The sequence below is a fragment of the Macaca mulatta genome, chromosome 5 (genome assembly GCF_049350105.2).
Source record: "Macaca mulatta isolate MMU2019108-1 chromosome 5, T2T-MMU8v2.0, whole genome shotgun sequence".
Classification (NCBI taxonomy): domain Eukaryota; kingdom Metazoa; phylum Chordata; class Mammalia; order Primates; family Cercopithecidae; genus Macaca; species Macaca mulatta.
In genome coordinates this window covers 132,974,808-133,118,986 of record NC_133410.1, presented here as the reverse complement: position 1 = coordinate 133,118,986, position 144,179 = coordinate 132,974,808, and the positions used below count along the sequence as shown (strand labels likewise).

General features: G+C 35.3%; 1 long non-coding RNA gene across 2 annotated transcripts; it reads right to left on the bottom strand.

The window, feature by feature from the left end:
• Positions 1-31,116: 31,116 nt before the first annotated feature.
• Positions 31,117-128,361, bottom strand: LOC144340999 (uncharacterized). Of its 2 annotated transcripts, none has more exons than XR_013417559.1 (3): positions 127,618-128,361; positions 119,380-119,428; positions 31,117-35,273 (listed from the first exon to the last, which is right to left on the bottom strand). It is a non-coding gene; the product is annotated as an uncharacterized LOC144340999 (long non-coding RNA). The 2 variants fall into 2 exon arrangements; XR_013417560.1 differs by lacking the exon at positions 31,117-35,273 and adding an exon at positions 38,164-39,892.
• Between the last annotated feature and the right edge of the window lie 15,818 nt (positions 128,362-144,179).

Below are 144,179 nucleotides of genomic sequence, written 5' to 3'. Positions count from 1 at the left end.
TAATGTTAGAAGAATGATTAAGAATAGTTTTGTCTGGAAGCCATTTCACCTGAAAAAAATTATTCATGAGAGCAAAATCCACATGCCTGCATACTCTAAAGGCCCAGAGGAATAGCACCTAATATTGCCTCAGAGCATAGGGGAGGTTTTTTATAGGAGTCACTGCCTGAAATAAACCTTACAAGATCCTGGTAAGCAGCTCGTCATTGTGGTGTTTGGGTGACCATAGTTGGGATGTGAGGGAGAGTCAAGGGCCTTCCAGGTTGCAGAAAAGGCACATCCACGAGAAAAGCCAGAGTGTGGGTAACTTTCATTTCCTGTAGATGTAAGAGCAGCACATGTGAAGTTGGAAAAGGAGGCCGGATGCTACAGTAGATATGAAACTTTATCCTATAACGGCAATGCAGAGCCACTGTCAGGCTTTTGTTTTGGAGATCTCTTCCAGCAGCTGGAAGGCAGATGGCTGCAAGGTCAGGGCAGCTGGCAGAGAGCCCAGTGAGGTGGCTGGGAGCATTGGCTATCTAAGCAAAGACGAGGAAGTCTACAAGGATAGTGCTAATATTAAAAAGAGGGTTCAAAGAAGTAAAATGGGGTAATTGTATGCAGGGGAGGGGTGGTGAGGAAGAAGGAAGCTGTAAGGAAAACATCTGGATCTTCAGCATGAAGAACTAGGCGAATAACGATTCCACCTACAAAAGAATACAAGCAAAACAAGTTTTAGAAAGAACAAAGCCCACTTACAGACTCGGACTCTTAATTTCTCACAATTTGATAGAGCTAATGAATTCCACCCAGGAGAAATATGTTTTCCAAAGGAGTAACAGCTATGCATAAACTTTCTCACCTAACATTGAAAGATGATACTTTTGTTGAGACTTCAATTCAGGGTCATTACCACACCTAGGTATTCAAAAATAAGAATCAAAGTTTAGGGAGAAAAATAGAGGGAGGATATCTAAAATTAACTGTGTAATTAGCCAAATAGGCATTGCATGCCATGGTCAGTTTCTCAAAAGCTTAACCTGTAGAAGATGCTTCACATATAATGGGTGAGCACATTTTTTTGTTTGTTTGTTTGTTTCTTTTTGCTAATAATAACAAACCTTACATAGTATTTGCAATGGGTTGAGTTCAAAGTACTCACTCATTTTATCCTCACATAAACCTACATTGTAGACACTGTTGTAATTCATATTTTACAAAAGAGGAAACTGAGGGCAGAAGTCACACACAGAAGTGGGCAGTGCTAGAATTCAATCCTTGACAATTTGACTCTACAGTCTGTGTTATTCACTACACACGAGAATGCCTTTCTCACATTCATATGAAATAGTCTTCATTTGGATGTTCATCTTGTGCTCTGACATCATCTTAAAATGGAATTCCATTGCAGTGGCAAAATTGATGTGTTAGTATTAGGTTATTTTATATTTTAAAAATGGTAGGACTTGAAGTATTAATGGCCCACAGACTTCAGGTCTGGCTGAAGTCCAGCTCTGCCCCCAGACTAGGTGAGGTGGGAGCTCCACCCACAGCTCCTTGTTGAGTCAGCGGTATCAGACACATGCTTGCATTCAAAATTAGCTTTGGGTGACCATATGTATTGGGTCTCAGCTACGACCAGGGACTTTCCATTTGTTCCTGGGCCACAACTACTTTTTATTTGCTTTGAGCATTTTATTTATGTAAGTACAGCCTTATTAGTTAAGTAAATATTTTGTCTATTAATATAATAAGCTTGAAATTGAAAGGAATTATTATGCATGGTCTCACTGTCATTGAAAAAATTGTATCTAATGAAGTAAAACCTAATTGGTCATTTAAGTAAATCCTAAACTACATAGAGTTAAATATATTTCATTGAACATACATAGCGTTCATTTTTCAGGGGATTTGCAAAGCACAGTACTAAACAAATTCATTACAATAGGTCAGGAAACACATTTGGATTTCAGAAACTATCAAATAAATTGCAGAAGTTATTTGAGAATCTAAGAAACAGTTCTAGTCATTGGGAACCTAGGGATGTACAAAAGTTTTACTATTTTAAGGGGAGTAGAGAGATGGTCTTCACAGGAATCCACAGATACAAAAACAAGAAAGGTTTCTGAACAAATTTCCTCTACGTATTTTTGTTCTTCCTAACACAGACTTGTATACCACTATCTTCTATATTTGGAAGGCTTTAGAAATAGTAAAATAATAAAAGTTAATATTTATTGAGTACTTAAGTACTTTTCTAAGTACTTTATAAGTTTTAATTTTCTTATTCTCAAAAAAACGTATACAGAAGTGTTAGTCCTAATTTACAAATACAGAAATAGACAATTAGGGAGTTTATATGAAATCATACATCTGGTAAGGGAATATTTTCAAAACGTTTAACTGACACCTTTTTCCTGTGGTGTAATTTCATTAAATTAAAAAAATGAGCTATGTTTTCCAAAAAGATAATATACTACAACTTAAACTATGGCCAGCTTAATTTATTTGAATAAAGACCATGACATACTAAAAGTATAGCAAGCACTCTTATTACTGGAAAAGTAATATGCTTGAGAAGTTTTATGAGAAATTGTTCTGCTGGAAATAGTGACTGCATTTTTAAGGTAAAATAAGAACACATGGCCTGAATTTAGGGTAGAACACTGAAGCAGATACTATTCTAAATTTCGAGCTGTGTGTCTATCATAACCTAGAGCAACAAAATTATGAGGCTTACAATTCTAAGTTGTTTCATCATATTTGTATGTTGAGGAACTAAAGATCTTATTTGTTCCTTTTTCTCATCAACTTACCCTATGATGTTTTAAGTTATTTAATGTATGCAAGTAGTTTAAAGGTAGTGACGATGGTTTTATCTCTGTTCCTCGATAGCACATAGGAGACAAATTGGACACTGTGGTATAGGATATTGTATTCTTAAGCAGAAGAAAGTCAAAGTTTGTTTTGTTTTTTCCTAATTTAAGCAACTCAACGATATTCATTACTTTCATTAATATCCATAAAACAGAGATATGTACTTTATTACATACAAAGGAAGACGTGGTATAACCAGTTTTGAAGACAGCATGCCAGTTTCCTAAAAAGTTAAACAGATACTTCTCATATGACAATTCCCCTTTACCAGCCCTTACCCTCTTAGCTTATACTCAAGATAAAAGGAAATACACATCTCTACAGAGATTAGTACACAAATACTCATAGAGTCTTTATTTGTAATAATCCCAAGCTGGGAAAAAAAAAACCCATAAATCTCCATGAATAGAAAAATAGATAAACTATGGCATATCCAAACCTTGGAATATCACTCAGCAATCAAAAGGAATGAACTCATATGTAGAACAATGTAGATGAATCTCAAAATGATTATTGAGAGGGAGAAGCGCTAGACGCACCCTCACCAAAAACAGTGTTCATATTGTATGAATCCAGATAGAAAATATGAACTAACTTATAGTGACAGAAAACAGATTGGTGGTCAGTTCAGGGAGAGAGAAAGCAGAGAATAATGGGGAGGGGAGGTATGACAAAGGAGCACAAGAAAAGTTTTAAGGGAGCACAAATTTTGTTGCAGTTATGCTTATGTGTGTGAGACTTACCAAATTATACCACTTAAATAAGTAGTTTATTAATGTTAGTGATACCTAAAAGCTTTACATTAAAAAAAAACTAAATTTAATCAAGAAGAATGACTGTGAAATCAGTAATTTAATATTATTTTTAATAGGCTGAACTGTGTATCATCTGTAAGTGAAGCTATTTCTTTGCCCCCTTAGAAAGGCTACTAGAGTACAATTGTCCTATATTCACATATTTTTCCAGAACGTACTTAACAGATTGTAACTGCCCGATGAATGCAATCTAAATAATTTTGAAAATGGGTTTCTTTTATTTGCCACGTACTTGACTGACAAATATATCTTAAAATGTATTTCTGTTCTAATTTTCTTTTAAATGTCTCTTAAAGTGGATATTTAATACCCACTAATAAAAGAAAACTGCATTTCAACAGTTCTGCCAAAGTGCTAGTTTTCTTTGCCATAGTATTATTAAGTTATTGATTGTTCTTTTTCAGAAAGTCAGTTTAAATTACTGTTAGTTTCCAGAAACGGGCTGATTGCACTTGCATTCTTTTATAAACTTGCACAGAAGGAAAAATGATTACCCCATTCTTGAATTTCCCCATTTCCTAATCGTAACCAAAGGATCATCCTATATATCAAGCTAATGTCTCTCCCAAACAGTTAACAACACTGTGACTCAGTAGCTAAAAAATAGATATCCCAGGACTACTTGAGGAGACTATCAAAAATCTTAGAAACCATGGGCTCCACCTAGTGGCATTTTCCCAGTTGATATTATGATTTTAAATCTAGCATTTAGCTTTCTGCACAAACTATTGTTTTTATTTAAATTCCTTTAATAAAATTATAAAAATAACACTGTTCTACTTAAGTATTATTATTCAGTAGATTTGTGGTTTTAATCATTTTTCTTTTTATGCAACCTTACTACTGCAGTGCTTAGTATCATGCTTTTGATTTATTTGATTATTCTAAATGGAAATAAATGGGGATCATGTTTTAATAATAAGGAAGTAGAGAGATGTATTAATATATGATAGCATTCTCTAAAAAGGGAATCCATTAGCAAGTCTATATAATTTCTAGTATTATATCTGAAGTAACTTATAAAGGAAATGAATCTGATGATTGTATCATATAAATTATACAAAGCAGTGATCTCATGATCATACTTTTAAGTTCTCTGCAGCTTTTTATTTGGAGACTGTTGCTCTTTGAGACATTAAATTTCTTTACCAGAATATCATATTTTTACTTGAAAAGTTGTAATTGCACACGACTAACATTTAGGCTAAAAAGTCATTCGTTAAATGCCGATTAAGATTTCTGAAGTGGTCCTGCATTTTGCTTACCAGACAAATCAGAAGATACTTAGAGATTTAGATTGAGCAGCCTATCGAAAAAGCACATTCCATTTCCACTAGCTCAGACCATTAGGAAGATGTGGGTTACCTGACATGTCAGGAAGGGCTTTTAAATACTCTACAAAACTTCTGAAAAGCATATCTTGAGCCAGAAACTGTGCACTAATCCTCAGTTCCTTTCATCTGTACTTTAAATTGCTTTACTTCCCTCCCTGATATTCCCTCAGGTCATTTGCCAACCCACATACACGTACCTGTGAGTGTTCATGGACACACACACAGAGTTTTCCTAGTGCCTCTGATTATAGCTGAAATACATTCAGCCTTTTAACTCGTACTAAGCAGAGGGATTGATGGAAGAAAATTCCAGGGCAACCAAGGGTGGAGGCTAGGGATTGGTAAAGAAGACACTCTCGATCGATGCTTTTTTTTTTTTTTTTTTTTTTGAGATGGAATCTTGCTCTGTTGCCCAGGCTGGAGTGCAGTGGTGCGATCTTGGCTCACTGCAACCTCCGCCTCCCAGGTTCAAATGATTCTCCTGCCTCACCCTCCCAAGTAGCTGGGAATACAGGCATGCGCCACCACACCCAGCTGATATTTGTATTTTTAGTAGAGATGGGGTTTCACCATCTTGGCCAGGATGATCTCCAGCTCTTGACCTCATGATCCGCCCTCCTCGGCCTCCCAAAGTGCTGGGATTACAGGCATGAGCCACCACACCTGGCCCAATGGGTACATTCTTTACCGCTTTTCAAAACTGGGTTGAGTTCCACAGTCTGCTAAGGTTTCCTGGTGCTAGCACTCATCCAGCCCTTGCTGCATGGCTCTGGGTGAGTAGATGGTGCAGGTAAATCTACCCTCCCAGGGCCCTGGTGATTACTGCTGCTCTGAGTTATGTAACTCCTGCTCACTGGCCCAACCAAGCAGAATGATGATGCTACAATCATATCAGAGAAAGCCCAGAGAATGATGGGCTAATGATGGACAGGGGGTACATTTTTCTTGTCTGTGTGCCCTGTATAGTTGTAGTCACGGGCACGTCAGGTGATCACTAAAGACTGCAGTAGAAAAGGAAAAGAAAAGTAACAATTCTTGTCCCCTAGACCCTGCTCTACTACTGAGTTACTACATAACCTTGTGCCATTTGCAGTTTGAATTAAAACATAAAATTAATGTGTGTAAGTATTTTCCCCCAAAACTAGTCTGTGCATGTAAAAAACAATACACATAAATGCTAACCGTCAATAGCTTAGAAGGTGCTTTTCTGAGAGTTGATTCAGGAGCATGCTGACTGCCTTTATGGATTCGAGGACCTCCCCCACACTTTTTAGGAAGACCTCTAAGGTTTCACCCTGTGGCCAACCATGAAACTTTTGAATATATTTAAGACCTAGAAAGAGGAGGACAGTGCACACTTTCTTCCCTTCCTCCCTCATTTGTTCAGGCTGATAACTAGGAAATCAAATGTAAACAATTCATGTATGAATTAAAACCAGTGCTCACAATATTGAACATTTGTTTGATGAAGATGTTAAGAGTCATATGTAAAATCTAATCATATGCATATGTTTTGTGGGACACACAGGAGCCATGTGGTTCTTATGGTTAGTAGGGATTTCACATGAGAGTCTAGAAGCTAAAGCTTTGACTATGGTTGCCATAGAGACAAACAGGCCATTTATAGAATCCCAAACCAAGAGGATTAATTTTAATAACTTCCATCAAGAAGCAATATAGCTTTATAGTTGATAGCACAGGCTCTGGTGCCAGGCTGCCGTGGTCCAAATCCTTACTCTCTGACAGATTAGGTGTGTATACTCAGGGAAGTTAATTTTCCTTGACCTTAATGCTATTATCTATAAATCTACAAAATAAATATAGCGTTAGTCCAAACATGCATGGATTATTGTGTGACTTAAGTGAATTGAGATACTTTACATATAAACTGTATATGTATGTATACACATACAAACATATGTGCACATACATAAAAGAGCAACCTGAAGCCAGGGAGTTCATAATACATATTATTTATTATTAGTCTACATAGTTATTAAGATTTGTAATGTTTTGTCATTTGTCGTGCAGAAGACAAAATGAGTGCTTTTGTTCATCTCTGCCCTCTGGATACTGTGTCATTATTTTCTCAGTATACAGATGAACACTGCTTCTTTGCTCCTTCTCCATCTTCTTGGTTCAAACAATTACGAACACTTGTTTCTAAGATTCTAAATTGCAGAGAACAAAAGGCTTTAACTATGTTGGTGGTGAGATACCCCCATGAAATGGAAGCTTGACATAAGAATATGGAAGTAGTCATGTGGAAGAAACACAATCTCACTCCTTCATCAACAGGAATTTTAGGGGCCTGTTATTGGCATGACTCTATTATAAAGTACCTTTGTTTTCTACTTCAATCTAAATGTCTTTGTCTTTCGGCCAATGACTGGTTGATTTCTTCTAGTTTTCTCAACCCAAATTGGGAAGCTGAGAATAGCTGTGCTAAGTAATGGTGCATCTGCGGGACAAGTTGGGCAATATACCTTCCTATGGCCCATCCCCAGATTGGCTAAGCCTTGTCAAAGGCCAGCTGCCAGGGCAGGAGTTGTTAAAATTGATGGTGTATCAGAATCACCTGGAGGGGTTGTTAAACGACAGCTTGCTGGCCCCCACCCCCCACAGTTTTCAATTAGGAGGTCTATGAGTGGCGTTTGGGTATTTGCAGTTCTCAAAGGCCTCCAGCTGATGCTTATGTCTTTATTCCAGTGACTACACTTTAAACCACCAGTCCAAAAGCAGTGACCCACTCTTTCTTAAGAAATAATTTAGGCTGCTTCCCTCTGCACTGGAGGATGTAAAAGAAACACTGTCCTTGGAAGTGGAAGTCAGTATGACACAGTATCAAGTTAATTATACCTCAATAAAGCTGATTAAAAATTAAAAGCTCGGTAAAACAGGCATTCTCTTTCTACCCGTAATCCACTGATACTTGCCTTCAATCGGAATCATGATCTCCTTCATTGCATTCCCTTGTCTCTTAACCAAGGTTACTTAGCCTACATTTCTCTGATCTTTTTTAAGAAAATGACTCCATTCATCTACTCTCCTATTACACTTTATCTATTAGAACTCTCTCAAGCATATCTAGAAAGCACTTCAATATTGCAGAGTTCGGTATATTCACCTTAAAAACATAGATAGGAAAGTAACACTCTGTTAGTCATTTGTCAGTAGACACTAAAAAAAGATGCATAAGTTGAAACATAATTGTTGTTAAAGTTTTTAAGAGGCCATTGGTTTACAGTAGCCTCCTGCACTCAGCCCCAGCAGACTAGAATGGACAAGCCAGAATGGATTCACTTATGCTTAGTGTCACTTAATCAAACTGAACTTTGAAACAGGCCAGTTTTCCAAAAAACAGGAGATCCCAGTGCTACTACTCTTTACTTAGCAGTGTGACGCTTGGCAAATGTCTCTTCTGAGATTCGGTTTCCTTATCTAACAATGAGATTAGAAATGTCTTGCTCAATGTACTGTTGTAATAAACTCAAGTAAACAAACGTCCCTGGAATATAGTCAGTTTCATAGTATTAGTTCCCTTCTCTCTTTATTCCCTCTCTGAGTTTGAATTGGAAAGACTGTAACATGCAGAAGCATCAAAGTTCACACTTCATTTATCACAACTATACAAAGTCCAAGATAAAGCAATGTAAACATGATACCTACAACTAGATTTCTCAGATTTATGTGTTAGTTCAGTAGGCTTTTTTTTAACCTCTGATGTATTGAAATATGAAAACTCTTAAGATAATCTGAGCATATGTCTTCCAGGGCACTTGAATTACTAATTAATAAAAATGTTTAATATTTGTGGAGATCCATTATAGACTTAAAGCGATTTAAATGTTTAACATTTAAATTAAGAAATACAAAAGAAAAACTCAAAATTGAACAACCTTCCTAAATCATGTTGATAATGCACAGGTTTTTGGGAAATTCTCCTTTCTGAGCTACCCCTCACTCTTCCCCAAGCCAGTGTTTCCCTGAGCATGAATACACCTCCTCAACAAGATCGTAACACGGGCCGAAAATATAGGAAGACATCTGGAAATGGGCAAATGTTTCAATAAGTTCAAAAATGTATCAATTTTATATTGGCACCTCTGTGTGGTTATTTGCACAGTTAAATGGCTATATTAAAATACAGATAAGAGAGATGAACACCACCACTCTGTCAACATTGAGAGCGCACTTCCATGCTTGTAAAGAGCAAGGTCATTTATCATTCCTGTCAGTTCAAGAGGAACCCTCTTGGGTAAAACTTCTCTGCTCATGATGTCTGAAGTTTCTGAATTATGTTTTGAGGCACAGCCTGGGGCAAAGTGAATTCGTAAAGTAAGTGTCCTTTCTATTTGGTATGTATCAGCAACTACTGCATTTCTGTTCTTTTGCATTTGGAAGCCATTTTTAAACTGAGAAAGCATGTGTCCAGGTGCAGTGTTCTGCTCTCCAGATGCAAATTGGAGACAAACAGCACGCTTTTGCCCTTGAGGAAACAGACCAACATCCTAATGAATCCTCCAGTTACATAACTTCAACTTCCTACTGTCATCTCCCATTCAGAAGCCCCTCAGGCTCCTAATATTCACCCTGCACTCAATTTATCCTGTTCCCAGTGAGCCAACGCCTCTCCACCTTCAGCCTCACCTATATAATTGCTCTTCAGGAAATTGTGTTGGTGTGCTTTTAGCAGCTAAGCCTGGGAGCATCCCTGGGAACTCTCTCTTTTTCACTCTCTCATCAAACCTACTGCCACTTCCATCTCCTATATACCTCCTAAGAGTCTATTTTGCGTAGTCAGTGCCACCACCTTTGAACAGGTTCCTAACTGTTCCCCTGCATTCACTCTGCAACCAGAGAGATCATTTATAACACACATTGCTAACAGTTTCCAACGTCTTTCTATTGTCCTGAGGATAGTATAATTTCTTTTGACTTACAATAGTATGAACTATGCCTGTCTCTTGCCTTATGCTTTTTTACTCTTTTCCTATATTTCTTTCTCTCAATATGGAAATCTTCTGTTTATTTGAAAGCATGATTTTCCTTCTCTTCTCTGGGCTTTTGTACTGGCTGAAATGTTTAACTAGAGGAATCTATATCAATTCATCCAAGTAGTCCCAGAAAAGCTTCAATTTTCAGCAAGATATTATTTCCCTAGGGATACCTGACCCCTACTTCCTCCACTCAACCCCACTCGTATTCCAACCCCACTCCTATCCTTACCCACTCACGTCTCCCCCTATGGTGAGATAATTTGGTTTCATAGCCTCACACTTAGAAACAGATCATATTTGGGGGCATTCGTAATTTAAAGCACACTTCTGAAATAATATTGGCTCATTGTGAAATGTGTTCTGATCCTCTAGTCTCATCTCACATCCAGTCACTTTCCTGCACTCTCACCACTTCCCGTTTTTATATCATTTGCCCGCCTCTTTTTACTAGCATTTTAAATATTTCATTCCCTTTGCAACAGACATTGATGAAGGAGTGATGTTTGTAAAGTATTTCAAAACATCTTAAGATTAAACACAGCATACATAATATTATAACAGAGACTAAACGTACTGACCACAACCACTAGCACCTATAGGAAGGTTATAGCAGTAATGAGGCTTAGATTCCTTTCTATGTATTGAGGACCTTTCTATCTAAATACCTTCTGTATTAACATCTTTTGCATAACTCCACCCAACTACCAATAGTCTATAAATTATTTTCAAGGTTTATATTCACTGACTATGTTGACGAAATTCAAGGTTACCCACAGGGTGTGTGGGGCCCGAGATGAATATATGTGTGGTTTGTGTCTATATAAATAATTTATTAAGAACAAAATTCATGGACCCATGTGCAATTTAGTAATTTACTGATGAAGGTTAAGAATCATGGGTAGAGAGACAATGTATTTATATATTTGTTTGTTGTCCAATCACTGCTCTTGAAGATTCTTCATTGTGTCCATTTATTTCATTATCTCCTCCTCTTCCACCTTTCCCTTCTCCTTCTCCCTTCTTCTCTTTTAAACAATGCACCATTTCTGGCTAATTTCATATTGCCTACTGCAAGAAAAAGTATCATGCCATAATTCCAATCTCATGGCTCTTTGGAAGTTGTTTGCATTGGGAACAATATAGCTCCTCATGCCACTACAGTTCCCTAATTCCATTTGGTTACTATTGGTTACATCATTAATCATGACGATGCACCATCCATAGTGCTATCCATGGATACTGGCTCCCACTGACTAAAAGTTTGTTAGTCCACTTTATTGTTTGTGTCCTCAAATGTAAGTGAATATTAAATCATTTCTGGTCACATTAAATCTATTTTATAAAGTTTATACCATAAATTAGAATAATATAATTATATCCATATTTTCTCTTGAATATTTTTGGCTATGAGCACTACATTCTTTTTTTAAAACTTATTTATGTATTATGTATTTATTTTTCATTTTACTTTAAGTTTTGGGATACATGAGAGGAATGTGCAGGTTTGTTACATAGTCATATGTGTGCTGTGGTGGTTTGCTGCACCTATCAACCCGTGATCTAGGTGGGTTTTTTTGTTTTTTTGTTTGTTTATCTTATTTTTTGAAATAAGATAGGAGTTTCTCCTTGTTGCCCAGGCTGGAGTGCAGTGGTGCAATCTCTGCTCACTGCAACCTCCGCTTCCCAGGTTCAAGCAATTCTCATGCCTCAGCCTCCTGAGTAGCTGGGATTATAGGTATGAACTGCCATGCTCAGCTAATTTTTGTATTTTTAGTAGAGATGGGGTTTCACCATGTTGGTCAGTCTGGTCATAAACTCCTGACCTCAGGTGATCCACCTGCCTCAGTCTCTCGAAGTGCTGAGATTACAGGTGTGAGCCACCGCAGGCGGCCAGGTCATCTAGGTTTTAAGCCCTGCATGCATTAGTTATTTGTCCTGATGCTCTCCCTCCCCTTGCCCCCCATGCCCTGAGAGGCCCCAGTGTGTGTTGTTCCCCTCCCTGTGTCCATGTGTTCTCATTGTTCAACTCCCACTTAGGAGTGATCACTGTTCTTAGAATGCGTCTGGTTCAATGTTGATTGTATCTCTGCCTCCTGTATACCACCTTGTCTGTATTTGTGTTGCTATAGCAAAATACGTAAGACCGGGAAATTTATAAACAACATACATTTATTTTCTCACAGCTGTAGAGGCTGGGAAGTCCAAGGTCATGGTGCCAACAGACTTGGTGTCTGAGAGGGCTGCTCTCTGCTTCCAAGAGTGTGTCTTCTCACAGTGTCATGTCCTCCTGAGGGAAGGAATGCTGTGTCTCACATGGTGACAGGAATTGAAGGACAAAAATGGCTGAACCCTTTGTGAAACCTCGTTTATAAACATCTTAATCCCATTCATGAGGACTGTACCCTCAGGAAAACTTAACCACCTCCTACAGGTCTTGCCTCTTAATACTATCACATTATCAATTAAGTTTCAACACAGGACTTTTGAGGGACATTCAGACCATAGTACTTCCCTAGTTAGGAGACTAAACAAAGAGAGGAGCAAGAAGAGGAATCTCATTTGCAGAAGAAATGTCTGTTTCTCACTTGGCATTGCATAAGACTTATCTGAGAGTGCCCAGTATCACACACCTACGGTAAGAAGAGAAGATACTGATCAGAAGGGCCTGGAGGCTTTATGAAGCAACAGTCTGAAAAGTCCTTGAAGAAAATAGGCAAGGCTATCCAGGAAGGACTCCTAGATACGTGGCCTGGATGCAGCAAGAGGAGTGGGGTGAATGTCTTAGGTGCCTACAGCAGAGTGTAGGCCTGCTATCAACCCTACATCCTTGAATCCTACAGACCATTGACATGACAGCAGACAGATCATGAGCAGGCAAGATTTGATGGAAGAACCATGTGTCTACCTCAAACCCAAGACTCATCTGAGGAGCACTAGTAGTCCAGAACCCTGAACTCATCCTGTGCCTGATGTGAAAGTCACCCCAAATCAACATTTCTGTACCATTCTGGTGGCCCAATCTCATATAATCACTTGAAAGGAATAGCACACTGACTAATCAAAACCATCAGCTCATCAGCCACTGTTCCGGAATTGAGGTCCAGCCATGGACTTCCAGAAGACCCCCATAAGTATTAATACTGGAATTCCTCTATGCACTTGATCCACATAAAGCGTGTGTGTGTGGGCAGGGAGGGTTTGTAGAGGATCAGAATGTACCTTACAGGGGAGAAACAGAGACCACGACTGGGGAGCCCTTCCTGCTGGAGGGGCATCTAGACATGTGAAGAAGTATACGAAAGGGTAGAGCCCCTGAGGTCACATCCAGATTTCAGTTTCTTTTCTGGAGTCTAAGAGACTGTTGTGAGCCTAGATTTTCACATTTTCTTCCGCTGGCTGAAATGGTTGGATTTAGGCAGTGTGGAGGCAAACTTACTACATGGATTAATAACTTTTGTGCAAGTAACGGATATGTGTCTAGCCTTCCTTAAGTCAAATAAGAGTGTATCATAAGAGTGTAGAGATAGCTCATAAAATCCAAGGGCAGAAATATGGGTGGAGCACAGAAAGGACCTGGAACTAATGATTTAACACTGTTCAGATACTGCTTTCGGTATTCCTCATCTCTACTCCTCTTTTGCATTTGTTTTCCTTTGTCCCTCTGTAGACACTTTCTTTGCTCCTTTGTCCACATGGTAAAACATGGATGAAGCACAGTTTTCCAGTTCATACATTGGAGGTCCAGACTTTTGTAGCATTAGGTCCAAGTTGGAAGTGGTTCTAACTCTAGATTTCTGAAAAAGAGAGTCCGATTGGCTAAACATTGGTTAGTTGTCCACATCTGGTCCAGTCAGCTATTTCTAAGGGGAAGAGATGACATGGCAGATATATAACACCCAGGGCCACATTATTGTAAGACAATGGGAGGTTGACACAGAGGAGTTTCTGGAGTCCCTCTTCTCACAAACTTTAGGCTTGCTCTACAGGGCCACCTGCCTTACAGGTGACTGTAAGTCTCTAGCCATGCCCAATATATCTAGGTCACCACAGCTGTCTAAAGAACCCACTGTACTGTTGCAAGACCAAAATTCCTCCAGCTTGTCTGTTCCATGAAATATCATTTCTTTTCTTCCTTTCAAAAGGCTATAAATAGGAGAAAGTGGGGGGCTGTCTGTTAGCTCTCAAAAAGTATAATCTCCATTTTGTAAATCAATGTGAATAGTTTCACTTTTATTTTGTTTTTTATTCCTATTTATTATCATCCACCTCTTCTTCCTCTCTAAGACTCTAGCACTAATCACTAATGAGCTGCATCAGAATTCAATCTGCCCTCACCTCTGGCCAGCCCAAGAATATTGTTCCCAAACTAAGGGTCCTTAACTTTTTGATCTCCCTCTTGCTACAGGGGAGCTATTTTCCTATCTGATGTACTGCAAAGTGTCCTAAACATGCTGGGAATGATTAGCACAATGGACTTGGCTATCAAACATTTTAAAATATCAAACTGCTATTCCTCCTGCTAATCTCTTCATTCCTTCTGATAGGATAGCTCTAGCAGGCCCATCGAAAACTGCCCAAGAGACAGGCCAGTGACTGAATTGGCAGAGGTTACTGAGCTTGAACATTCACACAATAACTCTTTGTATGCTGTAATGAGGGGGGATTTGGCAGTCTTCTTTTCCATGCACTATTTTTTTCTTTTGTAATAGGATCTTTCTCTGCTTCTTTAAATTTGTATATCCACATATAGCACTTCAGTAGGTAGGCAAAGTAAAGTTACCTACTGTGGTCTCATGGTAACAATATTGTAAAACAATACAAGCAAGAAATGGATCTACTGTTTCTTTAGATGGAGGTCTGAAATCTGCAGTGCTTTATTCAAGAACCATAACTTGATAAAAGGCAGAGCTACTAGAGGAGCAGATCATCTTCCTAAAGTGCCTTGAAATTCAAGTCCTTTTTAATTGCTGAGAATTCATGTCACTTGTGTGACAAAGCTATAAACATACATAATCATAAAAACACACTTTGACATCCTGAATAAAATCAATGCCATATTATTGTTAATTTTTTAACAAACAGATGAATTTTGTTAATAATTTTAACAATTCAGGCTATGTCTTAATCAGTGTTTTCCTCCTAAAAAAATTATTTTGTAAAACACATTGGAACATTTTCAATGGGAACTAGTAGAAATATGCCTCCAATCATACTGAAACTCAAATCGTATTTGTAAATTTCTTTTGTTTTTCATCTACATCTTTTATACAATATTACACAAACATTTTAAGGTCAAGGCCTATGGCATGTACATCTCGTGCATATACTCAAGCAGAAACACGAGAGATATCTAGCTGGCCGGAGATTCACTTTGCTTGGTATTACGTTATTCTTTTGATAGTATTTCATTTTAACAATGTAATGCAAACTTTTTGCATCCAGGTTATTGAAAGTCTTTCTTTAAATATGCTTTCCTTCCCACCAAAACCCAATAGCTCTGAGGTGAAGCTGAGGAAAACTGCCACTGCCAGGCGCCGCTCTCAGCAGCTACAGAGCTGCCGACTTCTTCATAAATGCTGTGCTTTCTTTCATAAGATGTTCTTCATCTTCCCTTTTATTTCTCTTTCCAGACACTGAAATTTCTTCCGAAAGATATTTTCCCTCTTTACCAAGCTTTCCATATGTTAGAGAATAATTCCTTGAACCCTAGGGACTTCTGGTTTTAAGCTTTAAAAATTTGCTAGGCAGTTTCTTTTTTATTTTTTCCTTCTTTTAAACAACTCGATACAGACATCAATTTCTCCCCTTCCTCTCTCACTCTCGCTTTGTGATATTCCATGTGTGAAAACATTCATTAAGCACTGTAATTTTTTAGCTTCTGTCCGGCAAACCTTAAGTCCCACTTTTTCCAAGATTTCTGAAAATTATCTTATTTCATTCATGCATAAATCTTCACAGAATATGCTGAAAGCAATACAGAGAGCAGATGCTATTTGCTGAAGAAAAATGCAACATTTTGGTGAAATGTAATGCAACTTCCTTTGAAACCATAAAAACAAATAATTTTTTATTTCCCAATATATCCACTAGATGGCAGGATAGGTCTCCATTTTTGTTTCTACGAAAATGTGGTCTATGGCAAAGGATTACTTTTGTTTAGAGCATATTGTATTGCTCCGTTTGTTTTCATATTCTAGTCTTCTGATGCTCTCTAAAGTTGTTACAAACAAGGACAACAAATACGATCGCCTATTGAGTATATGCTGTAACCAGGCACCTTGCTAAGAATTGCCTTATGATTATAGGCATATATATTATTAAATAAATTATATTAGAATAAGTAATATATTTATTATATAAGAATTACCTTATGATTATAGGCACATATACATTATTAAATAAATTATATTATAATAATTAATATATTATTATATAAGAATGGTGATAAGGTCAAGGAGAAATAATATTTCACAAGATGTTTCCATTTTATAGAATTGACAAAGCAATTTTAACTTTGACAGAAGGTTCAGAAATGGCTACAAGCACTTTGATTGCTGTTTCTACTCAAAGGTAAAAGAATGTGCCAAACCAATATGTGGAGAGGGTAATGCTATTTCTGGGTCACATTAACATTCAGCAGAACTTTGTATTCTCTTCATATTCAAAAGGGTTACTTGGATTTTTAGAAATATAGCTTTTTAACAAGTTGGGTACTGCAAAATGTAATGCCTTGATTATATCCATAAGTGATGGGAAGATGAGCAATAGTTTGACTTTTCTGATAAATGGTACTTAAATATTTTTTGAAGTTTCCAAAGCTGAAAACACCTCACTATTTTTTTAAATAAAGTCCTGCCAGTGTTTCTTAGCATGTAACTCTAGACACCAAGCCATAGAAATACATGCCACTCTCCAATAGAGATTTTACTAATTTCATTTAAATCTTAGCTCTAGTAGATTTAAAAGTGTGCCCTACATAGTTCTGGGGATTCTACAGGTGGCCGTGTGGGGTCTCTGCATAGGCAGTGGGAAGAAGGTCCAGGCTAAGCACTCTCTTTTCTTTCAGCAAGAGCATGAAGATATTCATCTCTTTCTTATACTGCATAACCCCTGTCATTTAAATAGAGAGTGGTGCTGGAGAAAGCATTTCTGCTGTGATTACACACAGGTCAAATGTTATTCAGTAAAGATTGAGTAAAGATTACCCACTCTAGAGTAAGGATTCTATTTTTGCAAATGGGGGAAAAAAAGATTAATTTGGTAAAAATAAAATAAATTTTTTCTGCCAAAAAATTAAAACTCAATAGCAGTCATTGTATAAAAAAGTAAATCTTTAACTGGATTTGTTTTGTTAACCAGTTGTTTTGTTGTCAAAGCATGTGGCTGTCAAATAGCCTCATGACAAAGAAAACTAAGGAAAGCAAGAGACATAAGAAGCAGTCAAAAATATACATATATGCTTGATAATGGGCCTGGTTCTGTAATAGGAGATTCAGAAGATGACTAACTTATACATATACACCTGTTCATAGAGATGTATCGATATCTACCTATGCCATGTAATGAAAAAGACAATAGGTGAGTACTGGGGGCTACAGGACATTGTCTTCAAGTGGACAGCTCCTTAATCCACATCTTTTAGGTTTTAAGTGCTTCTACTGTGCTTCTCTTACATAATTAAACTTAAGGGATGAAACAAATAAAGTCACTGCCATTATATTAAACAGAATGAGGTGGCAAGAAATGTACAAACAACATGCAGTAGAGTATGAATTGGCATAATTTTTTCGAAAAGAAAGAGATAGTGAATACCTTAACTTTGTGCAACTGATCAACATTGCTGTAATCATATGAAAACAGCCACACATAATACGTAAACAAATGGGCTTGGCCATGTTCTCGTAAAACTTTATTAACAAAAATAGGCAGACACAGAGGTTGGTCCTCAGGCTACAGTTTGCTGACACAGCTCTGGAGAATCAATCAACAAAAATGTCAAGCCTGCTTGCCAGAACAATAATCAGAAAAAAGAAAGAAAACACATCCAAATTGGAAAAGAAGTAGAATCGTCTCAGCTGCAGATGACATTATGTTATATATAGAAAATCCTAAAATCCTAAATCATCCATCCAAAAATATTAGAACTCATAAACATTTCAGTAAAGTTGCAGAATATAAAATAAACTTAAAAACACTTACATTTCTGTATATTAACAATGACCTATGTGAAAAATAATTTAAGACTGTTTGGCAAAAATATAGTCTTTATATGTAAGATTAGGGTTGTATTTAAGAAAATAATCCATTTATAGCATCAAGAAAATTAACTACTTGGGAATAAACTTAATTGAGGAGGTAAAAGATCTATGCACTGAAAACAATGAAACATTGATGAAAGATTTGAAGACGATATAAATAAATGGAAAGATGTCCTATCTTTGTGGATTGGAAGAATTAATATTGTTAAAAAGCCCACAGTACCAAAAGCAATCCACAGATTTAATGTAATCCTTATCAAAATTTCAAAAATAATTTTTATAGTTATAGAAAAAACAATCCTAAAATTCTTATGGAGCCAAAAAATATCTAGAATAGTCAAAGCAAGTTTGAACAAGAAGAACAAGGGTAGAGGCATCACATTTCCTGATTTGAAAATGTATTAGGAAGCTACAATAATCAAAACTGTATAGTACTGGCATAAAAACTGACATAGAAGTGGATAGAACAGAATAGAAAGCCTACAAATGAATCTACACATTTACAGTCAACTGATCTTTGACAAAGTTGCCAAGAATCTAGCTAATTAAAATTGCCATTACTTCACAAAGTTATCTTTTGTGCATGTGGTGAGAATACTTAACCTTAGCAAATTTCAAACATACAATATGGTATTAACTATAATCACAATACTGCACATTAGATTTCAAGAATTTGTTAATCCTGCCTAACTGAAATTTTCTACCCTTTGATTAATTTGTCTCCATTTTCCCCAACCTCTAACCCTTGACAATTACTATTCTACTTTCTTCTTCTAAAAAATTTGACTATTTTAGATTACACAAATGAGATGAGGTAGTATTTATCTTTCTGTGTCTGACTTATTTCACTTAATGCCCTATAGTTTCATCCTTGTTGTCATGAAAGACAAGATCGCCTTCTTTTTATGGCTGAATAATACATCATGTGTATACCATATCTTCTTTATCTACTTATCTATTGAGGGACACAGGTTGTTTTCATATCCTGAGTAATGTAACTAATGTTGTAATGAACATAGAAGTATAAATATCTGTCTCATATACTAATTTCATTTCCTTTTTTATATACATGGAAGTTGCATTGCTGGATCATATGGTAGCTCTCTTTTTATTTTACGTCTTCAACTTTTTCAGGAAGCTTCATTCTGTTTTCCATAAAGGCTATAAAAATTTACATTTCTACCAACAGTGTCCAAGGATTCTCTTTTCACCACATCCTCACCAAGAGTTGTTATTTTTTTATCTTTCTGATATTAGCCATTCTAACAGCTGTGAGGTGCTATCTCATTGTGGTTTTGATTGTATTTTTCTGATAATTAATGAAGCTGAGCATCCTTTCATATACCCATTGGCTATTTGTATGTCTTTGGAGAAATGTCAATTCAGGTTCTTTACTCATTTCTTAATCAGGCTATTTTCTTGCTTTGGATTGCTTGAGTTTTTGTATATATGTTGGCTATTAATCACTTATCAGATGTATAGTCTGCAAATACTTCCTCTCATTTCGTAAGTTTTCTCTTCACTCTGTTGATGGTTTCCTTTGTTTTGCAGAGCATTAAAGTTTGATGTCATCTCACTTATCTATTTTTCCATTGCTTGACTATGCTTTTGGTGTCATATCCAAAAATCATTGCCAAGACCAATGTCAACAAACTGTCCCCCTGTTTTATTCCAATAGTTTTACATTTTCAGGTCTTACATTTAAGTCGTAAATTCATTTTGAGTTGTCTTCTGTATATTCAGTGAGAAAAGAGTCCAATTTCATTCTTCTGCGTGTGGATATTCATTATTTTCCACACCATTTATTGAAGAGATTATCTTTTACCCATTACACAATGAGTAAACACATTACACAATTACACCTTTGTCAAAGATCAGTTGACCATAAACATGTGGATTTATTTCTAGGCTTTCTTTTCCATTCCATCTGCCTGTATGTCTGTTTTTAATGCCAGAACCATATTGTTTTAATTACTGTAGGTTTGTAATACATTCTGAAGTTGGAAAGTGTGATGCTTCCAGTTTTGTTCTGCTTGCTCAACATTGCTTAGGCTATGCAAGGTCTTTGTGGTTCCATAAAAATTTTAAGATTTTTTTTTTTTTTTTTTTTTGCCTATAACTCTGAAAAATGTCACCGGATTTTGATAGGGATTATATTACATCTGTGGATCACTTTGGGTAGTATGGGCACTTTAACAATATTAATTATTCCAATCCATAAACTTGAGATATCTTCCCATTTATTTGTTTCTTCTTCAATTACTTTCATCAATGTTTCACAGTTTTCAGTGTACAAATCTTTTACTTCATTGGTTAAATGTATGCCTAAGTATTTTTTCATGCTATTGTAAGGGGAATCTTTTCCTTAATCATTGTTAGTATATAAAAAGGTGACTTTTTTTTTTTTTTTTTGAGACTGGGTCTCACTATGTGGCCCAGGCTGGTGTGGCACAATCATGGCTCATTGCAACCTCTACCTCCTGGGTTCAAGCAATTCTCTTGCCTCAACCAGCTAAGTACCTGTGATTACAGGTGTGTGCCACAACAGTCGGCTAATTTTTGTATTTTTAGTAGAGATAGAATTTAGACATATTGCCCAGGCTGGTCTCAAAATCCTAACCTCAATTGATACTCCCACCTTGGCCTCCCAAAGTGCTGGAATTACAGGCATAAGTCACCATGCTTGGTCTAAAAAGTTACTTTTTTAATGTTAATTTTGTATCCTGCAACTTTACTGAATTCATTTATTACCTCTAACATTCTTGGTGGATTATTTAAGATTTTCTTTATATAATGTCATGTCATCTGCAAACAGAGAACAATTTACTTCTTCTCTTCGAATTCGGAAGAGTTTTATGTCTTTTTCCTGACTATTTGCTCTGACTAGGACTTGCAATACTGTGTTGAAAAAAAGTGGTAAGAGTGGGCATTCTGGGGCTGGGCATTGTGATTCATACCTTTAATCCCAGCATTTAGGGAGACAGAGGCAGGAGGATAGCTTGAGTCCAAATACTTAAGATTAGTCTGGGCAACATAGTGAGAACCCATTCTCCACAAAAAGAAGATTAAAAAAAGAGTGGGCATCCCGGCGGTGTTCCTGATCTTAGAGGAAAGGTTTTTATCTTTTCACCATTGACTGACTGTAATGTTACCTATGGGCTTGTTACATATGGGATTTATTATGTTGAGGTACATACCTTCTATACCTAATTTGTTGGAAGTTTTTATCATGAAAGGGTGTTGAATTTTTTCAAATGTTTTTTCTATGTCTCCTGAAATGATTGAATAATTTTTTTGTTTGTTTTTTTGAGATGGAGTTTCACTCTGTCTCCCAGGCTGGACTGCAGTGGCACGATCTCAGCTTACTACAACCTCTGCTCCCGAGTTCAAGTGATTCTTGTGCCTCAGCCTCCCAAGTAGCTGGGATTACAAACCCGTACCACCTCACCCAGTTAATGTTGTATTTTTAGTAGAGATGGGGTTTGACCATGTTGGCCATGCTGGTCTCGAACTCCTGACTTCAAGTGATCAGCCTACCTCAGTCTCCCAAAGTGCTAGAATTACAAGTATGAGCCACCGCACCTGACCCTGATCAAATGATTTTTGTATTTCATTCTATTAATATGGTGTCGCGAATTTAGTGAGTTTTGTATGTTGAACCATTCATACATTCCAAGGATAAATCCCACTTGATCATGGTATATGATCCTTTTAACATGCTGTTTGATTCCATTTGCTAGTGTATTATTGAGGATTTTGCATCTATGAGATATTCATCAGAGATATTGGCTGTAATTTTCTTTTTTCATGGTGTCCTTGTCTGGCGTTGGGGTCAGGATAACATTGGCCTCATAAAATGAATTTGGAAATATTCCTTCCTCTACAATTTTTTAGAAGGATTTGAGAAGCATTGGCATTAATTCTTCTTTAATGTTTGGGAGGATTCAGTAATGATGCATCTGGTCCTGGGCTTTTATTTGCTGCGAGATTTTTGATTACTGATTCAAAGTCCATACTCTCTTAGTCTTTTCAAACTAGTACTTGCAAATTTTCTGTTTCTTCAGTCTTTTAGACTTTTCAGATTTTCTATTTCTCTATGATTTACCCTTGGCCTTTGTATGTTTCTAGGCATTTATTCATTTATTGTAGGTTATCCACTTTGTTGGCTTATAATTGTTCACAGTGGTCTTTTATGATCCTTTGTATTATGTGGTGTCCGTTGTAATATTTCCTCTTTCATTTATAATTTTATTTATTTGAGTCTTCTTTTTTGCTTGATTAGTCTAACTAAATGTTTGTAAATTTTATTTATCTTTTTAAAAAATGAACTTTTAGTTTTGTTGATCTTTTGTATTTTTTTCCATATCTATTTCATTTACTTTTCCTTTAATATTTATTATTTCTTTCTTTCTGCTCATTTTGGGGCTTCGTTTGTTCTTCTTTAGATTCTTAAGGTATAAGCTTAGGTTGTTTACTTGAAGCCTTTCTTTTTCCTAAAGTAGGCATTTATTGCTAGAAACTTTCTTTTTAAAACTTCTTTTGCTGCATCTCAATAATTTTGGTATGTTGTTTTCTAGTTTTCTTTGTCTCAATGTATGTTTAATTGTTCATTAGTGAGTTGTTTAATTTCCACATATGTGTAAATTTTCTGAATTTTCTCTTTTTGTTGATTCTTAGTTTTATACCATTGTGGCCAGAAAAGATAAATGATATGATTTCAATCTCCTTGTATACGTTAAGAATTGTTTTGTGATCCAACATATTATCTGTCCTGGAAAGTATACCAAGTCTGCTGTAGAAGAATGTCTATTATTCTACTGTTAAATAGAACTTTCTGTATATGTCTTCTGGGTCCATTAAGTGTATAGTGTTACTCAAATTTTCTGTTTTCATATTGATTTTCTGTCTGGGTTACCTATTCATTGTTGAAAGTGGAGTGTTGAAGTCCCCCGCTGTTATTGTACTTTTTTTCTCCCTTCAGTTCTGTTAATATTTTTTAAAAAAATTTAGGTGCTAAAATGTTGGGTGCATCTATATTTATAATTGTTGTATCCTTTGGTAATTTGATCCCATTATCTTTATATAATGACCTTCTTTGTCTTTTTTTACAGTTTTTTATTTAAAGTCTATTTTGTCTGATATTAGTATAGCCAATCCTGGTCTGTTTTGGCTATCATTTGCATAAAACGTGTTTTTGTATTCCTTTACTTTCAGCGTATGTGCATTCTTCAAGTTAAAGTGAGTTTTTTAATAAGCAACACACAGTTGAATTTTGCTCTTTTATCCATTCAGCCACTCTATATTTTTATTGGATAATCTAATCCATTTACATTTAAAGTAATTATTGATGAGTAATGATCTTCTATTGCCATTTTGTTAATTGTTTTCTGGGTCTCTTGTAGTCCCTTTGTTCTTTTCTTTCTGTCTTGCTATATTCCAGGCTCCTACAAAGGTATACTCATCATAAGTGATAAGACAGTGGTAAGAAAATAAGGAGAGTTTTAAGAGTTGTTTTTATTTTTTCTACTCAGCAACTATTAAGAAAGGTTTATAGAAGTATATATTGATCTCAGCTCTATGGCTTTTCCTCTTATTTACAAGGAGTTTTTATTAAAAAGTGAAGTTGGTGCTAAGATGACAGAATAATTGAATTACATATTTAGCAGATTAGTAGTTTTTGAGAGCCAAACAATCCCTGGGGAGTCTTTTTAAATTGATTTTAATGGCAGATTTAATGCAAGGTGGTTGCCTGAAGGAAGCAGCTGACTACAAAGCATGTAATTATAGATTTCCCATTTTACAGGTAACCTTAGAATCATACATAAACCTGTCAGAATTTCTTTAAGAAATGTAATGTGATGACAAGATTGATATTCTAGAGATAGAAAAAGGTATCTTTATAATAATTGTTGATCAAGTTTTTAAGGTAAGAATTCAGGATGCGGCTGACCTATGAGTTTGAGAATTACTTTCAATTGTCATTTGATCTGTACTGCTTTTGTAATACATCACTTACAAACTTTTGTAAGCTGTATTTACTCAAGCTACCACAATTTGGGGGTAAATTAGCTACTTGGAAACAGATAAAACAAATATAATTCTTCCATGACCATTTGATTTAGGTGTTAGATGATCCACACACTGTGTGTGTGTGTGTGTGTGTGTGTGTGTGTGTGTGTGTGTGTTTATCCTCTGCATATATGCATTAATGAGTTGGATAACATTTTACCTCACTTTAGATTACGTAGTTTAATGATTTCCCAACTGTGTTACTAGTGTAGATTCCAAGGAGAATCCTAAGGGCAATGATGCCTTGGAATCGGGTAACAGTGACTGTGTAGGCAGGGTTGCCCAATGTTTTCTCAATACTTATTGCATTTCTGAATCAGCCTTCACTTCTAAAGAGAAATCAGTTGCCAGATAAGTTTGAAATATCACAGCTTTAGTTAACCCGCATTTCAATCTACAGATGAGGACCTAGTATCAGTTTACTAGGGTATGGCTTGCCCAAGTGAAGAAAATTTTCCTTTGTCGGCATTCTCCAACTAGAAAGAATATTATTAACCATCTTTAAAGGAAAAAAAAAACACTTTAATAATAAGTGGTCTCAGAGATTCAACTTTAATTTCATGACAAAGTAATAGAATATATTAATCATAATGTCATTGGCTTCAATATGCAATTTCTAGATATTTATTTAACTTTTAGAATAGCTGTTCTTATATGAAAATTTTAAACATGCTTATCAAAGAAAGCTTTGAAACTTAGCAATTATTTTTTAAAAATTCAGTGACTACATGTACTGTGCACATTATTTCATACACAGAATGAATCACATTCCTATCTCTGGTCTGTTTCCAAATCCATCCATTACACCACTCCCAGAATAATACCTAAAGAAAAAGTCTGACAAAGTTTCTCTCTCCTAAAAATTATCCCATAGCTTTTGGTGGCCTATAGGAAGCAGACTAAACTCTTTAACACTGCCCTCAGTACCATCTTTAATGTGGCTGCTCCTACATAACTCTCCAACCTCGTCTCCTGCCACTCCCTTCATTATGTTTTCTACTTGGGCTACAAAGCACCATTTATAATTTATTGTACACACTTTGCTATAATGGTTAATTGCATAAATTCTGAATCTGGCATACTATGTTCAAATCCTTACACTGTGACATTTGGCAAGATATTTAACCACTCAGTTTGAAGAGTAAATATGTCAATATATAAAGAATGACGAATTTCCACTTCTAGCCATACAATTTTGAAATGAGTGTTAGTGAACTTGACATCCTTCTGAAACAACTAGAAAAGTGGGGGAAATAAATTTTGAATATTGAAAAAATGAGTTGCACAGAACTGTGATATCTTTAAGAAGAAAAACAAAAAGGGTGATCCCCACAATCACGTCAGCTTTGTGCCTGAAGACGCTAAATGGACCACAGCACAAAGAGATGAAACCTAAGTAGAGCAGTAAAACCTAAATCATCTTATTCTGTTGAGAAGACAAATAATGTTGTAGGAGAAGGAGAAAGTTATGAGAGAGAGTGCCAGGCAGGAGAGTGCCAGGCAGGAGGGTAGGAAACCTGAATAGGGGTCTTCTCGTGTCTGTTGCTGAACATACTAATGCAAATACATAGAATGTGATTCTACAATGCTGAACTGTGAAGGAGATGAACATAAATAATTCCTAGAACAAATGCATAGCTGGGAGATATTTGACTTCAGAGCAGACAGAGTGGAAAGATTCCAATACCTCAGATACTCCAGAAAATTCAAATCTTGGTAGTAGTGTCAAATTAGACCTACTTCAAAGATTAAGTTAGTTCTGCCCTTGGAAGGCCTAAAATTAAACTTTGATTAGATCAATAGTATCTGTAAGTTATTTAACTACCCAGGGAAACAGAATAAGGAAGAGAGTAAAATTCAATCAATATGGTAAAATATCAGCCATTCAATCAATAATTACTAGACTAAAGAAGAAACAGAAAAAAAGGTAGCCCATAATCAAGACAAAAATCAATTAACAGAAAGAGATCAAGAAATGACAGAAATGATAAAATTAGCAGAAAGGGAGTTTAAAACAACTATTATGAAAGAGCTTAAGAATTTAAACAAGAAAATTAGAAAAATAGAAAAGGAAGATAGGAGAATTTAAACAAGAAAATTAGAAAAATAGAAAAGGAAGATAGGGAAAAAAATCAATGGAACTTCCTAAACTGAAAAAATTACATTATCAAAATGAAAAACTAACTGGATGAAACTGACATCAAATTAAACAAGGCAAAATAAAAGAACAATGAACTTAAGTACATAGCAATATAAGCCAGAAGAAGACAAACATCAAATTGTAATCTCGGGTGGCAGAAATAGAAAAATGTCTTTCAAACAATATGAATCATACAGAGGATGTTTGTGACCAAAAAGTAATAAATTAAAAATAAATAACCCAAAAAATGAATAATTTCCAAGTTTTTAGAAGTACTTCCAAATAATCTAAATATTTCTAAATAATTCATGTTCAAAGGACATATCACAAGACACTTAAAATATCTGAACTGCCATCACTGACAGCACTCTTTCCATCTATTTCTACTAATAGTCTGTTTGAGGACATTTAAGTTTTCTCTATCATGTTCTTCAAAATTTATTTCAGACTGCATCCAGTGCCTGGTTCCAAAACAACTCCCCAAATTTTTCTGTGTTTGTTATAGCAGCATCAGACTTCCATGTACTAAAATTTGTATGAGTTATCTACTGCTGCATAACAATATTACCAAAAAATTAACAGCTTAAAACCGTGTACATTTATTATCTCACAGTTTCTATGTGTCAAGAGACTGGATACACCTTAGCTAGTTTTATGCTGCAATCCAAGTCATTGATTGCAATGCATTTATTGCAACCAACATGTCAGCTGGGTTGTGATCTTATCTGAGGGTCTACTGGGGAAGACTCTATTTCACAATTCATGCAAGTTGATGGCAGAATTCATTTCCTTTTGGTTGTTAAACTGAGGATTTTAATTTCTTGCTGACTATTGGAAATCACTCTTAGAGGCCACCCATAGTTCCTTGTTATGCAAAGTGTTTTTTACTCCAGCATGACAAGTGTTACACTTAAATGATTATATGACTTTTATAGCAGTCATATAATCATGTGCATGTAATTGCATACATCCCATAATCTTTACTGCATTTCGTGGGATAGAAGTCACAGGTCACACCAATACTCAAGGGGAAGGGCTTACATACAGAATGAATATATATTAATATAAATATCAATTATACACAAGGAGATGGATATATCATTTATTTATTTAGATTTATATACTATATTTAGACAAGTATATGTGTATGAAGATATGTATGTATTATTACTATTTATTTATTTACTTATTTTTTGAGATGGAGTTTTGCTCTTATTGCCCAGGTTTGAGTGCAATGGCGCAATGTCGGCTCACAGCAACCTCTGCTTCCCGGGTTCAAGTGATTCTCGTGCCTCAGCCTCCCAAGTAGGTGGGATTACAGGCATATGTTACCACACATGGCTAATTTTGTATTTTTAGTAGAGACAGGGTTTCTCCATGTTGGCCAGGCTGGTCTTGAACTCCTGACCTCAGGCAATCTACCCGCTTCAGTCCCCCAAAATGCTGGGATTACAGGTGTGAGCCACTGTGCCTGGCCTATTTGTATATTTAGTAATGAAAATAGCTTCATAGTTATGTCCTGACAAAATGCTTTATACTTGTAATTTTAATCTGCCAAATGAAAGATCTGGGATTTTAATTGATTGGTTGATTGGTTTCACTGGTAAATACAAATGGTTTAACATAATATATATATATATGTTATATATATATATAACTGCATATATAATATGTAATATGTATTTTATATATATAACTGCAAAGGAATGATAATGGACACAGGATATGACAGAATTCATTGTTAATTTATCATTTTGCCACTGGGAAATAATTGGAAGTAAGTGACTTCAATTTAGAAAAAAAAAACTTTATGTGTCTGTTAGATGATATTTAATATTCTAACTAGAGAGTTTAAAGTAAAGGAGAAGCACAAGTGAAGTACAATTAAAACCAGGAAAATCAATCTCTTCACTGTAAGAGTATGAGAAGAGGTTGAGTCAGGAACCTACAAAGAGTGTTTACTAGTTAGATAAGCAAATAATTGGCACATGTTTTTTCCTCTGAATTTGTCACTTCTCCATTGGTCAAAAGATTTCAAACATGGAATGTGTGACTGTTATGCTGCTAATAACTATTCTGGAAATACTGATCTCTCTGATGAACTGGAGACTCGTTGAGTATGATTTTGTATATCTACATATACTATATGTTTGAAGCACCCATTACCACTTAATCTATCAGTTCACTTTTGATATTGAATGGTGAATGAAAGTATGCAGGAAGACCTCATCCTATGGTCTACCATTTATGATTGGACCACAGGCAGAGTCTCACTCTGTTGGCCAGGCTGGAGTGCAGTGGCACAATCTTGGATCACTGAAGCTGCCACCCACCAGGTTCAAGCAATTCTGCTGTCTCAGCGTCCTGTGTAGGTGGGATTACAGGCACCAGCCACCATGCCCAGTTAATTTTTGTATTTTCAGTAGAGATGGGGTTTCACCATGTTGGCCAGGTTGGTCTCAAACACTTGACCTCAGGTGATCTGCCTGTCTTGGCCTCCCAAAGTGCTGGAATTACAGGCCTGATCCACCGTGTTCTGCTTGTACCAGAATATTTTAAGTTTAACTTTGTTAGATCATTGATATAGCCATATTTTCATTTTCAGTTCTCTCTCTTTCTATCCTCTCACACACACACGAACACAACCACCAACACACACAATTAGGAAGTGGCAAGATACACAAATTTGAGAAATATATTCATAAATATGATTTCTATAGTGCCTTGTATAGTGAGTAACAATAAATATTTGTTAAATTGATGAAGTTTTAAAATTTGGAAACAGTAATTTATTTTTATTATGACTAACATTAGTTGCAGCTATTACCAAGACTTCTCAAGAACATAGGAAATATTAAAAACAAATGAACAAACAATAAACTTAAAGTTATGGATCACATTGACTTGGTGATTTCAATGGTCAAATATACAAACATCATAATTAGACTCCTTTTTCCTCATTAATGAGGAAATATGTCAGCAATTAAACAATGTGATTATGCTGAATATTTTATAAAGTTTTCAGAGTTTTAAAACATTTTTAAAATATTTAAAATGTTTTTAAAATACTTAAAATAAGTTTTAAAATATTTTCAGTTTTGAGTATACAAAAGTTGTGATTAATCATACATTTTCTATTGACCTTGCAATATATTTTTAAAGCTTTATTAAAGTCTACTTTAGATACCATAAAGTTCATTCACTGTAAGTAAAAGTCAATACATTTTCAGTAAATTTTTAGAGTTGTGTGATCATTACCAAATTCCGTTAGAACTTTTCCATCACACTAAAAAATTTCCCTCAAACCTCTTTTCAGTTAATTTCAGCTTCTACTTCCAGCCCTAAGCAACCACTGATCTGCTTCTATCTCTATAAATCTACTTCTTCTGAATATTTTATATAAATAGAATCATATAATAGGTAATATTTTGCATCTGGCTTTTTTCACATGTCACAATGTTTTTGAAGTTTATTTATGTTAAAACAGTGCTTTATGTTGTATCTAAGAACTCTTTGCCTAACCCAAGGTCTTGACACTTTTCTTTAATGTTTTCATCCAGAACTGTTATAATTTTAGCTTTTACATTTAGGGCTCTATGATCCCTGTTGACTTAATCTTTCTGCATGATATAAAGAAAATTCTTAGACAAACATATCTATATTCAAAAAGATATAAATTTGTATTGACTTACCTTGAAATGTATTTTATTTTTTCATTTGTATATATTCAAGGCCAGCACACCAGAAATTCACTTAGACTAAGATAATTATAATTAAAAAAAAACAGTCTCGGGATGAACTGGGAAGTAGTTCTGTTGGCTTTGTACCACTCCTTATCTTTCTTATTACTTACTTTCTCCTCATTACCCTATAGAAGAAAAAGAGATCTTCTGGCAGCTTGCTGTTAGTCAGAACCAATACAGAATTTCCTTCCTCCACACTCTCTCAGTAAAACATAAAGGTATGTTCTATTTTGTTTCAGTGGAATTTCCTGCTAAAGACAAAATAAAATTTTTCGGAGTACTTAGGGATATTTAGAGTACTTGCTGTCAAAATAGCTATGGGAAGGAAAACAACAGTGAAAGGACGTAGAGTAATCAATATAATTGCTAATTAAAATATGTCAAAAATGTATCCAATACTAATAATCCAAGGACAGTGAGAAAATTGTCCTAGAAATTATGCGACGCTTATAAGATATATTTCTCCTTGCTGATAAGTGGAGGAATATTAGAAAATTTGAGGTTATTTTTCTTTCAACTAAAACCTGATTAGTGCTTCTTTACATAAGCATCTCTCCCTTCTTAGTTTATTTCTCTTTTTATACAGGAACCTATGTTGTTAGAATTAATCTGAAGAGTCAATAATCCCACCCACTATAGCAGGAAAGAATGATTAGTAGATGGATTAATAATGACTGTATTTACCTTTATGATATGAGAGCTAATCATTCTCATGCTGTTAGGAATAAAGTAATGCCAATGACAATTTAGACTTAAGTAGCCGTAATGTAGTAATAAAGAACAATCAACAATTTTATTGCTACCACTCATAAAATACATTACCTTTTATCCTAAGAAAGTTTCAAGTATGTAATTGTAATCATAATTTTAACTCATGAATTTATGCATTTTTATTCCTAGATATCAGCTGGAGTTATTTCATTTAATTGAAGAAGAACACTCAGCATTTTATTACCTCTTGAAAGTCTGAATAGTAAAGATATATTTTCTAAAGATGGTGAATTCTTATTCAGTAGAGTTTGTGGCTTACAAATGATCCATTCATACCATTCACAGCTATTAAAAAACAATATGTGCATTTGAGTTCTCTGCCACTAAATCTAGGAGGCATCAGGAAGAGCAAGGTTTTCAATGCAGCTGCACAGTCTTCTTTTAGAGTGATGGTTCTCAAAGTGTGGTACCTAGACAAGCAGTGTCAGCCCCATCACTGAAAGAGATCAGAAACAATGGGGGTAGATGCCCAGCAAGCTGTGTTTTAGCAAGTCCTCTGGGTGATTCTGATGCTTAATAAAGTCTTGATAACTATTAATTCTAAGTTAATAATCACTGATAAATTCTTAGTAGGCAGGCTCCTGTTCTATAATGTGTTCCATATTCTCTCAGTCCTAAATGAACCAGCTCAACTTCCCTTGGAAGTGATTGCATCTGAGTCTGCATCCTCCATGGAGATTGAGATGGAAAAGCTCAGAGTTAGGGAGTACCAAGATGCAGCTGAGGTAAAATGCTGTAATGCAGAAAGGATAACCAGGTTCTAAAATGATGGCCCCTGTGGAAATCTTTGTATTGAAACAGCCATGAATTTCACAACAGTGCATTTCAGAAACAGAGACCAGATGGGAAAGAAACAGGTGCTCGCAGATGATTATTAATTATTAATTAATTAGGTCAAGGTGTACTGTTCCCAAGACCCACTAGGATGCTTTCCAAACGGTGGTCTAGTTGTCAATCTCCATTATAATGTTACTCTGGCTCTCAGTTTAACCCATACTTACGAAGGGAACTGTGAAACTTTAACTTTCAGTCCCTGTCTTCTAGATTATTTACAAACTCTCCCTTCCCAATCTGCCAGGCATACTTTGCCTTTGTTTACTTTCTAAACACTTCTACTGAAGAGTTTGAGTTATGTAATTTCTCTGTCTGAAAGTTTGCAGTGCTCTCGTTTTCTTACCAGCTATTAATATGTACATTCTTGCTAACTTAACATCTGAGGCCTTTTAAAATGGATGTCAATTACCCTTCCAATCTAACCTATAACTGTTTCCCAACATGCATGCTGTATTCACTAAGTTGGACAGTTTACCCTTCCTTGAATACTCTCAATAACCTCTCCATTGTTATCCTGCCTGATTCTGTTCCCTCAAATTCTCTTCTAGATGCCTGACATATAATACTTTTTGTGGGATGTGGTCTCACTCTGTCGCTTGGACCTATCTAATTCTCTTTGTATTTACTCTACAACTCCTTGTTACAAATTCTACTTATTTGTTCATAATGTGGTAACTACAGTATGATAGGAATTACACATCCATTTATTCAACACATAAAAATTAGAATTACGATATCTACTTCAAACACCTTTTCAAATATGCTAATGAATGAATGCAATTTTACTGTTTATTAACTTTTAATAATATTATTCACAAAAATATAAGAACAATAATGTAGAAAGTATTCAAAACATAAATTCCAAAAGTAATTATTGACAACTAAGTCTCTGACAAGACATCTAAGATAGCTCTGTCATCACTGAATTTAGATTCTAGTTAGGAGAAATAGAGTAGATTTACAATGTTCCTAACACAAAGAAATGATAATGCTTGAGGTGTTGAACACCCCAGTTACCCTAATTTGATCGTTATGCATTGTGTGCTTGTTTAAAAATATCACATGTGCTTCATAAATATGCACGATGATTATGTATCCATAACTAAACGTTAAAAAATTAAAAAGAATAATTTTACAGAATGAAAATATAATTAAGAAAATAGAACAAAAGGATGGAATGCAGTGTGATTTTACAGGAGAGATACTTAAAGCTAGTTTTTCAAGCAAGGTCTGTCTTCAGTGATTTACTCATTCATTTGTTCGTTCATTTATTCAGTGATCTATTCATTCATTATGTTTATAGTAGTAAATATTATATAAAAATAAGTCATGGAAATGTATACAGAGTGACTGGTGAAGGTGGGCATTTTTATTTTAGATGAAGTAGTTGGGGACATCCTTCAGAGAGGCAATCATTGTAGCAGGCACCTGGATAACAAGCAGGAGTCAGCACAGATAATTTGGTAAAAGATGTTACAGTGAATGGACATCTAAAAATAAAGAAAATTCCCACAAAGTTCAGGAAGTCTTCTAAGGAAATCTGCTTAAGAAATGTTCCTACCCAGCTGGGCAGGCTTTTAGATATTTTGGCTCAGTATCCATGTCCAAAGTTGTGCAGGCTTAAGCAAACCAACCCTCTCAGACTCGGGGGATGTGCTTGCCACATGTTGACGGTCAGAGGATGTGAGCGTGGGAAAGTTTCCCAAGTAAGAACACTGTGTGGTAACTGATGAATTCCGCTTCTGATGTGAGTGGATGCTTCCTTGACTTTGTGAGCTTTAAACTGATGCCAAAATCATCAAACTGCATGTATTTCTTTCTATTTTCTCTCCATTTTCCTTGTCTGCCAATGTTGAGAACATTCACATACATCATTTAACTAGACAAACAGGCCCAACAGTAGCCTGTTCTCAGTTACTCCTGTGACCAGATAATTTTCTTATTTGAGTTTCCCAAGATATTCCCCCAGTAAAAAGACACTATGTACTCTAGGCGAGAAGTGTTGTCTCACGCCTGTAATCCCTGCACTTTGGAAGGCCAAGGCGGGCGGATCGCTTGAGGTCAGGAGATCGAGACCAGCCTGACCAACATGGTGAAACCCTGTCTCCACTAAAAATACAAAAGTTAGCTGGGCATCGTGGCGGGCACCTGTAATCACAGCTACTTTGGAGGTTGAGGCAGGGGAATCACTTGAACCCGGGAGGCAGAGGTTGCAGTGAGCCGAGATCACGCCACAGCACTCCAGTTTGGGTGACAGAGTGAGACTCCATCTCAAAAAAAAAAAAAAAAAAAAAAAAAAAAGACACTGTGTACTCTAGAAAATGATCCTTTACAAAGGAATTTTTGTTTTTAGCTCTAATAAATTTATTATACATTTAATTGAGATGAGAATCAATCCTTCAATGTGTTTTACACAGTCAGATCAAGAAATTGCCATTTTACAACAAAGTAAATGTCAGTCAGTTAAGATGCTATGGTATCAAATAAATCTTTTCCCATTTTCAAGTGAAAACATATAGGACAGATGTCCATTCTTGATGTTTTGAAAGAAAAAAAGCAGAAAAGAAAAATAAAAAAACAATTTTAATTCTACTTAACATGCATATATCGTGTAAGCAAATAGTATTTCAAAATAGCTATATATAAATGTACGTTTGTGCCCCCAAATGTTGATCCATCTCTCCTTAGCTCTTAATTTATTTGTAGAGAAATAAAATTGCTAAAAAGTTGCTGCTGCCAATACCAGTTCTCTGTTGGCAAATTTGATGTTATACTTTAAAAATAAGTGAAGAAGCAGCCAGTTGCACTGGCAATAAAGCACTCAAGCATTAACCACTGGACATTGGACCTTTTTCTGTCCCTCCAACGCTTTGACCACACACAAATCTCTGGATAAAACTCTTCTCTTGGCACAAATTTTTGGGTAAACTTCATCACATTAAAAGGCAGGAAAAGGGTTTTTTAGACCTACCTCTGCTACTGCAACTTGCACGATCTTAGATAAGCTCAACCATTTTTGAACTCTATTTTAATGGTTAACAAGATGGCTTGGTCTAAATGACATCCTGGTTCTCTGTGGTTTTACCATTCTGAGCTCGTTTTCCTGGCCTGTTTGCATGCAGCTCTCCCTCATTGTGGCTGATTTATGAGCCACATTTACCTTTTCTTCATTTCCCTTGATTTCCAGGGTATTTGTAAATCTAGAGGAATGAGCCGGAGGGAAGGAACTGGAGAGGAGAGGAGGGAGAAGAGATGCCGCTGAGAGTAAAGTTACACACCTTTCACCACAACACTTAGGAGAAAACAATTTCGTTAGTTTCCATTAAGTTTGAACTCTCAGGCAGGAAAGTATCTTCAGGTGAGAGTATTTAAAGAGCAACTGCGTGTTCCTCCTCCACTCTTAGAAGATTTCTTCAGGCTAACCATGCAGAGCTCAAAACGTGTTGAAAGCTGCAACCAACAAAGGTAAAGGCATTATTTTTTATTTATTTATTTATTTATTTTTGAGAGAGAGCAATATAAAATCTAGACAGGTTCAGTTCAGGCATCTATCCCAGAAAGTAATTGTCTTTTTTGGTGATACAGAAACAAATACAGCCCAGCGTTTTGAAGATTTTATGTTCATAGTTGGAATATTTAAGGTAAGCTTATAGGTCCATTATGTGTAAACATGAATCTTATTTATTTATTTGTTTAGAGACGGAATTTCGCTCTTGTTGCCCAGGCTGGGGTGCAATGGCGCGACCTCGGCTCACCGCAACCGCCGCCTCCTGGGTTCAAGCAATTCTCCTGCCTCAGCCTCCCAAGTAGTTGGGATTACAGGCATGCATCACCACACCCGGCTAATTTTGTATTTTTAGTAGAGATGGAGTTTCTCCGTGCTGGTCAGGCTGGTCTCAAACTCCCAACCTCAGGTGATCCGCCCGCCTTGGCCAGCCTTCCATAGAGCTGGGATTACAGGTGTGAGCCGCCACACATGCCATGATTATGAACCTTTTCTAGTAGGACTGATTAATGTGTAGTATCTTTTTCAATAAGTAAAACTAGATGCCCTCCTACCATCAGGAGTCTGGTAATAATTAACTCTAATTAAGACCAGAATGGATCATTTACAATTTTGGGTTATTTTTACTGCATTTAATAAAGTGAGTTATAATGAATTGAGACAGAGGGTTTAGGGATTCTTAAAAGTTTTGGCCTGTATTATTTGCACATATCAAATGTGTTCTCTGGGAAAAAAAAAAAAAAATGTTTGCACATGGGTTTTTTTTTTAAAGAACATTTCATACCTGTAACAAAATGAAAAGCTTATTGAGTATTTGATGAACTCCATAGCCTATGTAATTATTGGAACTCTACACAGATCCATTTTAATTTACACCTCAGAATAGTGAAGAATTGCTAAGAGAAGACATCCACAGCATTAGAACTAGTTTTTCTTAGAGATGAATGGGCATTGCTCTAGGGATAAGAGGGTATGCCGGGTTATAACATTTTGGGATAATGGAAGAAGATGTGGGGGACAGAGACATCCATTATTAGCTTATTGCTCCTAAATTCTTACTTAGCACAATGAGAATATACAGAGACTGCTTTGGAAAGGTAGCAGAGTATACCTCTGAAATCTGACTTGTGAATCCACACAGGAGCAATATGGGAAATCAGACATGGCATTATTTGTAACCCTGAATCACTTCTAATCATTATCAGTGAAGTGAAATGCCTACTTCCCCATTACATTTCACCACCTTAACGTTTTCCTGAGAATCCATGAGTCCTACAGTCTATATTCTTTGCTCTGACTCTACATGACAATAATTAACCCAGTCATAGTGGAGCATTCACTTTTTCCTCCCTGCCCAACAAGTGAAACAGAATATCAGTCGCAGAGTTATTAAATACAGCCCAAGGCAGGACTTTTTGGCTGGCAATGCCAGATACCAAACATCCACTTCATAATTTTACTAGTACTAATCGCCTGTAGGTATTGTTGAGGTAGCCATGGTGAAGTAACCATAGTAAAGCAACCGATACTCATTCATTTGTTAATTAAGATTAAAAGTGTAGCTCTTTATGCTTCATGAAAAGATGGTTTCACAACTCTGAGTTTATAAGAAATTCAATTCCTTTGGGGTAGAAATGTATTAGAACATAAGTCAATTTTTGTAGAAATCTTTTCAGGAGATCTAAATCTATTCTGAACCTCAATATGGTATCTTCTCATTAGCCATAGAATTTATAAAAATAAATTGAAGGCTTTGGCTTTAGCGATGGTTATATTTAATAACATCTTGTAACAATAGGCATCTTTTGCTTCCAGACAAAAACTTCAGTAACTTCTGAGCTTTTGCTTTTTCTATATCAGTTTTATAATAGAATTTGTATGTAAAACCATAAAACCTAACATAAATCAGGAAAAGGAAAACAATGAAATCCTCCCTTGACTTTATGTTTCATTAGAGGGAAAACTACATCACAGATATAGAGTCACACATACTAAAAAACGTTACTGAAAATACGTAATATTGACAACAAGATGCAGAAGGGCCTCAATATTTAAGGCATGACTATTTATTAAAGTCTCCTTTTATGAGTGTCTCCAGTGAGTATGAGGCCTGCAAGTGTAACACACATCCTGTTTTATTGTAATGTTTTTGTTATGTGAAGTTTCATGCTGACAACTTACTTGCAACCTTAAACTAAGAAACCCACACCAAAGCCCCAGCTCCCACAATGGAAATGTATTGGCAAAGGAGAATTTGAAATGCTATTGTCTGACCTCTTCATTTTACAGATATGGAGGTGAAATGAATTTCTTTCTGTCACTCAAGTAATTCACTGATTTAACAAATATTTTTTGAGTAAATTGTGTATGTAAGTCTTTGTGTCAGGAAGTTAAGTTAGAAAAATGAATAAGATAACATTTAAAGTAGAGACCCCTATACTAAACACTAAACTAATTGGGGTAAGAGTGAGGACAATAATAATTTCCAGGATAGAGGTAGGATACCTAGCCATCTTGAGATAGTCAAGAAAGGCTGAGCAATCTGAGATGGGACAGGGAGCATAAGCAGGGATTAGACCAGTGAATACAAGAGAAAAAGCATTCGGAGAGAGAGAACACTGTGAGCAATGGCATGGTGTTAGAAACAGCATGCTTTCATGATTTTGATGCTTTGACTCAGTGGGTTTGCTTTAAGAAGGAAAAATGGCCAATTTTATAAAAATTCTGCAAGTAGCTGCAAAAGAAGAGGCTGCTAAAAGAAGCATTATGTGATAATGAGAATTATTCTCAGCTATCATGAACAGAAGCTGTACAATTCTGATTTGGTAGATAATATTTTTCTTTCTTTTTTTTCTTTTTTCTTTTCTTTTTTTTTTTTTTTTTTTTTTGAGATAAAGTCTTGCTCTGTCACCCAGGCTGGAATGCTGCGGCACGATCTTGGTTCACTGTAACCTCCGCCTCCCAGGTTCAAGCAATTCTCCTGCCTCAGCCTCCCCAGCAGCTGGGACTGCAGATGCGCACCACCACACCCAGCTAATTTTTGTATTTTTAGTAGAGATGGGGTTTCAGCATATTGGCCAGGCTGGTCTCGAACTCCTGACCTCATGACCTACCCACCTTGGCCTCCCAAAGTGCTGGGGATTACAGGCATGAGCCACCACACCTGGCCTATATTTTTCTTTTTCAAATAACTTGTAAAATGTTCTCAGTGATCCATTTACCCTCACTATTTGCATTAGTCTTTCCACTCCCCATTCTTCTGGTGAAAGAAAGTCACTTCTAATCACTTTTTAACTTTTTCTCCTCTCCTCCACTTCCCCACTCCACAGAGACTTGAAGCAGCTTTTAAAGAAAACACTTCAAATCCATTATTTCTCCTTAAAAGTTTGGAACTAGTTTGGAAATTCTTGTATCAGCCCAAATGATCAAATCTGAACAGTGTCAGCACTCCAGAATTTGGAACATGTAAGAACAGAGCTTAGCATTACTTTGCCTCATTCCAGTCAGGCTAGAGTAGCTACTTACTTCCCTAAAGAGACTATTGTTGAGTGATGGGTACATATAAATGGGATCTGGACATAGGTATAAAGAACAGTTTTCATCATAAAGGATTCTGGCTTTTAATGCACCTGAGATAAGATTTTTGGAGCAAAGGCCCGTGGAAGTAATTTTCTTCCCATAACCCTCCCCTAGAGTTTAAGATTTCCCAGGTGTATGGCTATTATGACATGGATTTTAGTGTTGAAAGAAAGTACTTATGGCCTAGTTAGTAGGAAACATTGAAGCTGCCACTTAGAAGCAAACCCACTTAGTCATTCCTGCTTTTCGGTAGTGAATAATGAGGAATTAAGCACATGTAGTTTCTAGTATAAGGGCCTTTGCAGTAATTTTCATGATATTTTACAGCTCACTTTGAAGAACCATCACATTTAGTGCAGCTGGAGATCCACTGGCCTTCTATTATTTCACAAATAAGACAAAATTGGATTTTAAGTCACATTTAAAAGCAGAGCATCTATTTATTTATCCATAGATCACATTAAAGTCTACAAGAGACATTACAGCAAAGATGTTAATAATGTTGGAATCAGAAAAATTGGGGAAGGTTTTTCTCTTAGTCACTTACTAACTCTCTAACAATGTTTAAATTAATCAGACTATGTCAATTTGGTATGTAGGTTATACTAAATATACATAATTCTCTAGACAACTTTTCTCATTCTAGATATGTTATATTTGCTTTATATTTTGAAATCACATAATTAGGTGCAAACAAAATTAGAATAGTAGCCAGACCATGTGGCTCATACTTGTCATCTTAGTACTTTGCGGGGCCAAGGCTGGAGGATCACTGAAGGCCAGGAATTAAAGACCGACCTGGGCAACATACTGAAACCCTGTGTCTATGAAAAATAAAAAATATTAGCCAAATGCAATGGTGCTTACACGTAGTCCTAGCCATTCGGGAGGCTGAAGTGGGGGCGTCAGTTAGGTCCAGGAGTTTGGGGCGACAGTAAGCCATGGTCACGCAACTGCACTCCAGCCTGAGTGACAGAGACAGACCCTGTCTCAAAAGTAAAAACAAAAACAAAATTGGAATATTTATATCTACTTGATAAATTAATTAGCATAATACAGTGATATATTTTTCATGTGATAATGCCTTATGCCTTAAAGTATGTTTTCTCTGATACTAATATACTATTATTATTTTCTTTTTTAGTGTTTGCTTAATAATTGCTTTGATCTTTTTATTTTCAAGCTTTGTGTCCTTACTTTGGAACACTAACTCCAAACTTAAATGCTATTATGTATTTTAATTACACATGAAATATGTTTCTTCATCTTCTAAGATATTATTTTCATTGTTCTGTACGTCAAAAATGTATTTATATTTACCGACATATTTAACATTTTGTTTCACTTTTATCTTTCCTGCATCTTCATCTGTTTGTTTTGAATAATATTTCATTCATTTGAAGAATATCTGCTGCTTAAAACTTGTTCAATTTTGTTTAAAATGGGTTTCACTCTCATTCTAGATGGATATTTTTGTTGAGTATACATCCTACATTTTGTTCTATTTTTAAGATTTTTTTTTCTTTCATAGCTGCACTATGTGTGCCTGGGTGGATTAATTTTTTGAAAAGAAATTTTTTGCTTGGAATTATTAGGCTTATGAAATCTGTCACTTAATAAATATATTTCATAATTTCTCAAAATTGCTCATACATAATATCTTACAAGATTGCTTTTGTTCCATCTTTCCCTCTCCTCCTTTCAAAAAGATGGTATTTTAGGTTTTTCAATGTATTTATCTATTTTTCACCCTCTTTTTGGTCTTTTTCATCTTTTGTATTTCCATGCTTAATTGTATATATTTTCTTCTTCTTCATTTACTTTTCATATCATTAATTTTCTCTTCACCTGAAGAGAAGCATCTGACCTGTTATTAAACCTTCCTATTTTATTTTATAGTAAGAGTATTATAATTTTTAGTTTGAGAACATATATTTGGTTCAATTTCCAATCTGCTATATCACCTTTTATAATTTCCAGATATCTGCTGATAATTTCAAGCTTTGATTCTATTTCTTTGGGCACAGAAAGTGTAATTCTTATATAGTATGTATCTAATAATGCCATTATCTGTAGTCTCTGGAAGTTTTTATTGGAAAATATAATGCCTAACTGTCTTCCCAAATAGTGCCCTTACAAAATTCTCTAGTGCTGCTCATTCTTCTGGCTTTTGCTTCATTTGATTCCCGTCCCTTCATGTGCCTGGTTATCTTGGATTGTGTGCTGCATATTATGTTTAAATTTTATTTGTAGAATCTCTTTTCTAAAAACTATAAAAATTTGTGGGGAAAATAAAGAAGTCTAAATAAATGGATAGATATGCCATGTTTGTAGATTTGAACATGAAATAACGGTTACAAAGACAATTCTCTGAAAGTTAATCTATAGATTTAATGTAATCGCAATAAAAATCCTAGAAGTCTTTATATTTTGGTAAACATTGCTAGTAAATGGCAAAATTTACGGAGAAATGCAAAGAAACTGGAAAACAAAAGCAATATTTTCAAAGAACAAAGTTGAAGGAGTTTCTCTACCTTACTTCAAGACTTACTATAAAGCTATACTAATTTACTAATTAAGACCATTTAGGATTGTTGAAATTACAGACATATAGATTGATGGAATAAAATAGGAAGTCTATAAATAGACCTAAACTCTTACTTCATATCACATACCAAAATTAACTCAAAATGGATCACAGATCTAAATAGAACAACTGAAACTATAAAACTTTGAGAAGAAAATATGAGAGGAAATCTTTGAGACTTCGGTGTAAAGTCTCTTAGATAGAACTACAAAAAGCATACACCATCCAAAAATGAAAAGTTGGACTTCAAAATTCAAATAACAGAAACACAAACTTTTGCTCTTTCAAAGACACCATTAAGAAAATGAAAAGGCAAGCCATAAGTGGGATGATCATGTTCACAGCATGCATATCTGATAAAGAAATATGTAAAGAATTCTTGCCACACAATAGGAAGAATACAAACAAACCAATCTTAAAATGGGTAAAATTTCAAAACAGATTATAAGGAATGGGAGTGAAGACAAATTTAAAAACCACCCAAGTAGAATTATGTCTTAGTCAGTTTGGGGTGTTATAACAAAGTACCATAGACTGGTGGCTTATAAGCAAACAAACAAAAAACTTTTTTCTCACAATTCTGTAGGCTGGAAGTCCCACAACCAGGGTGCCAGCATTGTTGGGTTTCACTCCTCTTATGGTTTGCAGATTACTATCTTCTTTTGCAGATTACTATCTTCTTTTTGTGTCCTCTGATGGCACAAGAACAAGAGAGATCTCTAGAGCTCCTCTTATAAGGCACTAATCCCATTCACAAAGGCTCCACTCTCATGACCTAATTACCTTCCAAAGACCACCACCTCCTAATTCCATCCTATTGGGGGTTAGGATTTCAACACATAAATTTTGAGGGTACACAAACATTCAGTTTACTTCATTACTCCTCTTCCCCCCTCCACAAATCTGTGTATTTCTCACATGCAAAATGCATTCATTTCGTCCCAACAGCCCCAAAAGCCTTAACTCATTCCAGTATCAACCCCAAAAACTAAGGTCTAAAGTCTTACCTAAATATCATCTACATCAAATATGAGGGAGGCACAAGTTATGATTTATCATGAGGCAAATTTCTCTTTAACTATGAACCTGTGAAACCAAACAGTTATATGCTTCCAAACTGCAATGGTCAGACAAGCATAAGATAAACATTCCCACTCCAAATACAGAAATAGGAAAGAAGGAAGAGGTGAAGGGTATCAAGTAAGTTCAAAACCCATCAGGGCTCAATAATTAAACATTAAGGTTCAAAATAATCCTCTGGCTAACTTCTCTGTCGTCCAGACCCCCTATAGCAATGGCCCCATTTCCACAGCTCTGCTGGGCAAGACTCATGTGTGCATGGCTCATCTGGGCTAGAATCACATGCTGGTGACTCTCCTGGTCTGGGGTCATGTCCCCATGACTGTATTGGACAGAGTCCATGCAGCAGCTTTGGCATGGAAGCCCCTACCTAAGGCATTGAGTGTAGGCTTTCTGGCCCACCTGAATCAGAGAGGATGCCCAACCCTTTGAAATTGCTCTGTGCCTCTGGCCCTTGCACTCTGGGCCTGTGGTGAAGGAGGCAGTCCTGATTATCTCTGAATCACCTTGTGGGATAAGCGGTATCATCCTTCTTTATTTTCAAGAACAATGCTTGGCTCCTGTTGAGATGGCTATTGAGGTTTGTGGTTGAAATGGTGATTTGGCCATACTCTTAATCGTCTCTTCTCAGCACACTTTCTCAGTGTTTTCAATGTGGATAGGCTGAGTATTTTCCAAATCTTTACATTCTACTTCCTTCTCAACATTTCTGTCTTAAAAGCGTTTCTTTCTTCTCACACTTAACTATAATCAGGCAAGAGTAACCAAATTGCTCCTTCAATGCTTTGCTTAGACATTTCCTTGGTTAAATATCCAATTTGGTTGCAAGTTCTACCTTCCACAAAACAGTAGAACACAAAGACAAGTCAGTTATTTATTTATTTATTTATTTTGCCACTTATTAATGACAAGGATCTCCTTTTCTCTATTGTCCAATGTCATGCTTCTCATTTACATCTGAAGTTGCAGCAGAATGGCTTTACCATCCATATTTTAACCAACATTCTATTCATGTTACTAAGGTATACTCTAAAACGATGAGCTTTCTCTATAGTTCTACCCTTTTCTTTCTGAGCCCTGACAAGATTCACCTTTAAAATTTTGTTCATGGCTGTATAGGGTTTGTCTAGCATACACCTGAAAACATTTACACCCTCTACCCATTACCCATTACCAAAGCTGCTTCTGTATTTTTAGCAATTTATTATAGCAGGACCCCCACTTTTTGGTATCAATATCTGACAATTTTAATAGCTCAATAATAAGTAATATGTTTTTGAATTGGGCAGTTAAGAAATACTAGAAATAAAAAAGCATGTTGAAGTATTTGCTGTGGTAGAGAATCAGGTTTGGCTTTATTATGACTTTAAGATTGGACATAGAACCAATGAGTAGAAAAGTCATATGCTGGGATAGTGCAGAGGAAAGGAAAATGAGTTGAATTTTGAATATATAGGCTTTAGGTACCTAATGCAACATTTACTGGATCTTCCTAGGGAGACTAGTTGGTGATTACTAAAAGGGAGTTTTCAGAAAACTACAGAAAAACATGAATAGATGGTGTAAGGAAGTCAAGGAAGGAAGAAATGATCAGTAATGTAAAATGTGTTAAATACGGTGTTAATACTATTTCTACAATAATGAGTAAGTGTAGAAATGTATTAATACTTTTAAATATTTCAAATCTCATTGACATTTAGCTAGAAGGCATTTAGTTAGAAATGGAATGGTTCACGTTTTGAGTAGCAAGTTTCCATTTTTAGGTTATTTATAAGTGATATGAAAAGTAATCACTATATTTGACAGTCTATGGTTACTTGTATGGGATGAATTTCAATGGAGTCGAAGAGCCAGAAATAAAATTGTAGCAGGTTTTGTGAATAAGATATGAAGAGACAGAAACAAGAAATATACATATACACTATTCTTTCAGTGAGATTGATTGTGAGTTATAAAATGAATAAATTTGGTTTCTCTAGTAAGAGTTTATGAAGAAGATATCACAAGGAAGGACATCGGTATAAAACAGTGCTACAGAGATTGATAGGTTGCATAAAGAGAAGGGAGCTGATTATATTATGCTTGTGAATCTACATCTGAAGATCCTCTTAGTGAGAGTTGTCTCAGCAGCATACATTAACAATGAAAGTAGAAACAGAAGTTTAAAATCCACCAGAAATTCTCAGGCTGAGGCTTCAGACTCCCCTTTCTTTGATTTCCAGTGGACTTGAGACGAAAAGTAGAACAGAGCTAAGCAGCTTTAAAGTGATGACTGGGGATTTATTTTTAAAACAGTTGGGTATTAAATTTAAATAGCTCATTTAGGTGTTGATGCCTCCTGGAAATTTTCAAGATAACTATCCAACGTTGTAACTTAATTACATAAATAATGATAATAATTATTTGATTTCCTTCATTATATTCTTAATTGTAGAAATATTATTGACACTTCTATCTATTTCAAATACCTTTGACTTTTAGTTAGAATGCATTTAGTTAGAAATGGAATGGTCAATGTTTTGAGTAGCAAGTCTCCAGTTTTTAGGTTATTTATAGGTAATATGGAAAATTTTTAATCATACACTAAGCTTTAAATTTTGTTTAGATATTCTTTTTTTTTTTTTTTTTTTTGAGACAGAGTCTCGCTCAGTCAGGCTGGAGTGCAGTGGCGCTATCTCGGCTCACTGCAAGCTTCGCCTCCCGGGTTCACACCATTCTCCTGCCTCAGCCTCCCAAGTAGCTGGAACTACAGGCGCCCGCCACCACGCCCGGCTAATTTTTTGCATTTTTAGTAGAGACGGGGTTTCACCGTCTTAGCCAGGACGGTCTCGATCTCCTGACCTTGTGATCCGCCCACCTCGGCCTCCCAAAGTACTGGGATTACAGGCGTGAGCCACCGCGCCCGGCCTAGATATTCTTATCAACCGTGTAGAAGCAAATAATGACCTAGTCCATTTTATTTAAATACTATATTTCTTGTGATTTGATTAGTTTTAAAAGAAAAGAACACAATGAAAATTTTGCAAGATCGAGTAACAATTTCAGAGACTTGAAACAGACCTCCAATCTACTTCTTTATTTTGTATGTAATGAACCTAAGATCAAAAAATGTAAAATAAAGTATCAAAGTCTCCATAACCAATTATAGAAGGGAACGTCACATGAGAAATTCAAACACAGATCTTCAAAACCATGCTCTATATTTTTGTCAAGTGTTAGATACTACTGATAGTTTATTTTTATTTTTGAGATGGAGTCTCAATAGTTTTTTTTAATTACATGTATTACCAAGAACAGAATTATGACTTAGCCCCTATATTAGTCCATTTTGCATTGCTATAAAGGAATACCTGAGACTGAGTAATTGAAAAGAGATATAATTGGCTCCTGGTTCTGCAGGCTGTACAAGCAAGTACAGCCTCTTCTGGTGAGGCCTCTGGAGGCTTTTACTCATGGTGGAAGGCAAAGGGAGAGCAAGCGTGTCACATGGCAAGAGAGGGAACAGGGGAGACAGGAGGAGGTCTCAGGCTTTAAACAACCAGCTCTCTCATGAACAGACTGAGAACTCAATCATCACCAAGACGATGGCAGCAAGCCATTCATGAGAGATCTGCCCCATGACCCAAATGCCTTCCACTAGGCTCCACCTCCAACAGAGAGGATCACATTTCAATATGAGATCTGGAGGGTACAAATATCCAAACCACACCAGCCCCCATCCAGTAAATAATTTGAAACTCTCTAGACCTCACTCCATTTAGGCAGGAGGGCTATAAACAAATATATTGGAAGGATAAATTAATATAAAAGCATATTTCTCTATGAATCGCCTGAAGAGAAGAGAAATATATAAATTGCTTTGAGCTTATTCAGCTAGTTTCTCAACTTTATCATGAAGTACAAATATGCCATTAGCAACATCCTTAAGTGTTTGTCTGGAGCAAATCACAAATAGTTCCACTAAGGTGACCATCGGGATTAACTCCCCACATCCATCACACACTATCTGATTCTTCTGTTAGTCACAGTATTTTTTTTGTCTGTTTAACTTAAAATTAGCTCAACAATGAGAATGGACAGTCTAGACCAAAATGAATTAAAAAGAAAAAAGGAGAGACATGATTTCTTTTCCCTTAAGATTGAACCACAGGAGGAGACTTACAACCTCACATAGAATTGCTCTTTGACACAATCTTACAACTATGAGGTGGACCTATAAATGTCTGGATGGCAGAGAAGAGGAGCAGATAGAGCCTGGGTATTGGCTGACATTGTTGAGCATATAAATGAATCACCCAACCCTGAAACCTGCCCTGCCCTAGTTGTCAAGCTGGATGAGCTAATAGCTATCTTGCTACATAGGTTGGTTTGATACACATTTTTAATTATGAAAGCTAAAAATATCAAAGTAATCTGATTCCTTTTTTTTTCTTAACATCTTTATCTTACTGACTTGTAAATTCTAAAAAATATATCATGAGAATTTATAATGGAGAGTGGAAAATGAATGAATGCCACAGAACATCAGACAAAAGATGTAAGTATAAGGGATAGGATGAGCAATTGTAGAAGGAAAATGAAAAAAAGGGAAGAAGAATTGTGATCATACAACCGGCTCTAGTGTATCTGGTCTAATAGTAGGGAGATGATTAAATTGAGATGAACTTCCTGGATCATTTTTAGCACTGTAACAGCAATAATGTCTCTGGAAACAAGGAAGATTGGCATCAAATGCAAAATAGATTCCTGGACCAGGCAGGGTCCTGGCAGGAAAGAGATGGCATACTCTGAGGCTTTGGCAAAAATGATTTTATCAAGGGATGATTTACTGAAGTGTGGACAGCATTGATGGAACCTGCAAAGAATGGTGATGCACCTAGAGACAAGTAACAGAGAGAGAACCGTGTCTAGATCTGCCAGGCAAGGAAATGAAATGGTGAAACTGGGGTTTTATAGAAGCTGAGTTGTGGAAGAGGGCTTTCCAACAAGATCTGTAGCTATGCACAGTCACTGTCAGAATCATGGCAAGGGAGGGAAAGAATGAGCAAATAAATACAGTGAACTTCCCACCCCTCTGACATCGTGGCCTCTGTCAGTGGCACGCATAGACCAAAATCACTCAAAGCTCAAAGACTCCAGAGGGAGGTAGTGTTTAGGGATCAATCCGCCAGGACACAGAGCAGTGAACTGATCTGCTAATAGGGCAAACAGAGAATCTTCAAATATATGATTTAATATATGACAAAGCATGGCCACTTTAGGTTAAAAAAGGTTCTTTAGGGTCAAGTTGTGTTCAGCATTCTGAATAACTCAGACTTGACTTTAAAACAAATGGAGAAGATTTTGGGGGAAAAAATCACGAAGCTTTATCTAGTCCTCTGTGTTACACTGCACCCCTCTAGGGTGATTATGGAGCCATTCTGTGGAGTCATTTGATGCCCTATTCCTGTAATCCATCATTAAAATGTATGGGAATATGGTAGTAACTACAACTTCAGGGTGTTCTTCTTTCCTTTATCAGTAACCTTTCTAATCATTGAAGCAATAATCTAGTTTAATTATTTAGGGAGAGGTCCTTAAAAACAACCCCACAAACTCTCAAAAATCTCTTTAGAGGGCAAAAAATAAAAAATAAGGAAATAAATAAACCTCTGTCATGAATACATTTCAGTCTGCATATAAAGATGTGAAAATGTAGATTTCATTGTTTTTTCATTACTCAAGTAAATTTATTTAAGTCCACATTTAGTCTACTAACTGAAAAATTATACAATTTATAATTTTGGAAATGAGACCTTATTTCTTATAAAGGGTTACAGCCTACATGGTGGCCATTGTGACTGGCTGGGAAGTGCAGCCTCTGGTGGAAGCTCAGAAGCATTGACTTGGAGGGAGGGAGGGGTAAGACAGAAATTTAAACTGAGCAGGAGCAGGTTGGCTAAACATGTAGATATTCAGCTGGTTACAGGAGGAGTCATGAATATTTACAAAGGAGGTCCTGATGCATGCGTATTGTACAAACATGCATGTTACATATGACCCATGTTCACTTCAGGGTAGAGATTTAACATTTAAATGTCTTACAATTAGGCCTTATATGTCAAAGATCTTTTTAGGACATGAAGGCATTCAAGTGCACAGCCTCTGTAAACTGGGCAGAACCAGTCCACAGTTGGTGGTTTTTGAAATCAGGAGAAAGTTACTAAAATCAGTCTCTTGTCCAGTCAAAGCTGGAGTGATAGCTTGTGAAACAGGGACTCAGCCAGCATCTGGCAGTGAGCTACAATTGCTTTAATATTGCTTATCTTGAGGTCAGTGCTTGTTTAGCTGCTAGAGAAAAAGAAATACCTTGTGGAAGTTAGAACGTAGTTTATTCTTTAAGTGTAAGGTTATATAACATAATCATTGCCTGGCATAGCCTTAGGTCTTATTTATAAATTGGCACCTTACTGCCACAGTGTCTGTTCTGTCCATCCTATGATCTCTGTTTTAACATTAATGCTGGTCAGTTGTGTCTAAACTGAAAAAGGGAGGGAGTATAAGGAGGCATTTCTGACCTCCCATCCTGTCATGGCCAAGAATCCAGTGTTCAAGGTTTTTCAGGTCCCCTTGGCCAAGAGGGAGTTCAGTCAGTTGAGGGGCTTGGGATTTTATTTTTTGTTTATGAGCCTTATTGTACAAGTAAGTATCATCTAATCCTCTGAGATGTCAGAAAGGTAATTCCTTTCAATTTAGAGTCTTCTCCCAATCTCTGTAAATTCTGGAGCCATTTTGGAGAGACAAGCACCGGGCTCTGTATGGCAGGACCTGACCACACTATGTCAGCCTTAGCTAAGAGGCACACTTTTCGCCAGCCCTCAGCCCTTCTTGTACTCAGTCTGTTGCATTCTCTATACCGCGTCATATGGTGTCTCTTCAGGTCCTTGAGATCTCAATGTCATATTCATATTACTTTCAGACCTGTGGGGAAATATGTTCATACCATGCTGAAGAATAGGAACCCTCTCTGAGGTCCACCTACTTGACAAACCCCAAACTGTGACTACACTACATACTTATATCACAGAACAAGATTAGGTACAGGGGAACCCTAGGAGAATTGCAGTCTTCCAAATGACATGGACCACAATGGGTATCCCTCTTCCTGGGCACCTAAATCAGCGTGGAGAGTCTACCTTCTGTACTTCTGAGATTCATCCTTATTTACTATTGAAACTAGATCACTTCTGAGAGCGAAAAGCAGCACTCTTAATAATGTACCAGCACAGCAGTTAAAAGCCAAGTCACAAGGGACAAATGAGGACCTATAGTCGGTCATCTTATTACTCAGGGACACATTTGTATTTTCTTTTTTGGTTTCTTTTACAAGGAAAGAAGGAAAAACTAGCACGGGGTAATTGACTAAATGTGTAATTTACTAAATGTATTGTTTATCCTATGATTTCAGATATTAACAAATAAAAAAAATACTTTGCTGTTTGATTGTATCAGCCCTCCTCAGAGACATAAATCAGAATGCCCACCCAATGGGTTTTCTAGAATAAAGAAGATCCATTAATATAAGTGACCACAATAAAAGTGAAATGAGCTTATATGTAAAAATTTTACTACTGATTTCCCAAAATTGCCATTAACCATTTTTACCCTTTCAAAGGGTCTGAATCACCTTCTCCCATTTTCTCTGTATCCCAGATAATATTCATACATTAGATATTGGGATAACTGTGGATGAGAAAGGGAAGAGTAAATAGTAGAGAACCTTTTGTCACATTCGACTTTCTCTTCTATCTTAAAAAAAAAAAAAAAAAAGAAAGAAACTGCAGATATTCATTATGTGTCTCTTTCTTGATTTTTATTTTAAATTTATATTTAAAAATTCAGGATTGGAGGTTACTTCAATGTCCTTGTGTTTAGTAGTATTCATACTACTATTATACTAATATTGCCTTATCATGTATTTTCTACTTATTTCTTTTTAGTTCATTTTTAAGAAAGAAAATATGAAACATAGTTATATGTAATAGATATAACATGCTATTTATAATATAAAAAGTATAAATGTACTATGTAAAACATTAATATTAATATATTATATAAAATATCAATATACATTTATAAACATAAATAATCAATATACATTTATAGACATAAATATACATGTTCATATACATATGAAAATCATTCATATACATATGAAAATCATTTTTTATATTTTTAGACTAAAATGTACCAAATCTTTTGACTTAATTATATCAATAAGCAGGAGTCATTCTTCACTAAACACTAGCATCTAATTAGCATGAATTTTGAAAACCTTAACTTGTTTCGGCTCATATTCAAATCTAAGTTTCCTCTTTCTACTTTTTGACTCATTTCTGTGATACGAAATTTATGTTAAAATCGGTACGGCCGGTGCAGTGGCTCACGCCTGTAATCCCAGCACTTTGGGAGGCCGAGGCAGGCAGATCACGAGGTCAGGAGATCGAGATCATCCTGGCTAACAGGGTGAAACTCCGTCTCTACTAAAAACACAAAAAAATTAGCCGGGCGTGGTGGCGGGCGCCTCTAGTCCCAGATATTTGGGAGGCTGAAGCAGGAGAATCCCGTGAACCCGGGAGGCGGAGCTTGCAGTGAGCTGAGATCGCACCACTGCACTCCAAAATGAGCAACAGAGCGAGACTCCATTTCAAAAAAAAAAAAAAAAACAAATAAATAAATAAATAATCGGCACGTGGTTTTGATTGGATTTCCTCCATTATGGCAGTAAAGAATAATTTAAATTCCAATGGGAGAAGACATTGTACGTATAATCCAAGAACAAAATCTGCATTTCAGAAATCTGAATTAAGTTTACATTTCAATTACACGGAAGCAAGTATTTTTAGACTTTGGGCTGATGAATTAAATTTGCCCTCTTATTCCTTCAGTGGGGGACAAAATTGGATTTCAGTTATTTTGTAAAAGTGAAATAACATCTTAGAACAAATGAACAACAAACAAAACCCCGTCAAAGTCTGTGAAGCATAAACTCACATAAAAAAATTAGCCTCAGGTCGGAACCAAAGCATACCCACACCTTCCTTCACATTTGTGACCCAGAAACTCTACCCACAAACAGGAAAAACAACACGCAGCAACACAAGCTAGTGGCGCAGCCATTCTGCCTTTCTTTTAAAGTTTCTAACATACTTGGCACATGGTGCCATTACTAGTGCTACCGCAATATATAATTATCACAGACGGAACATTGTAAGATGAAATTCCCCTCTAATGAAGACTTATGTAAGTAGGGAAATAAATAAAGATGCTACAAGGTAAAATACCTTTGATTAGTTGGAGGTTACTGCTTTACGCCTATTCTGAAATATTTTTTTCTTTTTTTCTCTGTTTCACTCCCTCATTACTCGTGGTTTCTCCTTTTACCTATGTATAGATACTACATTTAAGATTTATATACATAAATAATCTGCCAGGCAGGAAAGAAAAGTATAAAGTTTGAAATTAATTGCTAACGACAAATCTATAGATTTCATTTAAACATCACTTTTCTATTTAATTTTACAATACATAAAAATTAAATATAAGGGAATTACCAAAATAAAATTACCATTGAGAACATTATAAGGTAAAAATATAAGTTATGTTAATGGTATTAAATAATCAATCCAAAATATATTTCTATCCTCGAGTATGTGCAAGGCACATTGCGTACATAATTTAGCCAATAAAACATACAAAATGCTTACAGTCTGAATTCATTTATCTTAAATATTAAATGACCATGAAACACTTGAGTATTTATATAATCTCTTTAGAGGGCAAAAAATAAGAAATAAGGAAATAAATAAACCTCTGTCATGAATACATTTTAGTCTGCATATAAAGATGTGAAAATGTAGATTTCATTGTTTTTGCCAAGGTTATAAGCTTAACAGAAAAGAAATATGTGCGCAAATATTTGTTTTACTACCAGAATACTGAAGGTCTTTGTGAATTTTTTTTAAGCTTTTTTAAAAAATTTAATGTTGGTAAGCAGGGAAAATGATAAAACAGGGCTTAACACTAGGTGAAATGTTAGCATCATAAGTGGAGAACTAAATGGCATATATAAATGGCATAAATAAAGTGTTTAAAGAAAGGTATATGTGAGGTGCATTTTCTCAAAATAGAATTATATTTTGTTTACGATTTTACTTACAAATTATTGTTCTGAGGCATTATCAAATTGTTTTAAACACTTAGTTCAGAATGTAACCTGACATGTTAAGCAAACAAAAAGCCAAAAAGCTATCATCTCTTACTTTATTAAAAAAAAAAAATTGTATAAAATTGTGTTTTAACTACTAGGAAGCCAAAATAAAAGTTAAGTTTTCTGAGATATGTAAGATGGATATTTTTTTCCTTAGACAACTCCTTTATATTTTATCCCAGAATGATGGTTAAAATACTGACTTTCTTTTTGTATTTTTTCTGCATGTCTTTGTAATATTTGGTACAGGGATTTATTAAGCAATAGGTATTTTTCAAACTGCGTATAACTTAGTAGACAAAATGCCTGGATTCTCTTATCTGAAGTCTCAGTAAATTAGATTGAATTTTCTGCTGATGATGTGGTAATATGAAATAGAGATGCTGCTTTTGAATCTAGGAACATTAAAGTAAAACTAGTTATTAGGTACATGACATTGTGGAGAAGCAGAAATAAATCAAGCTGCTTGTAACGCTCTTTATTCCAAGCATCGTGTAACAGAATGAAGGGGAGCAAATACAGCTTACTTGGCTCAACATGCCTGAACGGAGTGGAGCAACAGCACAATGTGGTTTTATTTATTTTCAAGGGAAGGTGGGGAGAAGCACACACAGTAAATGTTCTCATCCTTCATAGGTTCCCCAAGGGAAACAGAAGCTCCCTTCATCCCTAGCCCAAGTACAAAATCACCTTCATTCAGCCAAGTATAAAGTAAATTACAAGAGGTGCTTGCCTAGGCCAAGTTCAAATACCAGCATTTAAGAGAAGCTGCCTGCCAATCTGCCCACCCTTAACAAGTTTATTCAATGAAGATGTAAGTGTAGCTTCCTGAAGCCTCAGGGAAGAAATAGAAAAGGCATTTCTCAGCAAGTATGTAGATATTACTTTGATGATCACCACTTTAAGTGTGCATGCAACACACTTTTTCTATGGAGAAGATGCTTCTCCCAATTCCCCCAGGGTTAGGTGGTTGACAAGACCTTATGAGTTGAATAATGTTGATATTAAGACACAATATTGCCACTAATGTCATTGACTTACTCTGATATTTTGCGTGATCAGAAGTCCCTAATTTTAACAAAGCATGTAGTGAGCAATAGTACTTAATTCGTGATGCCCATTAGAAGCCTCTTCAAAATATCCATATTAGGATCCATCTTCAAAGTCTGAATTATTTGGTCTGAGATAGAATTCTGACATCATTATTTTTTAAAAGCTCCCATATGATGCTAATTCACGGCAAGGGTTGAGAGTTACTGAATTCAATAAACTTATACGGTTCCCTATACAGATTTTATGCAGGATTCCAGAAGTGAAAAGAAACAGAAAAAAGCAATATTATGAGAAGAGGAGATAAAGAGAAGTAGAAAAATTAAAAAAAAAAAATACTGAATATGTAGAATGTCCCCTGAAAAGACTTGTGAACAAGATTTAGTTACCTGTTGAATGGTTTAGCTCAGGTTTTAGACCAAGCGTTTTTGCTGGCAATTTTCTCTCGGTTGCCATACGCAGTTCAAGCAGAGAAAAAAAGCAAGACTGTGGAATAAGCAAGGATCAAATAATGTGCCAAGGTTATAGCTTAACAGAAAAGAAATATGTGCCCAAATATTTGTTTTTCTACCAGAATACTGAAGGTCTTTGTGAATTTTTTTAAGCTTTTTAAAATAAATTTAATGTTGGTAAGCAGGGAAAATGATAAACAGGGCTTAACACCAGGAGAAATGTTAGCATCATAAGTGGAGAACTAAATGGCATATATAAAACAAGAAGAAAAGGCAGGATGGCATCATATATTAGGAAAAAATATGAGAATATTTAAATGTAATAATTAATTTATTCACGATTTCTGAATAGGAAATTTTATTAAATAGCCATGGGTACAAGTCAGTAAGTTGGAAGATATGTGCTACCTATTAGAGTTCATGAAGTCAAGAAATATGAAAACAAATAGTGTATGCAAAATCCACAAGGATTTCTCAAGAATAAAAACAGAAAAATTAGTATTTTAGCCAGGGCACAAATTCTCAATTAACATGGCAAAGTGATCTGGAAGTCCGGAAACGTCCGTAATGGGAGGTGCTGAGGATAGAAAGGGTTGGTGAATGCCAAAGGATTTCTGATTGTAAACAATTCACATAGAAAATGTTTTTTAAGTTTCTATCACCTCCCTCCATCCCGAAGTTTACTCTTGAGAGCAAGGGAGACAACGAAATGAGAAGGATCTAGAGAAGCAAGTAAGGGACAGAACACAAATGGCAAAAAAATTTTGTCTTCTATCTTAGTGCAATGAGATGCCAATAAAAAACTTAGAATAAAAGAGAAAACTGATCCAAAAATGTCGTAAAGATACTCTGACAGCTGTGTATAAATCAGATTGAGAATGGCAAGAATGAAAGTGGAGAGGATTAGGAAGCTATTCCAGTAATTCTGTAAACAGGAAGGCTTAAAATAAAATGTTAGTGATGAACCTGGAGAAAAGTGGAGAGGTGTGAAATATGCTTTGTAGGTAGAATAGACAGACTTTGAGATGGAATGGATGTGGATAGGAGAGAGGTCAGTGTCCAGGATTATTTGCAGGCTTTGGCTTATGTACCTAGGTAAGCAGTGGGACCATTGACTGAGAAGATAAAACATTGGATTGGTTGTGGGAAGATCAGAAGTTCAATTTTGAAAAGGTTAAGTGAGAGAGACAAGTGGAGATGTCAAGTAGGCAATTGCATGTATCAGTGTGAAACTCAGAAGAAAGATCTTCCAGCATCTTTCCAGCTTAAGAAGGAATATCTTTTTGAAAGAAAACTTTGAAGTTGAAACATGTTTACATTTTCTTTAGTATTTTAGCAACAAACCTACCTATTTTTAGAGTAGTTATCAGAAACTGAAATTTAATTATCATGTTAATGTTCCAAATTGAACCTTTGAAGACAATCACAACTTCACCCAACACAACTGTAGTTAATACAGTGCATTAAGCAGCCATCATCTTCTGGCTAATCAGAAGCCAATAACCAGTTTGGCACCTCTTCCAAATCCCTCACTCTGCCAGACGGAAAGACACATACTTACTTTGTGTGCTTTCTTTTGAAAGCTATCCCAGGATCTGGCCACCTGGTCTGTCATGTTGGAAGCTAATTGGCTACAGCCTGCCAATTGATGAGATTTGTAGGTTTGAAGCAGAAGTCATTCTGACTTCTGAAATGAATCTTCTCCTTCCTAATTAGGGAAAACAAAACCACTCATGGTATAAAACAGATTTTTTTTTAACGTATGCATTATTTGCCACACAATTCTGCAAGTAGTAACATGGCCAGAACAACTAGAATGAACTCAAAGAGAGACTTCTTAGGGGAAAAAAGAAGAAAGATGCTTTTTTCTTTCTATGAAACTTAACATAAAACAAGGAGGATTAGGGACTGGTAGAATTTTCTACATGTCTTGTAGCCCTTCCTTTATCTTCACATTGGCATGGCATTGTATAGTAAAAAAGAGAGTTCTAATACTTCTAGTAACTAAACATCTTAAGACAGAAATCTGAAACTCATGCTATACCAAATTCTTCACTTTGAAAAGGACTTCTCAGTGTTTACTTAGATTTATGGACTAGATAAATCTCTGAACACATAGAATTATACACCCTTACCTGAAAAATTCTTCCCTACTCTGTGTTCCCCTGGCCTTTCCTATTCCAAGTGATAAAATCTTACTTTCAAGGCCAAATTTAAAAGTTACATTCACGCTGGAGCCTTCCCCGATCTTCTAAGATAAATTGTTTCCCTTTCCTTGATCTGGAGGCATTATGTTAAGTACCTAAACTACAGTATTTGTTTATTTCTCTGATTTAGACTGAGAGATCTCAAAGTTGCAGTGATACTTTTTTAATCAGAGAATAGTTACTGATAAGAAAAAAACAGAATTTTTCAGGGAAAAATCGTACGTTTATTAAATAATACAGAGGAATCTCATGGAAACATAGCTTAGGATATTCAATCAGGACTCATGAAAATTGGAGATTGTTCAACACTGTCTTTATCCTCTCTTCATGGTATACATGGTCTCTTGTCTTTGACTCTTTCGTCATTTAAATTCTTACAGTTCTATCAGCAGAAACGATTTTCCTGCATTTTCACACTCTTGCATATTCTCTATTTTTCATTAAGAGAAAAATAATTTGTTTGGTTCACCTTGTTTTAATTTTGCATTCCTGAAAAAGGTAATTTGGTTTCCCTATAGAAACTAAAAATAACATTTTCGTATATGTTCCTGAGTTCTTTTTCAGAAATCCAGACCCCCACCAGATGGCTCCTCTGGTATGTAGACCTCAGATAAGGAAAAACTCTGGACTGAATTCTGACAGTTGTTCTTTGTTCTAAAATTTTTTCTTAGGTGCCTGGAGGAAGTCACACCCATGGGCCAAGGCTTACATTCTTTTCTGCTGACCACAAAATTTTAGAAAAACCTTCACCTCTTTAACCAATTGCAAATCAGAATATCTTTTTTTGTTTGTTTGTTTGTTTTGAGATGGAGTCTCAGTCTGTTGCCCAGACTAGAGTGCAGTGGCACAATCTCAGCTCACTGCAACCTCCGTCTCCTAGTTTCAAGGGATTCTCCTGCCTCACCCTCCTGAGTAGCTGGGATTACAGGCATGTGCCACTATACCCGGCTAATTTTTGTATTTATAATTGAGACAGGGTTTCACCGTGTTGGTCATGCTGGTCTCAAACTCCTGATCTCGTGATCCGCTAGCCTCGGCCTCCCAAAGTGCTGGGATTACAGATGTAAGCCACGGTGTCCATCAGAAAATCTTTGAGCCCACCTAGTCCCTGTGAATACTACTTTGAGATGTCCCACCTTTTGGGGTCAAACCAATGTATAGCCTTCATGCATTAATGTATGACTTTTATTAATTTATGACCTTTGCCTCCCTGACTATAAAAACCCTTATGTGCAAGCCATCAGGGAGGTCAGGTTTTAAGCATGAACTCCCTGATTCTCGTTGCTTGATGTCCTGCAATAAATGCCTCATTGCAGTCCCAAAGTCAGTGTTTGGCTTTGCTGCACTAGGCAGTGGACCCAAGTTCAGTTCAGTAACAACAGATTATATACTTTGGTATTAGGCTGTTCACCAGGATAAAGGAATATCCTGTGAAAGCTACACCATAAACATGCATGACCACCCAACCTGGAGTGCTGTCAGGGCAAGGCTAGAGTTTATAACCAATCTCAAGAGAAAGACCTCAAGCCCAAATTAAATAAAAATACTACAATACTACAGAACAAAAGAGTTATGCACCACATTTGAATTTTGCCCTTGAAATAATTGAGTGTGGACCAGGCATGGTGGCTCACACCTGTAATCCCAGCACTTTGGGAGGCCAAGGTGGGTGGATCGCTTGAGCCCAGGAGTTCAATACCAGCCTGAGGAACATGGTGAAACCCCATATCTACTAAAAATATAAAAATTAACCAGGTGTGGTGGCATGTACCTGTAGTCCCAGCTACTCAAGAGGCTGATGTGGGAGGATCATTTGAGCCTGGAAGGGTGAAGCTTGCAGCTAGCCATGATTGTGCCACTACACTACAGCCTGGCCAACACAGGAAGACACTATCTCAAAGAAAAAAATACAAAACTGAGTGTGTACTTTGATGTCACCTTTTCCCTTTCAAGTGACTGGAAGCTAGTGAGAGCCAGAAAACTTTTTTAAATCCGTAACTAGTAGCCGTTTGTTGAATGTGGCAGAGATGCCTATCCATCCTGAATCAACTGCCTATATCTGGACTATTACATGAGAGGTAAATAAATGTTTATTTTTTAAAAACAAAGTGATTATATTTGATGTTTATTTAAAAATAAATATTTGTACAAGGAGGATGCTAGAGTACCTATAGAAGATTTATGCAATTTGGCTTAGCAGGAAAGCAGCAGATGTTGCGAATACAGAAATTACTGACTAGAAATCCAGTGATCCTTATTACACTATGACCATTACTGAATGTGGTGAAACTGTTACCTATGATCATTTAAAAAGCAAATCAAATGTCTGGAGAGCCCATAACTTTAGTGGAATTCATCAGAAAAAAATCAGAATATTTGTGTGTGTTGGCTGACAGTTTGCATCTTTTAAACAAATCACTGGAGAGAAATAGAGAAATTCCGATGATGGATTCTCAAGCAGATGTGGAAAGTAATATGTTCTGATAAGATAAACTCTTTGCCTATATCCCACAATCTAAGTAAACTGTGATTTGAGTCAAGTAATTTTGAGCCTTACGATGTTGGAGAGCCAAGGTTGCTAACCCCTAAACATAATGGGATAAGATTGAGACCTGAACTTTATTAGAGGGCCTTCTGTCTGACTCAAGAGATCTTGACCAGACAACAACTCAGCCCAGATCACAGATTAGATTAGTGAGTTGTTTTTCAATCCCTATTGCTTCAGGTAGCCTCAAGGTAGTTGCTATTAAATCGAGGAAAAGACATGAGCCAGCTTAACAGGCCAGTAACTAAAAAGGATTTGGGCGGGTTTAAAAATTATGACAAGGCAAGATTCTTGGCCGTATTTAATGTCACATGAAACTGATTACAAACATATAGACTGAAACCCTACTAGATTTTAGGTACTTGTATTATAAAAGACATTGCCACTCTAAATTATAAATGTTTATGTTTAACCTACTCCTAAGTAAACCCCTGAACCTCCAACCTGCAAAATAAGATTTTGCAACCCCCTAAGCATGTATACTCTCCAATGTGTATGCATGTGCATGCATGCAATGTGTATGCATGTGTATGTGTATGCATGGCCACATCAAATGTGGTCAGAGACAACAATAGACAAGAAAGAGTCCCTCACATCTCAGAGAGGACAACAGTCAAGGAAGTTATTCCCAGAAAGCAGATACAGGTGCTAACGAAAATAAGTACTCTATTGCCTTGACAGGGAATCTTCATAATTTCTGTTTCTTAGGACCCCTTTATTATTATGAACGCCCTTTTCCTATTTGTCCTTTTTTCAAAATGGAAAGTTGATAGCTATCTTATTTCTTGTCCACTACTAAATATGGAAGGCAAAGATTCATGGTAATTGTCTATTATTTTATACATTGCTTGATCCATTATCCATACCTGGTGGAAAATTCTGCATATTACTCAAATAACATGGCTGGATAATAATTGACTAGGAATTATTTGAGTCTTCCTTGGGAAATGGTGAATGAGTGGGAAGAATCATAACTATGAATGTTTCCATAATCAGAGAGTTGAGTGAAAGATAGCTACTAGTCACCCAGAATCCCTTTTTCTCCTATTATGATACACTTTTAGTTAGGCACAAATCTACACAACCTAATACTATAATTTTGACCTAAATATGTCCAAATAACAAACTTCTGGCCTATGGAATTTGAGCGGAAATGATCTGTGCCATCCAGTTTTTGTCTTTATTACTATTGACCATAGACTCCCCAAAATATCACTTGAAATATTTGTTAATCAAATAAGGCTATGTTTATGAAACTTACTTCATCAAGAGACAATGTAATCTGGACAGTAGTGTATTGGAAAGGAGAATTCAGTGAAGTATATTTTTAGACCTTTAAGGCTTGGGATGAGTGATTTTTAAGGTGAGTCTTGCAAGGCAAAGCATAATTGAAAGCATAGTTGAATATTAATGACATGATAATTTTGGATTGAGTACACCTAAGGTAAAAATACTAAAGCAGGCCTTGGCTAAAAGGGTTTTTCTTCGTAAGAAAGAAATTTTAGGCCGGGTGCAGTGGCTCATACCTGTAATTCCAGCACTTTGGGTGGCCAAGGTGGGTGGATCACAAGGTCAGGAGATCAAGACCATCCTGGTTAACACAGTGAAATCCTGTCTCTACTAAAGGCACAAAAAATTAGCCAGGTGTGGTGGTTGGCACCTGTAGTCCCAGTTAGTTGGGAGACTGAGGCAGGAGAATGGCATGAACTCAGGAGGTGGAGCTTGCAGTGAGCAGAGATTGTGCCACTGCACTCCAGCCTGGGTGATAGAGCAAGATTCCATCTCAAAAAAAAAGGAGTCCATTCCAAGATGTCCGAATGGGAACAGCTCTGTTCTGCGGCTCCCAGCATGATCGATGCAGAAGATGGGTGATTTCTGCATTTCCAACTGAGGTACCTGGTTCATCTCATTGGGACTGGTCAGAAAGTGGGTGCAGCCCATGGAGGACAAACTGAAGCAGTGCGGGGCATCCTCTCACCCGGGAGGCACAAAGGGTCGGGGGATATCCCTTTCCTAGCCAAGGGAAGGCATGACAGGCTGTCCCGGGAAAATCAGGACACTGCCATCTAAACACTGTGCTTTTCCAACAGTCTTAACAAATGGCACACCAGGAGATTATATTCCACGCCTGGCTCAGCGGGTCCCATACCCATGGAGCCTTGCTCAGTGCTAGTCCCAGATTGAAATGCGAGGCAGCAAGCCTGGCTGGGGAGGGGTGTCCACCATTGCTGAGGCTTGGGCAGGTAAACAAAGCAGCCAGGAAGCTCGAACTGGGTGGAGCCCACCACAGCTCAAGGACACCCGCCTGCCTCTGTAGACTCCATGTCTTGTGGCAGGGCATAGCTGAACAAAAGGCATCAGAAACTTCTTCAGAATTAAACGTCCCTGTCTGACAGCTCTGAAGAGAGCAGTGGTTCTCCCAGCACAGTGTTTGAGCTCTGAGAATGGACAGACCACCTCCTCAAGTGGGTCCATGACCCCCATGTAGCCTAACTTGGAGACACTTCCCAGTAGGGGCTGACTGACACTTCATACAGCCGGGTGCCACTCTGAGATGAAGCTTCCAGAGGAAGGATCAGGTAGCAATATTTTCTGTTCCGCAATATTTGTTGTTCTGCAGCCTCTGCTGGTGATACCCAGGCAAACAGGGTCTGGAGTGGACCTCCAACAAACTCTAACAGACCTGCAGCTGAGGGAGCTGACTGTTAGAAGGAAAACTAACAAACAGAAAGGAATAGCATCAACATCAACAAAAAGGACATCCACTCCAAAACCCCACCTGTAGGTCACCATCATCAAAGACCAAAGTTAGATAAAACCACAAAGATGGGGATAAACCAGAGCAGAAAAGCTGAAAATTCTAAAAAACAGAGGGCCCCTTCTCCTCCAAAGGATCACAGCTCCTCGCCAGCAGCAGAACAAAACAGGACAGAGAATGACTTTGACGAGTTGATAGAAGTAGGCCTCAGAAAGTAGGTAATAACAAACTTCTCCGAGCTGAAGGAGGATGTTCAAACCCATTGCAAGGAAGCTAAAAACCTTGAGAAAAGATTACATGAATGGCTAACTAGAATAAACAGTATAGAGAAAATCTTAAATGACCTGATGGAGCTGAAAACCATGGCACAAGAAATACATGATGCATGCACAAGCATCAGTAGCCAATTTGATCAAGTGGAAGAAAGGGTATCAATGATTGAAGATCAAATTAATGAAATGAAGCGAGAAGAGAAGTTTAGAGGAAAGAGAGTAGAAAAAAAATGAAAAAAACCTCCAAGAAATATGGGACTATGTGAAAAGGCCAAATCTACGTTTGATTGGTGTATCTGAAAGTGATGGAGAGAATGGAACCAAGTTGGAAAACAATCTTCAGGATATTACCCAGGAGAACTCCTTCAACCTAGCAAGACAGGCCAACATTCAAATTCAGGAAATACAGAGAACACCACAAAGATACTCCTCGAGAGAGCATCCCAAAGACACATAATTGTCAGATTCACCAAGGTTGAAATGAGGGAAAAAATGCTAAAGGAAGCCAGAGAGAAAGGTCAGGTTACCCATAAAGAGAAGCCCATCAGACTAACAGTGGATCTCTTGGCAGAAACCCAACAAGCTGGAAGAGAGTGAGGGCCAATATTCAACATTCTTAAAGAAAATAATTTTCAATCCAGAATTTCATATCCAGCCAAACTAAGCTTCATAAGTGAAGTAGAAATAAAATCCTTTTCAGACAGGCAAATGCTGAGACATTTTGTTACCACCAGACCTGCCCTACAAGAGCTCCTGAAGGAAGCACTAAACATGGAAAGGAACTACCAGTACCAGCCACTGCAAACACATGCCACATTGTGAAGACCATCGATACTAGGAAGAAACTGCATCAACTAAGGCACAAAATAACCAGCTAACATCATAATGACAGGATCAAATCCACATATAACAATATTAACCTTAAATGTAAATGAGCAAAATGCCCCAATTAAAAGACACAGACTAGCAATTTGGATAAAGAGTCAAGACCCATCAGTGTGCTGTATTCAAGAGACCCATCTCATGTGCAAACACACACATAGGCTCAAAATAAGGGGATGGAGGGAGATCTACCAAGCAAATGGAAAGCAAAAAAAAGCAGGGGTTGCAATCCTAGTCTCTGATAAAACAGACTTTAAACTAACAAAGATCAAAAGAGACAAAGCCATTACATAATGGTAAAGGGATCAATTCAACAAGAAGAGCTAACTATCCTAAATATATATGCACCCAATACAGGAGCACCCAGATTCATAAAGCAAGTCCTTAGAGACCTACAAGGAGACTTAGACTCCCACACAATTATAGTGGGAGACTTTAACACCCCACTGTCAATATTAGACAGATCAATGAGACAGAAGGTTAACAAGGATATCCAGGAATTGAACTCACCTCTGCACCAAGCAGAACTAATAGACATCTACAGAACTCTCCAGCCCAAATCAACAGAATATACATTCTTTCAGCACCACATCGCACTTATTACAAAAATTGACTTCCAACTTATTACATATAGTTGGAAGTAAAACACTCCTCAGCAAATGTAAAAGAACAGAAATTACAACAAATTGTCTCTCAGACGACAGTGCAACCAAATTAGCACTCGGGATTAAGAAACTCACCCAAAATCGCACAACTACATAGAAACTGAACAACGGGTTCCTGCATTACTACTGGGTAAATAACTAAATGAAAGTAGAAATAAAGATGTTCTTTGAAACCAATGAGAACAAAGAGCCAATGTACCAGAATCTCTGGGACACATTTAAAGCAGTATGTAGAGGGAAATTTATAGCACTAAATGACCACAAGAGAAAGCAGGAAAGATCTAAAATTGACACCCTAATATCAAATTAAGAGAACTAGAGAAGCAAGAGCAAACAAATTCAAAAGCTATCAGAAGGCAAGAAATAACTAAGATCAGAGCAGAACTGAAGGAGACAGAGACACAAAAATCCCTTTAAAAAAATCAATGAATCCAGGAGCTGATATTTTGAAAAGACCAACAAAATTGATAGACCATTAGCAAGACTAATGAAGAAAAGAGAGAAGAATCAAATAGATGTAATAAGAAATGATAAAGGGGATATCACCACCAATCCCACAGAAATACAAACTACCATCAGAGAATACAATATACACCTCTATGCAAATAAACTAGAAAATCTAGAAGAAATGGATAAATTCGTAGACACATACACCTTTCTAAGACTAAATCAGAAAGATGTTGAATCGCTGAATAGATCAATAACAGGCTCTGAAATTGAGGCAACAATTAATATCCTACCAACCAAAAAGAGTCTGGGACCAGAAGGATTCACAGTCGAATTCTACCGGAGGTACAAAGAGGAGCTTATACCATTCCTTCTGAAACTATTCCAATCAATAGAAAAAGAGGGAATCCTCCCTAACTCATTTTTTGAGGCCAGCCTCATCCTGATACCAAAGCCTGGCAGAAACACAACAAAAAGAGGCAATTTTAGACCAATATCCCTCATGAACATTGATGCGAAAATCCTCAATAAAATACTGCAAACCAAATCCAGCAGCACATCAAAAAGCTTATCCACCAAGATCAAGTTGGCTTCATCCCTGGGATGCAAGGCTGATTCAACATATGCAAATCAATAAACATAATCTGTCACATAAACAGAACCAAAGATAAAAACCACATGATTATCTCAATAGATGCAGAAAAGGACTTTGACAAAATTCATGCTAAAAACTCTCAATAAACTAGGCATTGATGGAATGTATCTCAAAATGATAAGAGCTATTTATGACTAACCCACAGCCAGTATCATACTGAATGGGCAAAAACTGGAAGCATTCCCTTTGAAAACTGGCACAAGACAGGGATGCCCTCTCTCACCACTTCTATTCAACATAGTGTTGGAAGTTCTGGCTCGGGCAATCAGGCAAGAGAAAGAAATAAAGGGTATTCAATTAGGAAACGAAGAAGTCAAATTGTCCCTGTTTGCAGATGGCATGATTGTATATTTAGAAAACCCCATCGTCTCAGTCCAAAATCTCTTTAAGCAGATAAGCAACTTCAGCAAAGTCCTAGGATACAAAATCAATGTGCAAAAATCACAAATATTCCTATATACCAATAACAGACAAACAGAAAGCCAAATCCTGAGTGAACTAACATTCACAATCGCTACCAAGAGAATAAAATACCTAGGAATCCAACTTACTTGGGAAGTGAAGGACCTCTTCAAGGAAAACCACATACCACTGCTCAAGGAAATAAAAGAGGACACAAACAAATGGAAGAACATTCCATGCTCATGGATAGGAAGAATCAGTATCGTGAAAATGGCCATACTGCCCAAGGTAATTTGTAGATTCAATGCCATCCCCATCAAGCTACCAATGACTTTCTTCATAGAACTGGAAAAAAACTACTTTAAAGTTCATATAGAACCAAAAAATAGCCCATATTGCCAAAACAATCCTAAGCAAAAAGAACAAAGCTGGAGGCATCACGCTACCTGACTTCAAACTATACTTCAAGGCTACAGTAACCAAAATAACATGTTTTGGTCCTGGTACCAAAACAGATATATAGACCTATGGAACAGAACAGAGGCCTCAGAAATAACACCACACATCTACAATCATCTGACCTTTGACAAACCTGACAAAAACAAAAAATGGGGAAAGGATTCCCTATTTAATAAATGGTGTTGGGTAAACTGTCTAGCCATATGTAGAAAGCTGAAACTGTATCCTTTCCTTACACCTTTTACAAAAATTAATTCAAGATGGATTAAAGACTTAAATGTTAGACCTAAAACCATAAAAACCCTGGAAGAAAACCTAGGCAATACCATTCAGGACATAGGCATGGGTAAGGACTTCATGGCTAAAACACCAAAAGCAAGGCAACAAAAGCCAAAATAGGCAAATGGGATCTAATTAAACTAAAGAACTTCTGCACAGCAAAAGAAACTACCATCAGAGTGAAGAGGCAACCTATAGAGTGGGAGAAAAATTTTGCAATCTACCCATCTGACAAAGGGCCAATATCCAGAATCCACAAAGAACTTAAACAAATTTACAAGAAAAAAATCAAACAACCCCACTGAAAAGTGGGCAAAGGATATGATCAGACGCCTCTCAAAAGAAGACATTTATGCAGCCAACAGACACATGAAAAAATGCTCATCATCACTGGTCATCAGAGAAATGCAAATCAAAACCACAAGGAGATACCATCTCACACCAGTTAGAATGGTGATCATTAAAAAGTCAGGAAACAACAGGTGCTGGAGAGGATGTGTAGAAATAGGAATGTTTTTACACTGTTTTTGGGAGGGTAAACTAGTTCAACCATTGTGGAAGACGGTGTGGTGATTCCTCAAGGATCTAGAACTATAAATACAATTTGACCCAGTGATCCCATTTCTGGGTATATGCCCAAAGGATTATAAATCATACTGCTATAAAGACACATGCACACGTATGTTTATTGCAGCACTGTTCACAATAGCAAAGTCTTAGAACCAACCCAAATGTCCATCAACGATAGACTGGATTAAGAAAATGTGGCACATATACACCATGGAATACTACACAGCCATAAAAAAGGATGAGTTCATGCCCTTTACAGCGACACGGATGAAGCTGGAAACCATCATTCTGAGTAAACTATTGCAAGGACAGAAAACCAAACACCGCATGCTCTCACTCACAGGCGGGAATTGAACAATGAGAACACTTGGACACAGGGCAGGGAACATCACACCACGGGGCCTGTCGTACGGTGGGGACCTGGTGAGGGATAGCATTAGGAGAAATACCTCATGTAAATGACGAGTTAATGGGTGCAGCACACCAACATGGCACATGTATACATATGTAACAAACCCACACGTTGTGCACATATACCCTAGAACTTAAAGTATAATAATAATTTAAAAAAACCCAGAAATTTTAATTGGTTCACTACCTTAACCTTGAGAAGCAATTATTTCTGAAGGAATGTATTAATGTATTTGTTTCTGGTCCCAATGTTGTTTAGTTCAGAATCAGAAATATATGTTGACTTAGTTCACTTTGTGCTGCTGTAACAGAATACCACAAATTGAGTGATTTATAATAAAGAGAAATTTATTAGCTCATGACTTTGAAGGTTGGGAAGTCCAAGATCAGGGGGCTGGCATCTGGCGAAGGCTTTCTTGATGCTCATCCCATGGCAAAAGAACAAAGAGAGGGTGAGGGAGAGAGTGACAGACGGAAAAGTGGCCAAACTCATTTTTTATAAGGAACTCACTAAGACAGTAATCACTCTACCTTCATGGCCTGATCACCTCTCATTTGGCCCCACCTCCCAACACAGTTTCACTGGGAACTAAGTTTCCAGCACATGCTTTATGGAGAACATACTCAAACCATAGCATGGCATATATACATACATACATACATATATATGTAGTCTCAGAATTGTTTGCCCCAGAGATAAGAAAGTATGTCATTTGAATTCTCAGTAAAATTGGAAGAACATGTCTCTAGTCTTCTTCCCACTTTGTGGTGATTAGGAAATGATACACCACTGCAGTGACACCTTGAATCCGTGAGTAAAAGCCAAATGTTGAGAATGGCAGAGCTGCTTACTCATCTTGATTCTCTAGCCACCCTCAAGATTATGACATAGGAGAAAATTGAACGATGTCCTATGTAAACTACATTATTTTTAGTATACTTCAACAGCACATCCTCTATTCTAAGTTGTTAATATTTTGAGAAATGTTTATTTAAGGAAAAACTGAAGCAAGCAAACATTAGAGGAAGGGAAAATGATTTGAAGTTTGGAAATTGACCAAAAGACAGAATGGCAAAATCAGACTCAAACTCAGTTCAAGGTATTATGTCAACTAACAGATCAGAATAATATCTATCAGCACCTACTCTTCATTATCTATATAAAATACATAAAGAGAAAATAAAATATACATATGCTATTAAAAGACAGAATAAATAGTTCTTTGCACTAGAAATAGTACTAAACTGCAAAATGCCATGTGGTACTAAACTACAAACCAAGAGAGGCAACTCAGCTCTTAGAGGCAATGAGAACTGAAAGTGTTCCACGTGACAAAGTTACAGGATCCAAATTCACAAAAAGTATTCAGGAGATGTGAAAGTAATCTCTCATAAAATCAAGTCAAAGAAACCACTGCTGACTGCCACCTAAAGCCACTGTTTTTAGTAAGTTGCAAGCCTAAAAGGGCAACAGGAAGCTGACATAGTTTTATAACAAAGAACTGAACTAAACCACCCACTGACTTGAAGTCATCTTCAGTATAGTCAGTATGATCACCAACAGGAACATCGCAATGCCACTCATTATAAGTGTGGTTCTCATTTGAGGGTCTAGTTCCAATGCAGGCAGTGAAAAAAGAGAGAATATGAACAAATAAAAATACTTATCTGTGAAAATGAGCCCCCAAACCAAAATTCTAAAACGTAAAAAGAAATAGAATGCTAATACATATACCAAAATTTTTCTAAAATCAGAATATTAATAAAATATGTTTCACATAAAAAGGTTGTATGTTTCAAATTAAAATATCACATGAGATAGACTGATTTTTCTTTTTTTCTTGAGACAGGGTCTCACTCTGTCATGCAGGCTGGAGTGCAGAGTCGTGATCACAGCCCACTGCAGCCTCAACCTCCTGGGCTGAAGTGATCCTCCCGGCTCAGCCTCCTGAGTAGCTGGGACTACAGAGGCATGCCACCATGCCCATCTAATTTTTGTATCTTTTGTAGACAGGGTTTTGCCATGTTTCCTAGGCCAGTCTCAAACTCCTGGGTGATTCACCCACCTCAGCCTCCCAAAGTGCTGGGATTACAGGCAAGGGCCACCGCATGTCAGCATGAAATGCTTTAAGAAGTATGTTTATGTTCTCAAAATGATAAATGAAGGAATTCATTCTATCTGTAACATCTTGTTAAAGAGTAAGACATAAGAAATTAAGGCAAAAACAAAAAATGAAAAGATACCAATTTAAGATCATGAATGTAAGCCTTGAAATAAACACATATACACACTTAATGGGGAGTACACTATAGAGAGCTCACAGCAGATGAGGAAATGAGTGAATGTGTGATAGTAGTGAAGAAGCCACCTAGAACAAAACATAAAGAAATATAAAGATAGAAAAGTAATCAGTCAAGACATATTAAAGGTAGATTAAAAATCATGAATTAATTGGTATTTCAGAAGAAATGGATATTTCAGAAGAAAAGAGACAATGACAAAGAAGGAATGACATTTATCTAGAATTAAAGAAAACTAAGAATACTAAAACTAAAAACATATTTCAATTACTAAGCAAAAGGAAAATATAGACACATCACAATACATCTGAAAAACATTGAAAACAAGAGGAAATACTTTACAAGCTAACAGTGAGAAAAGACAGACTGTCCATAAAATAATTGGAGTTAAACTAACAGCAGTCTTATAAACAGAAATAATAGATGCCAGCAGTAAATGAAAAAATATATCCCACATGCTGAGGATATACATTGTTGTTTTAGAGGTATAGAACAGGCCAAATTACCATTAAAGATACTTGGAGGGAGCGGGTGCGGTGGCTCACGCCTGTAATCCCAGATATTGGGAAGGCTGAGGTGGGCGGATCACCTGAAGTCAGGAGTTCGAGACCAGCCTGGCCAACATGGCGAAACCCCGTCTCTACTAAAGAGTACAAAAATTAGCCGGGCAGGCGCCTGTAATCCCAGCTACTCAGGAAGCTGAGGCAGGTGAATCGCTTGAACCCGGGAGGCGGAAGTTGTAGTGGGCCGTGATCGTACTATTGCAGTCCAGCCTGGACAACAAGAGCAAAACTCAGTCTCGGGGAAAAAAAAAAAAAAAGATACCTGGGGATGTGAAATAAACGTATTTTGGGGTATATAAAGATCATGACAGTTTGTGACCCATAGACTCTAATTAAAATATCTATAAAAAATGAACCCAGAAAGGCGGAGTAGAATACAAATAACAACAATGGAAACAGAAAAAAATTTATTAGTAAACTTAATTTACTGTGACCATAAAAAATAAACCATACAATTTTTATGTCTAGTAAAAAGAGGCAAATGTGAAACACTTAGCAATGCAGTGGAGGAACAGCTCAATTGATATTTAAAGAACTGTAGGATCTTTGTCATTTCCAAGGGAAAGATAAATACGCTGAATTGCTATAAACTTTGTTCAAGTTTAGGTATGTCTAAAATTAATGCAAATATTAAAATAGGAAAACCATATTCATACATTGCTGGTGAAAAGAGCAAGTTGTTACAATTACTTAGGAAAACTGGCAAGATCTACTGAAGCTACATATATTCCTATCTTATGACACAGCATTCCCACTTCTGGACATATACATAAGATAAATGAGCATATGTGTTTGTCCAAAGACATAAGAATTTTCATAATGTAACAGCCTCGAATTGGAAATAACACAAATGCTCAAACAGTAAACAGTAACTACAAATCTCTGATGAAAAAAACTTAAAGGATGTCTAAATAAATGAGGAAATATTCCATGTCCATAATTAGAAGACTTACTCTTAAAATGTCCGTTCTTCCCAAATTGATTTGTAGATTCAACACAATCCCAATCAAAATCCCAGTAAGCTATTTTTAATATGGAAAGGCAAAAAATCTAGAAGAGCCAACACAATATTGTAGACAAAGAACAACAACTTTGGAGGATTTGTGCTACCTGATTTGAAGACTTACTATATTGCTATTAGTAATCAAGGCAGTTCCTGATATTGACAACATAACAGACACGTATACAAATGGAACAGAACACAGCATGAAATAGGCACACACAAATACAGTCAACTGATCATTGACAAAAAAGCAAAGGTAATTGATGGAGATAAAATCATCTTTTCAACAAACATTGCTGGCACAATAGCACATCCCTATGCAAACAAACAAACAAAAAAGACCTTACACCTTTTACAAAAATTAGATCAAAATAAATCATAGACGTAATTGTAAAATGCAAAAATTTTAAACTTCTAGAAGAAAACACAGGAGAATATCTACCTGACTTTTGGTTTGGCAATGAGTCTTTAGATACAACACCAAAGGCATGATCCACAAAAGAAAAATTAAGTTAGACTTTACTAAAATTTAAAATGTCTGCTTTACAAATGACAGAATAGACAGTTAAGGGTCAGGTAAGAGAATGAAAAGAATTCACAGACTGGGAAGAAATATTTCCAAACTATATCTGATAAAGGTGTATCAAAATATACAAAGAACACTTAAAATTCAATAGTAAATAACCCAATTAAAATATGAGTGATGGATCCAACAGACATCTCACTAAAGACATTACATATGGCACATAAGCATAGGAAAAAAAATGTTCAACATCATCAGTGACTAAGGAATTGGAAATTAAAACCACAGTGAAATACCACTACATGACTGTTAGAATGGCTAATATCTAAAATACTGATAATACCAAATACTGATCAGGATGTGGGGCAACCAGAAATCTCACTCATTGCTGATGAATGTTTATAGCAGCTTTCTTAATAATCACTGAAGAGTGTCAGCACCCAAGATGTTATTCAATAGGTTGAGTGGATAAACAAACTGTGGTACGCCCATAGAATAAAATGTTATTCAGGGATTTTTAAAATGAGCTATCAAAATACAAAGCAAAATGAAGGAAACTTAAATTCATTTTGCTAAGTGAAAGAAGCATATCTGAAAATATTATATACTGTTTGTCCAATATTTGACATTCTAGAAAAGGCAAAACAATAGAGACATAAAAAAGATTAGAGGTTGCCAAGGATTCTAGAGGAGGGTTGAATAGATGAAACAAGAGATTTTTAAGGTGATGAAACTATTCTGTATAATACTGTAATGTTAGATTCATGATTTTATACATTTATCAAAAACCGTGGAGCTTTACAGTTCAAAGATTGAACCTTAATGTATGCAAAGTAATAAAACAAATCATTTAGAGGTTTGGGGAGCCCAGATGGCATCCAGGCTATGGTAAGAGAATATAATATATTATAAATGTATGAAACAATCTGACTGAAGGGAATAGGAGCAACAGATGTTGACCTAAGTATTTGGAAATGAAAGGTGTCTGTAAGATTTAAGGCAGAAGGACATGGGCGTAAGCATTCCATTCTAGTTGACAGCCTTTTTCTGTAGAGATATAGGTTAACAGTTCTAATACTGGTATATATGCACCTGGAAGCAAACAGTTAACCAAAGGGATAGCAGGTCATGAGAGCCAGATTTTTCATGGTTGAAGTGGGAGTTTACAGAAAAGCAAGGGTAGATGGCTAGGATAATCCACCTGGTTATAAATTAGTTTGAGACATCAGTATATACTCATATTTAGCTTAATATAGATACCGACGGGCATTGCCTTAGTCCATGTGAATTGCCTGTAACAAAATACAATCAACTGAGTGGCTTATAGATAATGGAAATTTCTCTCACAGTTTGGGAGGCTGGGAAATCTAAGACTATGGGTGAGAGCCCTTTTTCCAGTTGCAGACATCTCACTATGTCCTCACGTGGCGAAAGGGGCAAGGCAGCTCTCCCGGGGGCCTCTTTTACGAGGTTATTAATTCCATTCATGAGGGCTCTGTTCTCAAGATCTAATCAGCTCCCAAAGGCCCCACCCTCTAATACCATCACTGTGGTGATTAGTATTTAACATATGAATATGGGGAGGGAAACATTCAGACCATAGCAGCTACATATAAATATAACATATTTGTATACACACATGATCTTTCTTGCTTTGTCTGCTGAAAGGCTTAGAAGCAAGGACACCCAGTGGCAAAGAGCACACCTAGTAGCCCAAGGTCTGAGTTGAGTTGCTTGCCCATTACTCCAACAGCGCCTTTGCCCCCTTTCCTGCCTTGCTTTCCTTAAGCTACCTGGTGCATGTTTACAATACACCAATAAAAACAAAATGGCTTTGTGTTCCTCCTCCCTAACAAAACTTGATATTAAAGTGAAATTTTCAGTATTTCATCCAAAGATATTCTGGGACTTTTATCCAATAAGATATCAATGATGGAAGCACTACTTTTGAGCTGGATAAAAGAATGAAGTTCTCAATATCCTTAAATCATACTACTTTCAAATTTTATAGATCTTACTTTGGTTTCAGGATAAATTTTATAAAGTACACTACATATCAAATGTTGGGCCAGACATAATAAATATTAAATAATAAGTATAATTTTTTAAATGAAATCACAACATAGTAGGAGGAATAATAGCACTACTACCTATATTTTATTAAACCATGTTTATTAGTATATACTTATATATTTACACATGACTTTTCAAAAAATAAGCAAGTAATCTATGCAGTAATAATTATCCAGAAGCAACTTTTCAGTGCTAGTACTAGCATTCCATTTCATCATTAGAGTGAATTTATTACATACACAATCACTCTAAATTCTTGCACAAATTCTATTCTTATAATTATTTATACTATTTATTTTTTAAATAATTATAACCAAGCACTTATGGCCTTAATACTCACAAGCCCTGTATAATATTGTACCATTATTTCCATCTCCAGTTTACTGATGAAGGCACTAAGGTGATCACATAGTTTATCAATGGTAGAAATGGCATTAAAACATGCATCTAATGTCAAAGCCCAGGAATTTTACCATTCCTCCTTGCTGTCACCATAACTTACAACCAGTGTCTTTAGTAATTAGTGTTCTGATATACAGAGGATCAAAGGAAGAAAGGAAGAAAGAAAAAAGGAAAAAAGAAAGAGAAGGAAAGAAAAGATAAAGAGAAGGAAGGAAGGAAGGAAGGAAGGAAGGAAGGAAGGAAGGAAGGAAGGAAGGAAGGAAGGAGGGAGGGAGAAAGGGAAAAGAAAAAGAGAAAGAGGGAGGAAAGGGAAAGCAGGGCAGAAAGAAGGAGAAAGAAAGGAATAAGAGAAGGAAAGAAACTTACTTGTATGTGTTGTTTTTCATATTACTCCCTGCTATCTGGTTTTTTACAAATGTGAATTGTTTGTAATAATGCGTTCAGCAGAGGTGAAATTTGGCTGAGTTCCATTTGAATAAACACAAACCTTATATTTTATTCCTGGATTCACCACTGACTCATTGCATTAAATTGGATAAAGGCACTTCAATTTTGGGAGCCTCAAATTTGACTTCACTAAAATAAGGAGGTTGTACTGGTATCTAATGTCTGAGGTCATCTCACATTTTAAAAAGCTGCAGTTCATTCTAACTCTATATAGATTTAGTTTTCTCCTTTGGTGGATGTGATACATCATTGAATTGAGATCATCTGATGGGGAAAATTTTGAGGTTATTTTAGTATTAAGTCTCCGTGTATTTTTGCAAGGAGTCTCACAATTCCTACAGATTCCATCTGCGTCCCTATGGATGCAGGATGCAGCGACCAGCAGAGGGCAGTAGAACTCTAACGATGAAAGCGAAATGCTTGTGCTAGCACTGCACAAGTGGCTTCTGGATAATTATTACTGCATAGATTTTTTTACTTGCTTATTTTTTTTTTAAAGTCATGTGTAAACAGATAGATATATGTGTCCTCAGTGAGTAAAAATTAGTTATGATGATTATTACAAATATTTGCTACATCAAATATAATATAATCATAGCTAATTTCTAATTACTAAATAAAAACAAAAATTAAAAGAATATCCAACTTGCTGTTGTAGAACTCTATAAAAATGAGTTCCTTTTTAAAGAAAGCAAATTATTTCAGTTACAATGAGATAATAAAATGGATTGTTTTCATCAAATAAGGAAATAAGAATGTTCATAATAGTAAAAGAAAGAAAATTCAAAACTACCTTACCTCTTGCTAGGAAGTTTTTTAAAGTTTTTCTATTATTTTGTATAATCTATAAAGAATAAAAATTAATGAGGGAACAAAAATAAACCATCTTAGGGCTATATCTCAGAGAACTTGTTAACTCTGTAATGGTGTTGCATGTAAATTTGGGGAAATAATTTTTTAAATTTCATTTTATTTTTTATTTTACAGCCTTACTGAGATACAATTTATATACAATAAAATCTAAACATTTTCAATAAATGTATTCACCCAAGTAAAAAGTTATGGGCCATTTCTATCACCCCAGAATGTTCCTACATACTCCTTTACAAAATAGATTTATGGTTCTGGAATTTTATATAGATGGAATTATACAATACATATTCTTTTGTGACTGGTTTCTTTTGCTCTTTATACATGTTGGATCATGTGTTAAGAGTTAGTACCTATGTATGACTGAAGAAAATTCCTTTATATAAATATACCACAATTTCTTTATCCATTCACCTGTTGTTTAATATTTGGACTGTTTCAGTCTGAGGTATTATGAATCAAGGTGCTAGTATTTATGCTAGGATCATTTCTTTTGGTTGGACGTAGATTTTCATGTCTTTTGGATAAATACCTAGAAGTGGAATCCCTGGGTCTTATGGAAAGAGCTCATCAACTGTGTTAGAAACTGCCTAGTTGTGTTATGTAAGTACTTGTACCATTTTTCATCCCCACCAGCAGTGCATTAGAATTCCGGTTGCCCCACATTCTCACAGACACTTGGTATTGACAGTTATTTTATTTTTAGCCATTCTAGAATGTGTTAGTGGCATTTCATCATGTAATGAAATTACACTGATTTCATTGTAGTTCTTTGACTAATGATGTTATATAACTCTTCATTTTGGCTATTTGTTTATCTTCTTTTGTGAAGTGTCTCTTCAAGTCATTTGTATAGTTTTGTGTGTGTGTGTGTGTGTGTGTGTGTGTTTTTAATTTGGGCTACTTGTGTTTTTATTGAACTGTAAGAGTTCATTATGTATTCTGTATACATGCTCACACATAAGTATTGTGAATTTTAAAATATATATTCCAGATACAAGTTCTTTGTAATAATGAATATTTTCTCTCTACCTGATATCATAACTTTCCATTTTCTTAAAGCCATCTTTATGAGAACAGAAATTAATATATTTGATACAGTACACATCACAAAATTTTTCTTTTTTGGTTCTTGATCTTTGGTGGTCTGATCTAAAAAAATCTTTTCTTACTCTATTGTCATAAATATTTCTTCCTATGTTTCCTTCTTGAAGGTTTAGACTTGGAGTTATTGGCATTTAGTACCATGATCTATTTTGAATTAATTTTTGTGTAGGCTGTGAATTAACAGCTGAAGTGTATTTTTCTCCATATGGATAGCCAGTTGTTCTAAAACCGTCTGTTGAAAAGATTAGTCTTTCTCCTTCAATTATTGTGGCACCTTGTTAAAAAAATCAATAGATTCTGTGTTGGTCTATTTCTGCCCTGTCTATTTTGTTCCAGTGATCTTCATTTTTATCCTTATACCAACACAAAACTGTCTTAATTATGTAGCTTTATAGCAGTGGTTCTTAGCCGAGGGAGATATTGACTCCAGGGTATATTTGGCAATGCCTGGAAACATTTTTAGTTATCACAATTAGAGGGTGTGGCGGATACTACTGGCATCTAGTGGATAGAGGCCAATGATGCTGCCCACCATCCTGCAATGCACAGTGTAGTTCCCGCAAGAAAGAATGATCTAGCCCTAACATCAATAGTGTCTAGGTTGAGAAACTCTGATTCACAGGAACTTTTAAAATCAGTTAGTGCAAATTCTCCAACATTGTTCATTTTCAAAATTATGTTGGCTGTTTTAGGCTTATTGCACCTTCATATAAATTTAAATCAACTTGTGCATTTCCAAAAAAAGAAAACAACGTGAAATTTAAATTGAGATTTTGTTAAATTTGTAGATCAGTTTAGGCAGAACTGACATATTAATAAGATGGAACCTTCAATCAATGAACATTGTGTGTGTGTGTGTAAATAATACATACATATATGTGTATATACACATATGGAGACAGACATCATTCTTTGCTTGAGATAAATTAAAGAGGTGTATATACACTCTAATTTATCTCAGCCAAAGAAATTTAGCTTGTAATATACAAGCCTTACACATATTTTATTAAATGATACTAAATATTTCATCTTTTCCATGCTACTTAGGGCATATTTTCTTTTACATTATTTCATTCATAAATATTTACAATATTCCTATAGAGCGAAATACAATTCCCTTTTTGTTTTGACCTTGAATCATTTGACTATACCAAATTCACTTTTTGTTCTGAAAATTTTTAAGTATAATTCTCAGGTTTTAAAATGTCTTCTGAATATCAAGATTGGATTTTGTTTTCAATCTCTTTGTTTATTGGTTCTTTTCCTTGCTGTATACTACATTAGCTAAAGCCCCCATTCCTATTGCTCATGAATAGAAATGATTATCTTATTCTTGAGCTTAATTTTCTCCATAAATATGATAAATTATAATGATAGATTTCAGAATGTTAGACCAAATATGCATCTCTGGGTCATGATGTATTATCATTTTTACTTAGTAATAAATTTAATTTTCTAAAATATTGTTAAGGGCTTTGTGTCTATGTTTATGAGAGCTGCAGTTTTCCTGTAATGTTTTGGCCTGCCCTGGCATCATGTTAATGCTAGCCTCAGAGAAAATAATTACAAGTATTTTATTTTCCTTTGTTTTTGCATGGGTTTGTGTAAGATTGGTAGTATTTCTTCCTGAAATGTCTATTAGAATCCAACAGTGAAGCCATCCTGGTCTGGAGTTTTCTTTGTGGAGAGTGTTACTTGTGAATTTGACTGCATACATAAACTATTTAGATTTTTTACTGCTTATTTATATATTTGATTATTTTAATCTTTTATTTGTCCATTTCAAGTTGTAAAATTTATTGGGATAAATGTTTTCATCATTTCTTTAACAAAGAGTTTGACTTTATGTTTTTTTATTTGAATGCTGACGACTTTTAAACCTCACCTCTATATCTTTCCTTTCTGTCTCCCATCTGGGAAAACCAATATGAAGGCCTTTATGCCCTCTCTTTTGATACCAATGAGAGTTTCAAATCATGCAAACCCCTGCCTGCACAAGGGAATCCCAGACCCATCCACAACCACAATAAAAACTCCAAGTCAACCTCCTTTTCCTGCTCTATGAAACCATTTTCAGGTAACTTGGATGCCTGCTCCAATCTCCCCAAAAAGCCTTGTTATATATAAGCAATAAGCATTTTCATAACTTGTCGGTGTATGTGTTGGCAAAATCAGCCTTGATATCCAAAAAACATTTGTGGAATGATGTGTCCTGATTCTGAAGAGTGATCATAATACATTTACTGACTATTTTTAATGCCTACTGGATTTCTAATGATGTCCAATATTTTTTCTTTACTCCTGGCCTCAAGTGATCCTCTCGAGTAGCGGAGACGCAGGTGCAGACCACTGCAGCTGGCAGATGTCATTTTTAAAATCCTCACACTGATAATTCTTCTTACTTGGTCTACCCACAGATTTATGAATTTTATTGCTCTTTGTAAAGGACAACTTTGGGATTTATTTTCTGTATTAATTGCCTTTTTATGAATTAACTGCCCACCTTTTTCTTTTATTATTTCCTGCATTTTTTTTTTTACTTTGAGTTTACATTGTACTTCGTTTTTTCGCTATTTAAGAAGTAATCTTAATCTTTAATTTTAGGCTTTTCTCTTTTCTGACAAAAGCAATTATGTTATTATAGTCCCTCTATGTGCTGTGTTAGCATTATCTCACAGATTTGATTATATTGCATATTAAATTCACTCCATTCAAAATATTTTCTAATTAACTGTAAAATTTTAGAGCTATGGGCAGGTTAGAAGTTAAACAGGAATGGCTGTTTAATTTTAAAATATTTGAACATTTCCAACATAGGTTTTTAAATATTTTGTTACAAAAATATGTTTAATACTATTTAAATTTATTGAGAATTTTTTATGCCCCTTCATATGGCCTGTCTAGGTAAATGTTCCAGATGCACTTGAAAAGCATGCGTACTCATCTCTTGCTCAATTAATTATTTTATATATCTCAACTAGTTCCAGGTGGTTGATAGTACTGTTCAAATTTCCTGTATCTTCACTGATTTTTCGTTTACATGCTCATCAACTGCTGAGGGGAGAGTGTTGAAATCTCCAACCACAACTCTGGATCCTTCTATATGCCCTTTCATTTATGTCTAAATACATTTTTTCTTTCATGTATTTTGAAGCTCTGCTATTGGGTTCATGTATTTTTAAGATTGTTGGGTTGTCTTGATGAACTGAACTTCTTATCATCATGAAATATATCTCTTTGTGTCAGGTACTTCTTATGCTGAAACCCACAGTGTCAGATATAGTGTAACTACTTCACCTTTCTATGTCTAGTGTGTATATGTCTCTATATCTCTATTTTTTAACCAGGCTTTTATTTTTAACCTATCTGAGTCTTTAAACAATCTTTAAAAAATGTTTCTTATAGATGGTGTATAGTTACATCTTGTGTTTTTATAACCAGCTAACAATTTCTGCCCTATAATTTCAGAATTAATGCCATTTATGCTTAATATAATTACTAATATGATTGGGATTAAGGATACTATTTGCTGCTGCTTTTTCACTTATCATATACTTTTTTTTCTTTTTCTTTTTCTATTTTTCTGTGTACTTTTGGATTGAGTGTTTTTAGTTTTCTCTTTTGTCTTCTCTATTGAGTCATTAGCTATGATATTTTATTATCTTATTGATTACTCTAGAATTTACAATATGAATCTTTAACTTGGTAGTCCATCTTCAAATTATATTTTATTCTTTCATCTATAATGTGGAAACTTCCAACAGTATTCATAAATTATTACCTTCTTTCCTTTATGCTAATGTTGCTATAACCTTTATATCTATATAATTTGTAAAATCCGCAGTACATTACATTCATTTTTGCTTTATGGAGTCAATTGTTTTTTAACAATTTTAAAATAAAACCCTTGCTGTATTTATTATTTGGATATTTTTATTTCCTTATATAGATCAGAGTTTTGGTATGACAGCCTTATTTTTTACAGGCAGTTTTGTTTCTTGTGGATCTGCTTGATCCTAAGATTCGATGTTAGGCTTCATTAGGGCATATCTGAAACAGCCTTTACTCTAGAACTAATTTAGCATCAAATTGTAACCATTGGGGGCTGTCTACTAAACACCCTGTGTATTTAACTAGCTTTTTCTACTCAACTCAATAAAAAGCCATGGTAATTATCGCACTTAGAGTTTTCTGGTAATTGTTCTTTCCCTGCTAGTTGTTTTTTTGACTGGTTTCATGGTGTCTCATCTGACAAATATGCTGCTTAGAATTTAGCCAAGGCTTTAAGGAGAACCTTACAGATTTTTTGAACTCTCTTTTCCGTAATCACCTACGCTGTGTTACTCTCCCCTAGCAACACCCACCACTGCAACCTCCCTGAATACCAGTCGCTGTCTCCTCAACACACTGAGAGTGACATACTTGATAAACACAATTGTGAGCTTCTCCTTCACTGATTGAAATAATAAGGTTGTTTTATTTTAAAAGTTAAGTTGATGCTAAGATGAATGGAAAATTATAAGCTTTAATAACCAATAATCAACTAATCTGGTGCTTTCATCTAGCAATTGAGATTGTACTACTTGTAGAACCTTCATATTTAAAAGTAATTTTAAGTGCTTCACTTAGTTCAGGCTACAGCTATTCTGAGGGAAAAAAAAACCACAAACCTTGCATAATGAATCAAGATATAGGATATAATCAGTATATGCCTTTGCTTTTTGCATGTATATATTATCTTAGGCTGTGTTGTAGGAATATCAGGTAAAAAAAAAAACTTGGTAAAAGTTAAAGCTCATAATAATCTGGAAAGACTCATCAGGATTCTTATAAACTGTTTCCCATTTTTTCTGTCTTTTGTCTGTGGAGCCTCTGAGATCAGAGCCCCTTCTTTGGTTGCTTCTTGAATTACACACAGTATAGGTCTACTGATGTCCAGATCAGCTATAATATGAAACTCCTAAAAATAACTCCTCTGCAGTAAATTTTATCTGGTAATTCTATTTGAAAAGTAGACTCCTACCTATTTATTACATTTGCAGGGTTTGTGTAAGGGAAAAAAATCGTGTTCTCAAAATAGTAATCTCAAAGTAATAATTATATGTTGGCACAAAAGGATTTAGAATTGTAAAAATGTTCAGTATTTGAATGGTTTATGTAAGCCACGGCAAAGAATGTTTACTTCTCCTGAAGGGTTTTACCTGTTCCTCTACACATTCAAAACTTTCTTTTACTATCTTCTGGCCCAACCATACATTTTCACTTTAAGCAAAACTATATTTTGTTCCATCATATTATTACTACACTGTTACTGTTGTTTATGAGCCATTCAAGTCAGTTTGCTTTATTTCATGAGTTTCAGATAATTTGAAAGCTTAGTTCTGAGGAATCTAATGTTCTGTGGTAGTTGGATTAATAAAATATTTAACACCCATATTAACGAGAAAGATGTATTAATGTCCATCTCTATTTACAGATATTCCCCTTGGGAGTTTAGAAGAAAACAGAATTATGGAACACTAGTCTCTCCCTTGGCGTGAAATCACAGAGCAACGTTCAGATAGTTACCCACAGCTTTTTAGCAAGCGTGGAACGTTAGTTCTTCTGACAGCCTTGTTTTACCATTTCTACTTGTGTCTCTTCCTAGGCTTTCAATTCTAAGGATCAGAGAATCTTTTGTTTTTTGTTTTGTTTTGAGAGCTGGTGGTTCTATCTAGCTGGTAGCCATAATTGATTTTAATTTTTAGCTTGTTTACTTTCTATGGCTCAATGAAAATATTAGCAGATGCTGGATTGCATCTAGCAGTTTCCTACTATAATTTAGATGTAAACCTTGTTATTTTTTTAAAAAACCCTCCATTTCCTTTTCATCTACTTCAGAATATTATCTGAAAATTTATCATCAAAACTTTCTTTTGTAAAATCTCCTCTGATTCAACTGTATTTTGTTTATAATTTTGAATCTTTGTTCAATTTACTTTAAGGGAGAGAATTCTGAAATGGCCTTATGTACGAAGTAAATTTTGTATATTTTCTTCTTGCTCTTTCGAGAATATCTTTAAAATCATGCACAGCTCGGTTACTGAAATTTCTTCATAGTCTTTTTCATCTTATTAATTCTTATTATATTTCCTTATCTGAGAAGATGACTGTTAACTTGCTGATACATAGCTGGTGGCACCCAAAGCAATTCTGATTTTTTTTTTTTCCAGAAAATTTCTGCCTAAATTCCTGAGGTTCAAAAGGAAAACTTAATTTATGAACTCCAAATTGGTTCTAGAGCAAAGTTTATATTCAGCTTCTATAGAAGAGCCTTCTGGTCTTGTAATTTCAAGGGGATATTGTGCAATGCACTTCTTCTTTTTCTGAGCAAAAAAAATGTCAAGGAAAAGATAATGCGTGTGAACACTTAGAATAAGAAGCAAAAGGATGTAATTATAGAGAAGAAATTCAAGGAAAGTATATTTCAGAAGACTTGAGCAGGAATGAATAAACTAGAGAGTTTTTTAAACAAGCTATTCTGGAGTCAATATTTGGTTTTGTGGATTTGGATATTAATTAAAATGCAGATCATTGCATATTTAATATTAATTTTTTCTTTTTCTGAATTTCTTAAAAATGTAATAATTATGAAATATTAACATTCTTCAAAATGATAAATTAAAAATTTTTTTAACCATTCACCAAAGAAGGCACAACAGCTGTGAATATAATACAAATTTATGAAAGAGTCACAGATTTTGCCAGGAAGATGTTGCAGTTTTGATGTGGACAAACCCATAATAAACAAAAAAGAACCTCTAAAATCTGTTACATCTGTGTGTTTATAAATGATGTTCTACGTTACCCAACCCAAGTCAAGGCCAGGAAGAGGCGGTGCAACAATGACCCAATAATCACTGTGGAAATGTGAAGTAGAGTGACCTTGTACACAAATTGACATGACAGGACGTCTCTTTGTGATTTTGGAGATGAGCCAAGACACAATTTGATCAAACATCTCAGTATAAATTACCTGCAGCATAATGGTGCTGCAACAATGATACTTTTAGGCTGGTTTGGACTACATTGGAGGTTTATCCAACTGATACCTCCATCCATTTTCTAGGGACCACTCCCTGACTCAAGTCACCAGAAACAAGACGATCCATATAAAGCCATGACACAAATCTTTTTCACTAAGAGAAAGACAAAAATAAAAAACAAGCCAAGTTGCTAAAGTCAGCATGTTAGTGGCAAAAATATTTAACATATAGCGCACCACTAAACCGGAACATCTAATATACTAATATTACTTAGCAACAAATTATAACAACATACATTTTGTAATAAGAGCTCAATGAAATAAGTTAGAGTTGAGATCATGTAGAACCAGTTGCACCTGGCAGAAAATCTGAAGGACAAAGGAAACTGGCGTACAAAAGGGCTGGGTAGATTTATTGGTCAAAGATACTATATTACCCTGTTGGAGAAAACTACATTGTTAAAAAAAGAGACCTCTATTCAAAACTCAAATCAATAAGCTTAATTTATTGCTGATGGAAGTAAAGAAAAAGAGCTATGTTGATCAGATGAAGCCTCACTGAGCACTGCAAACTAATTTTACATAGGGTGTTGGGGAAGAGCTTGAGATTGATTCAGGTTGTGTTTATATGGGAGCAAGAATGGATTGATAGGAGCTGTAGAATCATATTTTGTGTTAGTTGTAGAGGCAGGAGTGGTTTGTTGTCAATCTTAGAAGCATAGTTTCATATTTTACAAAATAGTGGTTCCATGTCAGCCTTAGAAACATGTTCACTGGAGTGAGTTGACTGCCAGTTGGGTGACTTTCAAGGCATGAGTTAGTACTAATTGACTGGCCTCCAGGGGCATGTTCACTGAAGCAAATTGTCATTGCTGAATTGTACAGATTTAAATCTAGTTCTGAGTTTTATTTGTTACCATGGCTATGAAACATTAGTTGATTAGACAGGTATAAAACCAGTCCTGGTAGTTATTTTCCCCATAGCAATAACATAATTTGTCTTTTCTTAACATTTTTTAAAAATGTCAATGTTATACATAAAAACCCATACAATTTTTGTGTTTCTACAGGTCCCAGATAATAATTAGGAAAACAAATCAGGACTGAAGCTCCAGAGAGGCAAAAATAAGAATCAGGAATAGAATTGAATATTTATATATCAGGCAGTGTTCGAAACACTGTACATGTATTACCTAAAGCAATTCTTATAGCAACCCTAAGAGACAGGTATTATCAACATCTTTCTACATGTGATATGACTGGAACACAGAAAAGTTAATCAATCTGAACAAGTTCTCATAGCCATAAATGGTAGAAGTCAGGATTCAAACTTGGAGGGTTTAAAACCAGAGCCTCTTTTCTTATCCGCCTTATACAATGAATATGAGAACAGGGACTTATGATGGAGGAATATTTATTCCTCTCTTTGTGACACAAACTAAAGAGGTAGTCTCTCCTCTTTTTCCCATCACATAAACACACACACACACACAAACACACACACACACACACACACATCCATGCCTGCACAAAGGCCCCTTAATTGTTAAGGGAATTAAAATATCAAAGTCACTCAATATTATGGCTAAAGTCCATATATTCACTACTCACATGAGACAAGTATTTAATCACAGTAATAGCAACTTTTAATAAAATATTTACTTAATGAATACTATGTTTCAGATGTTCCATTAGGTACTTAAGTATACTACTCCAATTCTCTGTACCTCTAGCAGTTAAATATTATAATAACCATATTTGTTCATGAAATGAACTATAGATAACTTGGCCAAAGCCACCCATAGCTTGCAAAAGGAAAACCCAGATTTACTATGTTTTGTCATTCATCACTTGGCTATATGCTCAGCAGGAACCAAGGTGGTTTCTCTCTTGTTTAATGCTTTATCCCCGAAATCCAGCATATATGTTATTCCACAGTAGTACCCCATACTATAAAAATAGTATGTTCTCAATTAATAAAGATTAAATGAATAACAGTGTCCCAAACTCTTGTTTTTCACTAATGTTGTTTTTCACTAATTTCACTAATTACTGAATCTATTAATAGGATAATGATTATGAAGAAAAATGTAAAAGTACAATCTCTTGAGCTGAAGAAAAAATACAGAGTAATCATGCTCTTCATAAGAATTCTATCTAAATGGAATGACGAACAAGGCTGATTTGATGCTTAGTTGCAGAGATACTAGTCAAGTTTATTTTAATACTTTCATTGTATTTTATTTATGTAAAAATATAATAATTCAATGGCTCCTCCTTGAATATAGAATCCAGTTTCCCCCATCAGCATGACTTCTGGCCTGGCCTTTCTAACTTTGTACCTCTAGCACTACAGCAGTCTTGTAGTTCCTAGAATGCATTGATATAATTGTGCATGTGATTTTTCCTTCTAAGATACTCTCCTCCTCATTCCTCTCAGATCTCTCCTTTCCATCCTGCAGATTACACGCTAAAGATTCTCCCATTTGTCATTTGTTTTTAAAATAGTCTTTATTTTTTAGAGCAGTTTTAAGTTCATAGCCACACTGAGATTCCCCAAATACTCCCTGCCCCCACACATGCCTAGCCTCCCTCATTACCAACATCCTTCACCAGAGTGGTACAATGATTACGGATGATAAACCTACACTGGCACATCCTTGTCACCCAAGGACCGTCATCTACATTAGGGTTCATCCTGGTGTACATCCCATGAGTAAGTCATTTTTCCCGTTTCATTTTACACCTTGTTATTTCTTCTAATTATTTCTCCTCCTCCTTCTCCTTCTTTCAGTTTTCACTTCTGAGATGTTTGCTGCACTTAATACCAGGTTGTGTAAATTTATTATATACATTATTGAGTTGAATAAATGAAGACGACTAGACCAATATACTATAAATCTGAGAGATGCCAGAACCTATGAGTAAGACTAGATGGCCCTAATTGAGTTGATGGGAAGAATTCAGGAGACAGGGAGGCAAGAATTCAGTCTCATCTTTTTATAGGATTAGTAAGAAATTTTTTAAAAATGGTAAAAATATTACTGTATTGGTATTGTCTACCTTCAATTGGATTTCAATATTACGAATTAGTTGTTTAAGATGCAAATTTACTGATTTATCTTTGCTGGTCAAAATCTATTAGCCACCCTTAGCTCTAAGATAGAGGTTTTTGGTGTTTGTTTGTTTTTGAGTTTAAACAACAGGAATTTATTCTCTCACAGTTCTGAGGACTGGAAGCTAAAATAAAGTTTTGATTTCTTGGCTTATGTAGAAGCTTGTCCTATTTGATCTTTATTCTCTCCCTCAACATGCGTGTTGTCATTCATTTTTTTTTGTATTTAAATGATATCAGGCAGCACAGTGTTATTTGGACTGAATAAATGTGCTCACTTTTCAGTACATTTGCATGTAGAGTTAATTCTGCATGGAAGCTTCTTCAATGAGTGCTCAGTTACTAAATGATTCATTTGTTAAATCACTCCTAACATTATTCCCCTGCTGATAAATCCACTCTTACATTAATAATCTTTTAAGCATATCTTCATTATACTATCACATTGTTATATTTCCATGCATCTTTCTGCTGCAAACTCCCTGAGTGGACTGGTGTGTGTATGCATGTGTGTCTGTATGCATTCTCAGCTCTTGCTATGATAATCTAACAGTCTGTAGGCACAAAATAAATAGATTTTTACACATGAGTGAATTTAGATATTTCATAATTACATATTTGTTTTGTTCTGATGAACTTATTTTTCTTAGTGTATTGATTTTAAGCTTCCACAGATTAACAGCTGACAAATAACCTTGATTTAAAATAACTCATACATTTTGAAAATTAGTCGATTGGGATTTTTCTACCTTTCTATTTGTCTGAAAATTGAATGGTTTTAATCTTTCTGTAAATATTTATCTATAATTATATCTCATGCACAACCATCTGTAACAATATTTACATATTATTTAACTACATTTAAATATAGAACTAGTGCACACCTATGGTCCCTGCTACTTGGGAGGCTGAAGTGTGAGGATTGCTTAAACCCAGAGAGTCAAGGCTTCAGTGAGCCATGATTGCACCACATCACTCTATCCTGGGTGACAGGGTGAGACCTTGTCTCAAAAAATAAACTGGATAAAGAAAATGTGATACATATACACCATGGAATAATTTGCAGCCATAAAAAATAATGAGCTCATGACCTCTGCAGAAACATGGGTGAACCTGGAGTCCATTATCCTTAGCAAACTAACGCAGGAACAGAAAATCAAATACTGCATGTCCTCACCTGTAAGTTGGAGCTAAATGATGAGAACATATGGAGACACAGAGGGGACACACAGAGGGAAATAGTGGGGCTTATCAGAGGGTGAAGAGGGGGAGGAGAGAGAGGATAAGAAAAAAATAACTAATGGGTACTAGGCTTAATACCTGGGTGATGAAAAGATCTCTATAAGAAACCCTCATGACACATGTTGACCTGTAAAACAAACCTGCACATGTTCCCCTGAACTTAAAATAGAAGTTAAAAATATATACCTTTATATACACATATATTCACACATATATATATGAATATACATATTTACATATATAACTTAAAATTTCAAAGTCTCTATTAAAGTCTACCTATGCATTCAGCCATAAGCTGTGGCCCTTCTCATCAGGCACTTGCACCTGCTCTTTCCATGTTTTAAAAAACATCTTCATGTCTAAGATTGCTAATACAAGCTTTCGTATACTTCAGATACAAGCTTAAGTTTTTTCTTAACTTGCCAGACTAGTCAAATCCTTAAGGCACTTTATGCCACCTTTGCATATTCTTGTACCAGTTACACTTTTACATGCTTATTTGATTAATATCTCTTCAAAACTGTGTGATCTCCAAACCCTGGGCCAGGTGTATCTCCATGGTCAGTGGTACCAGAAGCTCTTTCAGGTTCACAATGTAGCCCAGTTTGGAGGCAATGAGAAATAGACAAGTGTGGGAGTTTGGTAAGAAGTCTCTACAAGATCTGATCCCTGGAATTAGTTAATTAGTAGTCATTCTATTTTTTTTTTTTTTTTTTTTTTTTCTTAATGGAGTCTTGCTCTGTCACCAGGCTGGAGGGCAGTGGTGCAATCTTGGCTCACTCCAACTTCCGACTCCCTGGTTCAAGCGATTCTCCTGCCTCAGCCTCTCAAGTAGCTGGGATTACAGGCATGCACCACCACACCCAGCTAATTTTTGTATTTTTAGTAGGGATGTGGTTTCACGATGTTGGCCAGGATGGTCTCTATCTCCTGACCTCATGATCTGCCCGCCTCAGCCTCACAAAGTCTTTTTTTTTTTTTTTTTTAATTGAAACCTAATGCACCTATTCAATTTGAGGAGCCTCACCCATTTTGATCACTGGTGAACTCACAGGACTTTGCACAGTTTCCTGCATACAGTACACATTCAATAAATATTTTTGCTACAATAAACAAATTCATACTTTCTCCTCTCTAGTATTTGTAACGAGAACTGAGTAAATATTGTCAATCCAATTAAACTAGCTCTATTTCAGTCAAGATCGTCTCATGCTTCTGGAACCTGATTATTTAAAGTCAATGGAACAAGAGTAAAAGGGATATTGGAGACGAGGGATGGTGCGACCACAAGATCAATGTCTCCTTTCTCCTTGATTGAATTGCCTCAATTTCCATCTGCCTCTCATGACATTGACATTTTAGTTACCCTTTTGAAGTTGATTTATCTTTAAATGCAAATTGACTATACTATACAATGACTGTGTAGGATAGAATTGGGCATGCTGTTAAACAAGTTAAATTTGTTCATGAAATGCGACTTTGAAAGTGAGATGTGTATTTTAATGAATGACAGAGCTTAGGATGAACTTTATGCTGAATATGTAATGTGAATCTATGGCATTTTTCTTTTTGGAAAACATGGAAAGAACTTGAGTAGTAATTTTCTTTGAAATTAATGCCATGGTGAACATTATCATTTCATCACCACAAACACTTAAATCAAATTAGAAATGAGAAATAAACTTTACCCATTGTATTTCTAATTTAATTTAAAACATTGAAACTGGAAGCATAGTTTGAAGCACATAAATACAGGTATCAAGTGGAATGTCTAACCATTTTCTGTCTTTGGCTGATGTAAGTATGTATTTTGGCATCTAAAAGAAAAAATAGCAGATATTTGCTGGGTTCAACAATCTTCTTTTCCAGGAATACATGAAATGAGTTTCTCCAGGGCCTCCTTTTCATGGGCGTATTTCCACCTCAATAAATATACTAAATAAATTACTTGTGAAAATGAAAAACTAACTCAATTAACCCGTTATCCAGATTATTTCTGTCTCATCATCTCCATAGTTATGTTGAGCAGAATCTGCCAGAAAGCCAAGTCTGGTAGCATTCTGAAATTTTTTCCTATGTTAAATATTCCTTAATAAAAAGGAGGGGCTTGTTTTAAGCCTTCTAGGACAGACGGATATATGGAGAGAATAAATGATTTCTATTACCCATTGTTTGTAGTATATTAAATATTATCTATTTTGAGGATTTTGTAGGTTAACATAACAATAAAGAATTGTTATAGTAGTGATTTAAATTTTCTGTGAAATATGCCTCAAACTCAATCTTAAACACCTCAGAAATACAGTTCAAATCAATTGATTTATTAACCAATAATTCAAAAGTTGTCAAGATTTGATGTGATGCTAAAACTAGCATGTAAATTTCTCCTGACCTACTCAACATACAAATATATTTAATAGAGGCCAGAAGCACAGGAGTCATCCTAAATTTTCCTTCACTAACATCTCTCCCACCCATCTGATCATTCATTACATGATGCTTGTTTTATATACTAAATATTTCTCAATCCTGTTATTTCATTTCCAGAAAAACTATCCCAGCTGTTATGGCACTAATTCAGGTCATGAATATATCTTTGTGCTATAAATTATCCTGACTAGAATGTACTATTTATGTTCTCCTACAATAATCTGTACAATAATCTACACTGTAGCTGGAGAGACTAGCTAACATATAAACCTGACTATATACTCTCTGTTTAATGGCTCTGTATTGAGAGTAAAGTTCAGATGTCTTCACATATTATAGGAGGCCTTCTGTCACCTGGTTCCTATCTAGTTGTCCAGTTTCACCCTGTCATACACTTTACTATGCAAAAACACTGCACTGCTTCTTGTTTTTCTTACATACCATTGTATTTCAACTTTCTCTGCTCTAAATGGATGCCTCTCTTCTCCTGCAACAGGATAGATTGTGTGGGTGAGGGTGTGAGGCTCACCATTTCTTCAATGTATACACTGGCTTTTGGAACTTGACTGTTGCAGAGCCAAGTGGTGCACTTCCATTCATAGATTTACATCTGTTTGTTTACATAGGTTTGAAGAGCTCTGAGACAAACCTTACCTCAAGGAAAGGAGTCTACATCAGAAAGTCCCCATCTTTACCGCAGTTTTATGGGCAAAGCCAGTTCTCATCAAAAAGTTGGATGGAGGGTGCATGCCTATCTAAACACAGCTTCCTGCCAAAGTGACATGAATGTGGCCTAGGGAAAATGGTTGGGTACTAATCCAATGTCTTAGTTCTTTTGTGCTGCTATCCCAAAATACTTCAGACTAGGCAATTTACAAACAACATAAATTTTTTTCTCACAGCTCTGAAGGCTGAGAAGCCCAGGATCAAGGCACCAGGAGATTCAGTGTCTGGTAAGGGCCTCTTCTTCCAAGAAGGCACCTTATTGTTTCTTCTTCTAGAGGTGATAGACACTGTGTCATCACATGGTGGAAACAAGAGAGGCCAAAGGGGCCTAGCTAGTTTCCTCCAGCCCTTTTATAAGGTCTCTAATTTTATTTATGAGGGCTCTGCCCTCATGACTCAATCATGTCCTAACGGCCCAGTCTCTTAATACTATCACATCGGCAATTAATTTTCAACATGTGAATTTTAGAGAACACATTCAGACACAGCACTTCACCTCTGATCCCCAAAGTTTATGTACTTCTCATATATAAAATGTAATTATTCCATCATAATAACTTCAAAAGTCTTAATTCACCCCATCACCAACTCAAAAGTCTGAACTTCAGGGTCATATCTAAATATCACCTAAATCAGATACGGGTGAGAATCAAGGTATGATTCATTCTGAGGCAAATTTTCCCTTCAGCTATGAGCCTGTGAAATTAAACAAGTCATGTGCTTCCAACAATGGTGGGATAGGCATAATATAGACATTCCCATTCCAAAAGAGAGAAATAGGCAAGAAGAAAAGAGCAACAGTTCCCAGAAAGTCCAAAACCCCACAAGGCAAACAACATCAAACCTGGAAGCTTCAGAATAACCTTCTTTGTCTGCATGTCCCACTTGCTGAACACACTGAGGCACAGTTGGGCCCCCCAAGGCTTCCATCAGTCCTGGTCTCATAGCTCTGCTGAGCATAGCTGATGTGGCACCTCTCATTTGAGTTGGAGTCACATGTCTGTGGCTCTCCCAGGCTAGTGTTGCACACTGGTGGAGGTCTGTGATTGAAGGGGTGCTCCTGTACTCATGGCTTCACTAAGCATTACCATAATTGCGGTTCTCTGTGGTTGCCACCACCCCATGGTTTTGTTGAACATTGCCCTATCTGGTGTTCTCTGCAGTGGCCTCACCCCTATGGCTGTTCTGTACCTGGGCCCTGAGGCTCTCTGAGGCATCTCTTGAAATCTAGGTGACGTTAACATGCCTTCATAGTCTATGCACTCTGTGCACCTGTGGAGTTGATACCACTGGAACACTGCCAAGATTTACCACTTCCTCCAGCATGGTGGCCTCAGCCACACCTGCATTTACTCGAGTAACAGTTGGGATGGCTAAGGTGTGCTGCAACAGAATGCATGGAGCAGAAACTTGAGGCAGACCTGGGAAGTGAGTCCAAGATCCCACAGGAGCCTTGGACCCATCCCTTGAAACCATTTTTCTCTCAAGACCCTGGCACTCTGGGCCTGTGATGGGAGTGACAACTTTGGAGATCTCTGAAACGCGTTTGGGATCATTCCTCTACTGTCTTGATAAATAGCATCTAGATTAGTTCTATCCATATTAATCTCCTTATCAAACGTTTGTATGGCCACTCCTTTGGTGTTCTCTCCAAAACACACTTGCTCATTTTTCACAGGCTGAAAATTCTCCAACTTTTTACTTGCTTCTCTTTTAATTATAAATTCCATATTTAATTCACTTTTTCCTTCTCACATTCTACTATAAGCTGTCAAGAGAAGTCATGCAACATCCTGAACCCTTGCTTAGAAATTTCTTTTACCAAATATGCCAGTTCACCTCTGTCAAGTTCTGCTTCCCACAAAATAATAAGACATAAAGAACAGCCAGGTTCTTTGCTACTTTATAACAAAGATAATCTTCTCTCCAATTTCTAACACTTTTTTTTTCTGATTTCTTTCTAAGACTTCATCATAATTGCCTTTGCTATCCATATTTCTATGACCATTCTGTATGTAATCTCTAAGAAAATTTGGACTCTCCCTACAGCCCCCCTCTTCTTCCAAGCCCTCATCAGAATAACCTTTACCTATTACCTAGCTCCAAAACTGCTTCCATATTTTTAGGTATTTATTATGGTGACACTCCACTTCTCAGTACCAATTTCTTAGCTCATTCATGCTTCTATAACAACATATCTGAGACTAGGTAATTTATAAACAACAGAAATTTATTTCTCGCAGTTCTGGAGGCTGGGAATTCCAAGATCAAGGCAGGTTCAGTGTTTGGTGAGAGCCTGGTCTCTGCTTCCAAGATGGCGCCTTGAACACTGTCTTCACATGGCAGAAGGAATAGAAAGCAAAAAAGGGACCTAGCCAGTTCCCTTAAATCCTTTTATAAGGACATTAATTTCATTCATGAGGGCAGCCCTCATGAATTAATCACCTCCTAAAGACCCCACCTATTAATATTATTAAATGGGCAATTAAGTTCCAACATGTGAATTTTAGAGAACACATTCAGACCATAGAAGCCAGTAAAGCTAAAACGATGGGACTGTGGAAGTGAGAAGAGATAAGAAGGAAGATTTTTCTCTTCCTCCCTATTTCAGAACCACTTTGCTTCACGTAAACAAAGGTGATCTGTACTGAACCAGAGGAAAGTGGAAACACAAAGCAGCCAAGGAACATTGTGGGCTACCCTGTCACCAAGGAATCCTTGGGCTTGACATTACAGACAAATACAAGCAGGGTTCCCAGGAGCACTAAGGGTTGCATAACTTGACTTTAGGAATGTCTTGAGCTCTATCTTCCTTCTAGGACTTTTATGGTTTTAGGGCTTACATTTAAGTCTTTAATCCTTCTTGAGTTAATTTTTGTATAAGGTGTAAGGAAGGGGTCCAGTTTCAGTTTTCTGCATATGGCTAGCCAGTTTTCCCAACACCATTTATTAGATAGGGAATCCTTTCTCCATTGCTTGTTTGTGTCAGGTTTGTCAAAGACCAGATGGTTGTAGATGTGTGGGGTTATTTCTGAGGTCTCTGTTCTGTTCCATTGGTATATATATACATATATGTATGTATTGGTAACAGTACCATGCTGTTTTGGTTACTGTAACTTTGTAGTATAGTTTGAAATCAGGTAGCATGATGCCTCCAGCTTTGTTCTTTTTGCTTAGGATTGTCTTGGCTTTGTGGGCTCTTTTTTTTAGTTCTATATGAAGTTTAAAGTAGTTTTTTTCAATTCTGTGAAGTAAGTCAGTGGTAGCTTGATGGGGACAGCATTAAATCTATAAATTACTTTGGGCAGTATGGCCATTTTCACGATATTGATTCTTTGTATCCATGAGCATGAAATGTTTTTCCATTTGTTTATGTCCTCTCTTATTTCCTTGAACAGTGGTTTGTAGTTCTCCTTGAAGAGGTCCTTCACATCTCTTCTAAGTTGTATTCCTAGGTATTTTATTCTCTTAATAGCAATTGTGAATGAGAGTTCATTCATGATTTGGCTTTCTATTTGTCTGTTTCTGGTGTATAGAAATGCTTGTGATTTTTGCACATTGATTTTGTATCCTGAGACTTTGCTGAAGTTGCTTATCAGTTTAAGGAGATTTTGGGCTGAGACGATGGGATTTTCTAAATATACGATCATGTCATCTGCAAACAGAGACAATTGACTTCCTCTTTTCCTATTTGAATGCCCTTTATTTTCTTTCTCTCACCTAATTGCCCAGGCCAGAACTTCCAATACTATGTTGAATAGGAGTGTTGAGGGAGGACATCCTTGTCTTGTGCCTGTTTTCAAAGGGAATACTTCCAGTTTTTGCCCATTCAGTATGATATTGGCTGTGGAATTTGTCATAAATAGTTCTTATTATTTTGAGATACATTTCATCAATATCTAGTTTATTGAGAGTTTTTAGCATAAAGGGGTTTTGAATTTTGTTGAAGACCTTTTCTGCATCTATTGAGATAATCATGTGGTTTTTGTCATTGGTTCTGTCTATGTGATGGATTACACTTATTGATTTGGGTATGTTGAACCAGCCTTGCATCCCAGGGATGAAGTCGACTTGATCGTGGTGGATAAGCTTTTTAATGTGCTGCTGGATTCAGTTTGCCAGTATTTTATTGAGGATTTTCGCATTGATGTTCATCAGGGATATTGGCCTGAAGTTTTCTTTTTTTGTTGTGTCTCTGCAAGGTGTTGGTATCAGGATGATGCTGACCTCATAAAATGAGTTAGAGAAGATTCCCTCTTTTTCTATTGTTTGAAATAGTTTCAGAAGGAATGGTACCAGCTACTCTTTGTAACTCTGGTAGAATTCAGCTCTGAATCCATCTGGTTCTGGAATTTTTTTTGGTCGGCAGGCTATTAATTACTGCCTCAATTTCAGAGCCTGTTATTGGTCTACTCAGGGATTTGACTTCCTGGGTTAGACTTGCAAGGGTGTATGCATGCAGGAATTCATCCATTTCTTCTGGATTTTCTAGTTTATTTGCGTAGAGGTGTTTATAGTATTCTCTGATGGTAGTTTGTATTTCTGTGGGATCAATAGTGATATCCCCTTTATCAATTTTTATTGCATCTATTTGATTCTTCTCTCTTTTCTTCTTTATTAGTCTGGCTAGTGAGTCTATCTATTTTGTTGATCTTTTCAAAAAACCTGCTCCTAGATTCATTGATGTTTTGAAGGGTTTTTCGTGTCTCAATCTCCTTCAGTTCTGCTCTGATCTTAGTTATTTCTTATCTTCTGCTAGCTTTTGAATTTGTTTGTTCTTGTTTCTCTAGTTCTTTTAATTTTGTTGTTAGGGTGTTGATTTTAGATCTTTCCTGCTTTCTCTTGTGGGCATCTAGTCCTATAAATTTCCCTCTACATACTGCTTTAAATGTGTCCCAGAGATTCTGGTACGTTGTGTCTTTGTTCTCGTTGGTTTCAAAGAACATCTTTCTGAATTTTAGGCATATAAGAAACTCAAAACAAAAACCAATAAATAAATAATTCAGAGTAGATATTCTCTCTTGAGAATCAGAAATGTTTAAGGAGAAGAAAACATTGAATTTCTGAAGCCAGGCACGGTGGGTCACACCTGTGATCCCAGCACTTTGGGAGGCAGATCACAAGGTCAGGAGATTGAGACCATCTGGTTAACATGGTGAAACCTTGTCGCTACTAAAAATATAAAAAATTAGCCAGATGTGGTAGCGGGCACCTGTAGTTCCAGCTACTCGGGAGGCTGAGGCAGGAGAATGGCATGAACCCAGGAGGCAGAGGTTGCAGTGAGCCGAGATCGTGCCACTGCACTCCAGCCTTGGCAACAAAACGAGACTCGGTCTCAAAAAAAAAAAAAAAAAATTGAATTTCTGATTCCATTCTGATTCCAAGATGGGAATCATAAAGTGAAAGAATAATGAAAAATACCTCATACCTCATTGCTAATTAAGGTCAGTTACACCAAAAAATTACCTGCACTTTCCTAGAATGTTTTGCCTGCCTGATCTGCCTTGCCTGAATATTACTCATTTTGAGTCATTATGTCTACAATAAGTTCTCCAAATTAGCGAAATGCTTTACCTATGGTCTTCCACAAAGATAATAAAGAAATATTGAAGAAAATACGGAAATAAGGAATTAATTCATTCCCTCCTCTTGTGCCCTAAGAACACCATTGATCCACTCTTAGGAGCATCTTTTTATGAGATTTCCTGGTTCTCTGGGGCTCATGTGGCAGGCTTCCTTCTCCATCATTGCTGGAATTCTACTCCCTAACTCTTAGGTGGATGATCTTTTGCTACAACCGGCACTCTTCAGATTTCAGCAACCATCTTTAAAATTTATTTTTTCTTTCTGTTATATTTTTTGGTTATCTGTACTCTGAACTTCAGCTACTTTAAAGCTTGTTATCATCTCTTAATAACAATTGCCTGGAATTTGCACAAAAGATAATCTCTGTCGGAAAACAATAGAATACATGAGATTTAAAACTACAGCAATGATTAAAAAGTATTATTTTTAGTGGAAATACTGAAGTCGGGCAAGGATAGGCGGCTAAGGAGCCTTTGAAAGTGGTCAAAGTCCTCCTGCCGCACTACCTGCCCCCCCACTTTCTGTCTCCCCAGCTTGCACAGACAAATAGGAAGCACATCATCTTAACTCTTACTTCAACAAAATTTCTGACAGACATTTTGAAAATGTAATCTTTTTCTTTATTGATATGAACCAGAGGGAAATTGTGATGAAGCCAAAGAGTTAAAGAACTTTTAGAAGATATATTAATTGGTAGAATTGATTTCAAGTTGTTTTCCAAGTATGCTGAGTTTGTAGAATATCTAAATGGCAGTGATTCAAGGATTGTAGCAGTGAAGGTTGTCCCATCAGCAACATGTGGCCATTATTAACAGTTTGTAAGGGATTTGATAGAAATATATTTTGTATTTTCAGAGGGGATCTGTTATGCAATGAAAAATATGTACATAAGCTTTCATGGTTACAGTTTTCCAACTTTTTTACTTAAGAACTCCCAATTTTACATTATGACGGCCTTTTTAAAGAATAACTTTTAGTATAGGAGCATATAGTTTTTCGAGAAACTATTTTACCTCCTCCTCTCCCCAACAAAAAAAGTTCCTGAAAATAAAATAAATTTTAGCTGATTTATCTTTTTTCTGTTAAGCATATAGGCCATGTAATCATATCCTATCTCTGTACCTATGCTGTAATACCTCTAAGTACAAGCGAGTTTTGTTTTGTTTAATACATAGTTAGAACTTAGCACAAGGATCTTACAACTTGTGGATGCTTAGCAAACATCTACTAATCATGATGATACTTGTCTGAGGCAATAAATCCAGTCCTTTAACCGTCTCATATTACTGACAAAGAGACTGAGATGCCAGGATGTTATGCAATGTACACACGTTTCAGGGCCATTTTCAACCATAATGCTAATAAATATTTGTTTATAGACTGCTAATGTTCATATACATTACAAACCTAAAGAAGATTATTTCATAAGATTTTTATTTCAATAGTTTTAGTCAAAGAATTTGCAGCCAAATTTTCTTCTGGAGTGTTAATGTCTGTTTCCAAAGTGTATCTGTCAGGATCCCAACAGGAAACAGATTGTAGGTTCAAATTCGAGTAATTCGAGGAATGCTTATTTACAAAGAAACTACTTACAAAGGTGTGGTATAGGCATAAGGAAACACTTGAATAACTTGGAGTTAGTTGCAGTGAAGTGGAAACTGTTGATACCCAAGCCTTAATGAGAAGAGGAAACTCGGAAGAGAGTATTAGGGAGAAGTTCACCTGGAGAAGCACAGCAGCAGTGTTAGGTGCAGGAACACAGCAGCCCTCAAAGTGACCTTGCAGTAAAGGAGATTAAGTGAACACCCTGACCTCACTCGCCCTTCTCTTCCAATCGAGGGCCAGGATATCCCTATACATCAATCCAGCAGGAAGCCTTTGTTCCTCGTGGTGCACAAGGTCAGTCTCCCAAGGCAGAAACCAGGATGAATAACTGGGCAGAATGTGGGCATGGGAGGCAAACCGAAGACACCTGGCACACAAGGGAAGAGTTGAGTGCTGGGGTGAAATTTTAAATTATACTGTCTCAAATGAAGGATTTTGGGGTAATACATTTGACTCTACATTTCAATTTCTCATTTTTTTCAATGAAAAAAATTGAAATTAAGTTGAGAGATACCATAATTTGCAGTACACATTTAATTCAGATTTAAAATAGAAAAAATAAATGTTCATCTATACAGCCAAAAATATGAAAAGAACAAATTTCTATGGATTTGGGGTTATAAATTTAATCTACCAGTAGATTTGGGGAAGGTGGTTCAAGGAAAAGAAAGATCCATAATTTATAACTAGAAGACTACCAACCAAAACCACAGAACTTGAAAATTGTTCTCTGGGGAAATGAAATAATATGACTAAAAGATGCCAGGGTAATTTTATGCATTTTTTCCTCTTCAGATTAATGCCATACTATTTCAGCATTAGTGATGTGGGATAATCCAGGCTGCCTGCGCCTTGTGAACGCACACCCAACTGATGACTAGCAGTCTCAATAGCCTATAAACATGGCCAAGTTATACAATGAGACTTCAAGTCAGAGAAAAGCCTTTGCAGTAAAGGAATCTGTAAATTAACCAGCCTAGCCATTTGTTCATAAATATGAATGAGCCCATAGGATCACTCAATGTTTGAGAAAACCAACAACAAAAAAAGAAAGAATGGGCAACTGGAAAAACAAAGCAAATCAAAACAAAACTGATACTAAGGAAAATAAATATTTTAGAGAACACAAAAAAATAATTCTATTTGATGTAGTATGATGTTGAATACATGAAAGAGAATAGAATCCTTCGATAAAAGGCCATTTAGAGAGTTAAACAGATGTCAGTAAAAATATAAAAGCTGAAATAAAAAGTGGAAGATTTGTCAAGAAAAGTCAAATAAATTTTCCAAAAACTAAAAGAAAGTAAGAAACCTTCAAGAGAAAGGTTGAAACCGAAGGAAGAGCAATGTAGGATTTTGACATTTGTACTAGGAAAACAGAAAGAAAGAGCAAATGACTAGGGAAGTAAACAATCAAAGAAATAATAATAATATAATAAAAAACATCTTCTGGAACTGAGGAAAATCATGCAAATATGGAGCCAACCTCATTAACTTTTCTCACGTCAAGGATCCTAGCACCTCATGACCTACTTGTTTCAATTGCTCTTTAATACTTTACATCTTTTGTAGTTGTTTTCAGTGGGAGGTAGCTTGATGGGCACTATCCTATCATGTCCTGAACCACAAGTCCGTTAGTCATTATCTTCTTTCTACCTCCAATACTTAGTTAAATTTACAGAACATTTTACCACATGAGTAGTTGCCTGCATTTCGTCTTATATTCATTTCTTCTTTCCCAGTCCCAGTCCTTCTTGTTGAAATCTACTCTTCAGTAGTTTTTCATCATGTGCCATGAGTTAAAAAAATACTAATGTTTGGAATGCCTGAAAATAATTTTATTTTACTGTCATTATAAAGTATCTAAGTGTAGTAATATTACTTTTTAAATCTTGTTTGGACTCCAGGTTTTTTGTTTAAATCTAACAATGCATATCTTCCTTTAGAACTATATCATTCATCATTTCCCGGAATATTGCCTTTTTCCTCTTTCCCTTTCCTTTTGTAATTCTGATTAAATTTGTGTTGGTCAACCCATGTTCATCCTGTTTCTTAATTTCCATCTCTATATAATGTGGTTTGAGTCATTCCTTCAGACCTATCTTCCAGTTCTCTCTTCTGCTCTGTCTACTTTAATATTTAATGTATTTTAATGACTGTATTTCCATTTCTGTAATTTTTAAAATGATATTGCAAACCCACCTGTTTTATTTCCATAATTTCTACCTTTTGCCTTACAGATTCTATGCTTTTATTTATTGTTATTAAAAAACTGTAGATGATTAAAGTCTCTTTTTAAGAGAGTCTCTAATATCTGTAATTCTTCATATGTAAGTTCTTCCATTTTTGTATCTATTGTCTCTCATAGCACTTTGTAAAATTTTACTGAGCTTATCTTTGGAGAGTTTTTAGTGGTATTTACAGGTTCTCTAGCATATGGAGTCATTCCTAGTATGTGGTTTTACAATTGTCTTTTAAAGGACCTAACACATTTCACTTTAAGACAAGTAAGGTTTTTATGGTTATTGATATTAATTACACAGTTTGAGATTACTGCATTGCATGAAGAATTTTGGCTATGGTCCAATTTCTCTCTGAATGAGTGATTCTTTCTCCAGCTGTTACTCTAAATAAAAGATAAACTGTCTTCCTTGTTCCTGGCAGCATCTTGGCACTACTGGGTGAAAATTTTCTGACTCCTGTTTCATGGAAAAAAAGCGACTACCTTTATGTAGAGTACTATTGTTTAGCTGCTGGTCATAGACAGGGCAAAAACTTTGTCTCTGAGTTACATGAGTTTAATAATCCTGAATTAGGAATATTTCACAACTCAAAAGCCAGAACTTTTATTTGTGAACATTTGTGCATTACTCAAGCACTTTTCAAGGCTGCACTTTGTATACCTGATTTCAATGTACTGTGAGATACTAGGCTTTAGGTATTTCTCATTATTCAGATTTTACTTTCTTTTTTGTGGCTGCAATCCAGGAATTTCATGTTCTAAATTTATACATCAAGTACTTATTTTTAAAACTTTTGATGCATTTTATCTTCCATTTCTACATGTTTAGAGTAGTAGAGGAGTTGTCCTCACTCATGTCTCAGACTGCTGGATTATGTTGCATGACACATTGTAAAGGTAGAGCAAAATAACTTCTCATTCTTTAATTTTTTGTGATTTTTTATCTTTGGCGTACAAGAATATATTATAAGGTTTCTTTTATAAACATTAGTTAGTCTCTGTTTTCTGTTATTCTTGTAATTCAGATGAACTTTACTTCGAGGTTAAGGGGAAAGGGCTGGGCATGCTGTATTACACTGACTTGGCAAGGTGATATTTTCTATTAGCTAATGGATTGGCTAAAAAATGTTCAGCCTTCTCATTGATTAATTTTTTTAAAAGTTTCTCCATATCTGACCTGTGTAGAATATATACAAATTTATAACCCTGAAGCTACCCAAAAGTACATCTCTGTTTCAACTTTAAGAATATTAGCATTGGCTAGAATGTCATTAAATAAAAAGTAAAAATAAATATCAATAGTCTTCATTATGTAGTCTTATTCTGTAAAATTGTTGTTTTCTGAAATAAATTCTAACTCAATTGGTCATATATTCAACCCAAGAAATTTTTTTTGGATTGCTTTAATTACAATTTTGATTGTATTTGATTACTTATTTATGCAAGTAAAATGTAAGCATTTATTATTGTAATTTGTATTTTAAAATACTTCCATCACTTTCTGGAAATCAATATGTATTTTCTCCTGAAGGAAATACATACTCATATGGAGTATAATACAATGCCTACTTTTCATTTTGTGTTACTAGTACATTCATGACTCTATACAATTTTTTCTCTCTCAGTATAGTGGTACCAAGTTTATTGCTCCCTATCCCATTCCTAATAGTAGTAAATAATTATATGATTATATTACAGATGGGAGCATTTATTTACTCTTTTCCAGGTACTTTGACCTACTTTTGTGATTGCCACAAAATCCTGAAATGTGTTTCTCTCCCAGTTTTGCTCATGAGGACAGAGAGCTTGGAAAGGTAGTTTCTTGCAGATACAAAGCTAGCAGATTGCCAAGTGAAGTCCCTAATGTAGGCCATCTATCTCCAAAGATCACACTCTTTTCCCTATAGTGGGATGCCTTTCATGTTTACCAATTAAAAAATGCTGCACTTTGGTGAAATCACATCTTATTTATCTTGCCTAAGTTAAATTCTAAATCATAATTGTGATTCGAGTAATAAAGTTATGCCACAGTCACAACCCAAATTATTTTGAGTGGGTAGCTAGATGGTGTTTTCTTAAAAGTGGGAATTTTGTTTGATTTTGTTTTTATTGTCATAATGTGTTTTCTGGCTATTGTTACAAGCTTATAAATTATCATGATTACATCTCGTTTTTGGCAAAAATAAAATCCAATGACAAACTGGAAATTTGAAGGATGAGCTTACAGCTGTGCCGCATGCATAGTTGACCGAAGATGTCAGATAAAGGCCACTGGAAAATCGGCCTCATTTCTTTTCTAAATGAAAGACAAAAACTTTCATTTAGAGGGCATGTACAGTGATCCAGTAATAATAGGATGTTTCTCAGTGGACCAGATTTTTTTTTAAATTAATGTGATGTGTTGCTAAAGATTCTTCTTCACATATATGTTTCTTCTTATTGGGAACTGTAATGTCACTATGGAACACTCCAAGAATGGCAAAACAGAAGTTTATAATTTCAGATCTTTCAGTATTTCTTTGTTGATTTAAGTGAATCACAAGACCTAGTTTAGTCCTGAAGTACCAGATTCAAATAGTTATAGGAATTGTAAAGTACCAAGTGCTTACCTTTCTGAGCTTTTGGATTCCTCATGCATTGTCTTTCTTATGTTCTAGAACTCAAGAATAAGGGGGCATGATATCTAGATTAAAATTAAACCAACACATGCCTGATACCCAAGACTACAGCTTCCATTCTAGAATTTCATTCTAGAAGCATTTTGGGAAAAAGCAATTATATTCTGTGCCACTATATACCAAGCGCTGTCCAAGGCTCTTTACTTACGGTGACTTAATTTAATTCCCCAATAAACCCATGAGAGAGGTAGACTAGAGCAAAAGATACTAAGGCTCAGAAAGTTAATAGCCCATGCAAGATCACAAAGTTAGTAACTGGAGGAACTGAAATTCAAACACAGTACAGAATAACTTCTAGGTGTGTGTACTGCTATCATTAGTTTATCATTAGTTTTCCAAATATCGAACAGAGTTCATTACTACAATGTCTTGGGCCTCATTCAAAATAAAACATGGTAATGTACTTTGGTACTTTGCAATGGTTATTCCTCAAACCTTAGTTTTTGTTTGAGGAATGGACTTTGTTCTCTCTTTGGAAATAAGAAGATAGATGCCCATAGGAGGAAGCGTCCCATTTCTCCCACAACAAAAATAATACACAACAGGAAAAAGATAGTCTCTTCAATAACTGATGTTGGGAAAACTGGATACCCATATGCAGAAGAACGAAATTGAGTCTTTATTTCACACCATATACAAAAATACATTTATTTTCCTGTGTACAAGCTCCTTAGTTTGAGGTAATCCTATTTGTTGATTTTTGTGGCCTGTGCTTTTGGGGTCAAATACAAAAAATTATTGTCCAGACCAGTGTAGACCAATGTTGTGTAGTTTTTTTCTCCTGGGGTTTTCTTATAGCAGTTTTACAGTTTCTGGTCTTATGTTTCAGTGTTTGATACATTGTGAGTTTATTATTGTGCATTGTGTGATATAACGATCCAATTTTATTGTTCTACATGTGGATATTCAGTCTTTCCAACACATTTATTGACAAGACTCTTTTCTCATTGTGTACTCTTGGCAACTTGAAAATCAATTGATTGTACATGTGTTGGTTCATTTCTGGGTTTTCTAGTATGTTACATTTGTTGATGTATCTATTTTAATGCCAGTAACATGCTACTATAATTATTATAGCTTTGTAGTATAGTTTGAAATCAGCTAGTGAGATACCTCCAGCTTTGCTCCTTTTACTCATGATTGCCTTAACTATCCAGGGATTTTTTGTTTGTTTGTTTCATATAAGTTTCAAAACTTTTTTTTCTATTTCTATGAAAACTGACATTGGAATATTGACAGAGATTATATTAAATTTGTAGAATGCTTTGTGTAATAAGGTCATTTTAACAATATTAATTCTTCCAATCTATGAACAAAATGCATTAATTTTTGTCATTTTCCATTCCTATCATCAACATTTCATAGTTTTCAGCATACATGTCTTTTACCTCCTTGGTTAAATGTATTCCTATTTATTGTAACAATTGTAAATGGAATTTTTCTCTTCATTTCTTTTTCAGATAGTTCATAGTGTGTAGAAATACTACTAATTTTTGTATGTTTATTTTGTGTCATGCAACTTTATGGAATTCATTTACTACTTCTAACAGCATTTTGGTAGAGTCTTTAAGGTTTTCTATATATGAGATCATGTCATTAGTAAACAAGGACAATTTTACTTTTGCTTTTCTATTTGGATGTTTTTTATTTCTTTCTCTTGCCTAATTGCTCTGACAAGGACTTCCAATACTATGTTAAGCAGAAACCGTAAGAGTGGGTATCTTTGTTTCAAATCTTAGAAGAAAGGCTTTCAATTTTTCACTGTTGAGTATGTTACTTGTGGCCTTCTCATATAGGCCCTTTGTTATGCTGAGGTATATTCCTTCAACACCTAATTTGGTGTGTTTATTTTAAAAGGATGTTGAATTTTGTCAAATGCTTTGTCTGCATTTAATGAGATGATTGTATGGTTTGTCCTTCATTCTGTTAATGTGATATAGCACATTTATTGATTTATGTGTGTTGAAAACCCATTCCATATCACAGATAAATCCCATCTTTTTGATACACTCTTGAATTTGATTTGTCAGTATTTTGTTGAGAATTTTTGCATCTATTAAGGATAGATGACCAGCAGTTCATTAAGGATATTGACCAGCAATTTTCTTTTCTTATAGCATCCCTATCTGGCTTTAATAGCCAGATAATGCTGGCCTTGCAAAAAGGAGTTTGAAAGTATTTCTTGCTCTTAATTTTTTGGAAGAGTTTAAGGATTGATATTATATTAATTCTTCTTTAAAAGTTTGGTAGAATTTAGCAACAAAACCATCAGGTCCTGGGTTTGTCTTTGATGGGAAACTTTTCATTACTGATTCAATCTTGTTACTCATTATTGGTGGTGTGTTCCAATTTTCATTTCTTCACAATTCAGCCCTGGTATTTTGTTTCTAGGAATTTGTCCTTTTCCTTTAGATTATCCACTTTGTTGGTATATAATTGTTCATTGTAGTCTCAGATTTCTTTTTAGGTATCATTTGTAATGTCTCCTCTTTCATTTTTTATTTATTTTAATCTTTTCTCTTTTTTTCTTAAGTTTAGCTAATGGTTTGCTGATTTTACCTATTCAAAAATAAACTCTTAGATTATTGATCTTTTGGATTGTTTTTCTAGTCTATGTTTAATTAATTCTGCTTGGATCTTTATTATCTCCTTCCCTCTGTTAACTTTGGGCTGAGTTTCTCCATTTTTTCCTACTTCTTTGAGGAATAACATTAAGTTGATCTTTTGAGATCTTTCCTCTTTTTTTAATGTGTTTATTGCTATAAACTTTCCTCTTAGGACTGCTTTTGCCAGAGTTGTTATTCCGTAAATTTTAGCATATCGTATTTTTATATTTTTGTCTCAAGAAAAAATTTAACATTCCTTTTAATTTTTTTTTATTGAACCATTGGTTGTTCAGGAATACGTTTAATTTTCATGTATACATGAATTTTTTTGAAATTCCTCCTGTTGTTGATTGCTAATTTGAGACCATTGTAATTGGAAAAACACCTGACATTCAATCTTATGTAATTTGTTAAGACTGGTTGTTTGACATACCATGTGAACTATCTGGAAAAATGTTCCATGTATGCTTAAGAGTAATGTATATTCTGTTTCTGTTGGATAGAACGTTCTGTGTGTCTGTTAGGTCTATTTAGTCTAAAGTGTTGCTCAAGTCAGTCCAGTGTTTTCTTATTAATTTTCTGTCTTGATGATCTGTTCACTGTGGAAAGTGGAATACTGAAATGCCCTACTAGTATTATATATCTCTCTCTTCATTCTTTAATATTTGTTTAATATATTTAGGTGCTCTGATGTTGGGTGCATGTATATTTACCATTGTTATATCCTCTTGATGTATTGACTCCTTTATTATTATATAATATTCTTTTTTGTCTCTATTTACAGTTTTCTCAACTTAAAGTCTGTTTTGCCTGATATAAGTACAGCTATGCCTGCTTTCTTTTGGTTTCCATTTATATGTAGTATCTTTTTCTTTCCCTTCACTTTCCAACTATGTATGTCTCTGAAAGTGAGGTGAGTCTCTTCTAGGCAGCATATAGTTGGGTCATGTTTTTTGATTCAGTCAGTCAGTCTATGTCTTTTTATCACAAAATTTAATCCATTTACATTCAAGGTAATTATTGACAGGTAACTACTCAATACTACAATTCTGTTCATTATTTTCTGGTTATTGTATAGATACTTTGTTTCTTTCTTTCTCTCTTGCTATCTTCCTTTGTGGCTTGATGGTTTTTTGTAGATTATGCTTTGAATTTTTTCTGTTTTTGTTTTGTTCTTACACTAATGACTTTGGCTTTGTGGTCACCATGAGGCTTACCTAGAACTTATAACAGCCTATGTAAAACTTATAGTAACTTAATTTTGATTGCATTCAACAACACTACAATTTTACTATCCCTCCCTTTTATGTTTTTGAAGTTATAATTTACATCATTTTGTAGTGTGCATCTCTTGAAAATTTATTTTAGCTACAGTTGATACTCACAGTTTTGTATTTTAATCCTTGTGCTAGAAATAGAATTGCTTTACATGCCATTATTACGGTCCTAAAGTATTATGAATGTGGCTCTATATGACTTACATCTTTGAGTTTCGTGCTTTTGTATGTCTTATGTTATTAATTAGCAGCATTTTTTTGGTGTAAAGAATTTTCTTTAGTTATTTCTGTAAGGTAGGTCTGGTGGTGATGATCTTCCTTAGCTTGTATTTGTCTGGTAACATTTTGTTTCCTCCTTATTTCTGAAATACAGATTTGCTGCATAAAGTATTCTTGGTTGTCAGGGTGTTTTTTTTTTTCCCCCTTGAGCTCTTTTAATATATGATTCCATTGTCAACTGTCCTGCAGAGTTTCTGGTGATAGTCAGATTTACACTCTTTTGTATGTAATGTGTTTTTCATTTCCTGCTGTTCTCAGATTTTTCTTTGTTTTTGTTTTTGTTTTTTTTTTAATTTTGATTATTATGTGTCTTAGTGAACACCTCTTTGGGTTGAGTTTCATTGGAGACTTCTATGCTTCTTGTACGGGGGCAGGGGAAGATGTTATGGGGTAATTTATAAATTAAAGGAGATTTAAGACATACAAATCAGCAATAAGGTATGGAATTTACTTGATCCTGTATCAAGCTAATCAACTTTGAAAATAAATTTTGAGACAATCAGGGTAATTTGAACACTGACAAGGTACTTTATGATATTAAAGAAATACAATTTATTTAGGTTCATATTGATATTGTCATTATAATTTTTAATCCTTTATATTATAGAAGTACAACTTGAAATATTTATAGATGAAATGTCATATTGAGTGAAATTTGTTTTCAAATAATATGAAATAGGAAGGGAAGATTGACCATGAATTGGAAGCTATGCACAAGGGAGTTCCTTATGTAATTGTTTACTTTTGGATATGATTGAAATTTTTCCTAAGAAGAAATTACAAAGAAAACAGAAGGTAAAATTGCTTGATGTGCCTATTTGTAAGCCTATTTTTGCTTCAGTGTAATGGATGAATGTTAATATCCTGGGTGAATGAAAAGAGTAGCAGAGGAGATTTGGGAGACTTGGTTGGTAGGCTATTGATTAACACATATCATCCCCTGATCACATTACATATTAGGAAACATCTTTTACTTTTTCTTATGAATTTGGATTGTGTAGTTACTACACAGAAAGACTCTAGAATTAAAGAGTTTAATAAGACTGGGGTTCACATTCTAGCTCTTATACTTAGTAGCTATTTGGCAGCTTCCTGATGGCAATGTAGGGCAATGTAGTTATGAGGTTAAACTCATAAGAATCTTTTACTCTGAACCTAGTCACAGTATATAACAGAAAAACAAAGTTTCCTTTTTATAGATTACTAGGTTAATCTCATTAAGATGAAGAGTAATTTGGTAATGTTGTACCTTGAATTACACACACACACACACACACGTTGCTTAAACTTCCACCCTGGAAAATATAAATTTGACACTTTAAGTTGTCAAATAATACAGGGGATTGTAGCTATTGTTTAAAATCCTTCCCTTAGTTTCTTCTATTATTTCAGAGCCAACTCAGTACCCTGGGTAATGGTTGTGGACAAGACTATAAGTTATCCCTTAATTTTGATTATTACAGCAGCTCATTTTGCAACCCTGTCTTCTGCCATTGATCCCAGATTTCCTCATTCTTTAAATAAAGTAAATATCTGGAAAGTACAGGAAAGAATTTTTTTTCTTTTTGAATTTGGCAAGTGGAATAAAAAGAAAGCCAAAGAAAAAGTCTGTCAAAAATATTTTCTTCTCAGTTTCATTGATGACATTCCTGTCAGGTTTTTGGAAAGGCCATAACATACAGATGTTAAATGCTTACTTGGAATTGAAAATTCATGTCCATTCCTTGTGGTAAGGAATGAATCAAGCAGTCTGTCTGCAGTCTTGCCCTGATTTTTATGAAACTGACCATACCGAGTTTTACATTAAGTTTTACGTTGAGCAATAAATAAGGTCAACATCACCAAAGTTTTGCTGCAAAATAACTCTCAGTGTTGCTTTGTGTGACTCAACAATAATCCATTTTTAATGTATAGTTCAGTTAGAAACTGATGTGGAAAAGTAATCAATGGCTCTATAATGGAAAATAAAAATGACTATTAATTGTGTGGGACAGATTGCTGAAACCAGACAAGGACCCTGTTTTAATAAATTTTGAAAAGTGGCAAGTATACTGATTGCACATGGGAAAACTCCTGAAGAAAATATCTAAGAAAGAAATAAATCATGAGATTCAAAGCCACACTTGAAGCACTGCCATTCTTAATATCTACCTAGTGACTTCAACCAATATAGAAAACCAAAAATTGCATACCTCATGGTAACCATCTCTAGCCTGATCTAAAGGTTTCTAATATTCTGCATGTATTCAAACTTCTTTATGACTTTTATTCTCTTTGAAAAATACTGCATGAAGAAATTGAGATTCCTTCTTTCCTGAACTTATTTATACTGAACTTATTTACACTAAGTAAATCCATCCAGGGAAATTTTTTAATGAATATTCAGTTATTGAGAGCTATCTTTTTTTATTCTGTAGATGAGTATGTGTACAAAGTTAATCTCTACTAGGTTTACAGACAGGTTTAATCTCAATATGTATGCTAGACATCCTTGACAATTCAGCCTCCCTGTCAGGACACGCTCACTGCCCAAGAATCTCTGCTTCCATTTTCCTTATTCCATCAGCGCTTGGAAACCATGCTTTGGTTGTATTTTCTTGATCAGGTCCCAGTGATTCTGTTAAAGGGAGTTTTCCAAGAATGTCAGTAGGTTTTAGAAACTACCAAGTATTAAAATTTTGTCTTCAATTTTTCACACAAAAGTAGAATTTATAAAAAGAGTGCTACTGTTATATTTAGTCATGAAACAAAAAGAGCGATGATCATGCAAATTTTCCACTCTCTGTTTCATTTTTCTCCTCACTTAAGACTCATAATTATCTTCTCATCCTCAAATTTCTTGATCTGGTCAAGCAAAATTAATCATCGCTTTTTTTGTTCTTCTTAATTCAGTAAATGTGTGTGTATTTTATCTTGGTTGCACTTCCCTTGACTCTAATCTACACAATTAACTTCCTCTCTTCTTTCAAAGCCAGCTCAAATATCACACTTCCTTGCACCTCCTCTTCCTGGAATTAAGCAGATAGCAATTGGCTTTTTCCTTTTGTGCTCCTATAGCAAATCCAAGAAAATCTTTGAGGAATACTCCATTCTCAGTTGTCTGCAGATGTAGCATATTGCATGGTATGTTACCTATCCAGTACAAGCCAAAAGCTTCTACCCTAGCTCTCCACTTTTGTATCTGGGAAATACCAGCTACATTTAACTACCTAATTTAAACTTCACTTGAAAGGGACATTTTCTGTATGAAATTATAATAAGCTTATGAATGTCAAATATTTGGAACTATCTATTATTTCAGAATATCAGCCCCCTCGTGTCTTTCAGTGGGTAATTAAGGTTTGACTACAGTTTTATGTCTTTTTCTGTAAAAGGTATTGCTTTCTGACAGCTCCTTAAATTATCATGTGGAATGCAACTGTTGAATGCATAACTGAAACAGAGATATAGGATGTAAAAATCACACAGTATAATTTTCTAAAATGCAAATCACTTATATTCTACAGCTATTATGGAATAAAAATCCTAGTAAGAAAGTTGCACAGGAAGTTTCAGAAAGAAGATGGAAAAAACAGATTTGCTCCCTTTCTGTCTGTCTCTGTTAGTGATTTTCCAGACACAGTACAGAGGTTCTGGTTTGAAACAGTTTTAGGCAGGGCTTCAGAGAGGTTTTATTCCATAAAAGCACACTATTTCCATTAAAGTCCACAATAAGAGCTGAAGGATATGCCATTCTTTCACAAGAAGCAACACTCATAAATCTTAGTAACATAAGCAATTCTAAAATCAAATCAAATTGGAGTGCAGAACCATTTGGGGGCTGCTTTTCACATTTTTTTTTTTTTTTGAGGAGGCAAAGATTTTCAAAGAAATAGGACTGCATTTTCAGCCTACATACTATCTCACATCGGTAATATCTGTTGTTTTTAACCTTTACTTTGTCTAAGTGATGTGTGAACATAAAGTCACCTGAGTGACCCATTAACGCACCACAAATTTTGTGATAACATAAGCAGACTAATGTTCTTGTGAACCAGTAATGAGCATTGCTTCATCAGACTTCTTGATCTCCATAATTTTTCAAGGTCAAAAACTGAAATGTGATTTATAGTTCTATAAATTTCATTGCTTCAGAGTTTTGGTTTTCTCTAATCTCAGCTGTGAAAGGAGAGCTCAGAAGTTCCATTGCAGATTTTCTTTTAACCAAAGAAATGAATGCATAAATAAAGCCCAGCTAAAACTTTCATGTGTTTAATGTCCTAGAAGAACAAAATGATTGGCTTGGAATTAAAGGGAAATGTAATGATTTTTTATATGTTTTGCAAGATGAATAATGAAAAGATCGTGTAAAATAGTGTATAGTGTGACAAAAAAAATCCCCAAAGTAGTATTTCCAATGTCAACATTTTCCCATGGGCTCTGTATTAAGCCCAGAGAAATCCTTTGTATATGCTTTGTAATTTTTAACTGGAAAGAAAAAGTGAAAGAGAAATATGTTACTTGGGCCATTAACTTGGCATGTCTATTGATCTCTTATAAGTAACCTGGAGCCTAGGGATTGCTGTAGTCAATATATATAGAAAGAAAGACTCAACTGGTGGGATTTCTTTATTAAGCAATTACCCTCTACCTTCTGCAGAGTAAATGCCAATGCTGCATGAAATTAACAGAATTCCACAGCTAGAAATGAACAGAATGATTTGATACCTGTGCTTGGTATTTCTGGAAGGGAAAGATTTTATGAGTTTTACAAGACAGACCAAAATTTAAAACTTAAAGAAGGAATTTGAGTTACTTTGGTTGAAACATTACTGTCTGCAAGTGTGGCAGTATGCTTTGTTTTTTCACAGCCTGTGGCAATGGGACAGTTTTTAATTGTAGGTAGCTAACCCCTTCAGTGGAAGTGGGAATTGTTTTGTTATCAGTTAGCCGTTCGGCAAATATTCTGAAATTAGTAGGGCCTTGAACATTAAAAAGACATTATCATATCTTAAAGTGAATAATGAATGTGAGTTTGGCTACCTAAAAATTTATTTAAATAAACAACTTCTAGGTTTCTTTTTTTTTGTTTTTTTTTTTGGTATGATAGGACAAATACGGTTTCTCTAACATTCTTAATGTGATACTCAACAAAAAATCCCAAAAGTTAACTCTGAAGTAGATTTTAGGAAGCAAATAACTGCAAGTATTTTAAATTAAATTTGTTTTCTTATAAGGACTGTGTAACAAGTAAATATACATAAAAGATGCTCTAATAGAGTTTTAAGATTTAAAGCAATATTTTAGTGAGACCCAAAGTTTGAGGGATATAGCACATTTCTAAAATTTTAAGTCAAGGGTAAGAGTCTAGATATCGGAAACTCAGATATTCTTGCTTTGACTTACCATCTATTAACTATTACTGAATAATTCTGTTTTTCCAGCCCTTACCTGTTAAAAAATTATAATGGGTGAATGATATTAAATGACCTTAAGTTTCCTTCTATCACTAAAATGTTTTAATCATGCTGATTAAAAATAAAACATGATTTAACATACAATATTTACTTTTCTATATAATCCTTAAAATTTGGGCAATTTATAAAGCAAAGTTAAATACATGAAAACTTCCATAGTGTAAACCATAAAATTTCTGAGACAAATCCCAATCAATTTAGAACTTTATTTGGTCAAGACTGAGGATGCATGGGAGACAGATCTGTACCTTTCTGCAATGATGATTTTCAGGGCTTCAATATTTAAAAAGGAAAAGCAGGCTGGAGGGGAAATAGGGAGGGTCTGGTCACATTACTGAATCCACTTGTTGCAAGATAAAAGAAGTAGTAAGGAAATAGTCAATTATGTATTTGTCTCACGCTCTGTAAATAGGCATTTTACCCAAGATAAGGTGAACATAAAGTGGAGATATTTGACCTTTAATTTGTAGCTATCTGCTTAGGAACAAAAGCAAAGTCAGTTGCTTGCATGACTCAGCTTTCAGCTTAATTTTTCCCTTTTGGCATAATGAATTGGGGTCCCAGTTTTTATTTTCCTTTCGCAATAGAGATTACAGAAATACCTCAATTTTGCTTTAGATTATCATTAATCCAATTATTCATTTATTGTGTCAGACATTCGGTATTATAGGCAGGATCTTGTAGTTCAGTCAGAAGATATTCTGCAAATACATAATTATATGCAATGTAGTAGACGATGCATTAAAGACAATTCAGTATGGTGAGTAAGAGCACAGACTCTGGAGTCATTCAATCCCTATGTCTGCCAGCTACCTGCTGTGTGAACCTGGTCAAGTTGCTATACTTCTCCAAACCTCAGTTTCCCAAAATGGGGATAATAATGATGATTAAATGAGACAATTCTTTGTCTCATTCTTAAGAAATATTTAATACATGTTAAGCATTGAGCTCAGTTATGCTCTTGGATTTGCTAATGGAGCACAAAAGGGAAAAGCCAATTGCTATCTGCTTAATTCCAGGAAGAGGAGGTGCAAGGAAGTGTGATATTTGAGCTGGCTTTGAAAGAGAGGAAGTTAATTGTGTAGATTAGAGTCAAGGGAAGTGCAACCAAGATAAAATAGACACACATTTACTGAATTAAGAAGAACACATTCTAAGTTAAGGGAATGTAAATGGTTTATTGGCTGGAGAAGTACGTATGTATGTACAGGTATAAAAAGAGAGAGGTTGGAAATTGACTGAGGCTACCGCTTTAACATAAATGTGAAATGCTATGAAATACCTTGTGTACCAAGAATTTGGAGTTTAATCCTTCTGGAAACATCAGTGAAACACCCAAGGTTTCCACATAGTAGTAGGATGACAGTATCAAAAGACTTACTGATGTAGAAAGGTCATGTTCGAGACAGTATGGAAAAACGATGAATGGAATTGAGATTGGCAACAGTGAGACGCCAGTTAGACTATTCCAGGCAAAAACTGATGGAGGCCAAACCCAAGGTTGAAATAGCAGAAATGGAAGGAAGAGAGATTTAAGAGAGAGTTCTGAGGTAAAAAGATGCATGTATTAGGGTTCTCCAAAGAAACAGAAGCAATTGTATGTGTGTGGGAGGCAGGGAGAGAAAGAGACAGAGGGTGGAATTTATTTTAAGGAACTGGCTCACATGATTATGGAAACTGTCAAATCCAAAATCAGCAGGGTGATATAGCGGGCTGGCAACTCAAGAAAGAGCCAGAGCTGCAGTTCAAGTCTGAAAGCTCTCTGCCAGCAGAATTTCCTCTTGTCCAGGGTAGGTTGGACTTTTGTTCTATTCAGACCTTCAACTGATCATATGAGGCTCACCTACATTATGGAGGGCAGTGTGCTTTACTCAACATCTGACTTAAATGATAATCTCCTCCATAAACACCCTCACAGAAACACCCAGAATAATGTTTGACCACATATCTGGGCACTGTATCCCAGCCAAGTTGGCACATAAAATTAACCATCATGGGCATGTATTGATGATTAATTGGAGAAAACAAAAATGAGGAGAACAAGAAGCTGAAAATGAATAAGGTGTCCCTCTTGGTACAGGAAGAAGTATTATCTGAAGTAAGAGAAAAGGAAGAGACCAACTGTGGATGGAAGAGTTAGAGTTGAATCATTTTGATTGATTATATTGAATTTGAAATGACCGTGGATAATCCAAGTGAAATGTTTCTTAGAAAATTTGAGGTATTGGTCTGAAGCTTAGATAAGAAGACAGGGTTAAGAATAAAGACTCAGACTAATACCCAGCATCTATATGAAACTTAAACAAATTTACAAGAAACAAACAAACCCATTAAAAAGTGGACAAATACAGAACAGACGTTTTTCAAAAGAAGACGTACAAGCAGCCAACAATGCTACAAAAAAAAAGCTCAACATCACTGATCATTTGAGAAATGCAAATTAAAACCATAATAAGATACCATCTCACACCAGTCAGAATGGCTATTATTAAAAAGTCAAAAAATAACTGGTGCTGGCAAGGTTGTGGAGATAAAAAGGAATGCTTATACACTGTTGGTGGGAGTGTAAATTAATTCCACCATTGTGGAAAACAGTATGGTGATTTAATGAGCTAAAAACAGAACTACCATTTGATTTATTAGTGGATATATATGCAAAGGAATATAAATTACTGTATCATAAAGACACATGCACACACATATTCCTTGTAGTACTATTCACAATAGCAAAGACATGGAATCAGCCTAAATGTTCATCAATGGTAGACTGGATAAGGAACATGTGGTACATATACACCATGGAATACTATTCAGCCATAAAAAAGAATGAGATCATGTACTTTGCAGGAACATGGATGAAGATGGAAATACTATTCAGCCATAAAAAATAATGAGATCATGTACTTTGCAGGGACATGGATGAAGATGGAAGCTATTATCCTTAGCAAAATAATGCAGGAGCAAAAAACCAAATACTGCATGTTCTCACTTATAAATAGGAACTAAATTATGGGAACACATAGACATATAAAGGGAAACAACACACCCTGGGGCTTAGTGGAGGGTGAAGGCTGGGAGAAGAAAGAGGATTAGGAAAAATAGCTAATGGGTACTAGGTTTAATAGTTGTGTGATGAAATAACTGTGCAGCAAACCCCCATGACCCAAGTTTACCTATGTAACAAACCTGCACATGTACCCCGAACTTAAAATGAAAGTTAATAAAAAGAGAGTAAAGACTCAGAAACCAATGGTCTATTCAGCTGAGAACATAGATAAAATTTATGAAAGTAGTGATTCTCAAACCTAAAGCTCATAAGAATCATCTGTGAAGTATTTTAAAAATACAGATTCTGGTCCCCACCCTTGGAAACATTAAGTCAGAATTTTCAGAGCTGTAGCTCAGGCATTCAATTTAGCAAGTCCCATAAATGCAGCCAAGTTTGAGAGACTCTAGCTTAAAGTTTGAAGACTGCTAGCTTAAAGAACAGATCATGAAGCAAAATAAGAGACCAAGGAAAAAGGATAAAATGTAGAGAGTAGCATATTTTAAAGAGAATAGATTAGGAGAACCCATAAAAGTAATCAGCAGGAAATCAAGGAGGAAGAACGTTATCTGGAAACCAAATTAAGGAAAGCTGGGCTAATAGTATCGAATGGGGAAATTATGTCAGTAAAGATAAGGAATGTGAAAGACATTCAACTTAGTTTTCTGCAATTAAAGCTCATTTTGATCTATTACTAGCAAAAGGAGTATTTGGGTCTTAGGAGTAGTAAACTCCGTTTTCTATTTCCCAGTCCCACTTTCATGTTCCCCAGAACCAAAGGCAGCTTTTTTACCAGATGGCAGCTGGCCAGGCCTTTTTTTTTTTTTTTTTTTTTTTCCACTGAACTAGGAAGTAAGACAGGCACAAAACAAGATATAAAATCAAAGAAAGAGACTAAGTAAACCATGTCATAGACGTCAGCCTGATCATTATGTTTAGAAACCAGCAGGATGACACGAAAAAGTCACTGTATGTATCTTCCAGCTGGAAAATGTTTCTAACTAAAGAAAGGAGGCCAGAGAATTTTCAAAAGAGTTGTTGAGACTATAAGCAGTAAAGGGAATGTCACAAGTCCTACCTCAATGTCACTACAACAAATATCAGCCTTATGTCAAAAGCATCCTGCATTCACTTTGCCTTACATTAAGACTTTGCCTCAGAGCCAAGTCCTAAAGGGAAGATGCTATGGAACCACAACTACGATATAATCAAAACTTGGCTCTGAAAGCTTAAGTCCATGCAACTAAATTTCCCAAAGCCAACCAGGCCATTGTCTCCTCTGCAGGAGAACAACCATTCATAACATTTTGCCCTCACTCTGGTAGGCCAGTAGTGTCTGCATTACTCCAGTCAGGAAATTAATAGAAATTCACTGGAATTGAACACATAATTGCACTCTGATCCACCAGGTCCTACCCACTGAAAAAACCAGTACATTTGAAACATTATTGGGACATTCAGAAAGTCATCCCATACAGAAAGCTGGGATACCTGTACTTTACTAAATCTTTAATTTGCTAATTTAGAGGCATATATATATAAAATATATAATATATACTATATATCCTACTATATATCATACTATATACTATATATTATATACCATATATCATACTATATACTATATATTATATATACTATATATCATACTATATACTATATATACCATATAATACTATATACTATATATACCATATAATACTATATATTATATATACCATATATACTATATATTATATATACCATATATACTATATATACTACATATTATACATCCTATATACTGCATATTATACTATATATTATACATAATTTATAGTATATTGAATGTATATATTGTATATATTATATACACTATATATTATACTATATTATATATTTTATGACATATAGCATATATAGTATAGCAAATGTATATATTCTATAGTAATCTACTATATACTATATATACTATATACTATATATCTATGATATATAACATATACATTTGATATACTATATATGCTATATAATAGTTATATGTGTATATATAATATATAATATATAGTTATATGTGTACATATAATATATAATATGTGTATATATTATATAGCATATATAATATATAATATGATATAATAGTATATATAATACATATATTTATATATGCATATATTATATATGTATATATTATATGTATATAGAATACATATATTATATATTATATATATTATATATACAGTTGAGAAGTCTCTTACTTGAAAAAATGAGTGATCCTGTCTTCCACCTTTTGTGATATATATATTTTTTAACTGAGAGTAGTTTTGCTCTTGTCACCCAGGCTGGAATGCAATGGCGCAATCTCAGCTCACTGCAACCTCTGCCTCCCAGGTTCAAGCAATTCTCCTGTTTCAGCCTCCCAAGCAGCTGGGATTACAGGAGTGATCCACCACACCCAGCTAATTTTTGTATTTTTAGTAGAGATGGGCTTTCACCATGTTGGTCAGGATGGTCTTGAACCCCTGACCTCAGGTGATCCACCCTCCTCGGCCTCCCAAAGTGCTGGGATTACAGGTGTGAACCACCACACCTGGCCTGTGATAATTAATTATATTGGAAACATTTCCTGCTTTGGAAGACCATCTGAAACAAAATTTCACCAATAGTAATATATTAATGAGAAAACGTGGCTGGTTTTAATTCAGAAGACTCTCATTACTGCCGATATCTTTATTATACCAGTCAAAATAAATGGTTCTGGAAAGCATCATCAATCCACTCTTTCAGTATTTCTCTAAGTCAGTCAAATGTCTATTTCCTTCTAATTCAGTTCTTCTCCTATGTAATAGAGGCATAATGCTGAAGCTAATGCTTTCTGTATACCAGAGTTTAATCAAACAAGCAACACTCAGGTACTGATTTGAAAATCGCGATCTTGCCTGATAAAATGAGCTCCTCCTCACAATTCAAGATTGCACCATTCACTTTCTATGTTTTCCTAAATTACTAAGAGTAAGACCCATACACATGCGGTAAATTCCTACAGAAATGGTCTGTTTGTTATCTATTAATGACTGCCTTAAGTTTCAACCCACCAGGATGTCACTGCAGATTAAAATTGACAGCCAAAGGGGGCTTTGGTGTTCAATTCAAATTTTTGAATTCATAGATTTGAATGAGAGAATTGAAATAGAGAAGTAACTTGTCCAGCATCCCACATCCAGTAAGGGATAGAGCCAGGACTTGAATTCAGATCTTCTTGAGTACACATAAGCTTTCTTTTTCCTACTATGTCAAGGTACTGCTATAATTCTCTAAGCAGTTTATGACTTCATGCTTCTTCCCTGTCTGACAAGTTCACACTGCCCCAACTTGCATACATTTTTTCTTTTTGTGCAGTTCCTTAGCATCTGCCTTTTCATTTTGCCCCTCCAGAAACTCCATTCTTCATCTCTTAAATGTGATTTATTTCTCAGTATGTCTGAACACATTTACATTTCTATCCTGAACTTCAACCCTGTCATCTAAAATAATATTTTGCCTAGTTCTTTTCTCAGAGGCAGATCAGTTTTGCAGGGATCTGAGGTAATCCGCACTTAAAGTTTTACTCTAGGGTGACCCTAGTCTCTGCAAAAACATATTTTCTACCTTGGTCTTTGGGTTAGGAAATTCTTAGTGGTATGATGGAAAGATTCAGGAGAGCTGAGAAGTTATCATGGATTTAATATATTTTTGCGTGCCCAAAAATGCAGAGCCATGTTATATTTAGACTATTGCCATATAAAATAGTTGTTTATTGCTTCATATAATGTATATGTTATATGCCAACTCTGATTTGAATGGAAGTGTATTTGTTCCATGATAGATGTTCTCCTAATTCTAGAACTCTAAAAAAGAGAATATGACATGAGCAATAACTCACCTCATAAATTCCAGAAACTTGTTCATGTATATTACAGGGTTCCATTGAGCTGCAAGTAACAGTAGAAACAGACATACATATATTGGTTCACCTAGATATAAAAAGTAAGCAAACAGTAATATACATTTATACTATTTAATTATAAAAGCAGGTTTTTTGTTAATTTTACATTAACTATCCAGAAATGTCCAAAATATTGTTACTGAAATCTCAGTTTTAATTACTAAATAGTTAAAAAATATAAGATTTATGTATTTACACAATTTCATTCCTGTAATCTAGTCAGAAAAGGATAAGGGACCAATGGCTGAAAGCTTGGGAACCCTTGCATCATCCACAGCTGGCTTAAGACAAGAAATCAAACAAGGTAGCTTATAAAAATCAAGAGTGGAATTTTTAAACTAAAAATAAATAAGTTAAAAATATATTCCTTTATAAAAAAGATAGACTTTCACATTCAATAAAATTCACTTACAATACTTTTATCTAGTCACTTGAAATTCACTGTGGGAATGTTTCATGTGTAAATCCTCACACTTTCTCTCACTAGATACCTCATAAAAGCAGCGAAACAGTAACAGCAAACAGAGGCCATGTGTATGTCCTGGAAAGCAGCCTTCTCCTTGGCCTTGATTAATGATGACAGTTCAAATCTACCTCAATCTCTCCCATCGCATTCTTAATGCTGAAGAGCTGCTTGTATGTTCCCTTAACCCAGCCACAGGGGATTTATGGGTGTGCACACATACCAGGTAAGAAAAACAGAAGGTTGGCAGACCCGAGTAAAGGCAGCAGATGCAGTTGTAGACACCATGGTTAGCATTAACAAGCACAGAAAAAACATTTCTATTTTCCTGTGAAGCTGAAGCACAGACTGAACAAGAGAGACATACAGATAAAGAAGACCAACCACAATAGCACTGTACCAGGAAATATATTAGGTGCCCATCCAATTATCTTACGTGGTCAAATACAAAAGTAATCCGTGTACAGGGTCAATGGTCGCCTTCATTCCTGACTTTTTCTGGTGAAATTTTCATTGAAACCTGAGTACTCTTCCCACATTAAAATGTCTGCTTTTGAAACTAAGTTACTACTTATATGAACACACCAAAGAGGCATTAGCATGAAAGAAGGAAAGATCATTATGTCATCCAGCTCACTTCCTTGCCAAGTAATGAATATCGCCCTCATTCCTCTTCCCAAAGTATTGGTCAAATCCTGTTTTTAAAGCCTCGGAGATGGGCATCCATCCTCTCCCTCAGAGGATATTTATTCCACATTTTAATAGTTTTCACAATTAGGAAACTTTTCCTGAAAGTCTGTCTAATTTTTCTTTGCTTAATTTCTTTCCATGGCCATTTAGTAATGGCTTAGAGTTCTGAAAATCTTTCAAAGGCAGTTGATCTGGAAAAGGGTGACTGAAAGTGTGCATGATGAGACTGGGGGGAAGCAAGCCGATCAGGAGCATCTGAAACCACTTGGATTTCCACTATGACTTCTGTGTTTACCTTATCACATTATCGTATCTATATATAAAACCATGAACTGGAGTTTGTAGAAATTATCAGAAATCTTCCACAGAACACTGTGTTTTGGCTTGAAAAAAAATTAACACAGGTCATAGAATAATACTAGGGAAAAAATCAGTTATTTGTAGCCAACTTAACCAAGCGTGTGGTCCCGTTTTTTTCCCACTATAGTGGGTGAAGGTTGGTGAGGGCATTAAAGGAACGAGTCAACCAGAGAAATAATTTACTCCTCAAAACAGTCTTAAATACCCAATTCAAGGAAATCAAAATTTGGTCATCTAATGAGAAAAAAATGGACACATTTTGAAGAAGTCATAACTTAACGCTCTACATTCTTGGATTTTATCTCTCTAAGCCCTTCATTTCTCCTACCTTCTAACCAACTAAAGACAAAAATAACAATAAAAACTCAAAGCATAAAAATGCCTTAATTGAAACAATAAGCATTTCTAGTCATTTATAAAAGTATAAATGCCTAGAATACAATTACAAATCAAATTTAATACTTTGTGTCATTTTATGTTCACCTTTTGAGGAATTAAAAGATATCCAATAATAGAAAATATATCCAATATATTTGGCCATAGAGCGTCTTTGGAGGGCATAGTGTTATTTTCTGTATTGCAATTTTATCTAATATATCCACGTGATTTGATATAACATGTGTTTCCACCAAACCCTTAATAAATTTATTAATTTAAATCGTCCCTTGAATGCAATTTAAGTACACAAAATTAGTTTTAAAGTAATTTTGAGCGCTTCTCATTATAAACCATTTAAAATGTAATAGAACTTTCATTAACTGCAATATCAGGATCCACAGTCTTGTTTTCCTAATGATGACGTTTATTCACGATGACTTCAGATACTAAAAATTCTTTTTCATTGTTAGCTGACCTTTGCATAACCTTTCTAAAGCTTATCAATGAACATTTTCCAATCTCAGGGAGTTCCTAGGAACAAGGGGATTCATCCTGGTGCAACATTCCATGCTCTTGAGGATGCTAATATGCAAAAAGTGTCAGGGTCTGTTAAAGTTGCTGCTAACACAGTCGGCAAGTCATTGTGCAGCCTAGAAAGGGGCACTTTCCTGTGGCACAAATGAGAAATATTGCAAATAAGTACCTCATCTGAGCAGACCAAATAGAGAAAAATGCCTGCTCTTCTGGGCTGAGGCAGAGTCCAGATAGGACACAGAGAATGGTGAACAGAGTGCTCCCTGGGTTTTAGCTCATCGTACCCACTTGGCCAGGTGCCTCTGTTCAGGACATAGGGTACACAGCCTATGCAGTGGCTCCAGATTCCACATATCACCTGAATTACAAATCAATCTGATGATAGGCAATTTCGGAATGCTCAAAAAGGACTTTCAAATCCTGCGTTGCCTAGATTCTGTTTTGTAAAATAGGATCTAGTTCCATTGTAACTTGAAAACTGTGATATTTAAACTGAAATAATCAGACACAGTATCTTCTCTGAAGGCTTTTATCAGCATAAAATAGTGGAACAATTAAATGCTTGGAAGTTAGGTAAATTTGTAAACCAAACTTTAACATGTGTGGTGAGATATTGGTCAAGTTACTTAAAACTCTCTTAACCTTTCCTGATACATAAAATTGAGATAATAATGGCTGATGGGAGGACTAAATGCAATAAAATATGAAATGCTTGTTAAATAGTCCATGGAACATAGTTGTATACAATATCTGGCTTCAATCCTACATGGAAAAAAGATAGATATATAATCATCTGGCACATAAAGTTGACTGTTCCTTTCATTAAAGCCTGATTTTGAATATGAGTCATTGTGCAGTTGCTATGGAAATCAGTGAATAGTAAAGGTAATTACTTTAACAAATTCTTTCGTAGCACATTCACTGCAAAATACTTGTGTCTCTAAATAGTCTGAGGTATTTGGTTTCTCTTGGAACGTTCTCTTAAATTTTCTAAGTATTTAAATTCCTTCTCTCTTGCCCCCAACCCTCACACTGGACATGATATTTATTAATAAAAACAATAAATTAGATATTCTCAGAGATTCACAGGTAAGACTAAATGAACCCTGTCCTTTTATATGTATGTTTAACTCTGAACAAACTATCTAATACTTTGACTTTGCTTCTTATATATTCTGCAGCACAGTTTAATACGTCTTCCCAGTCAATTCACAGATATTGCTGAGTGGATGGGTTGAGGTAGGTACACATAGTAGGTATTTATTGTCTGCAGGAAATTAGCCTAGCCAAATACATAGTACTAAATAGTTATATAGTGTCTTCTTTTTATAATTTGGTTTTATTGTTATCTTTCTAATAAAATACTTGTTCTTTCAAATTGAGTTTATATTATAAACATATAAAGGTTGAAGAGTGTTTTATGGGCTTCATGACAAATAAGCTATATTAATTTTATACAATATCTTTAAAAGTCATATCTGTTTAAATGTTTCGTGTTTTGTTTTGTTTTGTTTTTTTCCTGCTAAATAGAAAGGTTAATTGGTTAAAAAAGTTCTGATAGAGGAGAACCCTACTGAGAGGCTGGCCTTAGAGGTAGAATAATAATAGTAGTAGTCTGAGAAAGCTATAAAGAAAGCGAGGTATTTTCTTACCTATACTTCTTGGTCCACAACAATCAGTCCTGCCGTGTACATGTAGAAACCAATATGTTGTGAGAATTATCAACGATCATGCGAAAAGTAAGGATTCATGATGATTCACATTTTTTTAAAGCATGTTCTAACATTTTACTTTACAAATATAAAGAAGGAAGAGCTAGATGTTTCTGTTATTCTCTAAGATATTTTTTAATTGTGCCAATATAATTAGAATATGGAGTTTTAATACATAATTATAATACATATTTAATACTCCTGTCAAAGATTCATCATCCTCAGGATCCTTAAAGGAATTTTATAGTCATATGTAAAAAAAAAAGAATTACAAAACAAGTTGTGTTCATTGACTCAAAAAATATTTATAGAGCCCTTATAATGCATTGTGACATTTGCATGAGGACGTATGTTAAGTAAAGTCATCATGCTGACTTCCGCCTTCTTGGGGCTTTCAATCAGGGAAGATCCTCATTAATTACAGGATCACATAAAAACATACAATTGCAATTCTGTGAAATACTCTGAGTATGTGGCATGCAGTTCAAAGTCCCTGGGGAAGGGAGAAGTATGAGGAACTAAAGTAAACCAGTGAGGCTGTATCCCAGACGGCAGAGTTTTGGCGAACAGGTTACAGCTTTACATAAATATCCTGTAAGAGATAAAAAGCCACTGGAATTATTAAGCAGCAGAAACACTAGATTTTTCTTTTGAAAAAGTAATTCTGGCTGCAGAATGGAGAATGCCTTGGAGAGAGAAAGACTGAAGGCTAATGCAGTAGTTCAGATAAGAGACAACCAGAAGGAACTCATATTTTCAGATCATTGATAGGGAGCATGGCTGCAACCGTGGGGAAATGTAAGGGAGCCACAAGACTGAGCAAGAGCCTGCTGACTGACCATTATGCCTAAGCACCACCTAGTGAATCACACTCCAAAGCTTCAACACCAAAAGTACTTCGTTAGCATACCAGCCTGTGTACCAAGGACAAAAAGTCAGCTACAAATGAAGACCCTGCACAAAGCTTGGGCCCTCTGGAAACATCAAGAAAATATAAATCAAATCATATTACTCTTTTGCTCAAAACTTGCAAAAGTCTTTTAGTCTTCTGTTTCTTGTTTTTTGTTGTTGTTGTTGTTGTTGTTTTCTTTTCTTTTCTTTTCTTTTTTCCTTTTGAGACAGGGTTTCCCTCTTGTTGCCCAGGCTGGAGTGCAGTGGCTGAGATCTTCACTCACTGCAACCTCTGCCTCCCAGGTTCAAGTGATTCTCCTGCCTCAGTCTCCCAAGTACCTGGGGTTACAGGCATGTGCCACCACGCCTGGCTAATTTTTGTATTTTTAGTAGAGACGGGGTTTCGCTATGTTGGTCAGGCTGGTATCGAACTCCTGACCTCGGCCTCCCAAAGTGCTGGGATTACAGGCGTGAGCCACTGCGCCCAGCTTTCTTTTACTTAGAGTCTTACAAGTAAAATCTAAAATTCCTACCACAACCCACAAAGTCTTAAAAGCTGTGTAATCTAATATCCCTGTATCCTTTGTATCTCTTCCTTGCTAACTCTATTCCTTTCTAGTTCTGAAAAAGCTAAGCAAGCCCAGGGGATTTTGCTTTTGCTGTTCCCTTTACCTAAAATGTCCCTTCCCTCCAATGTCACAAAGCCATTTCCTCCAATTCTCTCATGTCTTTCCTCAAATATATTTACATGTAAACTTTATCAACCACTCTTGATAAAATCATACCCCACCCAAATCACTTCCTAATGCTCTTACTTGTTTTTTTTCATGAAATTTATACCACTATTTATCTCACATGGAATTTATACCTCACTTTATTTATGTATTTATTTGTTTATTTTATGCCCCCTTCCTTAAAGATTGTGAGCTCTATAAGACCAAGGAGTTCATTTTAGTTGTTACTGTATGAGACAGTATATATTGCAGGCATCTAATATAATATCTGTTGAATAAATAAATGAATAAATATATAAAATCAGGTTAAACATAAATTGCTGAGGATTTTTACACTTGCATAAAGTGTACACTCAAAAGATTACAGTTATAAATAATTATCTATACATATTATTGTATTTAACTGTCAAAAGTCCCCAGGAGGTAAAAAATATTAGTCTATTTTGCAGATAAGAAAATTGAGGCTGAAGAATAATTGGAAATGTGTCCAAGATTCCACAGAATGCATGTGTTTGAGTATAAGACCTATGTCTTACAGTTCCTTTTCACACTATCTCCCACAAACAACCTGAATATTGCAAGCAGTTTGACTGGTTTTGTGTATTCAGGTACTTACATTTAAAAATCCTGGCACAAAAGTAAGGTAATTGCTTGTGGAATATGAGAGGGATAGAGTCAGAAAAACTTCCCGTAAAATTCTGGCTCAAGCAATAACCCAGTTTGTGACCTTGAACGCACCTTTCACTTCTCAACTTCAATATTTGCCTCTATAAAATGATAATCTTAAAATGTGCATATTACACAGTGGGATACGAATGATTAATGGTTACTGTCTGCAAAGAATTATCTAAGTGCTAAATAATATTATGGTTACTAACAGGTTTGGAATTCTGGTTCAGAACTTTTGGCTGCTTATTCAAACCTTATCTAAACTATCTTAAAATCTTGAGTCTTTAAGACTGGCCTTACTAAAGCTTTTTCCTTGCTTATAGTCTAAAGTGATTTCTTAAGAAAAGAATTTATCTTACGAATCTTGTGAAATTTTCAAATTTCTGCTTCTAAAGTCATCCTTCAAAAGGAAGATAAGAGGCATTTGTTAGGAAAGCAAAACAACCTACTGAATAAGGGATTGCTTTTGACCTTGACATTGGTGTCAGCATCCCGTGGTAGATGCTGCTAATTTTTTGAATCAGTAGTTGAGCCAAATTTCACAGTATCAGTAAAATTTCTGAACACTTTCTGCTTACAGGAATACAAAATCCAGGTACAACCAACAGGAGAAGAACCACTGGGAATGGGGAAATTTTTAAAAGCATTCAGTGTAGCCATTCAGTAACTTTCCTTTATATGGATTTTAGATAATTCACTGTGGTGTCAGTCTAAGCACTATTTTTCTCAATGCAGAAATTATTTTGACAATCATATCATATCACATATATCACATATCATTTACTTAGATATTTACTGATTGCTTAATGGATGGCAAGGACTTGTTAGACATTGGACATATAGAAATAGAGACATACCAAACATTACATTAAAATGTCAATGGAAGTAAACACAGGAACTGGAATGAAATTACCCAATTTAAACTAAGAATATAACTCCTTTGGCTTTTGAGATACACAACAGACTTAAGCAACGGAGTGAAGCCAAATTGCCTGGTTCAAGTTCCAGCACTGCCACATATTAGCTGGGTGTCGTTGGACAAGTTATTTAATTTCTCTGTGCCTCATTTCTCTGTTACAAAACAGAGATTTTAATAGAATTTACCTCATAAGGCTGTTGTGAAGATCAAATTAATTAATATGTATAAAACACCTGGAAAATCTTAGCAGAAAAAAAGGTTTTATATAGCTAATGGTTTTTATTATTATTTCAAATATAATGGTCTTTCCATGGTAGCAACATAAAATCCAAAATCTTAGTAAAAAAGGTTGGAATAACTATATAATATCTCTAAGTAACTGATAGTGTTAATACATTATTAACATGATTGAATATTTATGAGTTTTATTCAGGACTTAACCACTTATTAGTTGTGTGAACTTGGACAAGTTACTCAACCTCTCCATAATTCCATTTTCTCAACTGCAAACAGGGGGTAATATTTGTACTTAGCTCCCAAAGTTCTGATGAAGGAGGTTTAAATTAATTAATAAAGTAAAGCACTTTAACAGAACCTGGCACATTGAGCCACTGTGTTAGTTATTGTTATTATTACTAATGTCAGAAAATATATTACAATCAAAAGGAAAGCGACCAGAGTTCAATAAGTAATTAACAATAATCATCAAATATCAAAGTATGAAATGCTTAATCTGAGACAAACATAATTATTAGTAAAGAATGATCAATGAAAAATAAATATTTGTGACGCTTATAGTCAATGGAGTAATAAAAAAATACTTACCAGCTGACAGTTAATAGATAGCATGATCTTTTTGGAGTATCTTTTTGTACAAGCTTCTCTGGGTAGACATCAGTCTTTTCACATTACCTAGCACCTACCAAGTAGCCTGAAGCACTTAACAAGCTGTTACATGGGGTGGTTTAAAGTAGTAACAAGAAAAGGAAAAAATAAAAAAATAAAAAGCCAGAAGGAAAAAGTGAGTTTCACAACCTGGCTGATGGCCTAGGAACTACACTGGAAGTCGCTGAGTCTGGTTTAAATGCTTAACTCTAAGTCCCAAAGAAGTTCGAGAATCCAATGTCTACCAATATTTTAACATAACTTACATAAATCTTCAGTAAACATCAAGTATGTTTGGGGGAGATAAGTTTGATTACTTACTGGCAATGTGTAATTACAAATTCTCCTTATATTTTCACAAATGGAGTTATTAGAATGATCACTTCCCACTTTGATGTGTGTAGAAATTATGACTCCACTTATAGCCCTATCCACTCACCTCTCCTATTCTTTCTAAACTTACTATATCCTTGTTTACAGCCTCTCACTCTCCAACATATTACTGGCCTACTTTCAGCTCATTCCTAAGAAGAGATAGTATTTCCAGATCTGTGCACACTGAAGATATTCCAAAAAGATTTCACCCTTGTTAAGTCCAGAATGATAGGAAATTTCCTAACATTGCAGTAAATGCGCAGGCTTTTATTTACTCACCATGCTTGTTGACAGCCATTTCATGCTGGAATGGACAGTGTAGGGGTGGCCTGGCTCAGAATCTAAACGCAGAATAGCTTTTGTGGGGCAGCACAAATCTTGCCAAATTATGTGTGGTTTCCCCTTAAAAATTGTTTATTAAAAGTCTTACCAATAGCGAGGTGTAACCCAGAGACTTTGGCAATGAAATTCTACTCATACAAATCATAGAAACATGTGTCTTTAGGATTTTTAAAAACAAAAATCTCAAATCAGTTTATATTTTGGTCGCATTTACACTTGTTAAAAAATTTAAAAAGGTAATCAGGGCCTCTTTTTTGTTACACAGCCAATAACGGTTACGGTCAAACGAGTTTTGATTTAGATAAAAGGCAAATTGCATCTCCATGTCTGGGATAAGCCTGTAAAATTCATGAGTGAAGCAGAAGCTAATCCTTGATCTGCTTCTCCTCCTTTCTTGTGCTGCTGGGGTGAGAACAGAGCAGCAGTTATAGAATCTGCCTCTGTGTTAAAGAAAGCTGTGAGAAGTTGACATTAAAAACTGCTAAAAACCTCATATATATATGTTTATAAAAGTATATAAAATTATAAACCTATATGCGTACATATGTTTTTGGTTTTCTAACTTTCTTGGTTCCTCAATTTCTACAAACTCTGTTTACTTTAAATTAAGAGTTATCAACAGCAATAACAAAAAAATGGTAATCCTGTACTCCTAGCTAAGTAGGTTTTTCTACTCCCAATATTATTTTGTCAGTGATAACTCACATACTGCTGCTTCATAAAATAATCTCTTCCAGACAGCCACTTGGTGACATGAAATCATTTAGAAAGAACCAAATAGATACGTGGAAAAATATTCAAGAAAACGTTTAAAAGAAAATAATTAATGTTTCTTAGTAATCGAAAAGTTGACTTTGGAAAAAAAAGATGAACACATTATTTTGAAAATGTAACTTTAAAGTGTCTAAATGCAAGCTATCATTATGGAAGATATCTAATTTAAAAGATTAATGTTTACAGTGATCCATGCAAAAGGTGCCTTGCTGAACAATTGCATATAAATTGAATTTCTGAAAGTTGAGTTAATGTATAATTTCTATTTACGGCAGAGATCTTTTATTAAAAGAAGGATCTTTATTTGTTGTTCTTGTTTTTGTTATTTTCTGTGATAATTTTCTATCAGAATATTTTAAAACTAGGCATTTCTATAATATAAAAATAATAAAAATTATGGGACAAATCCATGTTGTAATATCCATAACCTATCAATTAAGTGATTATAATAAAGGATATCTAAAATTGGAAATGGCTGGAAAAGTTTTCTTTGAACTTTTGATCTCATAGAATTTTCCGTCTTCATTCACAAAAGGCATTTTGAAGTTGATGTGTTTTTGCTACCTGTGAGCAGCTCCAAATTCCACATGACAGTGCCCAAGCTGCTTTCTTGGAAGGGCCTTCAGAAATGGTTTCTGAATCAACAAACATTGAATCTCCTGTGAATAATGGGCCAAACCATTATTCTCACCTGCCTGCAAATAGAAGTTAATGTATTTTCCATGAGGACCCAGTACAATGGCATTAAAAAAAAAAATAAGCCAGCATTATGGGGAGTATTAGGAAAATAAGATATTTTTCAACACTGGTAATGTTACTGTTACTTAGATCCTTTCTTCAAATAGTGACAGAATGTACTTTTATTCCAAGAAGGATTCATAAAAGTGTAACAGGTACAAAGAATTATAAAACACTGTACGTTTCTCAGGGTGCAGCTTTTACAAGATTGTGTATACTAAGGGCATTAAATCACCATAAATATAGAAGTACTTCCTTTCCTCCTGGCAATTTGGGCCAGAAAAACTGTAACAGTAATTGGAATATGAGTCACAGGATGTACTTTAGGTCAAGACAACACTTTAGGAAGGCCAAGTCAATACTTTTCTGACTGTGAATGTTTGGGGATTTCTTTTTTTCTTTCTTTCTTTCTTTCTTTCTTTCTTTCTTTCTTTCTTTCTTTCTTTCTTTCTTTCTTTCTTTTTTCTTTGTTTTTGGTTTGTTTTCATTTTTTAATGCATTAATTTTATGTTTTGACTTAAAGTTCTTCACGTTCCTAGAATTTGGGCTAGCACACACACACGCACACACACACACACAACCCAAAAAATGAGGGAAAAAAAGGCCCTAACCTTTTTTGCTATTATTTTTTTGTAATTTTAGAGAATTCCCTTATGTGTGCATATAGTCTAGTCTTTCCTTGATCAAAGGACCTCATCCAAAGTTCAAGATTAAAAAAAAAATTCCAACTTGAGCACATTTAGGAAATTGTGGCCACAGCATATTTTATGGAATAAATTTTATTCAGCAGTTCCAAATTACTTAAATTATGTTTCTAAAGATCTTTTATTGAAATTTTACTTTGAAAATCAGAATTTCTGAGATTGGAAGCCTTTTTACTCATCTTACTGATCTGAGTCAATGTGCAATGAACTTTTGTGGTAATTGTCAGGACATGTATTATGTTTAGAGGCAAGTGTTGATACGATATGTTGTTGGCATGATAGGAGATTTGAAGTCAGGAATCAACATTATGGCTGGTAACATCTCCTTTATTTTCCAAGGCACCTATCACCATGACAATAAGATCTGTAAACAGACATATTAACTTCAAATCTATACATAATATAATGAATCCTGTTGCTGCAGGATGCAAGAACAGGGAGGGAAAGGAAAAATATGCCATGATTGGAAGAGGTGACTAAGAGTGAGTGCTTTCCTCAGTCCCTGGCTTCCCCATGATGGTATATTTTCTCTAAACAGCCTGATCTTGGTTCTTTGGAGAGGGTTGGTTATTGGCAATCAGAACACAGATGAGCTAGGAATTCTAAGTGCATTCAGTAAAAATTATTGCAATTAGTGGTAGTGGCTCATCACTTTGTTTTTCAGCATATCTCATTTGGCAGACCAGGGTCAAGCTGGAATGTACAGAATAACACATTTTCAAAAATTAAAATATGGTAGACTTAATTCTATTTTAGAGAAAATAAGCTCTTTTCACAGGGTATTGACAAGAAATCTAGGGCATGTTATGAAATCTGTATCAGATAATATGAATTAGTAGTATCATCTGTATTAGTAGTTTACCAATTACAATTTTAGAGTAGACAAAATAAAAAATTGTATTTAAATAAGAAATGACTACAGATTATTGTTTAGGCTCCCATAAAGAAGAAAATAAAATGTGCCCATGATTATTTGTTCATCATGAATATTTAGTGATTGCTAAATTATGTCTCTCTACTTGTTCCATAATGTCTCCCTACTTGTTCCATAATGTCTCCAGACATGTGGTGGCAGTATGCATTGAAGGATTGCCTGAATGGAAAAAATGTTCATTCATAAATGAATAACCCAAAGTAAGTCGCTTGATTTTCTCCTCCCTCAGCCCCAGGGAGAGCCATATTGAGTTTCCTAATCTCTAGAATTTCCTTATCATCTTATTTTGAAAAATGAACTGTCTTTAATTTCTGTGAATCTAATATATAACAAATACTGACCTTTGTTTCAAGTTGAAGGAAATGAATTTAGATAGGCATTTTTGGTTGTATTCATCCCTCCTGAAGGCAGAGAAAACTTCTCTATTTTCCTTATGATGTTCCTTCTTCATTTTCTTGTCCATAGAATGATTGAGGGAATCTGCCATTGTATCCAAAATTCTAGTTAACAAACATTCTATCCAGGACTTTGTAATCATCTTAACCCACTGATTATAAATCTTCCCTAAGCATGTCATTTCAACAGTTTGTCTCAGTTCTTCTTGCTAGCATTTAACACAAGAAGACCCCACTGTTAACATTAGTCTTGGTAGAATAATGATGGGGATTTACTCATTATTATGAATATTTCTATTTTATATGCCCAAAAAATTTCCTTTCCTCTAAAAAATCATTCCCCTTATTAGGAAATAATGGAAACTTTGCATTGTAAAAGTAATACGAACTCAAAATAGAAAATCTGTTTTAAAAAAGTAGAAAAAAAGAATTTTTTTAAAAAAACCCAAGTAAGTCTACCTAGAGACAATCTTTTAATTTGTACTTTTCAATGAATCTTTTTAGATAAAAATAAAAATATTGTGTTATTACAAAATATGCAACATATAATTTTGCATTTTTATTTCTTAATTTATGTTATCTTCTTTTCTATGTTGTTAAATATTCTCAGAAAAGATATGTATATATATTTATATATTTTATATATATATAGTGACAGGGTCCTACTCTGTTGTCAGGCTGGAGTGCAGTGGCACAATCATGGCTCACTGCAACCTCAAGCTCCTGGGCTGAAACAATCCTTCGATGCAGTTAAAACTACAGGCACATACCAAACACACCCAGCTAATTTTTAAATTTTTTGCAGAGATGCAGTCTTACTATGTTGCCCAGGCTGGTCTCAAACTTGTGGCCTCAAGCAACCCTCTTGCTGAGTCTCTCAAGGAACCGAGATTACAGGTATGGGCCACTGCGCCCAAACAGGAAATATTATATTTCATTGTATTTGAATGAATATAAAATCACATTGTTTAGATACAGCATTCTTTTACTATGTTTTAATAATTTAATTTTTGCATTTTATTATTAAATATATTTGAGATTTATTTTGTTGTATAATGAAGTGAGAATCTAACATGAACTTTAAAAAGAGTGTTTTCAACCACTTTCTTTTAAATATACTCTTCCTAAGTGGTTTCATACAACTTTCTTATCTTTGTATCTGACATTCTCAAATCTGCACTTATTCTCCTTTAATCCATGGCATTAACAGAGTGATCTTTTAAAAATGTAAATTTGATTATATGCTACATTGTCTGAGCAATTCATGTGATATAAACAAGATGGCAGAAGGGGTGGACTTTGAATAGAAAATAAACCAGTATATCAGCTTTGAAATTTTGAGTTGCTCGTTAGATTTCCATATAGAGATGCTAATGTTGGTGTTAAGGAATGGGTAACACAGATAATTCTTAAAATACATTACTGTATTGAAAACTTTTTGGACAAGTTCAGGGCCTGAGTCCTAGAGCACTGCACTGCTTAGAGGTAAGGTATTTGAGGAAGAGCTGACAAAGGGGTTGAGAAGGAGCAGCCCAAAAAGTAGAAAGAGAGCCAACAGAGTGATGTCCAGAAGCCAATGGCAAAATGCTCCAAGAAAGAGAAGGTACCAACTGTGGCTGCTTAAGGTAAAGCATAATGAAGTCTAAGAACTGACCCTTGGATATAGCACAACTGATAGCTGGTGAGCTTGGGGCATTAAGCATTTTGGTAGAATGACATTGAAAAATCAATTGGAGTAGATTTAAGAGATCAGGGAAAAGACTGGTAAAATGAGTACAAACCCTTCCAAAGAGTACTGTTGCAAAGGTAAACAGATAAGTGGAGTGATAACTAGAGTTAGCTATAGAGTCAAAATAAAAAAGCACTTTCTTTTTTTAAAATGAAAAATAAGGCATGTATGTATTCTAATGGGAATGATTCAATTAAAGGGAGAAAATTAGGATGCAGAAAACTGAAATGAGTAAAGGGGCACTTTGCTGGGGAAGAGACCTAAAATAAGAGAGAAGAGATAGAATCTATTATACTGGTGAGGAGCTTGGCCTTAGATGAGGAAGAATAGTTTACATAATGTAAGGAAGGAAGCAGAGCATATGGGTGACACAGGCGAGTAAGTGTGAAGATGTGCTGGTGGAGCGCGTGGAGGATGCTTTATGATTACCTAATTTAATTTTGGTCAAGTATAAATCAAGGTCATCAGCTGAGAGTGAAAATAGTGAGGACTTATTGGAGATTAGAGAAGATGTAAGGTCCTGAGACTGACTGAAAGAATAGAACAAGAATATTCAGCCGGTAGCTCTATGGGTATTCCAAATCTATGTCAGCAATTTCAAGTAAGGCCATTCAACATGGTTTTGCATTTTTGCACCATTCTATTGCATGGCTATAAAAATTGAGTGGGCAGAGAGTTAGATTTAACCAGGGTCTAGGTTTTGTCAGGCAGTTGTGGCAAAGGTATAGGGAAGACAAGAGTTGGTGGTGTACAGGTGTGATTAGAATGATTGATGCTAAAAGATAAGCTTAGGAAGAGGGAAAGTGGTACTTTGAGAGGGAAGCAAAAATGCTTCATGGACCATAAGTTGCTGGAGAAGCAGAATAATTGTCTACATGTATTGGAGAGAGTGAGATAGAGCAAGTAGGGAGTAGGCGGATAGTGAGATTTCTAAATCTGAGGTCCCACAGGGGATGTTGTTTCAGTAATTTTACATCATTACTTATGAATATTGGAGTGGATGCTTGATAAGGAACTAAGAGGCCAGGATGTGAGAGGTATCATCTATGTGAATTTCCAAGAATCAAGAATCATGCAAGGAGAAGTATTGAAGAGAATGGTGGTAAGCCAGCTATGATTAATTCTCAAGGAGTTACAGAGGGGTGACCTAGAGATCTGTTGAGATCATCTGAACTGTGTCATTTGAAAGGTTGTTTAGATATTTTTCTTAACTATGTTTTAATTTTTCCATTGGCTTCAGTCTCTTTTTTCAATCTTCATAAACCATTTTATCATTAACATTTTTGTCATTTTCTAATGAATTCAAGGAGAGTTTCTTGCTATTGTTCTTCACCTTGCTAGTATCCTGTAATGCCATTTATGTTTTTCATTACCTCAAATGGAGATTTTAATTCTGTTAATCTTGAAATTTTACCCTTATGAATTATCATCATTTTCTTCATTTTTTTTCTCACATTTTCATTTCAACTAGTCCTCAGATTACAGTTTTCTGTTCCTATTTCATAGAGTCCAGGTCATCTTGTAAAATACTGAAAATGAAGAACAGCTTCTGAAATATTATGCTCGTCTCTATAGTGAATCCTTTCTGGAGGTAAACTCCCCCTTGAAATGTTTGGGTGATGTTTCTTTTGCTTCCTTCTGTAGGACGACATCATAGGCTCCAGGCAAGTTTTCTTTAATCAACTTGTCCTCATTGAGAAGAGAGGTCCTATATCCAGTTTTGTCAGCAGACTATGTGACTAATTGAATCTGTCTTATTGAGTAAATTTACTTGAATCACCTTCATGTCAGCTGGATCAAAGACCAAAATGTTTGCTCTAATTGCCAGTTTAAGACATTCTTTAATAAGCACATGAAAAATTGCTCAAGAGTATTAGTCATTAGCAAAATGCAAATAAAAACAAAAATTAGATAGCACTTCACACTCTCTAAGATGGCTATACTAAAAAAGATGGATGATAACAAGTCACATGTATACATGTGTAACAAACCTGCACGTTGTGCACATGTACCCTAGAACTTAAAAAAAAAAAGATGGATGTTAACATGTGTTGGTGAGGATACAGAGAAATCAGAACACTCATGCCAGCATAACTTGTTTTATCTTGCTTCATTTTATTGCACTTTGCAGATAATGTTTTCTTTGGATTTTTTTTTTTTTAGCAAATGAAAAGTTTGTGGCAAATGTGTCAAGCAAATATGTCAGTGCCATTTTTTTCCAAAAACATGTGCTCACTTTATGTCTCTGTGTCACATTTTGATAATTCTCACAATATCTACATTTTTTTCATTATTACATCATGGTAATTTGTAATCAGTGATTTTATGATACTATTGTAATTGTTCTGGGGTACTTCAAACTGTGCCCATAGAAGACTGCAAACTTAGTTAATAAATGCTGTATGTGTTCTGAGGGTTTCTCAGTCTAGCTGTTGCCCCATCTCTTTCCCTTCTTGGGCCTCCCTTTTCCCTAAGATACAACAATATTGAAATGAAGCCAAGTAATAACAAGATAATGGATGCTAAGTGTTTAAGTGAAGGGGAGAGTCTCAAATCTCCCACTTTAAATCAAAAGATAGAAATGATTAGGCTTAGTAAGGAAGGCATGTCAAAGGCTGAGATAAATATAAATAGTTTAGATGAAGCTAACACAACATTCATTCTGTAACCCATGAATCAGGAGTCTTATGATTCAAGAAATACATATTGTAAGGCTGCAGCTGTTATAGACTGTGATTCCACTGATGAATCTGAGCAGAGTAAATTAAACATCTTCTAGAAAGAATTAACCATTCTAGATGCCATTAAGAACATTCATGATTCACGAGAAGAAGTCAAAATATCAGCATTAATAGTAGTTGGGAAGAAGTTAATTCAAACCCTCATGGATGACTTTGAGGAGTTCAATATTTCAGTGAAAGAAGTAACTGCAGATGATAGAAAGAGGAAGAGAACTAGAAGTGGAGCCTGAAGATGAGATTAAATTGCTGCAACTTCATGATCAAACGTTAACAAATGAGAAGTTGCTTCTTATGGATGAACAAAGAAAATGGTTTTGCAAAATGGCATCTACTCCTAGTGAAGATGCTGTGAACATTGTTGAAAAGACAATAAAGGATTTAGAATATTACATAAACTTAGTTGATGAAGCAGTGGCAAGGTTAGAGATGATTGACTCCACAATTTTGAAACAGTGGATAAAGTCCTATCAAACAGCATTGTATGTAACAGAGAAATATTTCATGAAAGAAAAATATCCATTGATGCAGCAAACTTCGTTGTTGTCTAATTTTAAGAAATTGTTTGTTAAGACTCACTGGCTGAAGGCTCAGATGCTCATTAACATTTTTATCATGAAGTATTTTTTGATAAAGGCATGTAATCTATTTTTTAGGCATAATGTTATTGTACATTTAATAGACTATAGTATAGCATAAACATAACTGAGAAGCCAAAAACATTGTGTGACTCACTTTATTGTAATACTCACTTTTTTGCAGCAGTATAAAACTGAACCTGCCATATCCATGATATATGCCTGTACATTGCTGGTGGGAAAGCAAAATGATGTAGACCCTTTTGCTTTTGACAATCTGACTATAATGTGTTTCAGTGTGGATCTCCTTTAAATTTATCTTACCTGGAGTTCTTTGAGCATCTTGTATGTTTAGAGTCATGTCTTTCATCAAATTTAGAGAACTATGACCGTTCTTTTTAAAATATTATTTTTGCTTTCGCCTCTCCCACAGAACTCCCATTATGCATATGTTAGTGAGCCTGATAATGTCCCAAAAATATCTTAGATTTCATTCATTTTCTTTATTTTTATCTTTTTTGGCTCCCTGGAATAGACAACCATAATTAATCTGTTTTCAAATTTGCTGATTCTTTCTTCTTTTTGCTCAAATTAGCTATTAAATTCCTCTAGTGAACTTTTCATTTCAATTATTGTATTTTTTGACTCCAGAAAGTTTGTTTGGCTCTTTTCAAATAATTTTTATCTATTGACATTTTCTATTTTGTGAAGCATTATTTTCCTGGTGTCCTTTCATTCTGTGTCCATGGTTTCATTTAGCTATTTGAAAATATTTAAATAGTTGATTTAAATCTGTCTAGTAAATCTAATGCCTGGGATTCTTCAGGAGCCTTTTCTACAGTTTATTTTTTTCCTATGAATAGGTCATACTTTCTTCTTTCTTTGAATGCCTTGTGATTTTTTCTTGAAAACTAGACATTTTCAATATTATAATGTGACAGCTCTGGAAATCAGATTATCTTCACTCTTAAGTTTGTTGTTGTGGGGTTTTTTTATTTTTTAGCAACTTTTCTAAAGTATGTTTTTATAGTCTGTATTCTTTGTCTTGTGTGACCACTGAAGTTTGTGTTTTATTAGCTTAGTGGTCAGCTAGCATTTTAACAATTTTCTTAAACTTCAGGAGCTGAAAAAAAAAAATATATATATATATATATACACACACACACACTTTTTTAGTCTTTACATATCACCTGTTTTTTACACTTTTTCAACTCTTTGACAAACTATTTACCACTCAGATTCAGCCATCACTTCCTGACTGTGTGGTCCCTGAAGGTGAGCCAGAGGTAAAAACTTAGGGTTCTCTCAGACCTTTTGCTTATGATATTTCAGACTGACTAATGTAATAATTTAGAAATCAATTTATTGTTAGGACTAAAGAGCCCGATCATTACTCAGCAAGCCCTTTTGCTTTTTTGCTGCATAAAAACAATCACCTCGAATCTTAGTGGCTTAAAACAATATATTATTTCTCATGATTCTCTTAATCAGCTGAGTGATTCTGCTGATCTGAACTTGTCTTGGCTGATCTTGTCTGGGTTCACTCAAGTGTCTACAAAAAGCTGACAGGTAATCTAGGGTTGATTGGTTTAGAAAGTCCCAGGAAGGGAAGCCTCGTATCTACTATAAGTAATCTGTTACTCTTTAGCAGGATAGCTCAAACTTGTTTTGGAGGTTGATGGCAGGGTCAGGAGAGAGAGAGAGAAAGAGAGAGAGAAAATGTAAAAGCAAGCTGATTTTCTTGAAGAGTGAAAACTGTGAGAGCATTCTATTGGCAAAATCAAATCATAAGGCCAGGCCAGATATATGTATCTGGAGATATACATATATATATATATGAGGGGGAAATGTGCTATTTCTGTAACTCAGGGTCTGTAAAGTCATGCAGCCGAGTATAATGCTCAGGGGGTGGAGAATATTTTTATAATCAATTTACCAAATGAACTGGATAAAGCTACATGCTGAACCTGCAAAATACATTATATTCAAGTTGACTAGTATTTTTTTTTTTTTGTATCCAGTGATACTCTATAAGATTCTGAATTCCCTTTGAAAGATATTTTAGAAGACTCACATTAGAGCATTTAATACTAATTATATATCTCACAATGAATAAATCATGCTGCGGCTGAGCACAGTGGCTCATGTCCATAATACCAGCACTTTGGAAGGTAGAGACAAGAGGATCACTTGAAGCCAGGAGTTTGAGACCAGCCTGGGAAACAGAGTGAGACCTCATCTTCACAAAAAATAAAAGATTAGCCAAGCATGGCAGCATGTGCCTGTAGTCCTGGCTACTCATTAGGCTTAGATGGGAGGATCTCTTGAGTCCAGGAGTTCAATGTTACAGTAATCTTTGCATGCACCAATGCTTGCCAGCCTGGGCGACAGAGAGAGACCCAGTCTTGAAAAAAAACGTGATGACAGAGTCATTTGAAACTGGCTAATTCAGGGTTAATTTCCAAACAAATACTTGGTAGTAAAAAAAAAAAAAATTGTAGGTTTCATAAAGAACAAATATTCTGAGTTTTTGAGAATTCAGTCTGTCAATCCTGCCAAATTTTGCTCTGACATATTCCATGTAAACAGACAACTATAGCAGGCTTGAGCAGGTGCTATTTGTGAAATATAATAGGATTAATTCTTTGTAGTTTAACCAGCACACGCCATATTACAAATCAAGTCAACTCAATGTCAGTCTTCTAAGGAATTATTTAGCTTTAACAAATGATAATCTGTTGCTAAGAGAGATAAAATAATAATAACAATTATAGCAGTGAAATGTTGTAACCTTCTGACAATGACCTTATTGACATTTCAGTTTCTTCCACGAATTAAACTTGTCAAGTTTATATAGACAGCATTTGAACTGACTACATTACACATGTGCTATTGTAAAGCTTATGCTGTATTTTTTAAATAAAATGTAAAGAAGTATGTCAAACAAGGTGGAAAATCCTGGAAGGATATGTGCTAAACACTCATAATAGGCCAAAACAACAGCTTTAACTATCTCATTTTAGTGATATAAAACTCAAGACTTAAATGGAAGACAGTTTATGATATAGTTCACAATTATTTATTTTTTCCAGTTTTAACAAATGTTAAAGATTCAACATACTTAATTGAGAAATAAGCTATACAGTATATCCTATAGCTTTACAGAGCCAGAAGTATGCTCAGAACATTTCTTTTGTGGAAAATAAAGAAAGTATACATACTGAAGGTGATTAAATTGAAGACTGACAGGCCTGCAGCCTTCAAGAACAGATGATTGACCACCATTTACCCTTGGTATATTACACACAGGATATGCTTCAAGTGTTGTCTAAACAAAGAGAAATTTCACAGTGCTCAACAGTGTCATATTTAATACAAATCTGCTGGGGTAGAGCCTAAGCAATTGGATTGCCATCAAGAACAGAATGTGTTACCTCTAATGAATGTCCTAGCCAAGCACATGGTTACAAATGGAACCCAAGATTACTGTGTTAGGATTGACCAGAAGAAGATGAAGTTTCTACCAAAAATCAGAATGATTAAGTGAATAAATTAGAAATAGCCTGAAGGATTGGTGAGTTTCACTTTTTTTTTTTTTTTTTTTTTTTTTTTTTTTTTGAGACAGAGTCTCGCTCTGTCCCCCGGCTGGAGTGCAGTGGCGCGATCTCGGCTCACTGCAAGCTCCGCCTCCCGGGTTCCTGCCATTCTCCTGCCTCAGCCTCCCAAGTAGCTGGGACTACAGGCACCCGCCACCGCGCCCGGCTAATTTTTTTGTATTTTTTGTAGAGACGGGGTTTCACCGTGGTCTCGATCTGCTGACTTTGTGATCCACCCGCCTCGGCCTCCCAAAGTGCTGGGATTACAGGCGTGAGCCACCGCGCCCGGCGAGTTTCACTTTTAAAAGCCTTCTTAACAATAAATTCAATCAATACATTCCATGTATTAGTTACTCTTCTACACAGTTATGCCAAATACCTAAAAGGTCTTATGACTTTGAAAATGCTATTGGTTATACTCTTGGCACTATCAGAGGTTGTACCCTTTTCCTGTTAAATACTACACAAATTGTCTATAACCTCAACACCAAGCATGTTTTCCACTTATTTAAATAATTGTTCTTCACTTTGATTTACCACTGTGTCTCATCTTTTCTGTTGACTTACAGTTTTCTGATTGAACTACAAAGGGGCCCGGAAATTGTAATAAATGGAAATACACATGCAACAAACAGCATCTGTTTTAGAGAACTACCTACCACTTGGCTAGTTTTATTTCCTGAGAAAATAACTATAATCTTTTTATTATTAACCTTACCAAACTCATGTTTAAGCAGCTATGAAATCTGTGTATTTGCTCCACTAAGGGATGACTTATTAACTATGTAATTCATCTCCTTTCTCTAGCTCTTCATGGCAATAGAAAAGGTTTCAACAAAACACCTAGTAACATAATGTTCAAGTTTTAATACTCAAGTCTGAAAGTAGTCACAAGAGTCTGCTGTGCGATCGTTGTGAAAGCTTGTCCTTGGCTGCTTGACTTTCAATTATACATGTGATCTATAAAAATACAGGAATTTTATTTGAATAAAGAATTGTAAGGTCGTCCAGATTTGTGTATAGGATTCTTAAATACTTCCACTTGTTCTGTGGAATTGAAAGGTAAATGAAAACAGGACAGGATTCTAAAAATGGCACATCATGTGCCCTTGTACAACTCCTATTTTTGAATGCTGTGCCCCAAAATACAACCAAGTCTGTATCAAAGCAATATGGTTCACCTAGTAATTTTTTTATGTAAGAAAATTTGTAAGAAGATATTCTTGTGTGCATTATAGTTCACTTAAGTTTGCTTGTACCTTAATTAGTAAACTGAAATTGAACAGAAGTATTAAGTGCATGTTAAGTAGCTTTGTAATTATGACATGTTTTATATACCATAGTGCCATAGTTTCATAGTACTTCAGCTTGGGGCATCCTTAATATGAACACCAGGCCATTTCAAGAAACCATTTCTGCCTTCAGTTATGAATTATATGTTTTAGTAACTTGACTCCCTCTCTCTTCCTAGTAATTCCCAACAATCTGGATACTTACTCAAAGGTTTGTTCAGGAAGAGGCCAGTTATGTTAGTACTCTGCTTCTCTCTGGGTTGTACTCTAGTCATCATTCTCGCAGAGTACCACTGATGAACAATTGTCTTTCCCCACAGTCTGAAATTGGCTGACCATGGAACATCTAACCCGAAAACATGCATATCCCTTTCAGAGGGCAAAAGTAAGTACAGGGTCTTATATTGTCTGGACTGCTCACTAAATCAATTTTAACTTTGATTAGTAGAATGGGATATCATAGCAAAGAATCACAGTAACATACAGCGTGTAAATGTTAGTGTTTAATTAGCAATGAAATTACTATTTCAAAAGCTTCTAAAGGTGGAAGTATTGTCATTTTAACAGACAATATACTGATTTTCCACTAATATATTTTGGTATTTTTACTTCCTTTATTATTTTAAGAAAACTGGTATGTTATGTTGTGTGATTACTTTTAAAAATTCAAACAATAATTTTACTCATTTGAAATTTATTTTCCTAAATGCAATTTGCATATCAAAGTGATCTCCAAGGATAAAACAATTCATAAATTAAAGTTTTGTACTAACACCTAATAAGGAAAATTGTTTCTTCTAGCCTAACACTAAACTTACTTATTCTTAAAACTCACCACTACATATTTATTTCATATACAATTGGGTCTCCATGTCCATGGGTTCCCCATTAATGGATTCAATCAACCACTGATTGAAAATACATACGGAAAAAAATGAATGGTTGCATCTGTAGTAAACATGTGCAGACTTTTTCTTGTCATTATTTCCTAAAAGTGTAGCAAAAAAACTATTAACATAGAATGTACATTGTATTAGGTATTATAAGTAATCTAGATGTGATTTAAACTATATAGGATAATCTACATAAGTTATATGCAAATACTACAACGTTTCATATAAGGAACTTGAACATTGGTGGGTTTTGGTATCCATGGGAGTCCTGGAAGCAATTCCCCAAGAAACTGAGGAAAGACTATATATTGATAGATTTAAGTTTAAATGAGTGGAAGCATACTTAGTTATACTTACATATTAATTTTATGAATATTATAAATCAGAGCTGAATTTTAATGACTGATTGATTTCCTTTTTCAATCATCTTCTCAAAATAAATACCTCAAAATCCATTTGCATTGTATATCACAATTTCTTCTTTATTCTATCCTAAGACTAAATCATTAATGCAGTCATTTTATTTTGAGATTTTGAGAAACAATTAGATTAAAAGTTGAGAAACATGAATTTTATTTTGCTTTTTCAATGAAGATAATTCAGTCTTTTAAAACTCAGTTTTTCAGATGGGTAGAAACTATTTTAGAAAAAAATTTGAAAGCATATTTTCTCCCCAGAGTCCCTGTATTTTATTTATTTATTCACACAACAGGATTTTTACATCAGTATTATAAAGTGAGAATGGGTATGTTACTTTCTAAAAGCTAAACCAAATCAAACAAACAGTATGAATATCACTTAATTTTTAGCATGAGGTCAAGGTACAAAAATAAAGATGCTCAAAATCTAGTCTAGGAAATCCTGAACAGCTCTAACTTCTTGGTGATCTTTCTACTACTTGTATGAAACTTTTTTAAGGTAAGAAGCCATTTTCCTTATAGGAAAGAACTGTTTGTTCTTTATCATACCAACAAATAACCACCAGAACCAAGCTGTTAAACATTCAAGTAAATATGTACGTGTCAGTCCATTCTGTGTTGCTATAAACAAACACCTGAGCCTGCGTAATTTATAAAGAAAAGAGGTTTATTTGGCTTATAGTTCTGCAGGCTGTACAACAATGGTACCAGCAACTGCTTGGCTTCTACTAAAGCCTCCGGAAGCTTTTACTTGAGAGAGATGACAACGGGGACCAGATGTGTCACATGATGAGAGAATGACCAAGAGAGAGAAGGAGGTTCCAGGATCTTTTAAACAACCAGCTCTCATGTGAACTAACAGAGTGAGAACTCAGTCATTACCCTGAGGGCAGCACCAGGCATTTCTGAGGGACCCACCCCCATGACTCAAACAGGCCCACTGCCAACATTGGAGGTTACATTTCAACTTGAGCTTTGGAGGGGACATACATCCA